Source organism: Sander lucioperca, chromosome 10 (genome assembly GCF_008315115.2).
Source record: "Sander lucioperca isolate FBNREF2018 chromosome 10, SLUC_FBN_1.2, whole genome shotgun sequence".
NCBI classification, from domain to species: Eukaryota; Metazoa; Chordata; class Actinopteri; order Perciformes; family Percidae; genus Sander; species Sander lucioperca.
In genome coordinates, this window is record NC_050182.1 from 9,610,498 (window position 1) to 9,754,676 (window position 144,179).

At 41.0% G+C, this 144,179-nt stretch overlaps 6 protein-coding genes and 1 long non-coding RNA gene across 11 annotated transcripts in view; 2 read left to right on the plus strand and 5 right to left on the minus strand.

Annotated features, from left to right (window-relative positions):
* Nucleotides 1-17,248: 17,248 nt before the first annotated feature.
* LOC116049120 (C-type lectin domain family 2 member B-like) lies at nt 17,249-20,413 on the minus strand. Of its 2 annotated transcripts, none has more exons than XM_036006776.1 (6): nt 20,176-20,413; nt 19,787-19,879; nt 19,409-19,540; nt 19,081-19,235; nt 18,744-18,853; nt 17,249-17,463 (listed from the first exon to the last, which is right to left on the minus strand). In XM_036006776.1, exons 1-6 carry the CDS (start codon nt 20,246-20,248, stop codon nt 17,340-17,342), a joined length of 687 nt encoding a protein of 228 aa, XP_035862669.1. In that variant the 5' UTR covers nt 20,249-20,413; the 3' UTR covers nt 17,249-17,339. The 2 variants fall into 2 exon arrangements, with proteins under 2 accessions (XP_035862669.1, XP_035862670.1); XM_036006777.1 differs by having other exon boundaries at nt 19,081-19,232; nt 20,176-20,412.
* An 11,979-nt stretch (nt 20,414-32,392) lies between these two features.
* On the minus strand, nt 32,393-37,545 carry mettl6 (methyltransferase like 6). Its single transcript, XM_031298516.2, has 5 exons — nt 36,996-37,545; nt 35,938-36,072; nt 35,518-35,688; nt 34,388-34,529; nt 32,393-33,364 (listed from the first exon to the last, which is right to left on the minus strand). The coding sequence occupies exons 1-5, from the start codon at nt 37,308-37,310 to the stop codon at nt 33,210-33,212; spliced, it is 918 nt and encodes a 305-aa protein (XP_031154376.1). The 5' UTR covers nt 37,311-37,545; the 3' UTR covers nt 32,393-33,209.
* A 2,303-nt stretch (nt 37,546-39,848) lies between these two features.
* Nucleotides 39,849-48,774, minus strand: LOC116049118 (histone H3.3). 3 transcript variants are annotated; one of them, XM_031298515.2, is made up of 5 exons: nt 48,706-48,774; nt 46,544-46,724; nt 45,124-45,245; nt 42,919-42,993; nt 39,849-40,439 (listed from the first exon to the last, which is right to left on the minus strand). In XM_031298515.2, the coding sequence occupies exons 2-5, from the start codon at nt 46,665-46,667 to the stop codon at nt 40,311-40,313; spliced, it is 450 nt and encodes a 149-aa protein (XP_031154375.1). In that variant the 5' UTR covers nt 46,668-46,724; nt 48,706-48,774; the 3' UTR covers nt 39,849-40,310. The 3 variants fall into 3 exon arrangements, with proteins under 3 accessions (XP_031154375.1, XP_031154374.1, XP_035862310.1); XM_031298514.2 differs by lacking the exon at nt 48,706-48,774 and adding an exon at nt 47,390-47,619; XM_036006417.1 differs by lacking the exon at nt 48,706-48,774 and adding an exon at nt 47,390-47,601 and having other exon boundaries at nt 46,544-46,720.
* On the plus strand, nt 48,036-56,514 carry eaf1 (ELL associated factor 1). Its single transcript, XM_036006416.1, has 7 exons — nt 48,036-48,344; nt 48,717-48,811; nt 50,072-50,208; nt 50,375-50,547; nt 52,938-53,156; nt 54,606-54,671; nt 54,800-56,514. Exons 1-6 carry the CDS (start codon nt 48,119-48,121, stop codon nt 54,653-54,655), a joined length of 900 nt encoding a protein of 299 aa, XP_035862309.1. The 5' UTR covers nt 48,036-48,118; the 3' UTR covers nt 54,656-54,671; nt 54,800-56,514.
* A 2,726-nt stretch (nt 56,515-59,240) lies between these two features.
* bmper (BMP binding endothelial regulator) lies at nt 59,241-99,423 on the minus strand. Its single transcript, XM_031298512.2, has 16 exons — nt 98,316-99,423; nt 90,580-90,665; nt 76,633-76,732; nt 74,364-74,446; nt 72,535-72,625; nt 71,772-71,854; nt 70,813-70,912; nt 69,071-69,180; nt 68,807-68,941; nt 68,001-68,105; nt 64,584-64,629; nt 63,687-63,850; nt 63,382-63,583; nt 62,573-62,915; nt 61,218-61,348; nt 59,241-60,431 (listed from the first exon to the last, which is right to left on the minus strand). The coding sequence occupies exons 1-16, from the start codon at nt 98,419-98,421 to the stop codon at nt 60,250-60,252; spliced, it is 2,067 nt and encodes a 688-aa protein (XP_031154372.1). The 5' UTR covers nt 98,422-99,423; the 3' UTR covers nt 59,241-60,249.
* Nucleotides 66,300-79,017, plus strand: LOC118496119. The gene is made up of 5 exons (XR_004898578.1): nt 66,300-66,309; nt 71,058-71,063; nt 75,862-75,867; nt 77,929-77,934; nt 78,955-79,017. It is a non-coding gene; the product is annotated as an uncharacterized LOC118496119 (long non-coding RNA).
* A 12,651-nt stretch (nt 99,424-112,074) lies between the features above and the next one.
* bbs9 (Bardet-Biedl syndrome 9) overlaps nt 112,075-144,179 on the minus strand; it is a 201,953-nt gene continuing 169,848 nt past the window's right edge. For both annotated transcript variants that reach the window (XM_031298508.2, XM_031298507.2), the window contains 2 exons: nt 113,255-115,155; nt 112,075-112,748 (listed from right to left, as the gene is read on the minus strand). In XM_031298508.2, coding sequence (XP_031154368.1) covers nt 114,845-115,155 — 311 coding nt within the window. In that variant the 3' untranslated portion in view covers nt 112,075-112,748; nt 113,255-114,844. The remainder of the gene's footprint in view (nt 112,749-113,254; nt 115,156-144,179) is intronic.

The following is a 144,179-nucleotide window of genomic DNA, read 5'->3' on the forward strand; positions in this document are numbered from 1 at the left end:
ATAAAACGCAATATTGTCCCTTCAGGTGTCTTTACATAATACATTGATATGATTTAAAAAGGGTCAGAGGCCACGCCAAGACCCTCCTACAGGTAAAAAAACACATATATCACCCACCATAATTATATTAACATGGGGGGAAATGCAGTTGTTCTGGCTACAGTAAGCCCTTTAATATTTTACCTCAAACACACAAATTTATAATTTCACCTTTTGTTTGATCTCTGTGGATAATACATTTTATAATAGCACTCTTTCAACTCTGTGTTTTATCGTTGTGTGTTATTATCTAATAATAATAACCAAGACAAACTTAAATGTACAGATGAAGTTTTGCGGAAGAGATGACACCCTCATCTGCTAAGAGGAAGTGGTTATATTTAAAGATTTCTATTAAAGTTACTAAACAATATCACTGATGTAATATAAGCTGTAAATCTTGTATTTGATAACTTTACTGTATTTTGCTGCAAATAATCTTTAACTTTCACAGTAAACAATTCAAAGGAGCCTCTGTAAATGAGCATAATCATTTAAGACAGATGCATATATAATAAATATTCATATGCAGAGTTTCTATGCACAACTTTTATGAAAATAACTCATTAGAGAAGTTGTCTTTGAACCAAAATGTGACTAGTTGTAAATGGAAAAGATAACATGTGACCTGATGTGTAAGTCAGGGACACGGCATCGTAGTACTTTTTCCTAAGTCTCTTAAAAGATTTGACATTTTATAAACACAATATTTCAAAATAAGCACAGAAACACACCTGAACAAATTGCAGGTCTAGGTGGATAATTTCATTACATGCAAAAATAGAACAATGATTAAATAAGCTGCACTTCTCAAAGGAAGCTTGCAAACTAAAAAATTAAAAAAATTAAATAAACATGAAATGCTTTACCTTGATTAAAATGTACAAGCTGCCTATCTAATGTAAAAATGTACAGGTTCAGAGGTCACACCAATGACAGAAACAGAAATAAGTGCTGTAGAAAGAACGGTGAAATTACAAAAAAATAAATACTTTAACTTACTTAAAGTATGACGATTGTCTATTTGCTCCTCTCTATGTCTGCTTTCATCAGCTGGTGAGTTGACATAGTGCTCTCCCTCCATTCTTCTTACAGTGACAGTCTTGACCCAACAGTTATTTGTCCTTTAAATTGTCTCTGTGATTGTAGAATGGTAGTCTGGTGTTCGCGTGTGTGTGTGTGTGTGTGTTTGGGCGGTATGAATTCATCATTGTCTATTTATGCCAACTGATTATGATGCAATGCAACAGTGGTCTGTCCATGCACAACTTAGATGACAACACACAAGACAGAGTTGGCTAAACCAATAAAATCATTGGTATACAATAACTGACATATAGTCACTCCTCCAAATTGAGACTTTGCACGTTCAGTAAACAACTTTCTATCACTAGCAGATGCAACGTGTTTCCATCTAAAGTCTTTACCTTCACACACTGTGAGCGTGTTGAGGCTCTATGTCTGGACAAAAGGATACAGGAAGTGTCCGGGTTGGTTCTGTGGGTAGAGCAGGCGCACATGTACTGAGAGGTTTATGCCTCGACGCAGAGGTCCAGGGTTCGAATCCAACCTGCGACGATTTCCTGTATGTCTTCCCCCTTTCTCACCTAGCTGTCATGTAAAAAATTAAAGGCAGAAAAGTCCCAAAAGAATACAAGATGTTATTTATGTGTCTGGTTTATTGATAAAACACAGCGGAAGGTAAAAGAACTTGCTACTCACTATTAACAGGTTCCCTCACAGAAAATTCTGGGAGAAAAAGACTTCTCATGTCAATTAACAAGTGATCACCGATCAAATTAGCTGCAAATGCCACAGCTAATTAAACCAATATGAGGTTGATATTTGTGGTTGTTAGTTAGATGTATTGGATGGATTGACCAAGATGATGTCATCAAATGTCTTGTTTTGACAGAGTGAAGAAACTAGAAAATATTCACATTTAACAAGCTGGAATCAGATGATTTTGACAACTTTTTCTATGACGTTTCACTTTTGGGATTGCTCCGTTGCCCCCGGAAATTCCGCTACCTTCCGCTTTCTTTGTGTTGGAATTTTAAACTCTGGTGGATTTCTGAGGACTATGGTTAACTGCTCCTCAGATCTCTGCAGGGTAAATCCAGACAGCTAGCTAGACTATCTGTCCAATCTGAGTTTTCTGTTGCACGACTAAAACAACTTTTGAACGAGCACGTTCCACCAAAACATCTGGTCTGTCATTCAGTCACACAGCTTTTCTTACCACAGCTACGCAGATGACACCCAACTAATTCTCTCCTTTCCTGAGTCTGAAACTCAAGTAGTAGCATGTTTCTCGGCCTGTCTGACTGACATCTCTTCTTGGATGTCCACACACCATCTGAAACTCAACCTCGACAAGACTGAGCTCCTTTTCCTTCCAGGGAAGGGCTCTCCTACCCAAGACCTGACTATAACAATTGACAACTCTGTGGTAGCACACACCCAGACTGCTAGAAACCTGGGTTTCGACCAGCTCTCCTTCACTGCCAACATTGCAGCAACTACCCAATCGTGTAGATACATGCTGCATAACATCAGAAGGATACGTCTCCTTCTAATGCAGAAGGCGGCTCAGGTTCTGGTTTAGGCTCTAGTCATCTCACGTCTAGACTACTGCAACTCCCTCCTGATTGGCCTGCCTGCATGTGCCATCCGGCACCTGCAGCTCATTCAGAACGCAGCAGCTCAACTTGTCTTCAACCTCCCCAAGTTCTCTCACACTACACCGCTCATCCGCGCTCTTCACTGGTTACCAATTGCTGCCCGCATCTGCCGTAAGACACTAGTACTTGCATACAGGGCCACGAACGGATCAGCCCCAGCATACATCCAGGACATGGTCAAACCATATACCCCAACCCACCCACTTCGTTCTGCATCAGCCAAACTGCTTGCTGCCCCCTCACAGCGAGGGAGAACTAATCACTCGATGAAATCCCGACTGTTTGCTGTCCTGGCTCCTAAATGGTAGAATGAGCTCCCCATCGATACCAGGATGACCGAAAGCCTACGCATCTTCCGCAGAAGGCTAAAAACTCTTCCGACTACACCTCGGATAAACATATATATATATATATATAAAAAAATATATACATATATATATATATATATATATATCTTGAAACTGCACTTTCATATGGCTCTTTGTAGCTTTGCTTATTTAAAGCTAGTGTACTTGCACTTACTACTTGTTGTCTGGAGTTTGAACCTTCAGGGTTGAAAGCACTTAATTGTAAGTCGCTTTGGATAAAAGCGTCAGCTAAATGACATGTAATAAAAACAAGTTCCTTCCCGAGGCTATTTTGCAGAGGCACCGTGGCTCTGTCTGGGCATTAGCACCACCCAAGACGATTGTGATTGGTTCGCAGCGCTGTGGAGGAAGGTCTGCCAAAGAGAGACGTACTTTTCTTAAAGGATTACTCAAACCCATAATCAAAATAGTTGAACAAGTCGATGTTTTTGAATACCTTGGCACAAAGATGGATACATCTCTGTCTTTCTCACAGCTCGCAGACAGTGTATTAGAAAGCCCAGCAGCGCCTACACCTGTTGAGAAAACGTAGAACTTTTAGTGTTAGCAAGGACATTTTACCTGTGGTTTACCGGTCACTCACTGAATCCATACTCACTTTTAATATCTCAGCCTGGTACAATGCCTTCACCATCTAACACAAAACAAAACTTGCACAGATAATCAATCAGGCCAGTAACTTAAATGGCTCCCTCCAAACCCCCCTAACAGAACTCCACACCCGGTCAGTACTCAGGAAAGCCCATCAGCCTCAGCTGCACTTTAGTGCTAATTAGCAAATGTTTCTTTTCATATCAAACTGAGATGCATTTAGTCTTGTTTATACAGTTACATACAATGATACAAATACGCAGTACTGGTCAGCTTTGGCTGCTATTGGTTTTGTTTTCATTTTTGAAGAGATGTGTAAATGAAATACAGATTTAAACATTATTTTGTTGACTCTTTTTTGCACAAACACATGTAGCTGCATGTTGGCTGAGACGTTGGCTGTCACTCACTGACTACATGTACCCAAACAGGATGTTGTCATGGCTGAAAATAAAATCCTTTTGATGGAAGGAAGAGTATCTTCTCACCTACTGCAAAAATACATCAGCTATATGTTGCATGAGCTTCATGACGCAGAGACTGAAAGTTGTATGTTGAAGTCCTGAACTCTGCAGCAAAGTATTTCTTTAAACACTGTAATGAGATTACCAAAATTGTGCATTTCATCAGATATTTTATTAAATTAATTTCAGTTTTTTCTAAAAACAGCATCCACACACATTGTCTCACTATTTTACTTCCCTTATGACTTCACATCCTGCATTAAAAGTATTTAAAGTGTTTTCTACTTTATTATTGTTAGGTTCTAAATGTTAAGTTTCTAATTTTACTCTCACTTTCTACAAAGTTTGGAGTTGTATAGTTCAGTTTAACTTCAACAACTTTCTAACACACTTCTTGTCTATCTGCCCCCCCCCCCCCCCACCCCCTGCAAATGTTGCCCCTTTTTTGTTTTCTTTATCATAATATATAACTGAGGCATTATGTTTTTCGGGTTGTCCGTCCGTCTGTCCCATTCTGTGTAAACGCGATATCCTTGAGGGAATGTCTTCAATATTTGGCACAAATGTCCACTTAGACCGAGACATTTTCGGCCATAACTCAAGAATTCCTTTGCCAATTATGAAAACATTTCACACAAATTGCTAATAGGAGAAAATTATGACAATTTTTACCAAAAGGTCAAAGGTCAACCTCACTGTGACATCATAATGTTCTGCTAAAACACTTTTTTCCCATAGCTATTATTCAACAGCATAACTCGAGAACAGAAGGGGAGACATTTGGTCGGATACTGAGTTGGTGACACTAATCTTGAAACTCTGGTGATTGTAGAGAAGCATCAATGTTTCATTACATATACAGTATGAGTCTGGACAGACATGGACGTAAACTGCAACTTGACTAGTTGGCGGAGGCATACAACCGTAAGGCGGTCTCTCTTGTCATCTTGTGTCTTATGTTTTTACATCGTAGCCCAGTCTTGTTCTAGCTATCTGCAATTTAGTGTTTATGACGGGATTCATTTCATTATTTAGGTTTTTATTATGGGTGTTGAAATTAGTCATTGCATCGATTCATCGCGATGCGGCCCTTGACGATCCTACATCGATGCAGTGACAGACCATAATCGATTATTGCCTACTGATGTTGCTTGTTGATTTTCCAGTCGCTCCTTTTTTTAGTTTCTGACTGCTTGAATTTGCTGATGAAAACCATGTGTTGCAATATATAATAATATTGAGGATGTGATGCATCGTGATATCGCACTGATATGGTGAGAGGATAATCGTAATCCAATCGAATCGTGAGACCAGTGAAGATTTACACCCCTAGTTATTATTCCTTCACACAGAGAATCAAATAGTGGTGTAAATCTTCACTGGTCTCACGATTTGATTACGATTTACACCCCTAATTATTAATTCTTCACACAGAGGATCAAACAGCCAGCAGACATGCTTCACTCTAAAATGATTTATTGTAAAAGAGAACCCTTTCTACTGACATTTCTTTATCAGCCACAGTCAAAACTCAACATCACATAGTTAATACAACAGTCATGCAAAGCACATGTGAAATTATGTTCAGCAGAGGCATATAGTAATAAAGAACACATTAAAATCAACAATAAAATGAAATACACAGTATTAGGGATGTCCAGATCCAATCACGTGATCGGAAATCGGGCCCGATCACGTGGTTTCAGACTCGATCGGAATCGGACGTTACCTCCCGATCAGGACTCGGATATATATGTATATATATATTCTCATTATTTTTTAACACATCTATAGTTATGCGGTGGCACAGAGTTAGACCCTTTTGACTCCACACAGAAACAGCAACGCGTGCGGCATGACATCACTTTGTTGCAGAGACGCTATTGGTTAAATGCCGGCAAAGTAGAACACGGAAGCAGCTTGAAGCAGAAAGCGCGAGTATGTCTGCGGTCTGGAGGTATTATAAAGTTGAATTATTATAGAAGTATCGGATCGGGACTCGGTATCGGTAGATACTCAAAATCAAATGACTCGGACTCAGACTCAAGGGCAAAAAAACCTGATCGGGACATCCCTACACAGTATACTGTGTATTTGTGTGACACTAGGGGGCAGTACATTGCCTAGTCCTAAAATAGAGTATGAGATAGACCCAATTGAAAGACTTGAGTTATTCAGGTTTAATGGAGGTGGTGTGTTACTTATGGTGTTGTTCTCCACAGTCGGCAAGGACTCAGTTCACAGTGCTAGCATAGGCGCAGTTGAAAGGTTGATCAACTGGCTGCAGCCGAATCCATTCACTACAAAACATCACATCATCAGCCATCAACCACCAACAAACCACAGACAATTAAAAAATTAAACTTGATTATGGTTTGGGTGAATGCGTCACCTTGTTGACTGATGGACACTTCCTGTTTTAACAAAACTCTGATCACTCAAAACTGTATATTTTTCTCGATAAACTGTCAAGTGTCTGTCATATCTGTTATAGCTTCAAAGCTGCTCTAATCCATATTTTTTTACATTAACAATTAATCAAATTACAATGTGTAATGTGAAAAATGTCAGTTGTAGCAACAAACTACAAAGCTGCATATGCTTGTAGGCAACTCCCACTGAACACTACCTGCCCAGCACCAGACAGACAGTCAGAGACTGTTGAACACAGTGGAGCACTTAGCTACCAAAGAGCTTGAGCTTTTCTCTGGATACCAAACCAGAGCTAAAAGGAGAGTGAATATTAGACTGAAACACGGTACAAATTGAATGCTAATATTGCTCCATATCTGCAGGTTGTGTAATATTAGCAACATGTTTGCCATATCAACTTTTACAGCTTGTCGGGCTGTCCCCAAGTGATCAAAAATAGATTGATAATCCAGCATTAGAGAATAACTAATCTAGATCAAGACCGATCATATCCAGGATAATTGCCGGAACATCGGGATGTTTGCCGGATGCCCCTCACCTTCCACTCTCTTTGTGTTGCCGTTCATAACTCTGTTCGCTATCAGAAACAACAACCGGAACATCCGAGCTTCTTTCAGGGATATGATTGTAAAGATTTTCAAAGAATATAGCCTGCTGTGGATTTTCTTTTTTCAGGGCCTTTTTCCTCTGTGGTGCCAGTGACTTATTATCTGTCCCTCTTCTATTAGGGGACCCGTAAGGCCTCCTAAATTTGGCATCAATGAGACATATGGACTTACAGTAGGGATATTTAGAGATATTTAGTTGTTCTTAGAAGGGTAAAAAGCACACGATAATCAGGAGACTTAGCCGAGAAGAGGTATGTTATAATAAACAATTAAAATGAAGTATGTTATAGAGAGAGAGAGAGAGAGAGAGAGAGAGAGAGAGAGAGAGACTGATTGCAGATGTGTTTGTCATGTGAGTCTCATTGTGGCAATGCTGGTGTGCAGCTCCATCTCACACATCCAATAGTATTGTTCCTGACAGTTGCCCCAGACCCATGAGCCTCGGTTATTATATGCACAACTGTACTGCCAATTTCTCCAAAACTCTGGGTCATTCCAGGTTCTACAAAACAACACAGAACAGTTTTTGGTTAATTTGGTGAGGGTGAAACAGTGCAGGAGAGTTGTGACTTTGAATGTTTGTATATTTGTTAGCTCTGTCATAGACTGGTGGCCTGTCCAGGTTTCATCCTGTCTTTTGCTCCGGCAATCACATAAGCGTTTATTTAATGATTTGCAGGTCAAAAGACATCTGAATGAAATCAGGTATTTGGATGTGTAGGTTACACAAAACTGTTGCTTCAAATAGATTTCAGTGACTAAATGCCAGTGTGTAATTAGGACGTACTTCACAATGTAATATGTTTATGTCAATGTGTTAAAGAATCGCTGTTGATAAATAAGGATCATCATTTTCCTCAAAATTCCTTACCTATAAAGCACTAAGCTTCCATCAACCCATTTACAAGTCCACGAGTTGTTTGAGTCTTTGCAACACTTCAAGCCCATCCACATGCTGACAGCACCTCCAAACCTATGGACAAATCTCTGTTGGGAAGGAAGTGTAGTTGAAATACATGAAAATAACATGCATTATCGTTGATATCCAACAAAAGTGAATTGGCTGCAGTGTAATATTAGTATAGGTTTATATAATAAATATTACAAATACCTCTTCTTCTTCATCATTCAAGATCACCAAATGAGATCCTTTGATTTCACAATCTTGTTTGGCACTTTTCCAGTTGTTTGTCAAAGAGGAACGTTGGTAACATGTGGACATGTACATCCGCCATCCTGGTGGACAGCATGGGGTGTTTTGTACTGATCAGGATCAAGAACAGGACAGGACACATCAGGACAAGATGGGATGGGACAAAACAGGTCAAGAAAGGACAATACGGGACAGAAAATGCTCAAAACAACGCAAGATATCAAAACAGGACAGGGGAGGGTGAAAAATGTAGTCAAAGCAAAACAGAACAGGACAGGACAGAACCGAACAGTGTATGACAGGTCAAGACAGGACATAAGTGAAGACAGAGCAGGGCAGGGCAGGAGAGGACAGGGAGAGACAGGAAAGAGGACAAGATCTGACGATGGCAGTATGAAAAGTCAGGGGACCACCAAAGTCAGTGGAAGTCTTCGTCTGGAAACCATTACATGTCTGAACAAAATTTTGACCAATCCACTAAGTAGATGTTGAGATACTTTAAGGGATGAGTGAAAACTTTGATCAGCTGGTAGTGCTACAGGAAAAGTCAGGGGACCACCAAAGTCGAATGTCTGACAAAAATTGAATCATAATCTATTTGGTACGTTTCAAAATATTTCAATCTTGATTGAAGTGGTGGACTGACAGATTGACAGTTGAGTCATATTGCTAGCATAGCTCTAACATCTATGAATCAATAAAGTGTTCAGGCAGTTGCACTTGTCCTGTAGCTCATTATTTTTATTTGCCAGTTGGTCTTTCTTTTGAACACATTGTTTTAAGATTATTTGGGGGCTTTTCCCTTTATTATGTAGTGACAGTGGATAGACATGAAAGGGGGAGAGAGATGGGGGATGACACGCAGCAAAGGGCAGCAGGTCAGATTCAAACCCGCACGCCGCTGCAGGACTCAGCCAACATGGGGCGAACGCTCTTACTGGGTGACTTAGTGCCTGCAACACATTGTTGTCTCTTTTGATCACATTGGTCTCTCTCTTGAACCAGTTGGTCTCTCTCTTGAACCAGATTCTCTTTCTCTTGAACCAGTTGGTCTCTCTCTTGAACCAGTTGGTCTCTCTCTTGAACCAGTTGGTCTCTCTCTTGAACCAGTTGGTCTCTCTCTTGAACCAGTTGGTCTCTCTCTTGAACCAGTTGGTCTCTCTCTTGAACCAGTTGGTTTCTCTCTTGAACCAGTTGGTTTCTCTCTTGAACCAGTTGGTCTCTCTCTTGAACCAGTTGGTTTCTCTCTTGAACCAGTTGGTCTCTTTGTAAAATCAGGACTCTGATGTCACTATCTGACATCATGGTTGCATTGCCAGTCGAGACGTTGTGGGACCCGCCAGAACACCCAACTAGAAGAGATAACATAAAAAGTTTCACACTTAAAGGAATAGTTCAGTGATTTGGGGAAAGACATATTAAAGGAATACTTCACCCTCAAAATAAACATTTGCATATCAATTATTCACAGTGTTGCCTTGAATTCGTGAAGAAAAAGTTAATTTTGGAATGGAGAATCAAAAAAACAAAAAAGGCCTTGATGAATTGAAGTATAAGAGGGACACATCTAACAACAGCACTCTGTTCACACTCACAAACTCTCACACAACTGGTGCAGTAAAATCCAAGTCTGGTTTATCCAGTAGAATGCTCAGTACTTTCCGAACACACACACTTTTGTGAAAACCTTAATATTAACAACCCTTCCACATAATAAATAAATAGTCTCCCACTTTCACAGACGTGCTACTCATGCAGACTTGTAGTACGCCTGCACACGTTTCTTAGATGCATAGCGGACACATATTCAAGGCAAAACTCATGGAGTAATAAATATACAAATGTTCATTTTGAGGGTAAAGTTTTCCTTTAACGTCATTACATATACACTGCCATGCACAACTGACAGGCTGAGAAAGTCATTTGTCCCCAGGGCCATACAGCTCTACAATGCTTCACAAAAGGGAAGAGGAGAGATAGACTTCTCTGCATAATCTGTCTGCCACTCATCCCTCCCCACCACTTCCACTACCTCCTATAACAACAGTTATGTACTGACTGTCCACTGGCCCACTGTTTACTGCTTACACTGTTTACTGGCTATATTAGCCCATATGCACATCCCCTCCCTCTCTCCATCCCCCAACCTGGACTGAGGTCTGACTTAATACTTGAACAATGGCTGTAACCCTATTACTTCAAAACTCTAACATTGACTGTGGATTTGTGTATATCCTACTGTCCACTTTATTCCCATATAATGCCCATTTTTAATGCTGTCTTTTTTAAACTTTATCCTTGCACTGCTATATAGTTTTTATATTACTATGTCTACATTCTATACTATTACTACTACTACTACTACTAAATACTATTGGACTTATTTGCACTACCGCCATGACACACTCTCATAGAGCACCTTACCATAGAGCACCTTACCTGCCCTGTCACTGCAAGCGTCTCATGCTTATACATCCCTTAGTACATTCATGTGGATTTTTTTATTTAGTATCTTTTTCTTTTATTGTCCATATTATTCACATGTATTTGTTATTTTATCATCCTGTTTGTGATGTATGTGTATGTTGTGTATAATGTCTTTACTGGGACCTTGAATTTCCCCTTGGGGATCAATAAAGTATCTATCTATCTCTTAGATCACAACGGCTGTGGGTTTGACACAGTTGTTGTCAAACAGTTGTTATAACAGTTGTTATTTTAGTATGGACAATTAGGTTTCTTGTAATTTTCTGGGGAAGTTTTGTTGATGTGTCTAACATGCCGCCCACAACATGATATAAATATATACACTATATTTACAAGGCTGGAGAGAAGACTCACTTCCTAATGTTCTTCAACTGGTGTATTTGTTTTTATGGTGTGATGTGGAAGGTGGGGGCTGATACTCACCGGCTTGAAGTCGAAATAAAACATTGAGACCAAAGAGTATGATGCACAGCAGGCCCACACTGACTCCGACAACCATGTAGCCTTTTGACCCTCCTACAGGGACAATACACACACATAGTAAATATTACTAGCAAAAATGAGACTGATTTGTAAGCTAGGGACTCTCCACAGCATCACAGCACATAAGACAACATTTTCCACATTTCATAGAGTTGTATCTCAAAGTGCTTTAACAAATGAACCCATAAACACACATAACTAAATAAAAGCAATAGTACCAGATGGCATAAAACGCAATATTGTCCCTTCAGGTGTCTTTACATAATACATTGATATGATTTAAAAAGGGTCAGAGGCCACGCCAAGACCCTCCTACAACTAAAAACACACACATATCACCCACCATAATTATATTATTAACATTGGGGGAAATGCAGTTGTTCTGGCTACATACACATTTATAATTCCACCTTTTGTTTGATCTCTGTGGATATTACATTTTATATTAGCACTCTTCCAACTCTGTGTTTTATCGTTGTGTGTTATTATCTAATAATAATAACCAAGACAAACTTAAATGTACAGATGAAGTTTTGCGGAAGAGATGACACCCTCATCTGCTAAGAGGAAGTGGTTATATTTAAAGATTTCTATTAAAGTTACTAAACAATATCACTGATATGTAATATAAGATGTAAATCTTGTATTTGATTACTTTACTGTATTTTGCTGCACATAATCTTTAACTTTCACAGTAAACAATTCAAAGGAGCCTCTGTAAATGAGCATAATCATTTAAGACAGATGCATATTATATATATATATATATATATATATATATATATATATATATATATATATATATATATATATATATATATATATATAATAAATATTTATATGCAGAGTTTCTATGCACAACTTGTGAAAATAACTAGAGAATTAGAGAAGTTGTCTTTGAACCAAAATGTGACTAATTGTAAATGGAAAAGATAACATGTGACCTGATGTGTAAGTCAGGGACTCTCACGGCGTCGTAGTACTTTTTTTTAAGAAGTCTCCTAAAAGATTTGACATTTTATAAACACAATATTTCAAAATAAGTACAGAAACACACCTGAACAAATTGCAGGTCTAGGTGGATAGTTTCATTACATGCAAAAATAGAACAATAATTAAATAAGCTGCACTTCTCAAAGGACGCTTGCAAACTAAAAAAATAAAAACAATGTAATAAACATGAAATGCTTTACCTTGATTAAAATGTACAAGCTGCCTATCTAATGTAAAAATGTACAGGTTCAGAGGTCACACCAATGACAGAAACAGAAATAAGTGCTGTAGAAAGAGTGGTGAAATTACAAAAAAATAAATACTTTAACTTACTTAAAGTATGACGATTGTCTATTTGCTCCTCTCTATGTCTGCTTTCATCAGCTGGTGAGTTGACATAGTGCTCTCCCTCCATTCTTCTTACAGTGACAGTCTTGACCCAACAGTTATTTGTCCTTTAAATTGTCTCTGTGATTGTAGCCTGGTAGTCTGGTGTTCGTGTGGGTGTGTGTTTGGGTGTATGAGTTCATCATTGTCTATTTATGCCAACTGATTATGATGCAACAGACAGAGTTGACTAAACCAATAAAATCATTGGTATTCACCTTATTCAGCCCCAACTATTTTTAAAATTTCTTGTCTTCCGCTTTGTCTTTAAAGTGCCCATATTATGAAAAAATCACTTTTTCTGGGATTTGGGGTGTTATGTTGTGTCTCTGGTGCTTCCACACACATACAAACTTTGATACAAATCCACCCATGCTGTTTAGAGTGAGATACAGTTTCTGAATGTGTCCTGCCTTCAGTCTCTGGGTGAGCTGTTCAAAATCGGCACGGCTTGTGACGTCACAAGCCGAAACGAGCAGGCTAACCGCAACCATTAGCTCGTAGCGTTAGCATGCTAACACTATGGCTAACGCTAGCATGCTAACGCTAGCATGCTAACGCTAGCATGCTACCTCGTTCTCAATAGCAAAGCACTGCTACAACACACACAAGTTCACCATAATCTACAAAAGAACTACTTACATGTGCGCCCTCATTTAGAAGTCTCCCAGCTAATCCTGCCTTGTAACTGACCAAAGTTGTAGAAACAGCCTTTCTTTTACTGTCTATGGAGCTAGCTAGCTGACATGATCTACATCTGAGCTACTGGGCATGTGCAGTGCAATCAAAGATAGTACAGAAGAAGAAGAAGAAAAGAGGTCTCACTCTGTAGCTAAAACAGAGACCAGGTGAAAAGAGGATCTGCAGCAGTGAGAGAGAGCGGTGCAGTACAACACAAATATGGTGTTTTTTGAAAATTAAACCATGTAAACCTATTCTGGTACAACCTTAAAATACAATTATGAACCTGAAAATGAGCATAATATGGCTGCTTTAAACTTCCGGTCGGCTAGCTACGGCTAGTTAGCTACGTTGAAAAACCCGGCGAATTAGGATGGAGAGGCTAAGGTGGGATGAGACGAAAAGCAACATTAAAAGGTCAAATGGAGGGATTATACTTCGTCACCCGAGGCTAATGAACTCCACCGAGTGGGTAGATGACATGTGGCGGTGGCTTCAGGTGTCAAATGGGGATATTTTTTATTATTTAGAGCTATCGATGGGCGTCGATGGGCCGGCCATGAAGAATTAGGAGTAACATATCCCAACCATTTCTCGGGGTATGGGTGTTGGTCTGATGGTCTGCCATCCACAAAATGAAAAGAACAGACGTAAGGCTTTTTCGGAGGTTTCTTCAAGTTTAGCGCCTTCAACCACATACGCCGGTCCTCATCGCTGGATGGCGAGGATAAAGATTAAAAGCTGCCCCACAACATTCTGCCCTGGTTTTCCCATAGACAACACAGTATTGTTGCAAGGATACCCATCTGTTAATCCACTTTTTATGACAGCCCTGCACCGAACACATAATGCTGGACATCTTCACTAAAATAGCTAATGTGCCAATGTACTGCAATGGACAGAGTTGCTCATCCGGAAGTTCGAAGACAAAACGGAACAAACATGGTGCCCTCCTTGCTGACGCGCGGACCATTCACTCCTCCTCCAAATTGAGACTTTGCACGTTCAGTAAACAACTTTCTATCACCAGCAGATGCAACGTGTTTCCATCTACAGTCTTTACTTTCACACACTATGAGCGTGTTGAAGCTCTATGTCTGGACAAAAGGATACAGGAAGTCATGCTATTTATGTGTCTGGTTTATTGATAAGACACAGCAGAAGGTAGAAGAACTTGCTACTCAGCATCAGCAGGTTCCCTCACAGAAAGTTCTTGGAGAAAAAGACAACACAATAACTTCTCATGTCACTTAACAAGTGATCACTGATCAAATTAGCTGCTAACGCCACAGCTAATTGTTGGAGCAGATGCCAAGGCGTTAAACCAATATGAGGTTGACATTTGTGGTTGTTAGTTAGATGTATTGGATGGATTGACAAGATATGTGGTACTAGGGATGCAATTTGTGATTTTTTTTTCATTGTTGATTAATCTGTCGATTATTTTCTCGATTAGTTGATTGGTATACAAAATGTCAGAAAATGGTGAAAAATGTCCAAAGCCCAAGATGACGTCCTCAAATGTCTTCAAATGTTTTGTCCACAACTCAAATATATTTAGTTTACTGTAACAGAGAATTAAAGAAACTAGAAAATATTCACATTTAACAAGCTGGAATCAGAGGATTTTGACAACTTTTTCTTAGTCTATATCTATGACGTTCCACTTCCGGGATTGCTCTGTTGCCGCCGGAAATTACGTTACCTTCCACTTTCTTTGTGTTGGAATTTTAAACTCTGGTGGATTTCTGAGGACTATGGTTAACTGCTCCTCAGATCTCTGCAGGGTAAATCCAGACAGCTAGCTAGACTATCTGTCCAATCTGAGTTTTCTGTTGCACGACTAAAACAACTTTTGAACGTACACGTTCCACCAAAACAAGTTCCTTCCCGAGACTATTTTGCAGTGGCACCGTGGCTCCATCCGGCGCTTAGCGCTACCCAAGACGATTGTGATTGGTTTAAAGAAATGCCAATAAACCAGAGCACATTTTTCTCTCATCCAGAAATGCTGTGTGGACTAGACAAAGAGAGACTTACTTTTTCTTAAAGGATTACTCAAACCCATAATCAAAATAGTTGAACAAGTCGATGTTTTTGAATACCTTGGCACAAAGATGGACACATCTCTGTCTTTCTCACAGCTCGCAGACAGTGTATTAGAAAGCCCAGCAGCGCCTACACCTGTTGAGAAAACGTAGAACTTTTAGTGTTAGCAAGGACAATTTAACTGTGGTTTACCGGTCACTCGTTGAATCCATACTCACTTTCAATATCTCAGCCTGGTAAATTGCCCTCACCATCCAACACAAAACAAAACAGAGTCCCATTTTATCCCAATTGTACTCTGTTTCTGAATGTATCGTTTATGTTCTTATATGTATTTTATGCAATTTGAGCCTGCCCTATCAAAGACAGATTTCTGTCACTCATGATAGATAAAGTTTTCTTATCTTATCATGGCGATTTATTTAATAGTTGACAACTAATCGATTAATCTATGCAGCTCCATTTGTGTTACCCTAAGCATGAATTGTAATAACTTTGGTGATCCACTGAGTTATCATCAGATCAACATTTCAATTTGTCCAAGACTTTGGTTTAAAACCAAATACCATCAAAACTATGATATTCCCATCAGCCTCAGCTGTACTTTAAATGTTTGCACATTTTCATATCAAACTGAGATGCATTTAGTCTTGTTTATACAGTTATATACAATAATACAACTAAGCAGTACTGGTCAGCTTTGGCTGCTATTGGTTTTGTTTTCATTTTTGAAGAGATGTGTAAATGAAATACAGATTTAAACATTATTTTGTTAACTCTTTGACATCCCATGTGGTACCAATATTATTTAAAGTTTTGCTCTGTTAATAAGTGCATACAAATGATTAATTCAAGAACACGAGTTAATCATTTTTGCACACAATTATTATATTTTTGTCTGTGTGAACTTTCTGTGCTTTATCAAATACAAAACCCATTCAATACAAAATGTCAACACCAAAGTGAGTTCTAAAATACTCATTTTACCTTTTTAAATAATTGTGTTTGGGCCTTACAGAACTGACTTCTAACTGACTCACAAACACATTTAGCTGCATATTTTCCACAAAGGGGAGCTGTTTGCATTCATCATTAGTGAAGAAGAGATGTTGGCTGTCACTCACTGACTACATGTACCCAAACAGGATGTCGTCATGGCTGAAAATAAAATCCTTTTGATGGAAGGAAGAGTATCTTCTCACCTACTGCAAAAATACATCAGCTATATGTTGCATCAGCTTCATGACGCAGAGACTGAAAGTTGTATGTTGAAGTCCTGAACTCTTCAGCAAAGTATTTCTTTAAACACTGTAATGAGATTACCAAAATTGTGCATTTCATCAGATATTTTATTAAATTAATTTCAGTTTCTTCTAAAAACAGCATCCACACACATTGTCTCACTATTTTACTTCCCTTATGACTTCACATCCTGCATTAAAAGTATTTAAAGTGTTTTCTACTTTATAAAGGTTAGGTTCTAAATGTTAAGTTTCTAATTTTACTTATACTTTCTACAAAGTTTGGAGTTGTATAGTTCAATTTAACTTCAACAACTTTCAACTTTCTAACACACTTATGTCTATCTGTCGCCTCCCCCCTTTCATTACATATACAGTATGAGTCTGGACAGACATGGATGTAAACTGCAACTTGACTGATTGGCGGAGGCGACAGCCACGAGGCGGTATTTCTAGTTATCTTATGTGGCCTACGTAGCCCAGTCTTGTTTATGACTGCATGGATTTCATTATTTGGGTTATTTTTCCTTCACACAGAGAATCAAAACTCTAAAAACTATTTATTTTAAAAGATGATCCAGAACTCTTTTTTACTGACATTTCTTCATCAGCCAGAGACAAAACACAACATCACATAGTTAATACAACACTCATTACAAAGCACACATAAAATGGTATTCAGCAGAGCCGTTTCTTCTCACACACCCAGTAGCGTTGTTCTCCGCAGTTGGAAAGGACCCATTTCTTAGCGTTGGCATAGGCGCAGGTGACATGTCGATCAACTGACTGCTGAATCCTGTCACTACAAAACATTAACATGTCATATCATCTTGAACATACCACAGAAAATTTAAATATTAAACTTGATTATAGTTTGGGTGATTGTGGCACCTTGTTTTGACAGATGGACATTTCCTGTTTCAACAAAACTCTGATCAAAACATTTTATTTTTCTCGATCAATTGTCAAAGCACAATGTTGCAGTTTGTCTCTCTCTTTGTCATATCTGTTATAGCTTTAAAGGTGCTCGGATCAATGTTTTTTTAGATTAACAATTAACCAAATGACTATGTGTAATGTGAAAAGTGTCACTCGTAGCACCTCCCACTGAACACTTCCTACCCAGCTGGACTCTAACAAAGTAAGAGACTAGCTGTTAAACATAGTGGAGCATTTAGCTACCAAAGAGCCTGTTTTTTTCCCATTTTGCCATATCAACATTTACAGCATGTTGCGCTGTCCCAGAGTGAAACAAATCAAACACTTGCTGTGCTGCCAGCCATGCTGGTTCAGTGTCAGCCAAACACCTACTATGTGTTTACCTCACCTCACAATCTGCAATCTGGAACTATCTGCAGGGTCAAACTGATAGAACAGCTAGCTTGGAATTTGTGAAGTTGTTTCACCAATTGTCCAGTGAATATGACGCTCGATGGTGTTTTAAGCCCCCAACGTCTCCTTCCAGGCAGCGCTGCAACTGTTGACTTCAAGGCACCTAACCCTAACCCTAATCCTGGGCGTTGCGTTTTAACCCAAACCTAACCATAACCATTTCCTAATCCTAGTGTCTTCCAGGCAGCGCTGCCTGGAAGGAGACGTTGGGGCCTTAAACCACCGATAAACAAATATGACCGCCTGAACAACAGTCATGTGAACGTGAATTCATTATTTACTCAAGTAATGAATTGAACAGGAGAGCATCTCAAAGCATTTTCTCAAAGTTGGCGTTGCCTCAGCCCAGGAGTTCAAGCATAATCTAGTCCAGCATTGCCAGACCCTCCTCCACAGCGCTGCGGAGGAGGGTCTGGCTAGTCCACACAGCATTCTGGGATGGGAGAAAAACATGCTCTGGTTTATTGACATTTCGTCTTGGGCGTTGCTAAGCGCCGGAAGGTGCAACGGTGCCACTGCAAAATAGCCTCGGGAAGGAACTTGTTTGGGTGGAACATGTGTACATTCAAAGGTTGTTTTAGTCGTGCAACAGAAAACTCAGATTGGATATTAATATGCACAGGAATGGGGTTTTGATACTTCATGGTAATCATGTTATTAATAATAGATTTAAACATTCAAAAGCCTTACATATTAGTCAGTGGGCTTCCGTCCACCCATCTCAGTGGATACGACCGACCATTTCGTTGACGGCTCAAGCCGATCCACGAGTCTTGACTTCCAAAAGCACGGAGAGCATCCTGTTGGGAGGGATTTGTGATGAAGATTTGATTTGAATATGCTTCCTCAAAGGTAGTTGATGAGGTCAGTTCAATTCATAGGATAGCTCAAGACAAGAAAAGGATATATTTAGCCTTGCATTGAAATTGCAAGGCCTTCTCGAAAAACAACCTGCTTTAATAGTGCCTGACTGGATGCAGGAGAATGTAGCAGAAATGGCTAAAAAAAAAAAAAAAAGCATCAATACCTCTTCCCTTCTATCATTTAAAATCACAAGATGAGCTTCTTTCGCCACACAGTCGTTCTGGGCATTCTCCCAGGTCTCTTTCACAGTAGAAACGTAGTAACAGCTGGACATGTATAGCTGCCATCCCCGGGGACAGCCTTGTTTTTTTTTTTCTGCTTGTAAACAGGACAAACAGAGACAAGGCACAACAAGACAGGAGATAAGATTATGGTGGGACAGGAACCGACATAGAGGGAAAATCCTTTCAAGAAAATGGAAAGAAAATATGCAAAGAAATTGACAAATGGTTGTCTGTAAAAAAAAGTTGGCTCTAAAAAAGAACACTCACCCATTTTACAAAGCCTCATTATCATGCGTTCTCTTTCAGTTTGAAGCTCCGTTATCTGATCTTGTTGTCGCCTGAGCTGGTCCTTCAACATCTCATTATCTCTGATCTGGTCGGACTTGTTACAAAATCCACCTTGGAAGAAAAAGAAAGATGTTCCTTGTTTCGCTCAGAGCTTACAGCACACTCACTTTAAAAACTTTGCATTGAGCGAGTGAGAAAGAAATCAGATTATTTGAATGAGCAATACTGTGTTTTTCTTAACATTTACAACACACGGAGGATGCTGTTGCTACACTTTTGCTGCCAGGTTTTCAAAACTTCATTGGAGGAGCAAAAGACTTTCACTGTGCCATTTGGCCGGTGCAGGCTGATACTCACTTTGTTGGAGCCGAAGAGAAATATTGAGAGCAGACTGAATGATGCACAGCAGACCGAAGCTGACTCCAACAACCCTGTAGACTTTTGACCCTCCTACAGGGACAATACACACACACACACACATTGGAAATGTTACAAACAAATGAACCCATAAACACACATAACTTAATAAAAACATCAGTCACAGATGGCATACATTCAAATACCTTTCTTTCAGGTGTCTTTACATAATGATACAATGTTTTGAATACTATAATATAATATTTGTGTAAAACACTTGATCAACAAAAGAGGGTCAGAGGCCACAGCAATAGTTTTAGAACCATAAACTGAAAATACACACACAAGAAATAAAAGCTCATTAGTAAAAAACAAAACAATGTTCTGACCTGAATGGACATTTTCTCTCTTCTCTAAACTACTCCTCTCTCCAGTTACTTGTGAATTGATGTAGTCTGCCATGTCTATTCTTTTGACAGTTGAACCATCTGTTAGAGATGGCTACAAAATGTACTGTACTTATAGCCACCATCCACCTTTCCATAAATGGGCACTGATTAATCACTCTGTAGATTGATCCATCAGTGCCCATATATGGCTACTAATTTCACAATGACAGTTGTGTCACCAAACCACAGAAGAAAAAACATTGTGTTTTTTGAAGCTTTTTTCCTCTGACGCACAGTAAGTAATACATGTAATGTTTGTTTTTCAAGAGAATTTAAAAAGCAGAAGTCTGGGGTTAACTTCATCAGATTAGCTAAAAACCCTGGGAAAAAAGATGAACCAGTTTTGCAAGTCATCACTTTGTTGACCGATAACAAAGCCACAGCTTATTGATGTCAAGTCAAATGTATTTCTACTGTACAGTATAGCACATTTTAAACAGGTCAACAGGTCAATAAAACAGGTCAACAACAGACAACATGCACATATATATATATATATATATATATATATATACCCAGCCAAAGATCAAGATAAAATCAATGAACTAATAAACAAACATTGTACAGCAGTTAGTATTTAGCCTGGAAATCCAGACCCAAATCCGAAAGATTAGGGTCTGGCAATGAGTAATGAAAATGGCCCAACTCGAGGGTCACCAAGCATGCATTTGAAAATCTCACTGCACGCAATTGGATAACACTACGACCAATCACAACAACCACCAGTGGATTTTCACTAAGCCCCATTTGCTTAGCTACCAGCAGAGCTAACTGGTAGATTAAACAGCAAAAACGTCCTTCTTGCAAAGGAACGATTCGAGCGCCGTCTTCTGTTCCTCTTTTAGATAAAAAGCCAAGTCTAACTCGTTCATTATAGCTGCCAAAGCCGTTTCAAACAACTGGAGTTCATCCGTAGCTTGCAATGTTTACTAACGACTTCGACGTCACAGCGCTGTCGTCATCTGTTTAGCTCGCCTCTGGCCCGCCTATATGAGATACACCGATGTGATTGGTGCAGCTCGGCTACAAGGGCATAGTTAATGAGCATCATTACTGAATGCCAGAGTGACTCACTGAGCTAATTCAAATTGTGCTCTTGCGAGAAAACTGGATTTCCAGGGTAGTTAGTATTGGCAATGTACATTCAAAAGCCAAAAAATTAGTTTTCCCTTGAGCTGGGATGACTAGTAGAGGGGGCAGATCTGATGTGGTGGGGCAGTTTTGTCTATAAAGCCAAAGTTGTTGGCTTTATAGACAAATAGTAAAGTCTTAAAAAGAACTCTAAAACTGACCGGGAGCCAGAGAAGGGAGGCAAGTAGGGGGTTGTAAAGTCTGTTTCGAAATAACGAACTATGCAACTATAATGCATAAAAGGTTTTGAGCACAAGTGTGTTGATTAAGAGGTTTGTCATACTCCACCTCATTGCCTGCCCACACTATATTGTCTGTCTATTGCAAATGCAAAAGGTCTTCCAAGGGTGACTTCAAGGATATCACGTCCATATGGTCTTAAAGTTAAGTGACAAATGATGTCTGGATATTGCAGAGCAATTATGGTTTACAATTTTAATCTGAGGCCAATGTCTTTGATAAGGCCCTATTAATAATGGGACAATACACAATTAATTATTATAATTTAATATTCAATTGTGCAGCAAAGCTTTGTGCAAGCCCAAACAACTTTATTTCAAAGTCAAGATATCAAATAAGGCTCCATTTTGGGAATCAGGTATAAAATGATGAACATGACATCTCACACGTATTACATCTTATATTTAAGTTGAAGTGATGGTGCAGCAATGAAGAACTTACCGTCTTGGGTTGTACCATTTTAGTCTGTAATATTTTCTTTTTTTACTGTTCAGCAAACACACATTTTAAAACAACTCCTTGATACCCCAAAATTATTTAGATTTCTTATGACAACTGGTTGAATCACAATAAACTGATCAGTGAAACAGCGTTCAAGAAAACATGAAAATGGTATTATGCAATGCCATTTGGTGCAGAACAAAACTTTACAAAGGGAAATTTTATCTTAAAGTGCCCATATTATGAAAAAAATACTTTTTCTGGGATTTGGGGTGTTATGTTGTGTCTCTGGTGCTTCCACATTCATACAAACTTTGAAAAAAATCCATCCATGCTGTTTAGAGTGAGATACAGTTTCTGAATGTGTCCTGCCTTCAGTCTCTGGGTGAGCTGTTCAAAATCGGCACGGCTTGTGACGTCACAAGCCGAAACGAGCAGGCTAACCAACCATTAGCTCGTAGCGTTAGCATGCTAATGCTAGCATGCTAACGCTAGTATGCTACCTCGTTCTCAATAGCAAAGCACTGCTACAACACACACAAGTTCACCATAATCTACAAAAGAACTACTTCCATGTGCGCCCTCATTTAGAAGTCTCCCAGCTAATCCTGCCTTGTAACTGACCGAAGTTGTAGAAACAGCCTTTCTTTTACCGTCTATGGAGCTAGCTAGCTGACATGATCTACATCTGAGCTACTGGGCATGTGCAAGTGCAATCAAAGATAGTACAGAAGAAGAAGAAGAAAAGAGGTCTCACTCTGTAGCTAAAACAGAGACCAGCTGAAAAGAGGATCTGCAGCAGTGAGAGAGAGCACTGCAGTACAACAAAAATATGGTGTTTTTTGAAAATTAAACCATGTAAACCTATTCTGGTACAACCTTAAAATACAATTATGAACCTGAAAATGAGCATAATATGGCTGCTTTAAGAAAGGTGCTAAGTTGCTAGTGATCAGAGGAAATGGAAACACTGCTGTATGACTGAGCACAGAGATTCCTATCCTCCACCCACACAACAGCACACACACACACACACACACACACACACACACACACACACACACACCATGCAGACAATGCACCTCAGTGAAAGCCTCAGTAACTGAGTGCCAGTGTGTTGCCTCTGCCATTTTTAACTTGTGCTGTGGCCCTCGTGTTCATCTTTAGTGTAACCTTCCAGAATGACTTGGCTTACTGGACTTACGGTGCTGTTGGTGGTGACTTTTTATGCGTTGTCTGCTCAGGACAAAGGTCAGTAACTGCTTTGTATATGTGGGCTTCACAAATTCTTTGTTTCCTTGATATAACTGGTCTAGCTTGTTAAAATCTAATTGTTGTCTGTTACAGTAGCTGAAGGGAAGCTAAGCTTAAAATTTAATAAAAAACTTACAAAGTATCATTATATTGTGATTTAAAAGATTTTGGAATGATGTACACTTTCTTAATGTGTCTAGCAATTAAAGTTGCCTTACCAAGAGAGCACATTATATACATTTTATTCTTGATTTATTTATAGTAATTGCATGTTTTTGTACAAGATGTTGTGTGTTTACACTGAACATGTGTACGTGCATATGGTACAGGACAGGGTAAATTCTTATGCTTTAATGGACAACCTATGTGAGATGCACAGCTGAAACATGTAGGCGAGAGTAGAACTATGGGTGAAAATGACTTTGCTGCAGTGTATATTTGCTCGGTACGGTTTCTGCCAAATAATCATGAAAATAACCAAATGCATATTGAGGGATGCATCCTAAGTTAAAAACATTTCAGTTTTATGAAATATGTGCAGACAAAAACCTCAGTGCAGTAGCTTATACCGCGGCATTCACATTCATTCACTCAATTCATTCCTTATTACACATAACCTATTGGGTTTTTTAATTATTTAAGAATGAAAAAACAAAGAGAAAGATCAATCAGAAGTTGCTCTATTTATTGCTAAAATAATACTTGCAGTTTTGGGGGGGGATTCTCTGCAGCACATAAAGTGATGCACAATTTTCCAGTTTGTGCTAAAAAAAAACCTCAAGGAAGACATCACAGTCCACCTGCCCACCTTGTTAGATTGACACAAAGAACAGTGCAACATAAGGCAAACTTATTTAAAAACAACAACAACAACAAAAAGAATATCACCTGTTGCCTCTTTTTTTTTATTTATTTTTTTTATGTTTAGCTCCATTCTACTTCAGCTCACACAACTCAGCAGTGTCTCCGACCCAATAAACCCAAAGTCCAGCATAGAGCGGCTGTGTGAATGTGGTCTGGACTTTGTGAAGGAGAGTCATGGTTTCAGAGACGCTGTAGAAGGACAGAGTCCCTGCCTTGTGATCCAGGTACACTCCTACTCTGGAGGACTTAGGGCCTGAGAGTGAAGTTCTGATATTATTATGTCTGAAATTATAACTGATGTCGAAACATCCTAATGCCCAAGACTTGTCATTGTTACCAAATCCGCTTTCACTCCCTGTTCTGCTTATATCCTTGTATGCAACGGCTACCGAAATGCCTCCACTGCTCCTCTCCACCTCCCAGTAGCAACGTCCAGTCAGACTCTCGCTACTGAGGACCTGAAGCCAGTCAGTGAATCTGTTTGCATGGCTGCAATACAATTGCTTTTCTCTCATTACTGTAGCTTTTCGGTTCTCTTCAGATAGCGACAGCCCTGCGTTAACTGTGTTGGCATCCAGTGTGATTTGACGGTAATATTGTAGGAACTCATCTCTGGTCTTGGGCTCTGGTTGTGGCAGTAAAACATCTACCTCACTCACTTTTAGCGAGATCTTCAGCCCTTCCCTGAAGAGAATGTCTTGTAGTTCATCTCGGGCCTCTGACACAGCCGCTATCACATCTTCAAAGTATTGCAGAGGGTGAATATTTAATCTGGGTGAGTCTGTAGATTCACTTAGATGTGAGAGCAAAAAGTAATTATGTAGAAATTGGATGTGGTCATCTGTGTGTGTGAGTTGCTCCAACTCGGCGTCCTTCTTCCTCAGCTCAGCGATCTCCTCCTCCAGCTTCACCTGAAGCTCTTTGGCCCGGCTAACTTCCGTTTTCTGCTGGGATCGGATTTCTTCAGTCACCGTGGAGCTTCTTTTCTCGATGAGACCGACGAGCTCGGTGAAAATCTTCTTGCTGGCCCTCACTGCTTCATCAGCAGAGCGATTGATAGCCTCCATCTCCTGCTGAAGCACTTTGACATCTTTCTCTCTGTCCTGGATTCTGTGCTGGATTTTTTGCCGACTCACCCCGAGCTCCCTCCTCTTCTCATTCCTTTCCACTGCAGCTGAGACTGTGTCGTGGTCTTTGTGTTCATCCATGGAGCACAAAACACATATGGTCTGCTGATCGTTGCGGCAGAAAACCTTCATCACCTCGTCGTGGCGAGAGCAAAATTTCTCCTGGAGATATTTGGAGGGTCCAACCAGCTTGTGTTTTTCAAATGCAGGGGATTCATAGTGAGGCTGAAGGTGGAGCTCACAGTAAGAGACTCGACACATCAGGCAGGACTTGTGTGCTTTCAGCTTTCTCCCAGCGCAGAAATCACAAGCGACGTCTCCAGGCGTGGCATAGTAGCGATCAGCTGGAGCAACGTGAAGTCTCGTCTTCTTCAGCGCTTTCACTATATCAGCCAACAGGGAACTTATCACCAGGACAGGCCTCGGTGTGAAGGTCTGTTTGCACTGAGGGCAGCTGTAGATTTTCTTTGGATCCTCTTTATCCCAGCGGCTTTTAACACAGCTCATGCAGTAGCTGTGCCCGCAGGGAATAGTCACCGGATCCTTCAGTAGATCCAGACAGACAGAACAGCAGAGTTTCTCCTCGTCTAGCTGCAGTGCCATTTCACTTCCCAATAAACGTGAATATTAAAAAGACTCTCTGAGGAAGGAAGAGGGTGTGCTGGTCAGGTTTTGCTACATTCCAGTAAGAGGAGCGGTTTCAAGTCCTTGTTTACTCCGTGGTTTACAACGGAGCCTTGTTTGTATGTGAATGTTAAAAGAAACCAGATTGCCTTTGGAAGACAATGTTTAACTCAGTCTAAAGTTGGCAAAGAAAACTCTGCTGAGGAGTGCAGCAGGAACATAGGATCAGAAATGATTAGTTGTCCTTTCTACAGCCAGTAGCCGGGTATCTTAGTTAAGTATGGGAACTGCAGAAAACGGCAAGCCTGGCTCTGCCCAATGGTAACAAAGTCCACCTACCAGCACTTCTAAGGGTTACTAATTAACATGGTATATCTTGTTTGTTTAATATGTACAAATATTAAAGAGCAAAACCCACGAGTGGCGCTTTTCCTGAGGCTTGTGTGCCAGACTTTTTCTCGGCCAGGACTAGGAACTTCCTCATTGTCAGGTTGCCATTTGCCCCCCATCTCACACAGAAAACGGCTTACATGAATGCAACTTCTGACTAAATAATAAAGTTAAAACAAAATGGCAAATCATTCTAACTTGCATAGTTGCTTGGGTATCAAACCTGCAAAAAGAAAAGAGAAACAATGTCTACGTATATACTGTATACCGTATCAATCTTCTCAATCACCCAAAATGTCAAACAATTCCTTTTCATTTAAAGTAAGTCAATACGTTTTTAGACTGAAAGAACGTGGAAACTGCCAGATAACTTTTGGCTTTTCTGTTTTGTTTCCTTTGTGCTCTAGTTACCTTAGATGTCCGTTACCCTCCGAAAACCATCACTCCTGCCAGAGGCTCATCTGTGAAATTATCCTGCGATGCATATTATGACTTTGAGCAGTGCGGTCTGCTGCATGTTGTATGGTGTCATATCACTAATCAAAGCGTTGAGCTGACTGACCCCAGCAAGTACTTCACCACAGTAACCGAGACAGTTTCTGATGACAACGTGAGACGCAGACAGGTCGTGACAGAGATTCTCGACCTGACACCAGAGGACAACGGTCAATTCCAATGCAAGGCTGAATGCGATGAGAGTAAAGAGACAGCAATGGGACTTTTCATCTGGATCACTGTCAAAGGTATTTTCGTGTAAAAATACAGTAATTCTCATTATTGTAACGTTGGACTTACTTCATGCTATGTTTTGACATCATAATTGATCATTAATACAGTTTTGTAGGCACGGCAAAAGTAAATTATCTGAAACAAGCCCATAGTAAAATACACTGGCATCAAAGCAGTGTGGTCGTGTCACAGCTTGACCTGGCCACCACTTTGGGACAGACTGTAATAGCTCAACAACTATTAAATGAATTGCCATGATATTCTGCACAGACATTTATGTTCCCTTGAGGATGAAACCTACCTACGCTACTTTGAATATCGCTCCTGCAGATTGCATATTATCATTTTTAACTGGATGGACACTGATGCCTTGTTCTGCTCTATTCTATTCTCTTACAGGTTGATCATCTGATTGAGTTGGCTCTGTTCACAAAAGGATTCAGATCTTCCAAAATGCTGATTGCCCGAGGCTACATCTTACAAAATCATATTGAGATTAACCTCATCTTTCCTTCTATTTTAAGTGATTGAAATGATTTGAACAAAAGCTTTATTCCAAAGGAACTCCTCCTTTTTGTCTTTTCATATTTCATCATCTTTTGTAACTGCTTTTGTGGCCTTTGCTCAGCAGATTAAAGATCCACAATATGACTCTGCCCCTATGCTTAAAGACGTTAGCCTAGACAGCTTATAATTTTCTCTATTATTATCTTTATCTAACATCATCATTAATTGGTTTAGCTCCTGAATACTAACATGGATTTTAAATAGTTCTGAAAGCAGACGGTTTCTTAGCGTTAAACTGTATTAAAAGGATACTTTACCCAGTGTTTCCTCTATGTTGATTGGCAAGTGGCGGTCCACCACGGTTAGATTTTTCCCGCCACGGTATCAGAAATGTACAAAAAGTCGTCTATGATCTATCAGCAGTGATTGTTAGAGAGCACATCGGAGAATAGCGCGGACACGCGCTTCACAACGCAACACTCGGAGGAAAGGGAGAAAGAAAAAAGAGACAGGCTGTCCGGAGGACCCGGTTGAGATGGCATGTGTGCATCCTTGAGAACTGTAAGTCGTATAACTTATATTGTCAGTTCATTTAAGCCTGTATTAGTCTATAGTTCTTGCACATTTTTAGTTTCACCTTCACCTGCTAGCTAAATTGCACGTGGCTGTTGATTCAATACAACGCCCTTGCTCACGTTTGTATTTTAGGTGCATTATTTACATGCTGAAGTAGTTACACTGCATTAAGATACTGGAAGTGCCGGTGTTGCACCGAAATCTGTGACCCGTCGTGATCTGTGTCCCTCCTGTTAAAAGCGTAGCGCCTCCCTCCGTGGTTAAGGTTAGGGACAAGGGTTTGGTTCAGGTTGAGGTAGGGGGACACCGATCTCGATGGGTCACAGATTTTGGTATAACACCGGAATTCCATAACTACTAGAACTGCCAAGAGCGGACATTTTGACCGCCAGATTCCAAACTCCATAATCTCTCATGATAAATAGGCCTACCCAATTGCGATATTAATGCATGTATTGTCTTAGGATATCTTTAGAACTACGTAATAACACCGACATGTACATTTTAACGATTTTAATTATACTTTTGAGCAGTAGCCTAATATGTGTTTCAATAATTCATATCATGGCATAGTAGGCTAAACCGTGATTATTTCATACATTCATGTCCCGAAACATATTGGGGGAAATTCATTCAACATAATTCACAGCAAAATAACAATTAAAAGTATGTTATTTGAACATTTATAACCTAACCTAACCTGGCACTGCCTCCGTTTTGGTGTCTGCTGTGGTGCGCAGCGCTGTTCGGGCCGTGCGCCGCTGCCCTTTTTTTCCTCTATAAACTCCACTCTCAGCTCCTCTGCCAGTAGCTGCATGACTATGAAGGTAAATATGGTGCAAAACGGGAGAGCTTGTAGAATACAATGTGAGAACTTGCAGAACAAAAAATCTGAACTTGTATGTTAAAATTTGCACTTGTAAAAATTGAATTTGCACTTGTAAAAAATATTCACACACATGTGATCTGAATTTGAAGTCATACAAAGAAAAAAAACGAGAGCTTGTAAAAAAAAATCTAAACTTGTAAATTGAAATTTGCACATGTAGAAAATGTTCACACACCTGTATTCTGAATGTGAAGTTACAGAAAAAAAGATTCACAAATGTGTAGATTGATATTTACATGAACACAATGACAGCTGCAAACTTATAATGCAACATTTACTCGTTTACACTTTTTTTTTACTCTGGTTCATTTTCCATCACAACCACAACTCAGTGATTACAACCTCTGGAATCTGTCACTGCAACTTCACATATGTGCTCTCTCGCATCACAAAGTGGCCAATCTGCGCACCTCGACTTTCACAACACTCTTGGCGATACATTTGGTGCAAAACTAATTTGTACCTGTGGACTTAGGCTGTGGAGCTCTGAGCTAACAGAACGGGAAAAGCCTTCTTATATACAGTCTATGGGAAAATCAGGGTTTCTATCGCCAGATGAGGGACAACTCTGTCTGGCTTATTTATGTAGCATGGAAACTTGGTGGAATAGCATGCTAGCGTTAGCTAGCTAACTAGCAGCCAGCCCGCTTCTAAATAAATACCTTTTAATTGTCTAAACATTTTTAACAGTCAAACTAAAACACTGGCGGTGAGCTCCACGGCCTGCAGCCGCAGACGGACTGCTGTTACAGATGTGATTCAATTCAACATTTGTTTTTCATCATACCAGTCGAGGGCTGCAAAAACCAAACCACAGGACAGGAAACTGCATCGGAGAGAATGTGCTGTTTCAAAACCATGCTTAAAGTAACACGCACATTCCGATGAAGAGTAATACTACACGTTACATATTTGGGGTGTATAAGGGTGTTACAACGTGGAGAGTGACATCGCAGTTGCATTGCGAGCAGATTAATCGTGCAGCCCTAATAGATTCTGCCTTTTTTTTAATTTGTTTATTTAATGCTTTTATTGCTGTTTTATGTTTAAATGTTTTTAATGTGTTCTTTGTTTGCTATGTGAAGCACTTTGCAACTTTGTTTTGATAGGTTCTATACAAATAAAATGTATGCTATTAACTTCAGTGACATATCTCAACATCTAGAATGGATTGACACAAAATCTGTTTCAAATATAAATGCCAAGACAATGTATCCTAATGACTTTAGTGACCCCCCGACTCAGCAGAGTGCGTCCTCATATTTTGTCCCCCCAGCACAAATTCAGTTCAGGGCTGTTGCATTAGATTTTATAAGCGTTTGAGATTTATTTATTTTTTCCTATTGCAAAGACCTTTTTGACAGGAATGTCAAACAAGATTGTTTGCTTTAAATGTACATGTTGGGTTGTTTTGTAATGTTACACAGGGTAATTCTTAATAACCTGTTTGAAATGCACTTGGTCAAACATCAAAAAAACGTTTCTAGACGTGGTACTGTCAACTCGCGGTTTATCTGTCTGACGTATTGTCACACTTTTGTTCATTCGCCTCAGCGCCTCAACAGGAAGCCATATTCAGAGCGTGTTGCAAGATGCTCGGCACAGATGGGATCAAATAAGGGTCATAAATAATGTGTGCTTGTAAAAACGTTTTTTGTAGCTGTAGAATTATTTTGTGCGTGTACAAACGTTTTGTAGCTGTGGAATTCTTTTTTTTGTGCATTTGGAAAAAGGTTTTGTAGCCGTACGATCATTTTGTGCATCTGTAAAAAAGTTTTGTAGCTGAAAAAAAATAATTAGTTCTACAGCTACAAAACTTACAAGCACACATTATTTATGACCCTTATTTGATCCAATAGGCACAGAGCCTCAACCAATTCACACCACAGTGGTCTCATTTTACAGTATCATGTCACCTGTGCTATGAAGATTACATTTTATGCTACTGTTTTAGGGTAACCACTAACAGTAGGCTAACTTGTGCAATCTCTTTTTACAATCAGCAGAGGAGGATGCTTTTTCTTTTAGGCCGTTGTGTAGCACAGTCTACAAATCACAGAAACCCTGAAGGCTTTCTGCTCAAAAGACGTGCTGCTTGTTGGGTGTTTGTGCTTCAAAAGTCAAAATGTAAACCTTATATTCCTGTCAAATACTATGCTTCACATGGGATCCTGCTAATGGATGGTTCTGGCAACATTTTTTACTTTTACTTTCATTCACTAGCATTTTGAAAGTCTTATAACCACTGGATGTCTCTTCCAAAAGATTAAATCTAACTTCATGCCAGCACAAACAAAAAGTTCACAAAGCCAGGAAAACAAACTGGTTGATTAATAACAAGGACATTATTAAATATTTCTAATATTTCTTCTACTTTTTCACCTTGAATTCATCGTTACTCCAGGATCAAAAGAGGAAATGCAACAAATGTTCACCACTGATGACTTACCAAATACAAATACAAATACAAAATCAGCAATAAAATGAAATGTATTAATTGTATTAAGTCTCTGATGCTGTAGCAGGGCTCTGCTTTGGGCCCACAGACTGTACACAAAGTTTAGGAATCACCAACGTGAGTCACAGATGACAGACTGATAACAATCAGATCATAACACGGATGGTTCTCTGCACTGCCTTGCCAGCTGACCTAAGCGTGTCCGCACCTTGAAGCCAACAGCGCGCTCCTCTGGACGACATGTGTAATGTCAAACAAAAGATTACATTTAGGGATTATTTTATTGTCATTAAATACTGAATATAGTGGTCTCTTATGAACAAAGATTTTACTATGAAATATAACGAGCTGAATAGTTAGCTAATAACCAACATCAGGTCTCCCTCTACTTGTAGAAAATGTGATATTGCTGTTGATTTTGAATGTCTTTTTGTTGTGGGCTATGTGGAAGGGATTTTTTTTTTTGACATTCAGTAAAAGACTGCACACTGTGGGTGCATCCAAGTCACCTAAGGCTCACGACACATACTCTATAACTGCAACGCCTCCTACTGTTTCTGGCTCCGTGTTGGTTTCTATAGTTAACCACCACATTAATTCCAACACCAAAATGTTTATCAACTTAAAAAAGTGCACATCTTTGATTTTATTTTAAAGTTTGCCAAGGAAGAGGAGGATCAACGGAAGAGGATTAGGGCCACATGTGAAAATATGTATTGAGTTCTGAGTTTAAAGTCAGAATTCTGAGAATAAAGTAAGAATTCTGACTTTAAAAAAAAAAAAAATGTAACATTTAAAAAGACAAAAACATTTAATTGACAAAGAGCTGTGACAAGTAAAGAATTCTGACTTTAAACTCAGAACTCAAATACATTTTTCACACGCGGCACTAATCTGACAATCATCGGATGATTTCAAGACACCACCTAAAGTTTTAATACATTTATTTAGAACAAGTCACAATATTGATGTATATGTATGACTATTATCTGCCTCTGTGGTTTACAGCTGACTTTTTCTTTTTTAATGGACCACAGTCCACAGGATGTAACACTATGAGCATGTTTTAGACAAACTGTGACATGACACAATGCAGTTGAACACTTTTTCAAGTTTTAAAGTTAAAATCAAACAAAATTAAAAGGACTCACCTCATCCAAAGTTATTCCATTAACTTAACATGGGGGGGGGGATAAGGGGTGGAGAAAATTATACTGGAGGCAATTGAAATACCTGTTTGTTCAGAGTAGAACAACATTTGAAGGCTTACAGAGAACTTCTCCTGGTTATGCTAAAGGCTGATCAAAGTTAGTTGAGGGCCATGGCATGAATTGTAAATTAAACTGATGTGAAACAGCAAATACCATTCACTGAGATTCCCTATTTATCCAGCTTTGGTCCTTGCAGAACAGTCATGCTCCTCGTAGCATTTTGTGTTTCAATGGTCCACATAGTTTCCCATATTTCCACCTGTAAGAGTCCCAGTGTAACACTGTCTATCTGTTGGCGAAGGAGCAAAAATGCATCAGCTGATTAGTGGGATCAGGCATTATTAATGTCTCTTAACCAGCTGCATCTCACTCATGGTCTCAAGGATTCAAAAACAGCCGCATGTAGGGAACCAGGTGACGTTAGGGCTACCGATTCCCCCAAGAAATATTATTTTTCTTTTGTCATCCAATTTCAACTGGACATTTCAGTGTTCCGCGTGATTTATGAGGTAATAGATATAAGCCAAGTGACATCAGGAGCTCTGCGATTGGCTGGGCTTGGTGAACTTGCTCTGCAGGAACACTCGGGGAACACAAAGCCCTTCCTTTTTGTTGACCGTCTCTCTCAGGACGTAGTCGTTAGAAACAGGTTGGAGGCCCGTGTCCACAAACAGCTCGGCAAGGAACTCTGAAAGCAGACCAAAAAAAGAAAAAGACTGAGACTTCAGAAAGATGGGAACAATGCAGAAGGGGGGGTTACAGTGTTTTCTGCTGTGTCGTGAAATGTCAAGAAATATGAACAGAGCCTTTAAACCAAGGAACTATTTGACAACTGACTCTTGTGTGGAAAGATCACTATGTCCTTCCCATGTTGTAGATTCTGTACAAACAGCTGTATATTTCACATAATACCGCCTGTTTGGTTTTATTATTCACTGTTGATTCACTGTCAAAAACATATCTAATACCTCTTAAAATCAGTGAAAACTGGCTTACTGCTGGTTGGAAGCTCACCACTTAAGTTTGTTTTGTTTGGCACAGTAAAGTCGCTTAAAAAATACATATCTATCAGTCTCAGTGACACAAACAAACATGAAAATGACTTTAATACTTCTTTTTGTTTTGTCGTGTGTATGTGGGACCTGTTTTGAATGAGGACCAGCAATGTGTGGGGTGGGCGGGAAAATGGGGGCTTGGATGGAAGATGGTAGGGTGGGTTGGGGAAGGGAGGTGGGTTGGTAGGGGTGGGTCGGTATAATCAATAACAAGTATTGAGGGAAGCATTGTACAGGGTTCATACGCATTTTAACCGTATACTTTAATACTTTTACATGACTTTTTTGGCAAATTGCCATGACTATGATTTCCTGAAAATGAAATGAAATACATTTATTAATCACATATTATTATGCGGTGTTAAAAAAAAAAATTCCATGACTTTTCCAAAACTTTTCTAGGTCTTTTTATGTTTCCAAAACCTTTCCAGGCCTGGAATTTGCATTTTTCAAATTCCATAACTTTTCCAGGTTTTTTCAGAACGTATGAACCCTGATGAAACTCTGATTTTGATGACATTTTTTTTTCCATTGTTGTTGTTTATCATCCCTTATTTGATGTACTTCCTCCTGGTACCTAATCATGATGACCCACAGAAATTAATAAAAAAATAATCTAAAAAAAAAAAAAAAGACTACTAAAGTAATTTACAGACCTTTAGAGAAGAAGTAGGACCTGGTTCCGTCTTGGCGGACGTAGAAGTTCTCCCCCAGCTTGCTGCCGGCTTTAAACCGGAGCATGGCGTGGTCGTGCAGGCCGTAGTCCCTGAACAGGACGATGCCACCGGGCTTCAGCACCTTAAAAAGGAACACACCGACTTATTGGGACTTTGTCTTATTCCCCGTATCCCCCAGAGTTAGATAAGTCCATACATACCCTTCTCATCTCCGTGCGCGTTGTAGCTCTTTCCAACGGCTCCACCGGTAGCTTAGCTTAGCTTAGCACGGATCCTGAAGGTAATTGGTTCTAACTAGCCTACTGCTCCGAATAAGTGACAAAATAACCCCAACATGTTCCTATTTACATGTTGTGATTTGTATAGTCACAGCGTGTACAAATAACACGTTCACGTGAGACACAGCCATCTTCTAACCGTATATAAACTGGGAACTATATTCTCAGAAAAGCGAAGCATTTCTACTCTCTGTCCGGTGCTTCTCAGGTGCTGCAAGCATATCACTCCACCCAAGTAGCAGAAGTAGCAGTGCTTCACCTTTCTGAGAATATAGTTCCCAGTATGTATACGGTTAGAAGATGGCTGTGTCTCATGTGACCTTGTTATTTGTATACACTGTGACTATACAAATAACAACATGTAAATAGGAACATGTTGGCGTTATTTTGTCACTTATTGGGAGCAGTAGGCTAGTTGGAACCGATTACCTTCAGGATCTGTGCTAAGCTAAGCTACCGGTGGAGCCGTCGGAATGAGCTACAACGCGCACGGAGATGAGAAGGTTATGTATGGACGTATCTAACTCTGGGGGATACGCTGAATAAGACAAAGTCCCAATAAGTCGGTGTGTTCCTTTAAAGCCACATGTATGTTACTTTACACCATTTAGAACAGCTTGTAATCCAAAAACCGGATGGAAAGTTACCACCAGACACGTGCAGCACATCTAGCAGTCACATTAATGTGTGTATGTAAGGCATGGTGTATTTTAAAAGGAGAGAAGAAAAAAAACTCCCAACATTATTAGTAAGAAATGATCAAATTAAACTTGTTTTCCCAAAAGGAGCCCTGCACTGAGTCTCTCTCCCCCAGGCTGACTCTGCTCTCACCCTGCTGATGTTCTGCAAAGCCAGCTTCATCTTGTCAGGGTGGATGGCCGACAGGACGAAGATGAGAGTGACGACGTCCACGCTGCCCTCGGGCACATTTTCCCTCATATCATCTTTAGTTAAGTCACACTGGAAGGCACAGCAGCGCTCGGGGCAGTACAGAGGATTTTGCTGTCAACAGAAAGCAGATGAAGGTGTTTTATTTAGTATTATTATAATTAGTGTGTCATAAATAAGCCATCTAATCATCTGAGACTAAAAACACTGAGTACACTGGTCAGCTCACACATAAAAAAAATTCTGAGTGAACGTAAAGCCGTGTCTCACTAGAAAAGGAGCTCAGTTGACCTACAAAAGTAAAAAAAGATGACTTACAGGTATTTGATATAGATTTGATGGATAGATATAGATATATCTTACTTTGACAAATTCAACAGCTCGTGGTGAGAAGTCACAGGCATAAACAAAAATGTTGAGGTCATCCTCCAGCAGAGGGAAGATGCAGTTTCCTACACCGCAGCCGGCCTCCAGCAGCACCAACCTCTGGGACTCAAACTGCAAACCAAGCAGGACAAAGACAGGATAACAGTCTGTTTATCACTTATTAATGTGTAAACATGCACAGCTCCAAATGAAGAAGGAAATACTAAACGGCGGTTCTTATAGGGAAAATGTTTGCCCTTATTCCCACAGCTCTCTTCCACAAAATGCACAGTTATACATATAAGTTGGAAATGTAAGAAACTACATTGCTGATTGATGGATTATTTAAATGCCGAAATTATCTGGAGACCATGACGATGTTAATATGTCTCATTTTAAATTCTATCAAGTTTGTAATTTTGCAGCTAATCAAAGTCTCGAAAAAATTGAAATTTCTTTTAATGAAGTTTGGCGAGATGTTCTCCAGAAACGAGAAGAAAAAAAAAACATGTGTGGGGGCTATTTTAACCCAAACAAAGTAATGACAGTTAATACAACTCATTACTTAAACAATTATAATGGTAAAATAATTTCAACTGGGGTTTAATGGGACAAAATTCGATACATTTTGGTTTCTGGGCAATATATCGATATGGTGATATGTGACTAGATATCATCTTAGATTTTGGATATCGTAATATCGTGATATGACATAAGTGTTGTCTTTTACTGGTTTTACGAGCTGCATTACAGTAAAGTGATGTCATTTTCTGAACTTAACCAGACTGTTCTAGCTGTTCTGTTACTTATTTGCCTTTACCCACTTAGTCATTATAGTCACATTACTGATGATTATTTATCACAAACCTCCTTATGTAAATATTTTGGGAAAGCAATAATTGTCAAACCTACAATATCTTTGCAATATCGATATCGAAGTAGTTGGTCAAAAATATCGTGATATTTGATTTTCTCCATATCGCCCAGCCCTAGGTAGTAGTGTTCCTGGCTTTCACATGCAAATGTAGAGAGTGGCGCCCTGCCTCCTTCCTTACCTCTCTGCAAGCCTTGAGCTCTTCAAATTCTCTGGTGGTCCAGTGTCTGTCCTTGAAGAAATTTGTCGTGTTTCTTTTGTAAAACAAGTCCCAGTTTTTCTGCGCCTCTTTCTCCAACTTCATCAGTTTGAAGTCGGACACCAGAGCCCGCTCACCGCCGAGTCTGTCCAGCTCCTCCGCGGTTAAAACTCTGGCGGTGGAGGTTTTGGTCTGCCCGGGGACACATGAAGTTATGTCGTCTTTTAACGCCAGGTTTTCTTCAGGAGATGTTGTTTTAATATCACCTGGGAAACTTTCATTTGTTGACAGCGCCATGGTGATGCTATAAGAAGTCTCGGGATTAGCCGCCTCCTCTTGTCAGTACCGTTACTTCCTTATAGGAAAACAAACGACGCAACAAGGTTTACAACTTCTGTTATTTTAAAAAACTAAAATCAACGTAGTTTAAAAAAATATCTTGCACGATATTGGATTTTTCCACATTTGACGTCCATCTTGTGCGTTACTTAAATTCTTCCGTGTAGCATTCACAATTGGTTCCTTTTCTTTCCGTGGATTCCGCTCGTTACCCACTGAAAAAAAATACAATGCACATCATCACGTTATAGCATAGGAGTAATTTACAGGGGGGGGTGTTACAACCCCCCAATAATCAAAACTGGCCAGGCAACCCTCCCCTCCCCCCCCCAAAAAAAACCTATTATAATTTCCTTAACATAAATAAACACATTTTGCACTTGATGCATAACTTGATGCAGAAAAGGCACAAATTGTTGCAGAAATAATCACCAGAATGCAGAAAATGAAGTGTTTTGACGTTCAAAAGTTCAATGTTGCTCAATAGTGGCGATCTCAAACCCCACACACACACACACACACACACACACCCCCCAAAGTTGAACCCAAAGTAACGCTCTTGCGTTATAGCATTATCTAAATTGATCTGTAATTCATTTCTGTCAAAAGCTTAAAAAGTCGCAATTTTACGAGAAAGAATGAAAACATTACAAGAATGAAATTGTAAAATTTCAACCATTTTTAGGAAAATATATTTACCAGCAACACACCATTCAAGAACCTGATTTAACAACTACAACTGGTTCAAAACTAGGGCTGCACGATATGAGGAAAATATCTAATTGCGAAGATACTGTGATATGATTCCCGATATTGGAGAGAATAATCGTTTTTGTATCATTATTCTCATTTTCATTGAAAATTATTAACATTGAAAGAAATTAAAATGATCATAGTGTGATTTTTGCGAGGATCTGCACCAAACAAAGATTTTTTTCTTTAGTCTGTAAGATAGGATTTGTAGGCCGGGACATCTCTGCAGCACCACAATACTTCATTCACAATGGTTTGACAAATATTCCGCCCCCCTGCGATTTGGATATTGCACTATTTCATATTGCGATTTCGATACAATTGCGATTAATTTTGTAGCCCTATTCAAAACACTGCAGCCAGGACCTCACCAAAACTAAACAGAGTTTACCCCATTTAACAATCTCATCACTGGCTGCCTGTGAACTATAACATGTATTTTGAGATCATTTTAAGAAGTCCCCACCAGCTCCATGACGTCCTGAGCTTCTTTCGTAACCACAAACACCTCCCTGCTTTTAGGAGTCTTCTGTGGGGTAAAACCACTCTTCTTTCACTCCTTTGTCTCTGCTCACCGACCCGCTGCTTCATCATTTTTTGGTTTGTTTATATAGCACTTAAAAACAGATTTTACACCAAAGTGCGTCACAAAAATATACATGTAAGTTTACACATACAAGCATAAAGATATATATAGTTCATGGATGATGTGGAAATAAAGCAATATTAAAATAGACAAACACAATTTAAACTCAGGGAATCAGATGAAAAAAACAGGTTAAATACAGTTAAAGCCAGAAAATAGCTAGGTCGTATGATGCATCTTAAAGTGCTCATATTATGCTCATTTTCAGGTTCATAATTGTATTTAAAAGGAATAGGTTTATGTGGTTTAATTTTCAAAAAACACCATATTTTTGTTGTACTGCACATTGCTGCAGGTCCTCTTTTCACCCTGTGTGTTGAGCCGTGCCGTCGTCAGCCGGAGGAGCCGTCGGCCTTCATTTTGGCCGATTTGACATTTTGAATCGGTGGGTGGGCAGTCGGACTCAATGACCAATCTGATTGGTGGAGTGCTAACCCGGAAATGACGTTTCGGTGCGTTCGGAGGCACTTTTTTGACCAACTCGGGGAGGCAGTCTGCCTTTTCTGCCGACGGTTGGCCGTTGGGTTGGTGTGTCAGAGCCTTAAGCTACAGAGTGAGGCATCACTCTTCTGTTCCATCTTTGTTGGGAGTCGCACATGCGCAGTAGCTAGGTAAGGACTACTAGCCAGGCAGAAGCAGAGTATGAGGGAGTGCCATGCTAGCAGCTAGGCGAGCATTATAACGTGTTACAAAGTGACGCTCATTTGTCTCTGAAGTAAAGGCTGGACTACAATAGAGCTGTTTGGAGCAGTTTGTGAACAGTGTTTTCTGTTGGAGATGGTAAGTCCCTTTGGGGTGGACTTTGGGCTTTTTCACTTTGTAAACCTATAACATGGACAAAAAAAAATATATATATATAACACTATAAAAGGAAAAGGAAAAAGCATAATATGAGCAATATAATTTGTCCTCGACAAATCACAGTTACAGAACCTAAATTGAGAGCAGGTTTAGCACCCTCACCATCAACTGTTACAGCCGGCTGACGATGCAACTTTTCTGTTTAACTGAAAGAACATGACCGGTACGTTAGTTGTGACATCATACAAAGAGACACAATGAGACGGAATGTGTACAAACCAAAATAAGACATCAGGTACGTAATAGAAACAAATCTTACGGTTTATTAACAAAGTAAGTTCACATGAATGTGGAACAATATGTACACATCAATAATATATCAAAAGCAATAAAACAGTGAGGGATCAAACTAACACATTATGCAAAAAAAGTACACAAGTATAAAAATACAACTGCTTGACAGGGATTATTTTCTGACTGTTAAAAGTCGGTAACTTGAACTTGTTATCTTTTAATAAAAACCTGTGATGATCTGCCAAGTCAAATGATTTCGTTTCCCAAGAACTTAGTAACCCAAATTCCAAAAAATATAGTATAAAAATTATAACATTTTTAAAACAGTTATCCCGTTTAAACACATTATAAGCAGTATCGCAGTCTCAGAACAGACTGAAGTGGAAAGAGGGCAATTAAAAATCCTCCTGTAAAAGTCCTTCCTGTTGCTGTGGCTTGCTTGTCCACTCTGTCCTGTGTTGATTTTACATGTTGTCCACCCCGCGGATCCTCCTGGCCAGCTGGATGTCCCGGGGGAACAGCGTGACCCGCTTGGCGTGGATCGCACACAGGTTTGCATCGGAGAACAACATGACAAGAAACGCCTCTGCAGCCTGGAGGGATGAGGAGGAGGAGGAAGAACACCAGATGATGTGAAATCAAAGAAATTAGCTTTTTGACTTCAGCTCGTTTTTATGGACGACTCGGTGTGTTTAGGACGTGGCTGTCAGTCTCTTATTCTAAATGCAAATAGGCCCAATGTACAACACTGGGTTGTAGTCTATGACTTAATAGTTTAAAAAAAAAAAAAAAAAAACATCACCAGGCACTGTATTCATCACGCAGATCACATGAAAGTGTATCAATCTTTATGAATAGTCATTCAAAAATATTGTTTATAAAAAGTAACCAGTGAAGCCAAAAACCTAAACAGAGAATCAAATAATTAGATTTACATTTAAACATCAAAGCTGCACTAATCAATATTTCTATATTGACAATGAGTCTTCATGTAACCTGAAAGGGGGGGCGCTCATAGTGACGAACCCACAGAGAAATAATCATCTGATTTTGCAGTTCCTCTGCCCACTTATGGTATGGTTCAGTCTAGGGGTGCATGATATAGCGACTCAATATCGTTAACGCAATATCACGTTGCGCAATATTATATCGAAAGTGTCGCGATAAGTATGCAATATTGCGTTTATTTTGTGGAGCGTCCCGTAACGACATAACGACAGGTATCTACCGGAACGAATAGCAACGCGGATTTTGGTGCCTCATTCCAGTGCTACTGATATGTCTGCGCTGCTCTCTGATGCTCTTACTAGAGTTTAGATTCTCGGGCCGTTATTTCCGCCACTATCCTCGGGCCGGGCCGGACCCTTGATCAAGCATTTTTTTTTTTATCCATTACCTATTTAGCCTAATTGGGTGGGGAGAAAGCTATGCCATAATCAGAACTATTATAAATATGTATATATAAGCTATATAAAAGTAACAAATGTGTACAAAATTTAGGCTGCAGTTACAAAATGCAGCACTTCATGCACGGAGTCTCCTCCTCTCGCACGCATCACACCGGGCCTGCTGTGTGCTGTATTGTGTATCTTTAGTGCAACATGGAGCTTGAAGATGTAAAGAAAAAAAGAAAAACAGGAGAATTACCTTTGAGCAAGTGTGGAGGAAAGTCAGAGGTATGGAAGCAGTTTAAACAAGTCATGGGCAGTGACAACAATATGTTGTTCATCATCGTTTCTTTTTTTTACGTTTCTTCATTCAGATCCATTTGCGATCCGTTCCATTCTGAATAAACTAACAGCAGTTTACATGCTTCGTCCTTGTTGTATTATTCTAAACAGATTTCTGCAGTTCAAACAACTTAGAATTGTAGTTGAGAACGTCAGTTATAACGGCCCACGTATTAAAAAAATGTCGGGTTTAAATCGGGCTCGGGCTCATAATTACAGTTAATGTGTCGGGCCGGGCCGGGCTCGGACACAACGTGCTCGGGCTCGGGTAGGTTCGGGCTTGATTTTTTTGGGCCGATCTAAGCTCTAGCTCTTACTACACTCAACAGCAGCTAACGTTAGCTTACAGTTAGCTAGCAGCTGGATTAAACACAGTTAAAATGCTGACAGCTAAACAGTGTAAAGTGGGACGGTATTTCCCCGTAGAGGATTCCAACAGCGGGACGTTAACAGTCTGCAGCTGCCGTTGTCGGAAAAACAACACACCTGAACCTAGTAGCCTCGCGGTGCATTCAAAGTTGTTGTTAAATGCCCTTTTCCCATCTGGTGGTTGTTTTTGTCGTTCAACAGCAATTTACTAGTGAAATACGTTATTGTTATAGTTATTACTATATTATTAAATCATTTCATTTTGACCATATGGCCTTAGCAATAACAGGCCTTTTTCTTAAATGTCGCTGACTGTAGTTTAGTACCCTTCTTTTTTTTCCACTTTCTTAAAAAGTATCGGTTCAGGCACTGTTTAGGCACTGGCACCGTTTTAAAAGTACCGCTTTAGCACCAAAAAAAAAAAAAAGAAAAAAAGAAAAGAAAACGATACCCAACCCTAAAAGCGACAGATATTTTTCTCAGGAGTGGTTGGGGATCAAACCAGAACTAAAAAGGAGAGTGAACACTGAATTTGCATTCATCAGGTGGACACAGACAAGACACCAAATGAATGCTCACGTTGCTCAGTGAAAACAATAAATGCAGCTTCAATAACTAGTAGCTAAATTACATTTTTCAGACAATACGGAAACATACCGCTTTAAGTGCAGTGAATGAGATGTACTATACGTTGTGTATATTTCATTCTTTGAAATTGTTGTATGATGGTCAAACATTGATTATGAACGTCTAATGATCTCATTTAAACCAGAGGGGGTGACACCAAGAACACAATATGTTCCACACAGGCAGGCCTAGTCATACTTGTATCCCTGGGTGAAATCCTCAATCTGAATGCTTATGGCTTGAAATATGCTCTATGAATAAAATGATTATTATTATTTATCTATTGAATCATTTGCACTGCTAAGAATGACAGAATGTTAGCTTGGTGGTGGAGGCAAGTGCTTACCTCCTGCAGGGCCAGAAGAGCGTAGACCTGCCATCGGAGAGCGTCACGGGAAAAACTCTGGCACACCTCACGGACCTGAACCAAGACACGGAACCGAGATTTCATCAATCAAGACTGCAGTCACACAGGTGAGAGAAAATTATGCTTTTTCAGACCAGCTGGGGCGAGCGGGACACAGGCGAGAGATACGACTCATGACAACATCAATTTTTTTTCTTAAAGAAAAAAAAAAAAAAAGGTACCCTGCCACACAAAACCGTTTTTACTTGAATTTTTTGAAATATGTTAGGTCCATGTGTGTTTGTGTTATGTTGTGAATGTGAAGCACTAGCCACTGAAAAGAACTAAGCGGAGAAATCAGGCCAATTACACAAGCTGGTCAGTCTGACGTGGTGTTGTCTGAGCTCATTACTATTCATGAGCTCGACCAGTTGCGCTGGGTAAAGGATCCTAGCTGTTAGCCAATCAGAGTCAAGCAGCTTAGCTCGTTGAATATTAATGAGAACTGCCACAAATCGAGCTGAGTCTGAGGTTCTAGGGCTGCACAATATATAGATTTTTTTATCGTCATCGCAATATCAACTGGCGCAATTAACATATCGCAAAAGGCTGCGACATATCGCCAAAGACACTCTTTGAAAATATCAGTAAAAACTGCACTTTAAAATGTTCTTTTTTTTTAGTGGTGCGTTTTATATTTAATTCAATGATCAATTTGTCCAATAAAAGAATGTTGGAAATGATTTCCTCTCATTTGTTATAAATTCAATTAGCAATTTGTTGTATTTTAGCAGAATACTGAAAGCTGCAGAACTGAGTACACTTTAATATCTGTTTATTTATCACAAGTAATATCGTTATCGCGATATTCAACAGCGTTATCGCAGATCGCATGTTCTCCTCATATCGTGCAGCCCTAGCGGGTTCAGACACTACGTACACCAGACGCATCTCTGCCTCTCCCCGATACCTGCCTTTAGGAGGTGCTCCCAAACCGAGGACTCCGTTTTCCCCACGTTGTGTTTTCTCTCAGTTTGTTGAAGACTTAAGTGAACGTATTTGACAGGGGGGTTTAAGTGTCCTCCCTCAAGAATATGTCATGTTTTTCAATAAAAAGAAAAATGAAATTTCACATCACTTTGGAGCATTTTTATTACCATATCTGTGTCTAAAACGTTGAAAAGGCTAGAGCAGATAATACATAAGTAACACTCAGAAAGCTTTAAGACAAAACTTGCTAAAGAAGTCCACTGGGGGCCGACTACAATCACTGGATCTGAGAAACGTAATTTAGTTAGTTCTGATGCTCACACTGATTTTACATCCTGATCCATTCAGCTTAGGTGGTGCCCAAAACGGCTCGGGGGCGACTGTTCAGTCTCAACAACATGGCGGCTTCCACGGATGAGATGAGCGTAGCTATCGCGCAAGTTTTATCCGAATTAGAAAGTATTCCTTCATTGAAAAAAAGAGCAAAAAAAACGGCACTGGAGGCTTTTCTCGGAGGAAAAGATGTTTTTGCTCTCCCGACTGGTTTCGGCAAGAGTTTGATATATCGTTGATAGGGCTGCAACTAACGATTATTTTCATAGTCGATTATTTTCTCGATTAATCGATTAGTTGTTTGATCTATAAAAATGTCAAAACATGGTGAAAAATGTGGATCAGTGTTTCCCAAAGCCTAAGATGACGTCCTCAAATGTCTTGTTTTGTCAAAAACTCAAAGATATTCAGTTTACTGTCACAAAGGGGAGAAGAAACTAGAAGATATTCACATTTAACAAGCTGGAATCAGAGAAATCTGATTTTTTTTTTAATAAAAAAAAAAAAAATGACTCAAACGATTAATCGATTATCAAAATAGTCGGCGATTAATTTAATAGTTGACAACTAATCGATTAATCGATTCATCGTTGCACCTCTAATCGTTGATCTGATTGGTTGATTTGGCCCGTCTATCACCAACACAGGTGGTGATAGACAGATGGTTTATCCAATCAGCTAACCAGTATTTTCGCCCCTTCCCAAAAGTTCTCCAACGGAAAGTTCCCAGATGGATATGCCGAGAAAATCCATCTGGCGGAGTCAGGTTAACAGGAGCGCCCCGACCCAGAAAACATGCTGAGTCTTACTCCCGTTCACACACAAAGAGACACTTGGTGCAGCTATCGTACTCTTCTCGTGGTTTGCTTCTGTTTGACTCACCAGGCGAGAGAAGGGTCCCTTCCTGAGCAGAAGATCGGTGCTCTTCTGGTACTTGCGGATCTCCATTAAGGCCCTGGTCCCTGGTCGAAACCTTCTCTTCTTGGGAGACGCAGGGGGCTGCCCTGCAAAACACACAGTGTGTAGAGTGTTAGCTGTGATGGCAGAGAAGGTAGGCTTTCCTCTAGTCTATATCGACAACATCAGATGTCCGTTACCTTCCGCTTTCTTTGTGTTGGCGTTCTAAACTCCAGTCGATGAAGTTATGAGGACTATGGTTAACTGCTCCTCAGATCTCTGCAGGGTAAATCCAGACAGCTAGCTAGACTATCTGTCCAATCTGAGTTTTCTTTTGCACGACTAAAACAGCCTTTGAACGTACACATGTTCCACCAAAACAAGTTCCTTCCCGAGGCTATTTAGCAGAGGCACCGTTGCTCCATATGGCGCTCGGCGCCACCCGAGACGGTTGTGATTGGTTTAAAGAAATGCCAATAAACCAGAGCACGTTTTTCTCCTATGCAATGTTGTGTGGACTAGCCAGACCTTCCTGCGCAGAGCTGTGGAGGAAGGTCTGGCAATGCGAGACTAGAGCCCTCTAAAACACGTGTCAAACTCAAGGCCCAAATCCGGCCCCTTGCAGGTTTTGATCCGGCCAACATTTCAATTTAGATTCACAATAAATTTAGGCCCACCTAGTTTTTTTTATTTTATTTTTTACATTTTTGTTGCTTTTTTCGATATTTTTGACGCCTTTTCCAGCAGTTTATGCGCTTTTTTCAATGCTTTAGACATTTTTCTTGACGCTTTACTCAATGTTTTGCCACTCTTCCGGACATTTTTTGGCGCTTTTAACGATGTTTTTGGCACTTTCTGATGTTTTTGTCACTTTTTCAGACAATTCTGACGTCTTTTTTCGGCCTTTTCACAACTTTTTTGGTGCTTTATTCAACGTATTTGGCTGAGGAACTTTTTTGGGGCTTTATGAGGCCCACAATGTAAGTGAGAAGACTACAGTACATGAGTCATGCAATCATACAGTCAAAATATTCGACTTTTTTTCTTAAATAAAGAATGTCAATAAACTCTACGTGTCTGGCCCTTGATGTGATTCTCATTTCCAGTGTGGCCCTCTGGGAAACTGAGTTTGCTCTAAAAGAATGAGGAGACTATTTGACAAACAGGTCAAATATTCTTAATGTTACTTCACCAATCACCAGCAGGAATACTTTTTAGACATGTCGGATAAAAATAAAATTAGTTTTATCTTATCGACATGTTTTTAAATACTAGTTAAATGACCCGCCTTGTTTTTTTCAAAAGGTTACTTGTTTTTAGTTTTGATAAAAGCAGTGGCTTATTTCTGTGACTGAAAAAAAAGAACAAGTTTAAAGGTCTGCCGTGCTACTTCAATGGCTCTCACTTGAAGCTCCACTCAGTCTTGGGGACCGGGATGTTGAACGGGAGGCCCCTGGGGCCGGCAGCGGGGGTCGGCGTTGAGGGGTTTTGCCCTTCCGACGGCTGGCAGATGAATCATCATGACGCATCGCCTCCAACACACAGCTCAGGACCACCGGAGGAAAACTGCTGCAGCCAAAGTCTGTCTGTGAAAGATTGAGGACATGACATGCTTCATCAATCACAAACCAAACCTTCAAATCATCTCTTTATAGGAGATGGATACTTTTTATTCCATTAAATCTTCTCATTTGCTGGTTATACCTAAAATATAGCTAGCATTACATATACCAATGATAAGCTAAAATAGGTTTTCTCATCTAACGTTAGGTGTTGTACTTTAGTCATCACTCTCCCCGATGGGTAACTAGCTACGTCCTCCATGGGGAGTTCAAATGTCATATCAACCATAGCACAGGGAGAGCCATTAGCAGAAACAACAGTCTAACGTTAACCTTTCTATGCTGTAAGTTACGTTAACATAACTATATGTATTGCAGAAAGGACTATAAATATTGACTTGAAAGTAAGTCTGTAAGTTAGTGTATTATTATCATCTTAAGACACTTTGTATACAAAACTTGTCTTCTACAAATTTAAGTCAAGCATAACGTTACTGGATATTTCAGGAGATAATTGCTGCAAGCTAACTGGTTACCACGTTAGATATATAGCCAAACAGCTAACGTTAGCGTTCGCTCCATAGTCGCTTTAAAGGTCGGGTAACTTTTAAGGTGTTATTTTACGTTTACACCGTCATATTAACTCGCTTTTAACATTTCTTAACCCAACATAGTAATTGTAAACGTACCCGTGATGTTGAACAATATTCCCGAGTTCAATGTTTTATAAAATACAGGAAACCGAACAAGCAGTTCTCACATACAACAAAAACATGAACTGAACTGAAATTCAAACGACGCCTCTTCACCGTCTTATCCAATCAGCTTGCAACTAGTGGGCGGGAGAAACTGTTTTGGGAGCGCTTGTTGAGAGTTATCGGAACTCGCTAAATGGGCGGGGATGTGAGCGAGAGGATACACATCAGGGATCGGTGAAGGTGTTTGATGATACCACGCTCTCCTTTCTTTCTTTTTTCTTTTTTTTAACATATGCTGCATTCAAGTGTTTCTCGAATCCCAGTATTTCTTTCCAGATTAACGGTTACGTTACAATCTGATACAATATTACAAATTATATGTGAGCAAAAAAATCATATGCAATACGTGAATTGATACATACATTTTTACAATCAAATTAATTCACTTTCGTCAGCCATGTTACTGCGTAATACCATGGATATATACAAATATGACGCCAACTCGGCAAGTGGTGTAGCACAAATTTCGCCGACTTTCCTAGTTGTTGTTCCGATTTGAGGCGGACGTGAATCCAGTTGGTAATTATTTGTTCCTATTATTCCGATACCACTGGATGCGGCATTGTTTTCGGATGCATTTGATTGAGGGACCAAAAGCGGAAAAGGAGTGGCCAAGTGACGTAGGGGATGTTTTGCTAACGGGTAGCTAACAGCTACTGTATGCTAACTTTGTGTTATAGTTGGCTTCTTGTTCGAATCTCTCCGAAGTTACCACATACAGTCCGGCTCTTTGGAAAATTTGACATACATGTGAATTTTCAACATTTTAAAACAAACCGAGACATGAACGGGAGTACGAATCCGCTGTTGGACAAAGAGGAGCATGTTTTGAAGCTCGGAGAAAGCTTTGAGAAGAGGCCAAAATCTTCCTTTCATACTATCAGATGTGAGTATGAAAACACGCGTTATGTGTTTAAATAATCTTAAATTAGTTGTTGTGTGGGATTAGTTCGCTCACATGGACAGGGAGGCTGTCTCTTACATAACCTAGCCAATTAGGTGAATACATAAATGAAGTCATTTGCATAGATAATATCGTGTACACCCACTGCTTTAACGTTACAGGAATGTTTACAGAATCAGACTAGGATTAACCCTAACACCTACAAGGCGCATACATAAACATATTAAAAGGAAATAAACAACAAAGCAAAGTATAACTGTTTTAGTATACTAAGAAAACGAGGCAGTGTGGCTTTTTGCAGGATGTGCAAAAATGTTGAGGCAATGTGCAAAAGTTCCTTTACTTCATTTTCAGATGACTTCAAACCAGCGTCTATCGACACAAGCTGCGAGGGAGAGCTACAAGTTGGGAAAGGAGATGAAGTTACTATCACGTTACCTCACATTCCGGTAAGACTGTCTGCTGTTCTCCTCTGGTTCACTGGTTGTTAAGTGAAGGAGTGGAAGAAGTATTCAGATCCTTTACTTCAGTAAAAGTACTAACAACACACTGCAAAAATACTCTGTTACAAGTAAAAGTCCTACATTGGAAATGTTACTTAGGTAAAAGTATGTAATTATCATCAGGACAATGAAATTATAGTATTACAAGTAAAAGTACCCAATGCAGAAAAACCCACACATTTTAGAAACTGGAAACAATCCAAACAGTTCTGTCAATCAACTAAGTATTTAATCTTCTATCATTTCAGCTGGACTTGTAGGCCGTTATATTGTTGGGTAATTTAATTTATGATAAAACATCGTATTTTATTAACTATGTGTGTTTTGTGTGCAAATATCTTAATTTGTAAAGTAACTAAAGCTGTCAGATGAATGTAGTGGAGTAAAAAGTACAATATTTCTCTCTGAAATGTAGCGGAGTAGAAGTAGAAAGTGGTATGACAAGAAAATACTCAAGTAAAGTACAAGTACCTCAAAGTTGTACTTAAGTACAGTACTTGAGTAAATGTACTTAGTTCTAGGGGTGCACCAATCCGATATTAAGATCAGATATCGGCCCCAATATTGACAAAATAGCTGGATCGGAATAATTAACAGATTCACGGGCCGATCCAGTTTTGTTAGTTTTTTTTTCCCTCTGTCACACGTGTGTCACATGCTGGAAGAGTTGAGTGTACAAATAAATAAGAATTCAATACATTCCATCTATGTTATTTTGTCTAAGTTAGGAAAGTCATGTTGAGTTAGGAAAGTCTGGTGCCTTTAGTCTCTTGCACATGGTGGAAGGAAGGTATAAGGTGGAAGGTGTACAGTGTATTATTAATTCAACAACAGTATCAGATCGGTATCGGGTATCAACAGATACACAAAGACGGGCATCGGTATCGGGACTGAAAAAGTCAGATCGGTGCATCCCTACTTAGTTCCATTCCACCACTGGTTAAGTGAAGCCTTTCTGTAAAGAAAGCAGAGCAGCTAGTGTCTGTTTTCAGAAAGTCAGTCCCAAACGAGGATCAATTGTAAATGCTTTGAAAAGGATTATGTGAATTTCATTGTTTTGTTAATTGCAAACAACCAAGCCCATGTTCCCTTATGATGAATCACTCTGAAGAAGAAACATTTAAGTATATACAATAAGGTCTGGTAAAGCAAACACATAAACGGTACATATTCCGATTTGTCTTCTTCTTCTTCTTCTTCTTCCAGGGCTCCACGCCTCCCATGACGGTATTCAAAGGAAACAAGCGGCCGTACCAGAAGGACTGTGTGCTCATCATTAATCACGACACAGGGGACTTCGTCCTGGAGAAGCTGAGCAGCAGCATCCAAGTCAAGAAAACCAGGTGAGAGGCTTGGTTCGGGTATCCATCCTCTAATACAAACTAACAACTGAAGCAGACAAACAGGCAGTCACAGATGCATAAAAAACTAACAGTGAAGCAAACATGATGGGCCAGCAGCCACATGCAGTACATGCGTAAAGACATTGGCTTTGTGTGTACGTTTCAGGGCGGAGGGCAGCAGTAAGATCCAGGCACGGATCGAGCAGCAGTCGGTTCGGTCCAGCCAGCCCAGCTCTCAGTTCCGGGCCCCCACCAAGCCCGGGGCCGGGGTCAAAACCTCCCCTTCTCCTTCCAAGGATAATCCCTCCCCAGAGCCTCAGCTCGATGACATCAAGAGAGGTAAGGAGGTCCAGCCACAACAGGAGCCCAACACCCTTCTTACAACTTTCTTTCATAGGAAAGCGTTTCTGAACATTTGAACTGGTGTTGGGTTTTATCATCCCGCCCTGCCTTGTCCATTTTAGGTATGTATGTGTATATGTATATGTGCATAAACATGTGTGTGTGTGTGTGTGTGTGTGTATATGTATGTTTATACAGTGTGTATAGTTTTTTTTCTCAGGTGTTTTATAGTTTATGTTACCTCTCTTTTTTGTATTTTACTTCATTGTTGTTGGTTGTGTTGTTCTTGCTTTTTATCTGGTTTTTATCTTTATTATTATTATCATTATTATTATTAATATTATTATTATGTAATTATAACACATGGAACAGAGAATATGGACCCCAATCACAATGTCTGTAATGTATAATGTTGTCATTTCTGTTTGTTTTATAAAATTGGTATCGAAAAAAGTATCACTTAGGAACCGGTATTGAAGTTACGGTATTTGTACCGGTATTGACATTTTTTGAACCATACCCAGCCCTATTGGAGACTCTTTTTTTTTTTTTTACCTGTTGGGCCACAGACTAAAAAAAATGCCACCACCCAAACTAGCAGTCAGTCCGACCAGCAGTGAGATGTCGCTGTTTGTGAACTATAACACAGTACAGAAAATAAGCACAGCAGAGACATCAGATAGGTTGGACCTCTGTGTTCAACTAAATATCTTTAAATGTTACAGTTACGGCTGAAAATGACAACAGAAATAAAAGAGTTTGCCCATTTCACATATCTCCGTAAATCGACGGCCAGTTCTGTACTCTGTGACTTTTGTATTAGCGCAACGTCACGGTGATTTGGTCTGTATTATTTTAGTTAACACTTTGCTTTAACCCCCCTCCATTTAGCATTAATAAGCACCACATAAACATTTGTTTGCAGACATAAGGACATTTCTAAGTGTTTGTGTGCAGTGTTAGTCATTTTCATTCATTATCTGCTAAATAGAGAGGGTTAAAACAAAGTGTTACCTTATTTATTATTGCACGTATGATGGCCTTTAACAAATATTTGGATGATCAGGTGAGGAAGGAAGTAGAGCTGGGCGACTTGGAGAAAATCAAATATTACGATATTTTTGACCAAATACATCGATCTCGATATTGCCGCGATATTGTAGAGTTAAAGCTTAAGTGCATAACTTTTTGATATTAATGAACATCCGTTACATTCAAGCCATTGGCAAATGAGTTGCTACAAAGCTAATTAAGACTATCAGCTCCACACAACTCTCTCTGTATTTCTCAGTATGGCTATGTTCAGAAGATTGTGGCGTCTGGTGACTTTTGCGTGCAGAAACTCGGGTGAATGATGATGATAAGTGATAATTACTCTTCTGAAGAGTCCATCATGTTTTTTTTAATCCTCCGTGTCCTCCTTGGCTACTAGCAACTGCATGGAGGAAGGGTGGGGGTGGTGCGCAATCACGGAAGGCTTGCGTCACGTGGACGCGCCGACAGTTTTCGTCGTCATTACTTAGAATTCCTCATGGGGGGAGACAGAAACTACGCACTATAGCTTTAACTTTTGACCAGTCCTTCCAGAAAAATGAGTTTTTTTGTGATTGTTGTGGGCAAAAATCCTTGATTATGCGGCACGTTTTCTTGCGATGGAATATGCGGGATATTTATGCAATTTTATGCGATGAAATTGCGGGAACTTGCAAAAACTGCGGTTTCATCATGGCTTCATCGCGGGGTTTGCAGCTTTTCGATGATGTTGACGTCGCGTAATTACGTCACTTCATAACGTTCCCATGGCAACAGAGGGAAATGGCTGCTCTTGTGTGAAGTAAACGCAACATTTTTCAACTTTCTGCTAAGATATATGTGACTTTTTTACAACGAAAATGCAGGGATTATGGAATCATGCAAGCCCCGCATATTTTGCGCGGAAATCGGCAATTTATGCGTCGAAAGTGCGGCGTATTTGAAAAAATGCGGCCCCTGCATAAATATGCGGACTTTGGCTGATTATGCATTGAATTATGCGATCGCATAATCGCGTTTTTCTGACAAACAATTTGGCAACAAAGGGTTGACAAAAAATTGACACAATGAGATTTTAGATAAATAATCATCAATAATGCGGATATAATGACTGAGTGGGTAAAGGCAAATAATAGAACAGCTAGAACAGTCTGGTAAGTTCAGAAAATGACATCACTTTACTGTTATGCAGCATTTAAAGCCAGGAAAAGACAACACTTGTCTCATATCACGATATCCAGAATTTAAGAGGATATCTAGTCTCATACATCGACGTTGATATAATATGGATATATCGCCCAGCTCTAGAAGGAGTTTTGTCTTAACGTGAACCCTGCTGTTCCTGCTGTTGGCAGAGCTGCGAGCCGAGGTGGAGGTGATTGAGCAGATGAGCAGCAGCGGCAGCAGCAGCTCCTCAGACTCGGCCAGCGCCTCAGGGAGCGGCGACGACAGCAGCAGTGACGGCGAGCACGACGCCCCCCGACCGCTCAGCCAGACCTCGCCCAACCGCCCCCCAGTGGCCAACGGGGGAGCCGAGCGGCAGCAGGGCAACAACCAGCTCATGAACACACTCCGTGAGTATCTCATAGCTAAATGCTTTCTTTCCAGTAAGAGAAGGAATCCATGCCTTCATTTCCTGGGCATCTGCTGATCCCGCTATGCCCAGCCTGTATCGGGCGAGAGGCAGGGAAGAGAGGACACGTATTTGTTCGATATTTTTGTTTGAGCATTTCTCCCATTTCCAGTAACGTAGCATGTAAACACACATCATTAGTGTTCAGGCTGGAGATGGAGATATACCACCTCAGTTCTACGAGTCAATAGTTGTCTAGTCTCGCATTGCCAGACCTTCCTTCACAGCGCTGCGGACAAAGGTCTGGCTAGTCCACACAACATTCCAGGATGGGAGAAAAACGTGCTCTGGTTTATTGCCATTTCTTTAAACCGATCACAATCGTCTGGGGCCGGACGGAGCAAGGCGCCTCTGCAAAATAGCCTCAGGAAGGAACTTGTTTTGGTGGAACGTGTACGTTCAAAAGTTGTTTTAGTCTTGCAACAGAAAACTCAGATTGGACAGATAGTCTAGCTAGCTGTCTGGATTTACCCTGTAGAGATCTGAGGAGCAGTTAACCATAGTCCTCACAAATCCACCGGAGTTTAGAATGCCAACACAAAGAAAGCGGAAGGTACCGGACGTCCGGCCGAAAACTAGGGACATCCGGCAGAATTGAACCAGAGAATTGAATTGGCACCTGAACAATTCAGAAATTAAGTGTTGTCGATATAGTATTTGTATTTGTCTAGTCTGGATCAATGGAAGCACGTTTCCAAGATGAAGCCTGACATCCGGTCAGGCTTTGCCCCGCTCTCTCTGTGTGTCGCCGTTCTCAAAATCCCTTCGCTACGGGAAACAACAACAAACTTCGAGCTAGCAAGCTACACGCTGAAAATGTCAAGTTTGGAAGAACAAGGCAGGCCTGCTTGGTTCTTTCGGGGAATGATTGTAAAGATTTCCAAAGAATATGTTTACGGCATTTCCTCAAACTGGGACGTTTTGGGACTGATTGATGGGATTGCCGTGGACGAAGTACACGCAGAGATACACTGGTAAGAGCTAATGAGGTTTAACCATGTATCCAGCTAATTTAAATAGCTCACTGTATTGTGTGAACAGTTAACTTAATTTATAATATTCATTTATAATATTTTATGTGGCGTTTTCTTTTGCGTGGTGCAAATGTTCCCCCGAAACAAGTTCCTTCCCGAGACTATTCTGCAAAGTCACCGTCACTGCGTCCGGCGCTTAGCGGCACCTGAGACGATTGTGATTGGTTTAAAGAAATGCAAACAAACCCAGAGCGTTTTTTTTTTTTGCTCCTATCCCAGAATGTATCTGTGGTGTAGCCAGACTAATTTACTCCACAGCGCTGTGGAGATAGGTCTGACAATGCGAGACTAGCGTTTGTCTAATTATGGCCGGAAACACGTCAATAAACGATGTTCTAACCCGTTTGTCTTCACAGGAAATGACCTACAGCTCAGCGAGTCGGGCAGCGACAGTGATGACGACTGAACTCTCTGCTGGTCAGTCTCTCTCTCTCTCTCTCTCTCTCTCTCTCTCTCTCTCTCTCTCTCTCTCTCTCTCTCTTTCTCTTGCTCTCTCTCTCTCTCTCTCTCTCTCTCTCTCTCTCTCTCTCTCTCTCTCTCTCTCTCTCTCTCTCTCTCTCTCTCTCTCTCTCTCTCTCTCTCTCTCTCTCCACACTCCTCCTTTCCGCCTGGTGCACTTGACTTGTTCCTTTGCTGTGATAGCTGACACCGGCTGTATATCTTGGCTTGACTGTATTTCTGATTTGATTTTAGTATATCCTTAAAGCTGGCCAGCCCGGGACTTTAAGAGTGTATTTTTATTAGATGTATATTTTGTTTTGTATAGCAAGACTTTTAGAAAAAGAAACTTTTTCTTGAGAGGTTTGGAAGATTATATATTAGAGTGCACATACATATTTTCTGTACTTAGAGCAGCTAGTTTTATCTACTTGTATCATGTGTTTTTGTTGGGTTTTGTCTTGATGCTAAGACATGGAATAGATTGTCTTAAAATATCACCCCTCATTCTCTCACCTTGTCTGGTTATTCATCAGAGAAGGTTGGAGGGGCGGGGGGGAAGCCTCTCCACATCGTTTTTATCAATTCGCTATGAATACAAAAATTGCAGCATTGCACAGATAACCTGTGCAGCCTGCACATCAGCAACAAATCAAAGAAAACACACGTCTGCTTATCTAGTGGGTTGAGATCAGTGTGGAGCACAATACAATCAGCTGTACTCTGTGCCTTCCTAATCTCAACTTTCATAGTTTTAAACTGTCTGCTGATTATCTTAGTTATGAATATCACCTTCATTTGTTAGAAATGAATAATTAGAATTTTTGTGGGATTTGTTGACAAGAAGAAAAATACAGAATTGTACTGGTCTTGTTCTTTAAACAGTTATCTCACAACAGAAAACTAGATGAACTTTTAGGTTGCTGTTCTGTAATGATTTCACTTCAAGGTTTTGGCATGGTGAGTTCAGTTTAGTCATTCCGTGGCATATAACAACACATAGCCGTTGATTAAGATTCTGCCTGATTTGATTTAGATTTCTGGCATCCAGAGCCACATCATTGGAGCCAAGTAGCAGCTGTTAGAAGCTGCATTTTGTCATTTTGTCATCTGTTTTGTAACCACAAGGGGGCAGAAAAGGCCCCGAAATCAAACTCACAGAAACACAGACCTGATATGTATGAGCTAATAATGTTGTGGCTAACGTGGTAGCAACAGTTGAATGTAAGTTTGGTCACCAACTCCTGAGAAAAATATCATAAAACATACAAACATACAGTCTGTTTGTAGCTGGAGAAAAACAATGAGCCAAAAGAGGCAAAAAGTCCCAGTCCAGTTGAGCTGCAGAGTCGGCTGTTATTGGCAGTGCTGGTATTATTTTCAAAGTGACCACTATTTGTTTCATCAGTCGTCTCATTTATTTTCCAATCAAACAGAGAACATGTTATTTTTGATCCCACATGTTCATATATTACATATATTGTAGGAATTTCCCATGCCTTACAGCAGAAAGTCTGGACATAAAGATGAATGTGTCATTTTGTGAATAAATGCCAAAGAGGTGAACGGCCCCTCATCATGTGCAGAGAGCAGGAGCGTTCACAGTGTAACAGTGTCACGTCGGTGTGTAAATGTTTTCATTTTTGCTTTTAGCCGAGACTGTTTGAGTTGTCGTGCATTAGGGATCGACCAATACTGGCTTTTCGAGGCCGATAGTGATACCGATTATTAGTAGTTAATGAAACCGATAACCGATATTTGGAACAGATATGCGATTACAGTGAAAATGAAAATCTTTAAGTCAAAATTAAGATTTTGGAATGTTACACACTCCAACTCAAAACTGTGTTTAAATGCTTTAAGCAATTATTTAATAAATTAGAAACTTTCAACATGGTCTTGCATGCGGAGGAGGGTCTGGCTAGTCCACATAGCATTCTGGGATGGGAGAAAAACCAATCGTCAAGGGCGGTGCTAAGCGCCGCACGGAGCCACGGAGCCGCTGCAAAATAGCCTCGGGAAGGAACTTGTTTTGGCGGAACGTGTACGTTCAAAAGTTGTTTTAGTCATGCAACAGAAAACTCAGATTGGACAGATGCTGTCTGGATTTACCCTGCAGAGATCTGAGGAGCAGTTAACCATAGTCCTCAGAAATCCACCGGAGTTTAAAATTACAACACAAAGAAAGAGGAAGGTGACTGACAACAAGGACACACGGCAAAATTTCCGGCGGCGACGGAGCAATCCCGGAAGTGGAACGTCGTGGATATAGACTAGTTTAAACATAATACACGGTAAAAGGTAGTCAGATAGTGTTGTGGGCGGGACATTAAGTCAGACTCAGTGGGGAGTGAAACCGAAGCAGAGGGACAGTAGAGCAGAGCTGTAGCGGAGCCAAAGTAGAACACTTTTTAATTCATTAACTTTTTCGGTTATCAGGCAAATAACACGCCGATACTGATCATCTGCAAACTGCCGATAATCAGCAGATAATCGGTCTATCCCTATCGTGCACACATAGTGACGTCAGTGATTGTTTGTTCGTCTAACCTGCAGGAGCCGCGGGTGTTAGTGAATATCATTTGGTGCTGGTCGTACAGTATTTCATTATCAATGCAACAAAACATCCCACAAGTCAGAAACACTACCGAAGAGTTTCATCGCAAAAATGCCAAGACTTTTACTTAATTTCCGTGCAGATTCACACAGTCCGCTACATTCTGCAGATTTTCATTTTGGATTACCGCTGAAAACTTCATTTAAAAAAAATCTGCTGATTCCATTTGGGCCTGGTTATAAGATGCCTGTGAACTGACAAACCGCAAAGTACTCGAAACCATACCAGTTTTAAGAATCCTCAATTTGTTACCCGTTTACTGTGATGGTTGAAGGTTGAATGAACAATAGTCTAACTTTCCTCTGTGGTATTCCCTCTAATACCTGTAACACTCTTCTGTTGTTAAATGAACTTTGTTGTATTTGGTTCTTTAGTTCTCATGTTTTTGTCTTAGTGCTATGTTTATGTGAAATGTGTTTGTACAAATATAAAGTGTATTAAAAGTGTGCAAATGAATTTAAAATGAAAGTTTTCACTCTTCATTGTGATAATTGGGTGTTTGATCAGCTTGTGTTTACTCTTACCAGAGGTGGAATGTGGAAAACTAAGTACATTTACTCAACCACTGTACTTAAGTACAACTCTGAGATACTTGTACTTTACTTGAGTCTTTTCCTTTCATGCCAATTTCTACTTCTACTCCGCTACATTTATCCGACAGATGATTTTTGCATGGAAAACATACAAAGTTTGACTGTAAGAGCAACTTTTTTTGATGATCGTTTGTCATTTTTGTACAAAAACATTTCATGGTTTAAACTCTGCGAATGTATAGATTTGCAGTTTTTCCTTTTAATAATAATAACAATTATAATGTATTAGTAATAATGTTAAGGTTTGGTTTGTTGGTTGGACAAAACAAACAGTATGAAGGAGTCACTTTGGGCCATTTCTCACTATTTTCACTATTTTTACAAACCAATCAATCGATTAATGGAGAAAATAATCGTCCGATTAATCCATAATGAAAATAATGATTAGTTGCAGTAACAGTCAAAGTCCTATTTACCTGCATTGAGTAATTACATATACCTGATTATACTTGCATACTTTTACTTAAAGCTTTAGTATGTAACTTTTTAATAATAATGATTTTCCGTTACATTCAAGCCATGGCCAAATGAGTTGCTACAAAGCTAATTAAGACTATCAGCTCCACACAACTCTCTCTGTGTTTCTCAGTATGACTATGTTCAGAAGATTGTGTCGTCCGGCAACATTCGTGCAAAGAGACTCGAGTGAAGATAATGACCTCTTCTGAAGAGTCCATCATGTTTTAATCCTCCATGTCTTCCTTGGCTACTAGCAACTGCATGGAGTGGGGGTGGTGCGCAATCACATAAGGCTTGTATCATGTGGACGTGTCATCGAGAATTCCTCATGGGGGAGACAGAAACCACACACTACAGAGTATTTTTACAGTGTGGTATTAGTACTTTTACTTAAGTAAAGGATCTGAATACTTCCTCCACCACTTACTCCTACAAGCGTCTAATGCCGGTAGAAAGCCTTCCAATTCTTGGCCAAAGTTAATAAAATACATACCACATAACAGCAGCGTCCACGGTTTGATTTTCTAGCCGGGGCACCTTGTTGTATGTCCTCTCTCTCTCTCTCTCTCTCTCTCTCTCTCTCTCTCTCTCTCTCTCTCTCTCTCTCTCTCTCTCTCTCTCTCTCTCTCTCTCTCTCTCTCTCTCTCTCTCTCTCTCTCTCTCTCTCTCTCTCTCTCTCTCTCTCTCTCTCTCTCTCTCTCTGAATGTTGTTTCTTTTTCCTAGGAAATCATTAAATGAAAGGTGCTTTGCTCAAAGGTACAACTCCTCCTTCAGTTTTCCAGATGTCTCCAGTTCCTTTGGGGGTTTGAACCTGCAACCTTTGGGCCTTCTCCTACAATTATTAAAGGTTTTAGAACTGAGGAAAGTAAAGACCAGTCAGAAATGAACTTCGATAAAAGATTATATTGCTGGTCTTAAATAATTATCGTCAAGTGAAACATATGCTTAGATGAACACCTTCAGTTTGATACGAACCACAACAACCTGTACACGGAGCACATTACAATACAGTACTTTTTCCCTGCGATGGTGCAACAACTGAGTCACATTTGGGCATTTCTCTTCAAACAGTAACACAACAAATACATAAATAGCTTTTGTTTCCCTTTAAATCATTCATAACGCAATTATGTCCATGATTCTGGCTCTTGCTACGACATGTCATTTGACCGATATATAAATTAACATCAACAAATAATAATAATTATAATAATTATAATAATTAGAACAATAATAATATAAAAGCTGTCTGTCTTTCATATAAATCTGGCTAGCTTACAGTATGAAATGATTGAATCGAGATCACGAGGGCAGTTTTGACACAATGCATCAGAGAGTTTTTCTGCTTTGAATCTTCTTATTCCAAACGCAGATGCTCAGTTTCCCACTTCAGGGTGTTTGGGAGAGATATTTGGGCGCCATGTTGGCTCAAGCAGGAGTCCACTGGCCCAAATAGTTTCCCGAGGGTCCATGGCAGCATGGGCAAACGTTTCTCAGGAGGGTGGAGACTGTAAAATCTCCAAAATAGGCTCCCTGAGTTTATTCTCGGGAGTTCAGTTCTTCTTCCACAAGTTTGAAATTAGCGCCTCCGGTGGCGGTGACTGGTATCGTGAAAGCACATGTTTATTACAAGAGGCACAAGGAAGTCTGAGGCTGAATGTGGTGGCGCGGCTCATCCTCCCATCGCCGTAGCATGTATCTCTACATCAGATAGCTCTGGACCCTGAGTACCTTGTCGCATCTGATCTGTCGACTTTTTTTTTAGACCCTTTTGTGTCCTCCCAAACTCTTCCCGGCTTCTTTGGGCCCCTTAATTCTGATATTATAAATGACCGTCTCTGACCTAGCCACCCCCCCCCCCCCACCCTTCCCTCCCACCTGGGTCACATGGGTCACCGCCCGGGGCAGGCCGTGGGTTTGATGCAGCGTCCCTGGAACAGCACCAGGTTGGCGGGGCAGTGGCAGCCGGCCACGCAGGGCTTGTGGCACGGTCCGATCTCGTTCCAGTTGTCGCAGGTTTTGGTGCAGCCCGGTCCGCAGGTGTCGTACACAGCGCCATGTTTACACTGGGTGGCTGAAGGAAGGGAAAAGAAGGTAAAAAAAAATGTTTTGCTCACTGACGCATTTGATGGACTTTGGAAGTGTGGGGAAACACTTACAAAACAAACTCAGAACCTGTATATTCATCCTTCAAAAGAGAGCCTTAAGACTTGTAAATAAAACCACTGGTAGAGCACCAACTAACCCACTTTACATCAAACCAAAAGCACTAAAATTCAAAGATATTGTTGACTTTAAAACTGCACAAATCATGTACAAAGTAAATAATCAATTAATCGGACAGTATCCAAGGGTTGTTTCAAATGAGAGAGCGCAAACATTAGTTAAGGGGAACTTGTGTATTTAAAGAGATTATTTTTTGGGGGCTTTTCCCTTTATTATAGTGACAGTGGATAGACATGAAAGGGGGAGAGAGATGCAGACGCTGCAGGACTCAGCCAACATGGGGCGAACGCTCTTACTGGGTGAGCTATCTGCAGAGTCAGAGAGACAGGTAAACTGCCAGACACAGCAGGGGTCGTCACATTATTTCAGAGTTTATTTGATAAAAAGAGCAGATTAGTTCCTTGGAATGAACTGTTGTTCTTTCTGTGTTCACAATGTCAAAACAGTCAATCAACTATTGTACAGATGACTATTGAGCTTTGCTAAACCACTGTAAGCGTAGCAAAAAAAGTCAAACTTATCCGTGGTCTGAAAGGTAACTTTAAATTATATTACATTCATGTGTGTCACACCTCGTCTTTGACTCTTTCATGTCATGTGAGATTATGATTAGGTCACGCGTGCTGTCACTCACCCATGCAAGCGGTGTCGGCCTTCCAGAGGACGGGCGCTCCCTCCCTCTCGCAGGCTCGGCTGTAGGCGATGAAGGACTCACAGTAGCAGTTTTTATGGACCGGACACTCACACATGTCCGTCACACACGACCTACAGGGAGCAGGGCAATAAACGATATACGATTACGAAATACGATTTATTTTAGGGATGTCCCGATCGGACCCATATAGGAATTTTTTAACTGATCGGGGATTGGCAGTCACCCCGGTCATCTTACTCCAATTACTTACGTCAGTAAATTCTACACCATTCTTAGTAAAAGTTGATTTTATTTGTGAGTTTTACAGAAAATGCTAGCTGCACAAAATTAAATGTATTAAAGCTTTATTGTGTAACTTTTTTAATATTAATGAACGTCCGTTACATTCAAGCCATGGCCAAATGAGTTGCTACAAAGCTAATTAAGACTATCAGCTCCACAAAACTCTCTCTGTATTTCTCAGTATGGCTATGTTGAGAAAATGCTGTCATCCAGTGCCTTTTGCGCGCAGAAACTTGAGTGAAGATAACTCTTCTGAAGAGTCCATCATGTTTTTTTAATCCTCCGTGTCCTCCTTGGCTACTAGAAACTAGGTGGAGGAGGGGTGGGGGTGGTGACATTACCTTTAGCTTTCTCCATGAAGCTCCCAGCTAAGCTAACGTTACTATACCTCGCGACGCAGTTAGAAAACAAGAACGAGCTCAACTAATGTTAACATACAGTAAGCACTTTGGCTCGGTGGATGTTGATTTTAAAGTCATGTTAAAACTATTTCCCGTCCTTCTTCCGATTGCCAGGCGCAGCCTGTCACTCCCCCCTGTACTAATGTTACTTGGTACGTAACGTTAGCTCACAATGCCTTGTGTTTCTCACTCCCGTAACTTATTGTTCATCAGATGTGACATGAGAAGAGGGAGATTAGCTAATGTTAGCCAACATATTTATAAAAAAGTCACATTCGAATACTAATTTCAGCATTCGAATAGTATTGTTTTTTTTACTATTCAAATTATATTCGACTTTCGGTATTCGTTCCAACAGCCCTACTTTGTTTACTTAGTTATTTTTGTAAACAAAAAAATGGTGTGCAGCTCTATTATCTAGGAAAATACAAATATCGGATCGGGACTCGGTATAGGCAGATATTCAATATTTTGAAAAAATCAGATTGGGATCAGGGGCCAAAAAAGCTGATCCCTACTTTATTGCACATGGGAGAGTTGTTATGTCATATTTTGGTATTAAAACTCTCCATTCTTCAGATTTATGCCGAGGGGACAAATAACAAATAACATTTATTAGCATTTTCATGACAGCACACTCAGTCCTCTGACCTGTAGAAAGGGGCGAAGTCAACCACACGGTGGCACTTCTGAAACTCCCACGACTTTATCTTCTGGCACTCCCGGTGGGCGCGGAACTTGACTTTGACGCTGCCGGGGCACAGGAAGGAGGTTGGCCGGCGAGGTGGGTGCTGCTGGGAGCATAGCTCGTTTCCCTCGACTCGCCATGACTCGGCAAACTCGTCCACGTCGAACTTGAACTGGCCGTCGCCTCCCATGGTGTCGTCGCGCTTGTGGCCGTTGTAGTTGCCGCAGAGGCCACAGAGGCGTCCACGCAGGTGGGGGGCAGCCACAACCTCCACAAAACTGTCCCCGTCCCACGTGATCTCCAGACCTGCAGGGGGAAGTGGAGGCAGGAAGACAAGGCTTAATGTTGCTAATTCCTTTAGACCAGGGCTGTCAAACTCATATTTCACTAAGAACCACACTTGAAAATAAGAATCACATCAAGGGCCAGGAATGTATAGTTTATTGACATGCTTTCATGCTATCAAAAAAGTAAGATATCTTTGACTGTATTATTGCATGTCTCATATAGCCTTTTCACTTACAGTTCGGTTGACATAAAGCTTTAAAAAAGTCAGCAAAAAAGTTCCTTAGCCATCACAGAATTTTTAGACGGGCCAAAATTTATTGTGAAACTAAATAATGCCTGATATTCGGGCCAGATCAAAATTTGCGAGGGCCCACATTTCACCCGCGGACCTTGAGTGTGACACGTGCTTTAGACAACCTCTCTTCCCAACACACCTAACAGAGGTAAGGGCATTTTGTGTGTTTAATGAGTGTTGTGTGCTGACCTGCGATGGTGGTGAGTTTGAGCAGGTATCCGTCCAGGTCGATGTGCACCCCGGGGCCGTGGTAGGGCAGGGCGATGCGAGTGCCGTTCCTCCGGACCGTCAGGTGCTGGTGGAGGCCGAGGATCAAACCTCCCAGTCTCACCTCAACAGACTGAGTCCAGGAGAAGGAACGAGTCCGCCGGGCATCGTTTCTCACCAACACCTAGTAAAGATATGGAAAATACAGGTAGATTTGGGATACTTGAGGTTTTTTTATTCTCCTGGTGTGACAAAAATATTAACATCAGTTTCATTCACGCCCGTACCATGAAGCTGGAGTCTGGGCTGTTGATGTTATTTCCCGGTCCTCCAGAGGGAACGCCGCCACAATCCCGTGTCAGTACGTACTGACAGGTTCCCTGAAAGTTAAAGGTCCTGCCATCGAAGGTGTTGTAGTGAGGGTCGCCAAACACTGTACATACACCCGGCTCTGCGGACGGACGGAGAGAAACAAAGATGGAGTAAATGTAGAAAATGGAGAGAAAACTTACAGAAATAAGTTATGGAAAATGATCTGCTGTTTGAACTTGGATGGCTTAAAATACCAGCAATGGCACATTTAAAAATGAATGTATCTGTCGGCCGAGGAAGAGACAACCCACAGTGCAAGGATTAAAAAAGGATACATGCCTGACAGCGAACTGCAAAAACATCATTTTATGACAAATGGTGAAATATGAGGCATTTATCTGACTCACTCAGAAGTGGAACTGTGGTATTGTAAAACGCTTGCTTTAAAAACTAAACTGAATTCCACATTATAAATAAGTGAGGTTCATGGAGTCTTTGTAGTCCTAAAAATGGTACATTTACAGCCATCTTTGTTGACTTTTGCTACAGGTCGCAGCCAAAAAACTAAAGTAAAATGACCCGGAGCAAACCACAGTCTGAACTGAAGTTCATGGGAAATGCTCAGCTGAAGCTACACAGGCTGACTTTTGTTTTCTTTGCCTTTAAGAAGGACGATCCACATATTTTACTTTGATTTTCTTACTAAAGATCACTCAATACAGATAATCAATACCTCATTTAACAGCTGCAATAAAACACAATTTTAACTACAAACAGACTTGTATAAATATATTTAAAGTCATTGATAATTCAAGGATGAGTGAATACTCTGGGAAAGAGGAAGCTGGAGGTTTTGAGAAGGACTTACTCACTTTCAGTGCAAACTGGACAGCAGCCGGTCCTGTTCAAGATCTTGTTCTGCAAGAGACGAGGCAGACACACAGTGTTAGATACTCCCAGGGGGATTCGACACGTTCCGAAAAGATGGCAGAAGATCTGCAGACTGATAGTGAGAAACATCCAAGGTGGAACAGATGGAAAAGATCTGAACAAACTCATTTATAATACGATATAGAATACAAGTCGCTTGCAAATCTACTTCAAAGCTTAACAACTTACAAAGCTTTACACTGCACTACATTTTTTTTTCATTCTTCGGATTTGATTTACTGACGGAAATAGCAGGTGATGTAAAATGAAACACACTTTTCACGGGTATTCCAGCAGCAAATAAACACAACGATTCAAAATGACAGTTAAGAGCTAAAACAAAATATGGTTGCTGTCCACCAAAGATCTACCAGATTCCTGGAGACATCCTGGTAATAAAACAGTTCAAGTGACACAACCTTTTTCCCACATCAGTTTGTTGGCAGAGGTAACAAAGCTAACAGTTCTGTTTTCATGTTGTCATTCAAACACATGGAAGAGAAATGAAATGAAAGATAAAAACGGAAGAAAGGTTCTCATTTTGACAAGTTCACAGTCAAACCAGGACGACCGCAAAGACACCGATACTCCAACTTCAACCGCTGAACTCTGTCTGTGTAACAGGAAACTGTGTGTGTGTGTGTGTGTGTGTGTGTGTCTGTGTGTGTATGTACAGTATGTTTCAACTTCCATCCAAAGTGCAGATCAGAGGATTCTTTCACACACTTACTTTTTGTTGCCTCAGGGAAGCCCTTCATTCGCGCAAACACACACTCTTTTTTTCTGTCTCTCTCTCACACACACACACATATACATACACACATACACACCACTCATCTGTCATCACATTCAGACGTTCTCTGTACACTCAATACAAACTCCAGAGTTCTAACCTCTGCACAAAGGGCAATCTCTCTCTTTGAAGAGGGCTGCCTTTTGACAAACTGAGGACACACACAAGCACACACACTCTCTTTCTCTCTCTCTCACACACACACACACACACACACACACACACACACACACACACACACACACACACACACATAGTGACAGAGATTGGTTTTCAGGGGCCTAAATATAGGGAACCTCTTCTTTGCTGTCACTCAAACGTCACACAGACAAAAGGCTTTTCGGAGACACACTGTCTCCAAAGGGACACACACACTGCCGACCTGCCGCTGACCGCAGGATGACGGCATGGGAGTCTGTGTGTGTGTGTGTGTGTGTGTGTGTGTGTGTGTGTGTGTGTGTGTGTGTGTGTGTGTTGTGTGTGTGTGTGTGTTTAGGTGGTTTGTGGTGACCTCTGTGAGAGAGATGAGCCCCACTAATATTAACTTGGACAGGTGCGTCAGTTTGCGTGTTATGACCCAGCTAATGTTACCTCTACACATGAATCAGAACGTTCATTTCTCAGTATAAAATGTGTTTAAACACTCACTCCACATGGAACCTGTTTGTTTTTATTTTTGCCAGGAGAAGTCAAGTACACAGTCAGTGCCACTGCAGGAAAGAGTGTGAGGGAGTGGTCCAGGTGGTGGATGGTTGTGTTGTGCGTCCAACGAATCAGACATTAAACAATTAATGTTGGCTTTTTTTAAATATTGAACCACCACAACAGTCTTTCCCAAACCATATAGTAACAGGCTGCTGGTTTTTATCCATATGGTGGTAGGATGCTATAAGAATTTAGTGTAAAAACCGTAAAACTCCTAATACAGAGTTCTTTATCAATATTTTAATCTGTCATTTGTGAAGGTGCTGAAAGTGATGGTGTGCTCAAATTTAACCATTAATGCAATTTACTAGTGAACATAACAAATATGTGCAAGAAGTAAGAAGTTGTAAAGGTCCCATATTGTAAAAAGTGAGACTTCCATGTTTTTTTTTTAATTATAAAACAAGTCGTGGTGCTAAATAAATACTGTGAAAGTATCAAAACGCTGAATCCACAGAAAAATGCCCACAGCCCGTATTCAGAAACGGTGCTTTTAAACGAGCCATCAGGAATTCCTTACAGTAAGGATGTCACAACTATACTATATAAAGGTAGAAAGTACCACTACAGTGCTGTTACAGTCATTCCCCGGCTGCAATGACGGTGTAGAGACTCTGAGACAGCTGGTGTGGAAGACCCGGAGGGTGAATACAGGTAAATTTAGACAGACAATATGAGAAAAATAATGTGTTTTTTTTACAGCATATAAACATGTTCTAGGAGAAACCCAAAATAGAAGTATGAACCAGATAATGAGCACGATATGGGACCTTTAACAAAAGATTTAATTCTAAAATCTAACATAATCGATGTAGCAACTTTCGGCATGTCATCCTGTTCTCCCACCTCACAAAAGCACAGCTGCTACAGGTTTGTAAAAATGAAGTGTATTCCTAATTGCCACCAAAACCCTAATCCTAGCAATTAAACAGCCATTGATTATAAAACCATATTTTAAGGGCTTATTTCAAAGTGATGCTCCCTAAATGTGAGAAAGATTTGTCAAAATCTGAAGTAAAGTAAACAACCGAGGCTGTTGAAATATATTCTGAAAACGCTAAATCAACAGCATGTAGTGAGTGAAACTTACTTAACTTTTTGCCGGAGACCACACTCAGACCACCTACACCACCTTGCAGCTACTGCTCTGACCACAAATGACAGGTGAGGGCTTGTTGTAACCGCTGGAAGCGTGTGAACTTGGACTAACGCCGACACCCGTTTTGACTGTGTGACCACCATCAGCCGGCGGTATGCAAGGAATCCAATCCATCACCCACCGGCCGACAGATGACCCCGAGCCACCTCTGCGACAGGTGAACGCAGCACAAACCTTCCTCCTGCCAGAAGTTCCCAGAGCGTTTGACAGCTTACGCCACGCTTCAGCTGCTCGTGAGATCATTAATGTGCTAAAAGGGCACCGTTCTATTGTAGAGGAGAAACCTCGCTGTTATAGAAATACCCTGGAACGTGACAGGTTCAATAGCGACTGTATGTCTTTGAGCGAGACACTGATCCCCTGCAGGAAAGTGGATCTAACTTCTATCATAAATCAGACGCATATAAACCTATCAAAACAAGTATCAAACTGACCTGAATTGCACAAGGAAAGGGAAAATATAAGTCTGAAAATATGTAAATCAAGGAGTGTTGTCGTTTTGAGTCACGCATGTAAAGTGAAAATGATGGATTTAGTCGTGGGCAGTAAAGCGTGAGACAGAGAGAGGGAAAACAGATAAAGTGGAGTGACGGAAACAGAGCTGGAGGCTGTTAATAAGTTGTAGGTCAAACTGTGATACCGTAATATATATCCTGAAAACGGCATGTAAACTGGTGATTGGCTGGTGGGCCTGTCACTCACCGAGGGGCAGCTGGTGATTGGTACACACTGTTTGGGCCGACACTCGATGTTTCCTTTAACACAGGCACAGAGAGTGCAGTTCACTGACGACCACATGTCTCCTTCCTGCAGGAGACAAGAAACACGCCGTCAAAGATCAGAATACATCCAGACAGAGATACACCCAACCATCATCCATCCATCTGTCTATCTATCTGTCTATGCACCATCCATCCATCATCCAACCATCACCCAACCACCATCCATCCACTCTTCCATTCATTTATCTGTCTATGCATCATCCATCCATCATCCAATCATCCATCCATCCATCCACCCATCCATCCACCCATCTGTCTATGCATCATCAAACCATCACCCAACCACCATCCATCCATCCATCCATCCATGCAGCAACAAACCACCATCCATCCAACCTTCCATCCAACCATCAATCCAACCTTCCTTCCTTCCTTCCATCCATCCATCCATCCATCCATTCATCCCTCCATCCATCTGTCTATCAATCATCCAACCATCATTCATCCATCCATCCATCTGTCGTTCTGTCCATACTGTATATCAACTCATCCATCCATACATCAAACATTTATCATCATTCATTCATCCAAAATCACCCATCCATCCAGTAGTTATAGATTTCTCCATCTGCCCATCCACCATCCACCCAGCCATTGTCCATCCCTTCATTCATCCATGTGTCCCTATATCTATATGTCCATCATACATTAATTATCCATCCATTCTTCTCTCCTTTTCTTCACCCGCTCCTCCCTCCATCCCTCCGGTCTCCACTCGGCTCTCACCCTGTAGATCTTGTTCCGGACTCTGCAGTACTTCACCTCCTCCACCTTCACGTAGGACAGACACTCCTCGCAGCACTGGTCGCCGTGGCAACTCCCTGGCCGAGAGCACCGCTTCTTGCACACCACCGTGGAATCCTGGGAAGAAGAAAAACAAGCAAACAAGATCAGATGTGTGTAATGTGGTTGTGGAATAAACTTCAGATAAAAAGAACATAGGAGGCTATGTATTGCTGTGATGGTGGTAGAGGATATCCAGGCCAGTACCTTGCAGGTGCAGGTGGTACAGTTGTCGTGTATGAAGGACGTGCCGTTCTCGTACACTTCGCTGTGGAACAAACAGCTTCCTGAATACAGATCAAACACCTTCCTCTGACCTGACGGGGGAGGAGGAGGAGACAGTCAAAAATAAGAAACAGAGACACAAAAACTCACAATAATGAGATTTTTGGTGACTTTTTGGGGTTATTTAGCTTGCACAAGTATTTGCTTACATTTGTGGTTCATCCTTTTGCCATTCAACAGTGAATTCAGACACTGCAAGGGAAATTAGAAAGGGTGCAAGCAAGTGCACGCAGGAGGATTGATGCAACTTTGCTCAGAAGTGAAGGAATCATAAACAATGTGATAAATGTTTGCGGATTTTCATTTCAACCAATCACCACAGCAGCTTAACCCTTGTGTTGGCCTCGGGTCAAGTTTGACCCATTTTCAATTTTTCTTTATATCAGGAATGTGGGTTTCATACAACCAAATTGCCCCAAAATAACATGGATGCATGCATGTGCGTTGTATGGAACCAATACAACATACTTTGCAGGTAAAATTAATTATTACTTCCATTTATTTTTGTTTCAAAATGTTTCAAATGGTTTTAAAACAGTATCCCAACTCAACTTTGACATAAACCAGTCTGTGATTGTTTCAACATCCTCTGATCTAAACTATTAGTCAAAATAATCCATAATTTCTGCTTTTCTCTCTTTTTTTTTTTTACTTAAAAATGAGGTATAATGTAATTTAAATTAGGTTTATTGACCATGAATGTCCAATAAAAGTTCATTTTCAATTTTGTCCCGGAAGGACAACAAGTTCATGGTCGATGGGAAGACAACACAAGCAGTGGTGTAGTCTACATGATACGCAGGTATACGGAGTATACCCACTAGGAAAGGTCAAGGATTTCCGTATACCCACTTACAAAAACGCAAGGATAACGTTACATAACAATGATTGCTTTGTGAGAGAACTTTCACACTTACATTCATAAATTCACGCCGTCTGTGTTGCGAGTCGCCTAGAACAACACAGTTGCTTGGCCTTGAAATGAACTAATGTGAATCACTAAAGTAGATATATGAAACAAAAGCAAATTTAAACTACACTCTCTCAGTGATTTGGTAAGCCTGGCCCTGAAGCTACTGCTGCTTCGAGTAACACTGCAGCAGACGTGCTTGTTGTGTGTCTCTGTTGTAACTCTTGCAGCAATTTTTCCCAGTGTCCAAAACAAATTTCTCCTTAGGGAGACTAATAAAGATACTTTGACTTTGACGTTAACGTTAACCTACAGAAACTACAGAAAATTAGCCAGATGAGGCAGATGCTTTACGCTGTAACATTACAAAAAACCTATGAGCTTGTTGCTCTGGGATGGGCAAGTCTAATGCTGGGAGGGAAAAATTACACTATACTCACAACAAAAAACTAGACTACACCACTGAACACAAGGGTTAAATAAGTAAACACCAGTAAGGTTGTGAAATGAGTTGTGTCATATGGACATGGTAAGGGACCAATCGATAATGTCCTAGAAGCCACACAGGAAGTGGAGTCCTCACCAATGACGGAGAAAACGGGAAACAAGAAACAAAAGTCCAACAATGCTAAACTCTATAAATAAAACCTGGTGAACATCAGCATTGCTTCTACAGCTCCAGCACCTGCGGAGTTGTTTTACATCAACCTCCACAAAGGTGACGGGTCAGAAAGAGGGAACTACTGGTCTTTACCGAGACATCTGGGACAACACTGTCCAGACGGGGTGTGGCTGAGGTGGGCGGGGCAGGAAAGTACAGGACACACCTCCCTCATGCAGAGAGTCCGCCCTCCCTGGAACAACAACAACAAAACACAATTTCATTAACATGTGATGGTCCCTGACTTCTACACTGGGGGAAATTCTTTTGTGCATCCAAGTGATAAAATAAAAAATAAAATGTACCTGCCTATTATACTCTGGTTGATAAAGGTATAGTTTGAGGTGTTTTATATCTTTCCTATACCATTTCTTCAGTAATTATCCAAGTTTAACACGTTTTGTCTGATTGTTGAGTTAATATTTGGGAAGTTTGTTGGGTGTAAATCTTATTATCACCAAAACTCAAGAACATTGCACTGGTGTATATTGACCTTACACGAATGAACAATTTGTTCAAAAAAACACTTCTGCAGCCAGTTCATGTTCATGTTTAGCTGTGTATTGGTGTGCATGTAAACCCACTGACAATTAAAATAATCAGCTTCAGAACAAGAATTCTGTCACTTCGACAGGTTTCATGTGCATAGACTAAAAATAAAATATAGTGCACTCTGTTAGTAGCCTAGCTTATATGAATACTTTTGTGTTCTTCTGAGAAACAGAGCAGGAAATAACAATATAACACAATTCACATCTGTGTGTGTGTGTGTGTGTGTGTTAACAAGCCTACAGGTCGCCCCAACTAGTTGCAAGCACATTAATGCTGTAATGTGTTTATGGACGTACCTGTAGGGCTTGTTTGTCTAATGGGGGAGGAGGGAGGGAGGGAGAGGAGGGAGAGGAGGGAAACAAATTGAGAAGAGGATGTTGTTCCAACCAAGAGTTTGTGACTCCCAGGAGAATTGCAGGTTAGACTGTAAGTGTAAGCGTAAGACTGTAAGCGTGTGTGTGTGTGTGTGTGTGTGTGTGTGTGTGTGTGTGTGTACTCACAGTGCAGGTGCACTTGATGCAGGGTTTGCCCTCAGGACTGAACTCCTCCTTCTCTTTGTACAGACGACCCTCAAAGATACAACCTGCAGGAGGAGGAGTTAAACACAACATTTTAAACACATCACTCGCTTTCTAGTTTAGTTTAGTTTAGTTCGCCTCCACTCACACTCACACATCTATCTCATCACTGCACCTGAGGCTCGTATACTGTATATAGAGCAGTTTAAAAAAAATGAATTCAACAGGTTTTTACTGAGGCCAATGCACAAAAGCTGTAAAATGACAACATTTACAAACTGGAATTCTGGAGGCAGTAAATGCAAAACATTTAATTTCTTTCGGTAGTTTATTGTATTTTTCAAACATTTTTGTATCTCTGTGTTATTTTGAATTGATCCAGTTTGATAAATGTCTAAAAGTTCTCTAAAAATACACAAAGTAATGACTGAAGACTAAAAACTAGCAAATTTCGAGGTGAAATATGACTTTGGTCAAATTTAAACACCACCCAGATCTTTTTATTTACTTTAATTTTGTTTGTATAACATGCAGGGCTTCATCTTAGAATTACTTTGGGCAGTGAATTAAAGTGTCATTAGAAACACTAAATGCTGTCTTTTATTTTCTTAGAAATCCAGAAGCTTTTCAAGATTTTGAAATAAAAACACAAACATTAGACATTTGATTATGTAAAGCAGGTGTATTTGACAATATGGAGACCCACAGAAAACCTTACTGTGACTCAGACTGAGTCAGTACTCACTGGGGCAGGTGGGGCAGCACTTCTTGGGGTGGATTTTGGGGTTCTTGCAGTGGACCACACACTGTACATCCGCCTCAGTGATGACACCTTCCTGTCACAGCCAGCAGGTAAATCATTTTCTCAGTTTGTACATTTTATTGGCTTTTCTTTTGACAGTTGTTCATATGACTTTGATGCCTTTAATCTGTCCTTCCTCCATGATTTATGTCCCACCATTCCTGTCTTCCTTCCATATATGTTCCTCCTCACTTGATGCCTGTATTTAAATTTGTAATGTTTCTTGCCTCTACTACTGCTTCAGTATTTCGTTCTGGCTTTTTTTCTTTCTATGCATCCCTCTTTTTACCTTTCCCTTAAATGGATAGTTCAGATGTTTTGAGCTACTTGAGTGTGGTTGTATGAGCTACTTCTCCATAGTCAGTGTGTTAGCTTCAGTAGATAGCGGTCGCCCTCCCCCCCCCTAGTTTGGAGAAGCAGGCAGGAGTACCGACACAGAAGCTAAGCAATGTACTGCTGTGGCAAGGGCAGCAGCTAAACACACTTTCTATATATCAGTTTAAGTGTACACTATATTTAGAATATTTTCAGCGCTTTACCTTGCTGTCAGACAGCCCTTTACAACAGGGAACTGAAGCCGTTTTCTCTGCTTTCTACAAAGCCACCAGACTTCTTTGATAAAAAACAGCAATTTTACTTTGCAGAACATGGGAGTTGCTCGGTTAGTTTGGTTTGTGTTATTGTGTGACTTTGGTGAATCAGAACTAACCCTTTTAAAACAACAGCCACACAATAACACAAACTGACAGATCAAGGGGGAAGTGGTAGCCTAAAGGTAAGAGAAGCGAGCTTGTGACCGGGTGGTCATCGGTTCAATCCCCCAGACAAAATCTTCCTCATTACCACCACTGAGGTGCCCTTGAGCAAGGCCCTTAACCCCAACCGCTCCAGTGGCCAGCAGATCAGACTGTGGTTGTACTGGGCAGCGTCCAGGTATGAACATGTAACCGTGTGAATGTGATCAGGGTGTTTCTGCAAAAGAGAGGCTTCCTCTCAGTGAACCTTCCCTGAATAAAGGTAAAAAAAGAAAAAAAAAGGCAGCGGTAGAGCAGCAACTCCTGTTTTTTGTGCAAGGTAAAATTACTGTTTTTGGCAAAGAAGTATGGTGGCTTCAAGGAGAGCATGGGAAGTAAAGTAGTGAAAATATTGTAAATATTGCATATACTTAAACTGATATAGATGTTTTAGGTGTCTAAAATGGGTTAAGCTGCTGCCCCCGTCCACAGCAGTACATTGCTTAGCTTCTGTGTCGGTCCTCCTGCCTGCTTCTCCAAACTGGAGGCGTGCCGAGCGCCATCTACTGTAGCTAATATAATAATAATAATAATAATAATAATAATAATAATAATAATAATGTAGCTCATACAACCACAATTCAAAAGATCCAAACTATCCTTTTAACCCTTTCTTCTTACCCATGATTCTATAAGCTATTTGCTCTCTTCCTTCCCTTATTTCTCCTTCTGTTTTTCCTCTCTTACTTGGCTACCCACTCTCTTTTTTTTCCCCTTACCTTTTCTACCTCCTTTTTTAGTTCCATATCCTTTCCTTCTTCCATATCTTTGTTTATTTCTAACTTTCACATCTTATATTCCTTCCTCTACCTTCCTCTAACAACAGCATGTTTGTTGTTTCAGACCCGAGGTCAGAGGTTTCCACATGACGTCTGAGCTGAAACAACACTGTCTGCTCGCTTCATCTCTCATCTGACAGTCAGTTAGTGTAGCCAGGCTGGATTCAAAACACACACACACACACACACACACACACACCTGACAGCGTCTGGTTATGCAGGGTTTGGTGGAGCTGGTCCAGGATACTGAGCTGTTATAAGATCGGCCATCCAATATGCAACCTGAGAGAGAGAGCGAGAGAGAGAGAGAGAGTACAGTCATAAACATTTAGTTTTCTTAGTTTTCATACAATGTAATACAAAGAATTTAAACGCTGTCTCAGTCAATTTATGATATATTATATAATGTTGCTGATTGGCTGTCTAACATTACACGTAGTAGAGACACGCAGGAAAAACTCTACGTTACACAGAGACAGGGCTAGCGTAGAAGGAGCTAAAGAATAAATAAAAAAGATTTGTGCTGTAATGTGTGTAATATTTGTTTTATAAAATTAATATCGAAAAAAAAAGTATCATTAAGAACCGGTATCAAAGTCACGGTATTGGTATTGGTACCAGTATCTACATTTTTTTTTTTAACGATACCCAGCCCTACCTTTAAGTCAGACTCAAGTCTATACAGCTGGAGCTGCCCAGTTACGCCACACCCACTCGTCCACTCAGCACTAAATCAACAGCCTATTCATTTCGTCCCATTTGCAGTAAGTGGTCTCAGATCAATGTTTAACATTTCCACACAGCGAAACAGGATCACAACCATTGATCTGCTTTCCTCAGTGGAAGCCAACCCCTGTGATAGTGCATCAGTGCGGAGGAGGACAGACAGGCGATCCCACAGAGACTCATCCTGTTCATACACTCAGTCCTTGCTAACGCAGATTGATGCGACACCTCTTCTGTCTTGTGGTTTATCCTCAATCACTGAAGAAGATTTTGGGATGTTCTGATGATTTTTCAAACCCTGAGTGTAAATATTGTATATATATCTTTTTTTTTTTTAAATAGCCATTGTGAATACATTTCAAGCCAAGTATAACCCAATACTCTTACATAACATAAACTGGTTAATTAAGGCTGTTTTAAAGTAAATTGCTCCCAATAAAATGATCCAGTGTGGCTGTGAGTCTCTTTAACTGTGTGTATGATTTCATGAAATTAAGAAAACAGTGATATGACATGTAGGAGTCGGGGAGTTTTCCAAAGCAATGACACAGAGGGGTCCTAAATTTGGTCACAGCGCGGCCACAAGTCAACCACACAATAGAAAACTTAACACGGGTTGTCAGAGAGACGAGAGGCTTTCCATGTCCGAGTTGAGTTTGTTCCACCTCTCTTAACGAAGTACTGCCTCGTAAAACGCCAAAACCACAAACAAAAGAGCCGCGCCCCTGCTGAAAGCTAGGTGTGTGTGTGTGTGTGTGTGTGTGTGTGTGTGTGTGTGTGTGTGTGTGTGTGTGTGTGTGTGTGTGTGTCTCAGTCTTTCAAAAATCACTTTAGACGTCACACCAAATCCTTATTGGGGACTCAGTTCAGTTTAATACTGGTCAGTTTGATTAGGCTAGTGTTCATGTTGAGGTTGACCATGGTGACTTCTTCTCAGAAGTATAGACAAATATAAAAACCTGCATGTGTAGCAGTAAGTAAAGCCTATGTGAGGAGAGGAGAAGGTGAGGATGAGGATCTGAGAGAGTAAGGCATAGTGAGAAGTTTCTGGCTCATAAAAGCAACTGTATTCTGTGGCCTGTAAACCCAACAGTGAACCCCTTTCACCAGCCGCACTGTCTCCACACACTGCAGCTGTGTGTGTGTGTGTGTGTGTGTGTGTGTGTGTGTGTGTGTGTGTGTGTGTGCGTGCGTGCGTGCGTGCGTGAGCGAGCAAGCGAGCGAGAGAGAAGGGTAAATAATGCAGCTTTACTCCCACAGGTCATACTTAGGTCTGACCGTTTAGGTACTGTACATAAAGTGGTTCCTGAAGGGTGTGTGTTTGTGTATGTGTATGTGTGTGTTTGTGTATGTGTATGTGTATGTGTGTGTGTGTGTGTGTGTGTGTGTGTGTGTGTGTGTGTGTGTGTGTGTGTGTGACTGGAGAGGCTCTGGTTAGCATCTCTGTGTTTCTGTACTGATGTGTTATTACAGTCTCCTGTTAGCGCGGAGCAGCTGCAGGTATAGTCCTATAATAAACCATCCCAGGGTAATAATCATTATCACTGCTTGTTGCAATATCATGGTCGGAGAAACAAAAGGAACACAGAGGACACACAAAGTGTTCATTTCCTCCACGGAGTTCAATTTGGAGAATTAGAGGGCAGTACAAGTAATGAAACTTTTAACCATGAATAGTAAGATTTGTGTTTCCACAATCCTCTTATTCTGGCTCTGTCCATCTGTCCACCTGTCCGTCTTACCTTTACACCTCTCGCAGCAGGCTCCGGTCTGTTTCACCACCAGAGCACAGTCCTCAGAGACCAGTGGACATTTCTCCTGTTTACAGTCTGCCTTCCCCTCCTGCAGCAGAGAGAGAGAGAGAGAGAGAGAGAGAGAGAGAGAGAGAGAGAGAGAGAGAGAGAGAGAGAGAGAGAGAGAGAGAGAGAGAGAGAAAACAGAAAGGGAAAGTGAGTCATTTGACAAGTGTTATATTTTCCATCATACTGTATGCCATTTTTATTTATTTTTTCAGAATCAGAAAAGGTTTCATTGCCACCATTAGCACACTTATGTGGATTTTGCCTTGGTGAAAGGTGCATAGATAAACAAACAAACAAACAAACAAACATATTACACATGAATATGAAATAAACAATAAATACAGAAAAACAAATGTATACATACAAAAAAAGGTTGGGTTTGGGAGGCTGAATGGTTTGAGTGCAGAATTTGTATGTGCAATGGGCAGATGTAAAGTCCAGGATGAAGGTTAGTGCAAGGCAGGTTAATAACATCACACTCATTCTCATTTTCTCTTTCATTAATGGAAGTCAAACATACCATATACTCCAGTGTGATACATATTATACAAAAAATACAAAAAAGCTTTTACATTATTCATTAATTTTGTTTGTGTGTGAACTCAGAAAAAAAAGTCTTTTTTTAGTTTCTCAGTGTTTACTGTTGTACAGTGGAGGAAGTTAGCTTTCAGTTCAAGTTAAAGACACGAGGTAGTGGCATCTTTACTTCTTTAAAGTCCCTGAAAACTTTCTATAACTCTATTTAAAATATTCATAACTTAATAAGCAGAACTTTTTATGAGGAAAAAAAGCATCTTTAAGTATTTAGTTTAAAACTCAGAAACTTAGCTAATCTGCTTTATTAGGACTGTGTGGGTGTGCATTAATAAGATTTGATTGAATTAGCATAGCAACAACAAATCCACGTATATTTCTTCAGGTATTTGATCATAAACCAAAGTATTGGACGGATTATTTGACTTGATGGTGGTGCAAGATTAAAAGTCAGAAAATCCCCAAATTTATTACAATCCATCCTGAGGGGGGCATGAATATCTATATATCTATCTATCTATAATACATTTCATGGCAATCCATTCAATATTTGACACTGTCATCCCTACAGCAACTCCACTAGCATGGCCAAAAATGACCAAAATTGGACTTTAAATGTTTTGATGACAGTGCTTTCACCTGCACACCAACTCTGTGTTCTGCTATCACAGATGTTTAGAAGTTTGCAGCTTGTTTCTAAAGTAAAAGGTGACTCAATCTTCACAGTTTAGCTGTGAATTTTCACACCAACTCAACAATCCTCCTGTCACCTTCAGAAACACTGCACACTGTATCCGTCATCGGCACTAACTGCACCGTGGGACTGTACTTGCTTAATCCGCTCAACTTTCACACCCAGCTTTTATTGCTGATTTTATCCACATGCTGTGTGTGTGCTTTATTTTACACACTGTGAGGGTTTATAAAGTGGAGGCTGGCGGGTCCCCGTCATGGCCCTGTGGCACTGCGGCAGGCGGCTCTAACAAGGACGGATCAAAAGAGGGCGAAAATAAATCGGAGTGGTTTAATATAGCAGCAGCGCTCCAACTAAACCCAAACCACACTGAGGACAGATGATGTCATGACAAAGGAGGAGGGAGGGGAGGGACAAAGATGGAAAGAGGGGAAAAAAGAGAAAGTGAAATAAGCGGGAGGGAAAAGAAATTAGATAAAGGAAAGCGGAAAAGTGCAAAATCTCCTTTTGCACATTCAGCTTCATCCAGAGATCTACCAGAAACTTCAGTCAAGAGTCAATATTCTGAAAAAAGTAAATCTGGCAGTACAGTGGGAGAGGTTGTATAGGGCCATATGCTGATTTTATAATGGCTGTTTTTTTTTATGTGAGGCCCTCTATCTCAGTCAATATGTGATTTGTCCAACCTTATTAGATCTTGGATTTCTTCTACACTCGCAGGCTTAACCACCCACAGGGTCGTCTGACCACAGCACCAGTTTCCATCTCAATTACTTTATAAATAAAAGAGGTGGAGGATCCAGACCACAGAGGTGAGAGTCTGGTCAAATGAACATCACAGCGCAGGAAGAAGCTGCAAAATGTTGAGGAACAGGCAAGTAGAGCAGCTGGTGAACAATGCAACATTCATTTCATCTTCCAGTAGCAGGTGCTACAGAAGCTCAGGTGAATTACATTTGAGTTTTAAAAGAGGAGTTTTTTTTTCATTTACTGTTTATTGATAATTGTGTTTCCGGTGGTGGAATGGAACTAAGTACATTAACTCAAGAACTGTACTTTACAAATGTTGAGGTACTTGTATTTTACTTTTTTTTCATTCCATTTGTACTAAACGCTACATTTCAGAGAGAAATACTGTACTTTTTACTCCACAACATTAATCTGACAGCTTTAGCTACTAGTTACTTTAACAATTAGGGTTTTTGCACACAAAACACATGTAGTTTATAAAATATGTTTTACTATAAATTCAACTACCCAACAATATAACGGCCTACAGGTACATCTGAAAGTAGTTGATTGACAGAACTGTTTGGATCGTTTCCAGTTTCTAAAATGTGAGGATTTTTTTGCATTGAGCACTTTTACTTTTAACATTTCAAGTCCTTTTTTCTGATGATACTTACATACTTTTACTTAAGTAACATTTTCAATGCAGGACTTTTACTTGAAACAGAGTATTTTTACAGTGTGCTATTAGTACTTTTACTTAGTATAGTTTAGTTTATTCGATCACATAGATACACATCACATACATAACATAAAAAGTGTCACCTTAATTCGTACAGTGCCATCTTAACCCTTGTGTTGTCTTCCTGTCGACCATGCAACCATTTTGTTTTTCTGGGTCAGAATTTAAAAATTTAAACTTTTTAACGTTTTGGCCGTCTTTATCGTCACTTCTGTCGCTTTTCCCGTTGTCTTTGTCACTTTTTTTGACGATTTTGTCGATTTGTTTTGGAACTTTTCCTGACATTCTTTTATCAATTATTCTTCAAATGCTATAAAATTGAATAAAACACCCAAATTCAATGAAAGTAATGAACTGATCATTTATTTTACTTGTGAAGAGCGTTGTACGAAACCATCCGCAATATTTTTTAGGGCGCGGACAACAGGAGGGTTAACTACTTTCTGATCAATACTGACCGAAAAGGTGTAGGTTAAAGCATTTGCTTATTACACCTACCCTTTTTACATTCTATTTCATTTATATTTTGTTCTTACGTCCCTCAGAATCTTATCAATCTTCATAATGTATTGTTATTCATTTCTGTATGTTATATACATATTACCTATTTACACACATTACGTGCAAAAGATATGAAACAAAACACATTCCCATTCATATACACATGCCTAACTTTCATATTTGTTTAAGTAAAGTATCTGGAAACTTCTTCCACCACTGTGTACTTCTAATGACTGCTGGAAGGCAACAACATGAGTGAAGTGAAGGCTGTTTTGAGCATTTTTAACATTGTCCCCGGTTGAATCATCAGAACAAACAGCGTGACATTGTTGACAGTAAGATGGAAACAGGAAAAACACCGGGACATGAGACCATTATGTTTATATGAAGAGAGCTGGCCATAACTACCCAAAACAGATGCACCAAAACAGGTGTATTCACTTATCTGCCCAACAATTCGCAACCAGGAACTCTTTGAATAACTCTGGAACTTTTATCTGCGTTTCAAGTGCAGGAATTGGGTTTAGTTTGAGTTTTCAAAGTCTGACACTGTGATGCCTATGGGATCATGATCATGCTGTGTGTTCCCATTCAACCATTCACACTCAACAATTGAGCCAAGACAGCCTAAAATTGCTGTTTGACATAACTTTAGACTACACCAGATATATAAAATAGGTCTGTCCTCATGAATTTATTAGTTTCTGACTGTAAGAAAAACAATGCAAATCCCTAAAACTACTGTATTTCTAAAATGTAACCAAATCACACAAATTTGGGCTATTCTTTGTGATCTTCTTTTGATAACTAATAGTAATATTTTTTTTCGCTTTCATTCCCAGAACCTCTCCAGAAACTGGAGTCTGCCTGGGGAGGCCCGTCTCACACTTTAAAAACCTCTGCTGTAGATATTAAATCAGTAGACTCTTGGAATGGAAGTCTGCATTATCATGGCATGGTAATGCAGTTTACATGTAAATTGATTTGTGAAGTCACAAAAAGCAATGCAGACATGATGTCCATGACGCTTGATGTTAGATAACACAACTCAAGCCAGGTTGAAGAGTCTACTGAGACATGAATGTAAACCAACTGTATGTCTGGCACAGAAGACACAATACACTGTAAAACACAGCAGCAGCATTTTTACAAAATGGTCAACTTCAAAGTAAAGTAGGGCTGCAACTAACCATTATTTTCATTGTCGATTAATTTGTTGACTATTTTCTCAATGAATCAATTAGTTGTTTGGTCTATAAAATGTCAGAAAATAGGGAAAAACGTGGATCAGTGTTTCCCAAAGCCCGAGATGACGTCCTCAAATGTCTTGTTTTGTCCACAACTCAAAGATATTCAGTTTACTGTCACAGAGGAGAGAAGAAACTAGAACATATTCACATCTAAGAAACTGCAATCACAGAATCTTTGATCAGAAACTGATTGATTATCATAATAGGTCACGATTAATTTGATACTTTAATACATCTAATCGATGGACCTTTGCAGCTCTAATGTAAAGTACATGTGATTTGTGTTAAATTAGACACAAAAACAAACAGGAATGGTCCTTTAAAGAACCGTGGACAATTTGGTCGCCAAGGTCATGTCTCTCTCTCTCTCTCTCTCTCTCTCTCTCTCTCTCTCTGTTATCCATTAGCACAAAGTGGTGTTAGTACATGCCCCCCCACCAATTCACTCTCACCCTTCTTGTCTCAGGGTCAAAGGTCACAATGGGTCACCACGCCTTATAAACACTCAACATACCACCGCGGCACCAAGGCTGGTCGCCTGGACGGCTGGCTGTCGCTGAGGGTAACGACCCCCCCATCACACACACAAACACACACACACACACACACACACACACACACACACACACACACACACACACACACACAGTGGGCTAAAACATTGGTATGCTCATAAGTGTGTGTGTCAGAGAAAGGGAAAGTGTTTGTGTGTGTCGGTGTGTATACATGCTACTGTATTGAGATACAAGGATTTTCACTGGGGCTGCAACTACCGATTCATCATTTTTATTGTCGATTAACCTGTCGACTATTTTCCCAAAGCCCAAGATGACGTCCTCAAATGTCTTGTTTTGTCCACAACTCAAAGGTATTCAGTTTACTGTCACAGAGGAGAGAAGAAACTAGAAAATATTCACACAAGCTGGAATCAGAGAGTTTGGACTTTTATTTAAAGGTTACTCAAACCGATTATCAAAATAGTTGGCGATGAATTTAGTAGTCGACAACTAATCGATTAATCTTGCAGCTCTAATTTCAAATTGATTATATTTATGTGTTTGAGTGTTTTTATTTCTTTCTTTTTTTTCTAAGATTATTTTTTTAGGCTTTTCCACCTGTAATTGATAGGACAGCTAGGTGAGAAAGGGGAGCGAGAGAGAGGGGGAAGACATGCAGGAAATCGTCACAGGTCGGACTCGAGCCCTGGACCTCTGCGTCGAGGCATAAGCCTCTCAGTATACGTGCACCTGCTCTACCCACTGAGCCAACCCGGCCACACTTTATTTCTTTTTATACACTAAACCACCAAAATAAAAGTAGCAGTTTCCCTCATAATCTTTTGGAAGAGCTTTAAGTGGAAATTGCCAAAGTATGTGCAGGAGGACACATGAAGCTTCAGTGAGCTGTTTGGACATCAAAGAAACACAAGGTTTCAGTGTGAGACAAAAATAGTCTTAAAATCAGATTTTACCAAGAGCATTTCAAATTCAATCATTACTAACTCATTTAGTGAAGGTAAGGTCGACGGCAGGAATTCTATTATTGACAAAGTTCATGTTGTGTCCAGCGTTTACGTGTACGTTTTTTTTTGGTTAGAAAAGATCTATTTAAATTCAGTAAAGTGCAGATATAATACAAGTAATTATGTGACTGTACTTTACTGTCAGTTTTGAATAAGCAGGGATGAGTCTTTTCTGGGTCCAGAAACCTTAAGGAAAAGTTTCCAGGAGCGGAAAAGAAAAAAGCAGCTCTTACATCTTTCTATGTCACTGTGAAGAAGAAACATAAACACGGAGGTTAAATATTAATACAGATACTTGTTCCTTGGAATAGGTTACATTTGAGCATTTCGAAAAATTGTAACCATAACAATTTGAAAGGTTGAAAAAGAAAAAGAAAGTTGTTGGTTTTTTTTTTGTCATTTATGTTTGCATGTATATTTTACCGATTTTGTTCTGAACTAGGTTTTGACTGTATGTCATATTTTAGTAAATACCAGAATAAAAAGCAAAGTTACTTCAGATTCCATCAGGGGACAGACTATTTACTACTCATCATCAGAAACTGCAAAGGAACATCGTGAAGAGTTTTAATGAGCAATTTTGAGACAAAACTGATCAACAAAAGACTGACAGAAACATTTTCATCAGCATTATCTTTTTTCTTTTTCTCGAATGGATAACATGTTCAACATTTGTCTGACAATTGCCACTAGGAGGCGACAGTGTTCACTATTTCTCCTCATCATTTTCTTCCTCACTCCTCCTCATCATCACTCAGCTCCTGCCTGTTGATTTCTCCCATCATCCATCACTTTCTCCTCCTCTGTATGCAATCATCTTCCTCGTTTCCTTTCTTTTTTTCTCTTTCCGATTCAAATTTAACAAGCTTCACTGGCCTAAATGTCGCCAATATCCCCCCGTAGTCTCTCTTCTTACTCTCTCGCACTTTGTTTTTCCATCTTCCTCTCCAATTTAATCACTCTCTCCTCTTTTTGTTGAGATGTTTGTCTCAAAATGTAAAGCCTCTTGTCTTACTTCTACCCCCTCCTCTCTTCCCTTTCATGCGTTCTCTCTGTCGTGGTGAAGGATAGAGAGATCAGTCAGTCAGGCTCTGTCAGCGCAGGAGAGGAGCTCTTAACTTAAGCCCTTGGACATCACCCCCCTCCCCCTTTGTCACCATGACCTTCCACCTTTCACCCTTCCTCCAAAAACAAGCAGGTCGCGACCCCCCCGCCATAAAGCAGGAGCCACAGTAGCTTATAGGGACGAGACGAGCGGAGAGAGACGCCGATGGGAACCGCTTTCCCCAAAAACGAGTCGTCTTTTCTGCCAGAGGGCGCTGAACGTCTACGTACGTTTTCTCTAAAAGTAAAGTGATAATAAGTCGCACACAACCATGAACACTGAACTTAATTTTGAGCAGGATGGCTGCAAATATAATTTGGATCAACTTAAAAAATAAATTTTGGTAAAAAAAAAAGAAAAAATCCAGTTTTATATCCTCTTAATAAAACTGTCTTATTCCATATTTATAGTATATTCTGTATCTTGTTGCAGGTCTTTATTAAATAAATCAATCTAAAACTTTTCACGGACGCCCTGGCAGAGTGCAACGGCCCCTTGGGGGTCCCTGGACCCTACTTTGAGAATCACTTATAGGCAAACAGCATGCACCTGGTACTGGTGATGAAGGTCTGAGGACCGAAAAAGTTGTAAATAAAGTCAGTACAAGTCTTAGTTATAACGAAGCAAAACTTTGCATCGGCAGAGCAAATATTTGGGCATATTTCTCTGATAAATGATGATGAATCGATGATCTTGTTGCTTTTAATTTTCTGGTGATCGACTAATGAGTTATTCTCGTCACTGTTCCAGCAGTAGACACCTTCATCCAAAAAGCCATCAGCCCTTATTATCCTTTACTTTTACCGAATCCCTGCAAAACACTTTCATAAAAAGTAGTTTTGGGGTTTTTCTTTCTCTCACAAAGACTCTTGTGCGCTGAAGACACAATAACGTTAATTCAAAATCAGTTAATTATATTCCCGAGTTTTTTCACTGAGGCTTTTTATCATAGCCTGTAAATATTAATATTAACAGGCTGTGCTTTTTATTGGAACTTGTCCTTAGTTCTCCCTGACTGACCCTGTCCTGTGTTTTATCTCCCCCTCTCTAACAACTCACACTCTTCTCATCTCTCGTTTCCAGAAGACAAGTGAGACAAAAGAGAAAAAGAGGCTATATAAAGCCAAATAAGGTATCATTTCATACTGTATTTCTGTATTGTATTTTATCCATCCATTTTATTCTTTACCTTTTATCTGGATTAGTTAACCCTTGTGACCATGCAACTTTTTGTTTTTCTGGGTCAAAATTGAAACCTTTTCTTTCAATGTTTGGTGTTTTTGCGACACTTTTGTCGTTTTTGTCACTTTTTGCGACCTTTTTGTTACTTTTCCCGACATTTTTGATGCTTTTGCCGACGTTTTTGTTGTTTTTTTCTGCACTTTTTTTACGGTTTTGTTGTTTTAAAAAAAAGTTTTTTAAGCTTTTTCCAACATTTTTGTGACTTTTTTCAGCGTTCTTTTATAAAGTTTTTTCAAATGCTATAAAATTGAATAAAACACCCAAATTCAATGAAATAATGAACTGATTATTTATTTTACTTGTGACAAGCGTTGTACGGAACCATCCACGTTATTTCTTTTGACAATTTGGTTGAAAGAAACCCAAATTTCTCATATAGAAACGTTTTGAAAATGGGTCAAACAGGAGGGTTTGAAAGGTGATACATCGTTAAAGTTTTACTCACTGATATTTTCCGCGTTATGTGCAAGAAATAGAATAGAGCCGGCAGTTAGCTCAGTGTTATCAGGTGAGCCTCACCCCTTCTGTTGTATCGATCAGCTACTGTTTGAGTTGAGACACTGACTGGAAACAACCTTTGCCCCCCCCTCAGATCGATCACAGCTACTGAGTGTTAAACTCCTCTGTGTGTCATGCATCTGGAATGTTTGTTTGGTGGATTAACAGGCTGCTGTGACCTCTGACCTCCTCACTGTTGGGTGCTGCTTGTAATGTTGGAAATGTGTAAAACTCATATTAAATCCCAAGCGGGATGAGAGCAGCCGATTAAATGTCTGTTTGTTGATAAGTGACTTTTTTTTTTCTTCCTTTTGTGTTCACAGAAATTAAAAAAATGACTTAATCCCATTTGTTTTGCGCTCGTGCACTAATCTTTCGTTTTGATTGATTGCGAAATGAATCATCCCCTCTTCAGATAGTAAAGTTTGAAGCGTCAGTCGGCTCATTTCCGACACAGCAGAGTGAACAACCAAACTCGTTTATGTGTGTATATTTGTGCAATATTTGTCCCTTGGGATAGATTTTCTTTGTTGCTGTACATGCTGTCAGAACATGAACCTGTCTCTTCTGATTGGCTCATTCATACTTTCTACTCAAAGCCTGTGTCTCAAAGAAGATCAGAAGCTTTTGCTTGATTTGGAGCTGTGAAAGATTTTTGAATTATATGATAATCCTTCAAGGTCCCTTAACTGATACAATGTTGCCGTTGTTTCAGCCCAGATGCTCACTGGACGTCCCAGTCATAGTGGACGTCATGGAGTCATAGTGGAGCCTCGTCTGTGACGTCCCAATTGTTACCAACGTGTTTAATATTTTTATTGGTGGTCAGATGTATTGTACGTATTTTTTTCCTCCCCCAAGGAGGTTTTCTTTTCAGTTTGGTTTGTTTGTTTGTCTGTTTGTCAGCTGGATTACGCACAAACTACTGGCCTGCTTTCCATAAAACTTGGTGGAAGGGTGTAGCATGGGCCGAGGAAGAAGCTAATACATTTTGGAGCGGATCCAAATCACGATGTGGAAACACAAATTATTTTTCACTTTTGTCAACATCGCAAGATTGAAGGTCATGGCGGAGGTCTGCGCTCTCCGAGTGCCCTTCTAGTTTATAGTCATTTTTCATATTTATATTGTAATTAGAGCTACAAAGATTAATTGATCAGTTGTCAACTATTAAATTAATCGCCAACTATTTTGATAATCGATTAATCGGTTTGAGGTTTTTTTGATAAAAAAGTAAAACATCTCTGCTTCCAGCTCGTAAATGTGAACATGTTCTAGTTTCTTCTCTCCTCTGTGACAGTAAACTGAATATCTTTGAGTTGTGGACGAAACAAGATATTTGAGGACGTCATCTTGGGCTTTTTGGGAAACACTGATCGACATAACTCACCATTTACCAAACCACTAATCGAATAATAGAGAAAGTAATTGTCAGATTAATCGTCTATGAAAATAATCGTTAGTTGCAGCCCTAATTGTAATTATCTTCTATTCTATATTTATGTTTCTTGATTCTTGCAATCAGTGGTAGTGTGATACGCAGGTATACGCAGTATACCCACTTGGAAAGCTCCAGGATTTCCATATACCCACTTAGTGCAACGTAATACCCACTTAAAAATGCCCAGTGACACGCAACAACATACTTTCCATTATATTTTTGATATATTTTGGATTGTCATCTGTTATTTTCTTCTTCACATAGGCTAAATAAAGGTATTTCCACCGTAAATTGGTGCATAAAAGTGTATCCGAATACAGGAAATGAAGTCGTTGATGCTCAAAACTTCAGGACACCCACATTATTCCCACATGGTGCTGAGAGGGAAAAAAACAGCTGACATTTAGAGGTTTTGTTGCACGCGAGAGAAAAATCTGAACTACGACAAGTGACGGAGTGAAAAAACACCCAAAAAGGAGCCAATCTGAGGGCGAGCCATGGGAGGAAGAGCCGATGAGAGAGTGGAAAAAGACATGGAGATGAACAGACAGATAGACGAGGACGATGAAAAGCGTGAAGGAGATGGACTGACTCCCTCCAAGATAACCGATCGTCATGGCGACCGGCCTGTCAGTCAGTCTGTCAGCCACATCCACTCCTGGCCCCTTTACAGCTCTCTGCCTCACCCCGACTCATACAATGGCTCTTCTGTGTGCGTGTGTGTGTGTGTGTGTGTGTGTGTGTGTGTGTCCACAGAGCCATTAGCAGGTACTCCGGACCAACTGGAGAGCCTATGAGTGACACTGGAGCCCTGATGGCTCCCCAACCCCCTAAAGACAGCCCGGCGATGTTTAGAGAGTCCGTCCTTTGGGGGATGAAGGAAGTGTGGTCACTGAAAAACTTTAGTTTTTGCTAAAGGTCTGGTTTTAACCTGGATGTTATCTTACCAAGCATCACAACGTTTCCTCTCGCTGCACGAGGAAACTGTTCACCAGAGTGAGCGGTATTCTCTGACAGAAGTTAAAGGGAAAAGTAGTTGCTCATTATGCTGCAAATCAGCCATAGAGGACCATAGAGGTAAAAATGATTACAATAATATTAACCACTGAGATGTTTCTCCAGCTCAAAACACTGAAAATGCAACTTTCATTTACATTTTGGCATTATTGATTAGATTTCCAGCTGTTTTTTAACTATTAGATCCCAGCTATTACCGCAATACTAGCTTTTGTCATATTTCAAGAAATAAGTTAGTGATGGTATGAAACAAACAAAAGTAAAATCTGTGTAAAGTGCAGATTTAAATCATGCTATGCACGTCAAACTAAAGCAGAAACATGTCACGTAACTAACAGAAACTTTTCATAATTTGTTACATAGAGTGATTGACTTAAAAAGAATATTGAAAATGTACCAGGCAATTGAAACTGGGAGCTTTTATCTGACTAATATGAGTTTGTGCTTGGAGGCAAAAAAGCCATGCATCTGTGATTTAAAAAGTTTTTAGGAAACAAACAAAGGCCAAATTCAATAAAGATTGAGCCCTGAATGTATATAAGTTTATGAGTGACTGGTCTGTGTGTGTGTGTGTGTGTGTGTGTGTGTGTGTGTGTGTGTGTGTGTGTGTGTGTGTGTGTGTGTGAGTGTGAGTGTGTGTGTGTGTGTGTGTGTGTGTGTGTGTGTGTGTGTGTGAGTGTGAGTGTGAGTGTGTGTGTGTGTGTGTGTGTGTGTGTAGGGGGGGTTAAAGTAGAGATGAAAGGCCGGCCATTGCCTGCTGATGACTGATAGCATTCAGCAGGGCTTTGGCTGATGTCTGCCTGATAACACAGAGGACGGCTCAGTCAGACTGCAGGCCGAGGGGAGCCTCAGAGCAGCCAATCAGAAGCCAACGGAACCTTTTACAAAGCCAATCAGAAGCTGGGGTTTGGATATCAAAAGTTGTTTTTGCCATGAATAAGAACATGTACAAACTGTACATGTACAAGGTGACATATAGAGTCCCATTATGAGTTAATAATAGCCAAACAGGAGGCGAATAACGGCCTTGTGCTGTTATATTCCATTTTTTTTCTCATATCAGAACACTTCAGAGTGAAATATAGCTCTTATACCATGACAACTATTCACTGTCATCGGCCAAAAGTTGCAAGGGTGGTTTTTCCGCTCACAGACGCTAGGGGGAAGCGAGACGACCATCAGTAGCACTGATTGAGAACGATCAGAACAATCAAACTAATGATTGAATATATGTAGGGTATGGTTGAAGTGTCCTAACTTACCAGCCAATCAGAAACAAGCATTTTTAGTCGACATGGTGCAGATAATTATATCAGTATTATACAGGATGTAGGGCTTGGTATCGTTCAAATAATGACGATAGCAGTACTCTTAAAGTGATACCGATAACAATAGAGTAATTCATTCAATACCGATCATGTGAATGGAAGCATCTCGGCACACATTGAACTGCCAACTCCGTCAAATACACCGCGCTTGACTATGTCAATCACATGTTGCATTAAATCGAACGGCTGCGATGATTGGCTGCGAGCAAAGCCATAGAAATTGTTTTTTTTTCTAGATCTGGGTACAAAAAAGGATCGCATACAGGTATTGTTTGACTGGAGAAGTTTCTATACCACATAGTACTGGGTTCTTTCGTCGATACCTTATAGGTATCGAGTACCGACACTCAGCCCTAACAGTATGTAAAGTATATACCAAGGATGCAGATGAACAACATGCAGCCCTCAAGTTCACATTTGCGTGCTTCCTGGAGGGTAAAAAAACCAAAACCTCTCTTTCAGCCGCCGTCTAGGCAGTGACACAAAAAAGCCTTGTTGGTCCATTTTCATCCCCTAAAACAAAGACCTCTACAGCAGTAATGGGGGATAGAGTGGTGGTGTGGGGGGTCAGGGGTCAAAGAGCACATGTTCCAGGAAAGAGTCGTCCCCTAATGTTTTGTAGGCTGGTTTTAACTGCCGGGCCGAGCCAAGACAGCGTGACGACAGGCATGTCTGTTAAAACAAACAATCCCCACTTCTGTTTCACTGCAAGTTTGTTGTAAATCCTCAGAAAACAGTTACGAGTCGCATTATAAAGCGCTTGCATGCACTCGCAAATCACTTAGCCATTAAAAAACCTGCCATCCTGACTTCATGTGCCACAAAACATTTTCTGCAGTCTAAAGTTGCATTATAACATCCTGAGTTGCATCGTTTTTTTTATTCTCACTATCAACTTAATGTTTCACTGAAAAGGTTTTGTAAAGGCTTAAAAAAAGCTGCTTACAAAATGTACCATGAAATCAAACAATCCATACTTCACGTCTCACATAAGATCCCGCCAAAAACTTGCATTTCAAAGTCCTGTCGCAGTGTTACAAATCTTTCACAACCTTCTGATAACAAAAACCACACACAAAGCTCAGTAATCGGCTTTACAAATATCACTATCAGCGCTTTAAGAGGTCATTTTATCCTATCAGCCCAAGTGGAAAAGCTGAAGCAGCCAAGTTGCTGAGAACAAACAGGGCGGGCGGCGAGTTGTTCACCTGGGGCAACAACGGTAATAACTGCCAAGTCTGCAACATATTTGCCAGCACAGAAAGTGAAAGTAGTTGTTCTTACCAGACATACGCAGGTGATGCAGGGGTTGTCAGTGATGTTGGGGATGTGGAGGACTTCTCCTTCGTTCTCACAGCTGGCCTCGGTACCTGGGAAGGACAGCAGGAAGGTGGGAAAGGTGAGATGGAGGCTGAGAGTGAAAAATAGGTCTGGACTTTTGTCTCTTACCAACTCTCCTGAAGTACGCAATCACCTGTTGAGACAACATGACGTCACACAGGCTCGTCTTAAATAAACTGTGAACTGAAAGCAGGTGAATCATAACCACAGAATTCACCAAGGTTATTTAAAGCTGCTCTAGCGACACTCACAGTGACGAACCAGAGAATTATTACCCGATTCTGCAGTTCGGCATAGCTTTTTTTTTTTTTTTTTTTTTTTTTAAACTTTATTCTGCATTTTTTTAACACAGACAATACAAAGACAACATGCAACAAAACAAACAGCTTTTTTAGCATCTTTGAGCTCACTGTTTTGGTTTTACAGCCCACAGCTTTACTTTTTAGGTTCAGTCTCAGCGCTCTCATGAACGTCAAGAACTAGCTGGTGAACATAGAGGAGCATCTAGCTGCAGATATTTTTACTCATGAGGTGGTGGAGACCAAAGCAGAGCTAAAAGGATAGTGAATATTGGACTTACACTCAACAGGTAACACAAACACGACTCCAAATGAATGCTAATATTTCTCTGTCTGACAACATGTTAAAAATTACAACTTTTTAGGGTGATAAAATGCAGGCTGTTCTCATTAACTATTCGTTCTTACCAATACCATACCAACGAAAAGTAATGCACTTTACAAATTTCATTTGTATATGACCACCATAATCGTGAGCCAGAATGTGCAGGGCTGCCTCAAGGAGGAAGTCAGGCGACGCAGCATAAAGAGCGACAAATTCGTACGCGTAGGGAGGAGGGATGGGTCAAACACTGGACTTTCACCCAGGAGAACGCTGGTAATGTCCCATATGAAAGCAAAAGTCAAAGTTGTCTTATTTTAACTTACATTTGTTACGTAACAAACTTTACGTAATCATTTCCTAAACCTAACAGATTCTGCCCTGCAGGGTCTTGCACAGGTGCACTGATTGCTCGTGTTGCTGGACATTCGTAATTTAATGCCCAATAAAGTGTGCACAACTTTTCGTACGATATCATACGAACCGTTGTATGAGGATAAGTTGTAATATGTCAGTGTTGTGTTTACAGCTTGTTCTGCTGCCCCCTAGTGGCAAAAAAAAAACCAGATATTGCTGCTTTAAGTTTTTGTTTGTTTCTATTCCAATTTTGCGTGTCAGTTCTGGAGAAAAGCAGTAGTTTCATCATTTGTACTCAACAGTGCATCCCGGCTACTACACCTGACTATTTCTTCTGTTTGTATGACATATTCATTTTGTGGGGTTTATCTGTCCAGGTAAAAAGCCGTGACATTTAAACTGAGGTCTTAAAAAACGTGAATCACTCAGTGTGTTACGAGAGCAAATGTAACCTGAACCAACTACAGGAGACGACCCTAAACACAAGGATTTATGGGTAGAAGCAGACAGATGTCAACATCTCACAGCCAGCAGTTCCTTCTGTTTGGAGAGCTGCAGCAGAATGCAGCGACATCCAGACCGATGCTCAGCTGTTTGGTTATGTGTCAGGTTTGTTTTGATTCCCTGTAACGATAATTTCCTTCCCAGTAGGAACTTATTGTCTCGAGCTGGAAGTTGAACCAGGGTCAATGAAGGAAAAAAGGTAAATCCCCACCTCTGACTGCTCTGTTTCCGTGCCCAACTACTTCCTGTTTCCTCCAGCTGATCCTGTCTGTCCTAGGAATAGAAAATATCTCACTGTTTGACCACAAAGCACTACATTTACTTTTAAGGAATTAGTTTCGACTTGAAATTTCCCAATACAATGGACTGAACAACCCCTGTGAATCAAGATCTGCTTGTTTCTCTATCATTAATGTTTTTTTTCTATTTATGTCTTGAACTCTTGTTTGTTCTTTTTTATTTTCTGCTTCAGTTCATCATGTTGTAGGCTAATGATGCAGTTTCTCCATCGGGATCATTTAAGGGTTATCTTATCTTACGTTTTGCAAAAATGCTGTAAAAGCAAGAATTCAATTTGGTACTTGCAAACATAAAATGAAAGACTGAGGCTTTTTTAGCAATATTTGGTCAGTCTCTTATCAGTGTACTGTGACCTCTGACCTGCTGACTGTTTGGTTTGTTGTAATGTTGATGATTTAGGAATCGACCACAATAGAAAAATGGAGCAAAAGTGTAAGGAATGGACTAAATAGTTTGTCTATCTGCTCTAAGATGCTCTTGTTAGCTTGTCCGGCTAAATAGCTTTCTAAGTACACTTGTATCTGTCCATTTTTATCAAGGCCAATGAACACATTATGAACTAACTACATTAGTTTCTAGGGTTACAAATTAAACTACTTACTGTTGACTATAGCATACTCGGTAAAAGTCCGTCCTCAGTGCTATCAGAATTTAAACTAACGTTATCAGCTCTGTCCTGCTCTTTATAAGATTTGGGGAGGTTTACACTTCAGCAACTCCAATGAACGTTACCCAAGATAACGTTACGTTTTTCCTCATACTATAAGGCCATTCTCTTGTGAAATTAAAGGCAGCCTAACAGGGTTGTTCAACAAAATAACTTTGAGTAAATAATACTCAGACTAACTAGCTCGACACTACAATACAATTCTTTATTTCACCAACTGGTGAGGATGATGCTGACTTTTTGCCTGCGACCTGTTAGCTTTAGCCTCAGTTCTCTAGCATGTTATCATGTTAGTAGCGACCAAGTGCATATTTAAGACCGCTTTTACAAGAATCATGTTTTAAAACAAGTTAGCTGGAACGGTTCAGACGTTTTTAACCAACCATTCGTTAATCTAGCTAGCTATCGTCAGGTGTCATTTCAGCTGACAAAATCAAAAGTTGCTGGCTAGAAGTGGGAAGTCTGCTTTTATCTTCCTCTGTCTGAGGCAACATCTACACAACTACGTTTTGATTCTTAAGGGGTGTTTTAAGGCTTCATTTAAGCCCAAAAGTTGAGAAGTTGAACACCAGAATTTTAGTGATTAAGCAAGTTCCCTGTAACCACGGAAAAAAACCACGATCTCCATCCACACAAGAGTATTAGCTCCAGTAGCGGAACTAATCTCCGTTCATATTATAACACGTCTGACAACGCATATTACATGACCATTCACACACAGTGGGCATGTGTGTGCCGGTGTAAACAGGAAGCAGATTGTCTGACGTTACGCTGCGGTTGAAAATCATGGATGTATAAGTTAAAAATACAGAAAATACTTAGCTTGGACCGATGACGAGGTGGAACTGTTACTGAAAGGTATGTAAGCCAACCTTAACCGATTAGACTAAGTCTACAGTAAGCAACCCAGGAGTTTTCAAACCAAAACAGGAGCAGCAGTGTTTCCAAAAGTCTCAGTTTTAGGGGCTTGGGAATGCCAGAGTAGTGCGGACATGAGGCATAAACATAGCAAAAGATATTTGTTTTTCAACCAAAATGTAGTAGTGTAGATGTAGCCTGAAATCACTGACCTGATGTTTTGAAAATCCATACAATCCAAACAATTTTGATAGTAAATCTGCCACCGTTACCATTGTAAACAGCATACGAACGGAAAGCTTGACAAGCATCCCGACAGTAACGTACTGATGTCTGTTTGAAGCTAAGAGTCATTCAACACTAAAGTTAAAGATCTGAACAAACAACAATAGGTCCTTATTGCAGCGAGTCGTGCCGTCTCTTTGAATTCAGCAGAAAAGCAGCCTGTGGATTCTGGCAGAGCAGACGAACCCTGACGACTCCACCACCACAGTAAAATTTACAACCTTTGAGTGTAATTAAACTGGCAGGGCTGTAAGTGGTGGGGGGTGAGGGCAGAGAGGAGGGGGGGGTGTTGGGTCTCTGAGGCCTCGTCCTGACAAAATACCTTCCTCCTCTGTTTGTCAGCTGCTGCGTTTACCTCCTATCCATCGGATACATCTACCTAGAGATACTAATGATACATTCAAACCTCAGCACTAAAGGTTTTACTTTAATTGGAAAAAAAAAACAGATAACCTGAAACTATTGTAGGCAAAAAGCAGTGAAACGGTCAAAAAGAGATGGATAACACAGTCGCAGAAAGCAGTGCAGAGAGTCATTAAAGGGGCTGGAGCTAAAATACAGCAGGGGACTCAAAACTGTTAAGAGGTCTCTCTTGGACTTTCAGGAGTTGCGTCCATTTTTTACAGTTGGTAAGTAAAGTCTGAGTCTTGTAAATCTCTTATTGAACTGAATGATCGAGGTAGCTAAATGTCGTAAAAAGTCTCTAATTAGCTTCAGATATGCATGTGCAGCACAGTTTCTGTTTCCCGTGGCACAGAAAGAATTCACATCCTTTATGTAAGTCAAAGTAACAATACCACAAGATAAAAAATACTCTAAAAGAAATTAAAAAAAATAGTCCTGCATCTCTACATGTCAAGTGTTATTAGGAAAAATGCACTTAAAGTATCAAAGTAAATACACTCATAATGCAGAAAAACACGCCTTTGATACTATTATACAGACTAAGTATTTTAAATGTGTTCTCTTGTAGACTGTAACCTACCTCCTTTCCACCTGCTGCTGTTTCTGCTCATTGCACAATTGCTGTTGTATGTTTAATAGTGTGTAGTGTTAGAGTGTTGTATGTTTGATAGCATGTGGTGTCATGGTTGTGTTTTAATGTTTTGGAGAAGTTTGCACCAAATTTCCACCAAGGTGCACAATAAAGTCTAATCTAATCTAATATATTTTCAATTATTATTAATGATGTAACCAAAGTTACATTTTACTGTTCCAGCTGTTCAAAGTGGAGTTCATTTTACTACTTTACATACTGTAAAGTAAAAGCTGCAGTGGAGTGAAAAGTACAATATTTCCCTCTATAAGTATCAAATCGCACAAAAAAACAAATACTCAAGTACAACTACCTCAAGCTTGTACTTCCGTACATTACTAGGCTAAATGTACTTAGTGACATTCAACCACAGGGCTGTTTCAGAATAACCAGGGCTGTTTGAAAAGAAAGAAATATGTGATCTGAATAGATTTATAAAGGATTATATACATATAACAATAATTTAGATTTCCCTAGAATAATTATGTTACCAAATGTTTTGTTGTTGTTGTTGTTGTTGTTTTCTTTACAATTCTGAGGGTGTCAAACATGGCAGCCAATTACTGAACAGTAATCCAGGTCATCGGTGAAGTCTGGGAGGTTTTTGATGAAACTGAAAGTAACTATTGCACATCCCTCTACATGTTTGTACATCCTGCACTAACCATAGAGCCTCTTTTTCCATGTTAAATAAAATATGTACTGTATGTATCTATGTATGTATGTATGTTTGTATGTATGTATGTACAGTATGTATGTACAGTATGTGCTATTTGTTTCTGTATTTCTATGTATTTATTTAAAAAACTTACTTTGAGGAACTTTTATGCAGGTTTTCCTGCTCTCCAAACCACGTCACTTTCATTTCCTGACTTCAAATGGGTCAATGGTGAGTTTATAAAAGTATCAGAAACAATTCAGATTCAGAAAAGTGCTATCGACGTAGTAGAGAGAGACAGGAGAAGACAGGGATGACAAGCGGAGGTAGTTTCCATGGACCAGATTTAAAGCGGTAATGCTGTGGTTATGGACACAACCCTAAAGCCAACAGGATGACCTCTGTACCCGTTGACCGCTCCACCTGCTGCCGTGACACATTCGACCGTCCAACTATAACACCTCAGCCCGCCTAGAACCCTCTGCTCTGTGGTTCAGCAGACAATAGACAGGATGATACAGTGCATATTTGGGATGCCAGGTGGAGGAATCTGATCTGTGCTGGGATCATAATGGTCCAGCCTCCTCAGCTGATACACAGAGGTAGTTGGTTCTCAGAGGTTCCCCTACACTAATTTATGTCAAACGGATACACGTGTTGAACTACAAGGACCCATCTGGTACAGGTTTTGCCCCTCATCTGATTCCCATCTCTCTGTTTGCTTCGGGAGATACCAGAGATAACAGCCAGGAGAGGGGGAAAACTCTGATAATCAGAAATGATTCTTATCTAGGCTAAAACGGATGCGCATGTCAAACATGGCAGCCACTGAACAGCGTATATCCAAGTAATACGTGAAATCTGGGAGGTTTTTTGGCAAAACTGACATCAAATACGGGGACTTCAAATGGGTCAATGGTGAGTTTATAAAAGTATCAGAAACAATTAAGATTCAGAAGGGGAAAGACAGGAGAAGACATGATGATATACAGGTATTTCTGTTCTTTTCTGTTCATGTGGAAGTCTATATTGATGTTAAAAGCTGGAGAGAAAAGGGGGAAACCTCTGTTCTAAATCAGCTTCATCAAAGACTTTCTCCTTTTGCTAATGAGATTATCATGGAATTCAACTACTGTTGTCAAGGAAACCCTCCAAATGACGCTTAGAGGAACCAAAACCAAATAAATAAGCATAATCGAATGCATTTAATCTAATTCCTGTTTCCTCACAGTGCCAGGGGAGGCAGGTCAGGGCAGTAAAAGCAGCTCGGGCCGCAGAAGTCAGTCCCTCAAGCTGCTGATAAGACGGCTGGCAGAGCCATCCACCTTACATTCACTGCCTTTCTATTACTCTCATTTCTCAACGGCGCTGCAGGGCAAACAAACTGATATCCTATGATGCAATGCCGCTGTCAAAGGGGGAGCAGCCCAGGGAGAGAGGGCCTATAGACCCGGAGGGAGAGGCCGCTGCTCAGAAAGGGAGGACACAGAGGAGCCGTTCAATCAGAGCTGGTTAAGGAAAGTGATTTACACTTTACAGCCCTGCTTTTAACTCAAAAAGTGGGTTAATTACAACTTCTAGTGACACAAACAACAATTTGAGCAAAGATCACTTATAATTTTAGGCAGACCTTTCATCCTAAAGATCTAAATCCTTGTATAATTTCCTTAAGTTTGATAGAAATGACTTTGGATATTGACTTGTGTCATGATGATTTAAGTCAGGCAGAAAACTACCTCTGCAAATAACAAGCTCTGCTGCACATAACAAGCGCTCCAGGGTGGATTTTGGTGGTATCTCTCTCCAGTGCAACCCACTTTCCACTGGAAGAAGGCGACCAATTACTGGCAGGGAGGTACCGAGAGGATAACCCGGGTTAAACTGAAAACCGAGTCTATTTTCATTGTCAGGCGCTCATCTGAACCCCAAGACACTCGAGATTAAGAGCTTTCCAAACCCCACAAAACACAATTTACTGACCTTTTTCTTTGCATAATATTTTTTTTAACCATCGTGGTGTCATAAAAACATAGAGTATGCGGTGGTGCAAAATATAGACGGGAAGTCGTGAAGAAAAGAGTGTTTTCTGAGAAACTAAAGTGTATTTTTTCCGCATTATGTTGACGTGTTTTGCTTCCTGGTGATCAAGCACCAACGCTGGGGGTTTTATTGCCTGGTTTCATGGAGCCATCAGTTGACCACCACATTACTGCTAACCAGGAATAAAAAGCTGAGGTGACTTTGATTTTGGTGCGCTCCCCGGGCAGAGTAAAAACAACTTGAAGGAGCGCGGAGACGCGGCAGACTAAATAACCGGGGGTTTGGGTAGATTTTTACGCACGGTGGGTGTTGTGATGTGTTATTATGAAGCCATTTGATCCCTTTAATCTTACCTGTAATTAGCGGATAGGAGGGCCGGGGCGTTTGGAGCAGCAACAAAAAGCAGAATAAAAACCTACAGGTGGACCAGGAGGGAGGGTTCCAGCAGCGGAGCAACATCCTCGGGGTTCTTCTCTTCGCTGAAGAGTTTGGTGAAAACGGAGGAATTAAATTAACAAAAACCAATCCAAAGGGAAACACGTGAAACAAAATCCACGTTTCTCCCACAGACGTCTCGTCTTTATTCCAGGCAGGAGATAAAAGAAAAAAAAAAAAAACTCCTCAATTTGTCAGATTGCGCTGAAATGCATAGCGACAATCAGCCAGACGCGCGGTGATTACAGCGACATTAAAATGACAAAAGACGCGCCGACGGGCAGGAGACAGCGGGGCTGCTCGTATCGTGCGCGGAAAACAGGAGTCCATGGATGAAAACATTTAAAGATAAAAAAAAAAATAATAATAATAATTAAAAAAAAAAAAAGCAGTCCCAAATCCTGCAGGTATGGGGATCCTGAGAGGAGGTTTTGAGATTTGGAAAATGATTTCTCCCCACTCCGGCAGTCAGAAGAGTCCAAACCAAAGTGTCCGAGTTAATTTAAGCTCTGATGAAAAAAAAAAAAAACACACACAGCTGATTTATAACAACCGGAGAGTTTCAAAACGCTTCTCACTGCCTGCCGATAAGTCAGTGTAGGGGACGTTTTTCCAGTAGACTCTTCTCAATGTGCGCTCCGTTTGGCATATGGATGCTCGATGCTCGACTGTCCGGGACTGCAGTCTCAGTCTCTCTCTCTCTCTCTCTCTCTCTCTCTCTCTCTCTCTCTGAGCGGTGTAAAAGAGTCGACCGGCCTCTCCTCCTCCTTCTCTGCTATTAAAGCGGACCTCTGGTGTCGGAGCGCACCACACAGCCAGAAAGTCCTGCCTCCTCTGTGAAAGCCGGGACCTCCTCCTGCCTCCAGACCTTTTCAAAAACCTCCTCCAAAACCCTCTCTGGTCCTCTGTCTCCACAGGTCCTGCAGACTTCTCCCAGTCGTCCTCTTCCTCCAGACCTCCTTTTGTTATTCTAAGTTTGTAATAATCAGTCTCTCTGCTGCTATCTGCCTCTGTCTGCCTGCTACTGAATACAACTGTGTGTGTGTGTGTGTGTGTGTGTGTGTGTGTGTGTGTGTGTGTGTGTGTGTGTGTGTGTGTGTGTGTGTGTTAATGAGAGAGATCCTGTTTCATTACCAACAAACCAGGGAGCTACATAACATGTGCTTCATGTCTCTATGTTGTAAATGTGTTTTAGAAGAACAAGAGAAACAAAGAAGGAAGAACAGACATGTCTCCTGCAGAAGCAGACAGACATCAATTTTCTTCTAAAATGCCCAAAATATAATACCATTTTTCTGAGACTGTCACTGTGGCACATCTGGCAGGAGAATATAGAAATGATTGCCTTTCTTCTTTTATTTTAGATACACAGAAGTTTTCTTCTTTCTTTGTCTGATGTATTTCTCACTATATTTAGAAAAGAGTGTAGCCAAATGTAGTATGCATGTGTCTTCATTCGTTTGTATACCTTTGGTTTGGGCCACTTAGTTCCAATGAAGAAAGATCTTAATGCTCCAGCAACTTTGATTGACGATGCCCCCGTGCACAAAGCCAACTCCATAAAGAAATTGTTTCCCAGTTTGGTGAGGAAGAACTTGACCAGAGTCTTGACATTATCCAACACCTTTAGAATGAACTGGAGCCAGACGTTATCACCCAACATCAGTGTGGGACCTCACTATGATCTGGTGTCTGAATGGGATCAATATACCTGCAGCAGGTTCAATATCTGGTGAAAAAAAAGCTGAAATCAGAAGAGTGGAAGCTGTTATAGCAGCAGATTAATGAACATGATTTTGCAATGCAATGTTCAAGTATCAGATATGGGAGTATTGTTTACGTGTCCACATACTTTGGCCACGTGGTGTACTCTGTTTATGTAAGTTTTGTTGAACTGAATATTCATGCGCTATTCTAGTCATCTCACTAATAACCCCCTCACCTCTGTGCAAAATAAATCAGTCCTTGAGGTTGCCAAAGTGCAGCCAAGGGCCCATTTAAGGCTCTTGAAAGGATCAAAGGTTCCCAAACTGAGGTCTGGGGGAACCTCTAGGGGACACTGATGAGACTCTGATAGGACCCAAAGTCAGTCAAGAAAGAGTCAATCAACCGAGGAAACAATTCCTCCAATAGAAGATTTCCAATGCAAATCAAAACCATAAGCAAAAAACAAAACTATCACATATCATATTAGGCTTCTTTTGAACGAAAGCATCATCAAATGAACGTTGCTGTTTTGGATGTTGGATGTTTTCACAAAACTTTCAGTTTTGTGAAAATATCTCCTCGTCAAACTCAACACGCTCCTCCACCATAAAAACTCCTCTACGTTTTAGCATTATGTTCCCATAAATCTGCAGTCTGGAGTCGACATTAAAGTCTTATGTGACAGATGAGGCGGGTTGCATGACAGTGTGCGTGTTTGTGTGTGTGTGTGTGTGTGTGTGTGTGTGTGTGTGTGTGTGTGTGTGTGTGTGTGTGTGTGTCTAGCCTCTTTAAAGTGAAGCTCGTCAGAAGCTCAGACGGGGAGGAAAAGCGAGTCTTCAAAGAAATAATTAGGACCCACCCAACAGCTTTTAACTGAGCGTCAGCCGTTGCTCGATCTGTGCTGCTGCCAGGCACAGCCCAGGTGTGTGTGTGTGTCAAAAAGACAGTGAGGAAGAGTCAAAAGGTAAATGTATCACAGAGTGTGTATTAGTGCCGTAGAGAGAAAGTTTGAGTGTTGATGACAAGAGAGAGAGAGAGAGAGAGAGAGAGAGAGAGAGAGAGAGTGTGTATGTGTCAGAAAAAACAACAACAAAAGTGTGTGTGAAAGATAAAATGTAATCTATGTAAAATAAAATCGGTGTCTATAGAGATAAAGAGTGTGTGTGTGGCTGAATTTTGGTAATATTAACCACTAGATGGCAACAGAGAGAGAGAGAGAGAGAGAGAGAGAGAGCGAGAGAGAGAGAGAGAGAGAGAGAGGGTGAACACACACACACACACACACACACACACACACACACACACACACACACTGCAGCGAGTTAAGAAAGTCTGTAGGTTTTAGAGAATTTTCAGTTAACATCTCATCAAGAGGAAGGAAGGAACTCCAAAGATGGTGTGCAGGGACTGAAACCAACCAACTGAGCTGGTTGGTTTGGATACACGGTTGAATGGTTGAACGGGTGATAGAGGACGAGGAGAATTTCAAGCCAAGATGGAGTGTAATGGGGTTAGAAAATAATTTTTACACTTTAAGCATTTTGTTGAGCAACATCCAGTTAGACAGTCAGTATAATAGGGTTGATTTAAGCCCCAAAGTTTAATAGTTTAACACCAGAATTGGAGTGATTTAGCAATTTTCCTGCAACCAGTCGAAAAACAATCTTGGTCCGCACAAGAGTTTTAGCTCCAGCAGCGGAACTAATTTCCATCCATATTAAAGGTGCTGTAGGTAGGATTGCGAAGATCCAGGACTTAGCCAAAAAATGTGAACATCGACAACTTCTCAGTCGCTCCCCCCCTTTCCGCTAAAGCCCAAAATGGTCTCCTAAGCCCCTCCCCCCACAAGGGAGAATGAATGCGTGTGCATGAGCAGTGATTGACACGCAGTTAGACACCCCCCCCTGGCCCTGATTGGTGCATCTGAACAGGGAGCTGTGGACTTTTGCAAATCACACTACAGGCTGTAGGTGGTGCCAGAGGAGCTGGATTCTTTTTTAAATTACCTGCTTCATATAGTTCTACTGGAACATAGGGTCAGTTTCAGCAAATATAACAGAAAGTTACCTACTGCACTTTTAACACGTCTGACAACACATGACCATTCACACACACTGGGCTGCGATTGAAAGTCATGGCTGTTTAAGTTAGAAATCAAGAAAATACTTTGGAGAAAGAACAACAATGGCGAAAAGCAAGACCATGGATGTATTAGCTTGGACCGACGACAAGGTGGAACTGTTACTGAAAGGTATGTAAGCTACCTAACCGACTACTGACGTGCGTCGTCGTTTCCAAAGGTCTCCGTTTGTGCCCGTCCAGACTATAAAGCAACCCCGGAGTTTTCAAACCAAAACGGGGGCAGCAGCGTTTCAAAATGTCTCTGTTTTATGGGCTCGAAAATGCCGGAGTAGTGTGGACTTGAGGCGTAAACATAGCAAAAATATATCTGTTTTTAAACCAAAACGTAGTAGTGTAGATGTAGCCAAAAGCAGCACAGAAAAGGTCCCAGACAGTTTAATCTAACAGTATTTTCCTCCTGTAGAAATGTTCCTTGCTGGATAGTGTTTTTAGAATGCCTAATGTACTCATAGTCCCCCATTACGTCAACACATAAACTACAAAAGAGCAAATGTCAAGCAGCTAAGAAGATAAAAGGTTTGTTTTAAAGGAAGATGCTGGTCTGTAGGGAGTGGATTAAAACAAGCAGGAGAGATCAATGTCCTCAGATGAGGATATACTGATATTTCACTATTCCTTCCCTCTCTTCAATTGTTATTGTATATGTCTTGTAAATTCTATTGTATTGTTATACTGTATACTTAACAGTATTTCTTGTTATATTTCTTACTGTCCTTTCTGTTTTTATTCTTTATATGTTAAGTGAGTGTTGTACTTTGAGAGCAAAGATTAACCGGAGTCAAATTCCTTGCTTGTTTATGCAAACCTGGCCAATAAAGCTGATTCTGATTCTGATGTTCTCAGATCGTCTGAGCGTCCTCCTGCCTTCAGACTAGCTGCAGACTGTAGGCAGGACACCCGGTGGCCCTGAGGTTAAAGCCCCCTGCAGCCGGCAGGTCTGGCTCTGAGAGGCTATGAGGGGGAGGCTTGGGGGGGGGAGGAGGTTAGACCCAGCTGTCTGAGTCAGGCCACACCAACACTTATAGCCCGTTTCCACTGCAAGAACCTTTTCCAGGAACCCAGGAACTCTTTTCAGAAATTCAAGAACTGTACCTGTGTTTCGAACCAGGGTTTAAATTTGGTACCTTTGCAATAGTTCCTGCCCACCCGCCCCCCAAAAAAAAGTCCTCGTTCTGAGCGGAGCACTTTCTGACAGACCCAGGGACAGAGCTTGCAGTGCCGAACGTCACTGAATGGTCAAACACCAGCTTTCTCTGCTACAATTTATGTACAGCTTTAGCATGCTTTAGGGATGTTTAATATCCCTATCAAGATTACAAAGTTTCCAAAGATGACTGAATGTGTGTATAAAATTGTAAACAGAACATCTAAAACATCTGATGTAAGGATGCTACCATAACAAGACAGATTCTTGGGTTTGAGTTAGAGCTCGGAAATATGGTCTATATATTATATTATTACATTTTCCGGTATTGACATATAGCACAATATGGTAAATGTGCGTGAAATAGTATATAATAATGTAAAGAAACTAAACAATAAAAACTCTAATTGCGGCATGTAATTGTTAGTATTTTACATCCCTGTAAGGACATAAACTGCAGATATTTTAGAGGTTTATGGAGCTTTTTTACAAGCGATTTATGTACTTTTTCACGACGAACGAACACCCTGGAAACACACGAGTAAAACGTTGAGGGTCTGATGATGTGTATATTTTCAGGATGTAAAGGAGCGAAGTGTTTGTGTGAAATGTCTCTTTCAGAGGGAGGAGACACGTTTGTTAGAGAACAGCAGAAATGGTGTGGGAGGTCTGGGATCTATCACGCTCCATACTCTCCTGGTTTTACAAGCTTCTCACAGGGAAGTCCGGCTACGAGGTAATCTCTTGGCGTGTATCGCTGTTGTCGAACACGTACTGTATCAGCACAACGTCTGAATTTTCACAAAGGAATGCTTTTCTTGCAGGTTTCAAGGGCCCCAAAGGTCATGAAACTCACTCAGCACATAATTGACTTTGTAAACGAAAAACAGTCAAATTGCAGTGGTGAGGGGGTTTTCCCCTCCATGATTGCAGCAGAGTTCAGTTTCAGCTTTGTACCTGCTCCTCTGGACCACAGAACCTGGACATACACACACACACCAGACATCCTCCTCCTGCAGGCAGAAACACAGCAGACATGTGAAATGTGGTTGTTTTAAAAGGTCAAAGAGAAAAGATGCTCAACTCAACTCACCTGCTTAAATGCGGATTTGACACTGGAGTATCTGAAGTGTTTGCAAGTGTCACAGTGTCAGTGAAGTGAAATGACTTCTACAATGGATACAATTCCTCTTGCTGGACGGCACGGGATGAAAGATTGAACTGGTTTTGTCCAGGGATGTGGAAGGGGTTGGGGGGAGGATGTGCCTGAGCATTTCTGCAACTTATATACATACCTACAGACATAGAATCCAACAATCACAAAACAATATTTATCGTTAGAACAGAAAATATAATTTACTTGTGTTATTCAGGGTATTTTACTTTCTGTTATGGCTAATTCATTAAAGTGCTCATATTATGCTTTTTGGCTTATTCCCTTTCCTTTATTGTGTTATATATCTTTTTTGTGCATGTTATAGGTTTACAAAGTGAAAAAGCCCAAAGTCCACCCCAAAGGGACTTACCATCTCCAACAGAAAACACTGTTCACAAACTGCTCCAAACTGCTCTATTGTAGTCCAGCCTTCCGTGATGAACGTGCGTCACTTCGTAACACACGTTATAATGCTCGCCTAGCTGCTAGCATGGCACTCTGGTCTGGCTAGTCCACACAGCACTCCAGGATGGGAGAAAAATGTGCTCTGGTTTATTGGCATTTCTTTAAACCAATCACAATTGTCATGGGCGGGGCTAAACGCTGGACTCAATGAAAAAAATGACAACACAAAGAAAGCAGAAGGAGACGGACATCTGGCCTCAAAAAGGAACATCCGGCGGAATTTCCGGCGACACTTAAACAATCCCGGAAATTTAAGGCTGACTATATAGAGTAGACTAATCACCATATAACATCCCTAGTTGATTACTTACATTAAGACAATTTTTACTGAAACTGTACGTTTAAAATATGCAGTTATTTGCATACATTTCCAAAACAGGAATCTGAACATTGGATAAAGCCATGCAGGTTCAGAATTCTTGTTTCTTTTTGGTGACATTTAGATTAGAGGTTTTGATAGAGGGAATTATGGATATCCCTAACATTTTTCAGGTATAAAATGTTCAGGCTATAAATGATTTAGGAACAAACCCCTCTATAAAAACCTTCAGAATATAGATAGCAATCAAAGTGGAAAGTTTGGTTTATGTGCGTGCTACTGAAGTGGAGATTTCTGGCTCAGAGTCTGATAAAAAAACATATCTTGAGATAAAGGCCTTTACATTTTTGTGATAAATTTCCCCATTAACAGAATTAAAAGGTATGACTATGAATGTTAACAGTGTCGGAGAAAATAAGATCTAAAACATATTTTCTATCTTTCCACGTGGAAGAAAATGTTGTAACGTCACTTTGAGGAGACAAAAACATGATGTAGCTGCATTACCAAGGAGACAACATATCATTTCTGGAAATTTTCCCCTGGGATCAAAATAAAAACATGGGATCAGTGTTGTTCACACAAAAAAGAAATCCGAGCCACTTAAGTTCCCCGTGGCGGAGGTGAAACGTTGCTGACGCTTCAAATCTGCAGCGAGAGTAAAATGATGCGGCAATTATCTGATCCAGTTTGTTTATGCCTAAAACCCCGGGAGACAGAAATAAGCTCCGAAATAAAACCCACACTGAGCCGGCTGCTACTCAACGTCTAAATCCAAACTCCATTTTTATTACACTCTGTCCAAACTGCTGCGGCCCCGGTAACACTTTGATTGTTTAAGTATTGTTGTTTGATGTTTTTACCAGTTGGGTGTGTGCAGTCATGTTTAGCGGTTCCTCACTTCAGAGCTGGTTTACTGGGCTGAGGCGAGAATGAGGGAAGAAGTTACTGAATAGGGAAAATCTGTGTTTGAAGTCACAAATACAAAATGCAAACCAAAGGGGCAAAGGAGGAAGACGGTGAAGCTCTGGAAGAAAGACTGAGACTGAGAAGGGACAAAAGTAAGAGAGGAAAGAGAAGAGAAAAAGGGTGCTGAAGAACTAGTTTTGTGAGGATCAAAAAATGACCCCAGCTCTGTGTCACTTCCCTGTTGCCGTTCAAATGCCCAGACAGACTTTAACCCTCTGAGGACGAAAGACGCACCCATCCAAAGATGTTTGACAACAATCCTACTCAAAAAGCAATATTACACAATTTTATTTCAAACATTTATTTACTATTTTAATCATATATAACCTAAGACTTTGGTGAACTTATTTCAAGCACCAAAACAATTCTTACAACACGATGTTCTGCGGATGTTTTGCGGATGTTCCATGGCGGCAGCCATCTTTGTTATGTACAAAATCTGCTTCAACGTCGCTGCGCTATCGTCATTGTGTAAAGCCCGCCTCAACGGTTGTGATTGGTGCCTCGATTTGGAAAAATTGGAAATGGGCTTGAATGGGCTCTTGGCCAGACGGACTTGCAGAGCAAATCTCAAATTTGCCGGAAGTTCGTCAGGGTTTTCCCAGGCTAAGACATCTCTACAACAAGTCCACAATTAAAAGTTTAAATTCAGCCAAAGGGATGAGACACATAGGTTTGTTCGTTGTCCCACAAGCTGTGCACGCTTATTCTCCTTATCCTCACTTTTCACTCCCACTTCTGTGTGCTGGACAATCGTTTGGATCTGGATCTTCAGCCTCTCCTCGTCTCTGCTCCCTTCTGAATGAATGGTGTGTTTGAGTGTTTCCTCCTGTATGTTTGTGTAGCCTGTCCTCTTTCATGGAGGCCAAACGGCGTTGATAAACACGCTAGAAAGCGATTACGCGTCTTGATAACACGCCAAAATGGCATATGAATTGGCGTGTCATACATACGCCACTTATTGAGATCAGTCTGTGATTTTCATGACATTTGGTGGGAAGGGTGTAGCACGGGCCAAGGAAGAACCCATTCAATTTTGAAGTAGATACAGAAATTATTTTTCACTTTCAACAACATTGCGCTGCATTCACGTGGTTTTGGAATAATCTAAAAAATTAGGTCCCGACTGAGAAGATTTACACAAACACCCCCTCAAGTCAGATTGTTAACATTGCGAGATAGGGCATGCCTTGGCAGGGGGTCTACGCTCTCTGATTGCCCTTCTATTTTATGTCATAATTTAATATGTAACAGATATAACTACTACTTGTTTTATTTACAGTATAAAGCATGTCGTCCTATCTTTATCTCTTAGCTGTGTGACTTGAACACTGTGTTTTAGCAAAGGGAAAAACACAGCGTCCAAAAACGGAGGTTGTGTAACACAAAGTTTGTGTTTGACCAATCAGAGATGTCTATTATTCTAACATTTTCAAAACAAAATTTCAACTTGTTTGTGGTGCTTGAAAGTAGAGGCTTTTTACGCAATTTGAAAAATATTGCCAAAGAAATTAAAGTTGGAGTCAAGTAGTTTCTCTGGTGGACAAACATGGGGTAAAGTTCTTGAAAAAAGTCCCACAGTTCCAGGAAAGAAAAGTCCCTGTGGGTGGGGAAGGGTGGAGTATTAAAATATGAAAGAAAACAACAAAGAGAGGCTGATAATTTAGTGAGCGTTGATAGATGGAAGGATGGAGAGATCGGAAGAGAGAGATTGCGAAAGAGTTATTGGAATAGGAATGAGGGAAAAGAGGTTTGAAGCGAATTAGGAGAGTTAAATAAAGACGAGAGAAAGAAAATGGAGTGAGTGATGGAGACAAGATTTCCATAAGAGTACGAAGAGAAGGAAGTGACCAAAAAAGATGGAGAGAAAAGGTGTGTTGACAGAAGGATGGTTGACAAGATATATAGAATGTAGTGTAGGGAATGATAAAAAAGACGAGATAAATAGACATGAAGTATGATGGCGAGGGGGATAAAAACAGAAATGAGCTAAGAGAGTGAAATGAAAATATTTGAGTGATGGAAAAAGAGAAAGAGAAATTGAGAGAGAAGAGTGTTTTTGCAGGTTGTTGTAACTTTATCTGCAGCGCTCCTACATGTACACACTGTGAGAGCTGCTGCCAGATTAAACAGCAGAAGCTCTGCTTTAGCACCGTTACCCAATCTGCCGCTGACCTCGCCTCCATACCCCCGAAAAGAAAACCCCCCGAAAACAATCACTTCAAAAGCCGTCAGACCGAGTCCTGTTCATCAACTTGACAAGTGTTTGGTTCCTTTCCACACTTTGTCCGCAACTCTCTGCGGTGAAATTTAAGAATTGTGCTGTGTTTGAGAGACCATGGAAAGTCGGAAAATTCTGAAATATGCCATTCCAAGGTTTTTGTGCGATGTCAAGCCAACATGATGACTTAATACACATTGTGTGATGCACTTTAAAACACTCCTGTCCATTGTTTTTTTATGCAAGCCAGTATACCGGTGACTGTTTGGTACGCGCCTGATTGTCTAGATACGCCACTGCCTTATTTTACGTCATCAACTCTGCAGAAAAGTAGGAAAGTACCAGTTTTACCCATTTTACACACCAAATCAGCACATATCGTTATTTGTAACTTGACTACCACTTCAATCTGTATGTGTTGGCCTTTGGGCTGTAAACATCAAACTGCATTACATCCAGTATTCTTGTAATTCATTACACTGTATCAGCCTGGTGTAAGATAGTATGACCGTTCATAACTCTAATGCTGTAGTTAAGCACTGGCTGGCTAAGCATTCATTCACAAACACTGCGTCGGTTGTCACTCGTCAGGCAGTCTGGTAAAAACGCAGGTCTTTCCGTTTGTTTTGCAAAAAGTCGAGACCGATTTTAAGTTTTGGAGAAAAGCAATCCGACGTCACTCCGCGGTGGACAATCATGTAACTGGAGATCAGACTCATCTGTACGTATCGCGGCGTGCGAGTCCCGTTAACGTTACTGTAAACAGGAAACATCACTGGCTATCGCTGCCACAAAAATGATCCAATTATATGTAATTCTCTAAACTTAGGCTAAAAGTGTTTATAACCAACACATTATCACTCCTAACTCATCAAATACTGATGCTTGGTCAGGACCCTTTGGCATCACTTTTTAACTCTCTGGGTAATCCGTTGGCAGTGTTTTTCAACGCGTTTGGTCAGGTCTTATAATACATCCATAGTCAGGACCCCTAGGCGCCAGTTTTTGACGCTCTGGGGCGGCCCCTTGGCATCACTTTACGTCATGTCCCGTGTCACTTCTCATGTGTTTTTGTGATAAAACGTAGTTTAAAGACCAGACATACTAATATTGGAGATCTTTCCTGGGGAAAGATCTTCTAGTAGTCTCGCATTGCCAGACCTTCCTCCACAGCGCTGCGGAGGAGGGTCTGGCAAGTCTCCACAGCATTCCGGGATGGGACAAAAACGTGCTCTGGTTTATTGGCATTTCTTTAAATCAATCACAGTCGTCTTTGGCGACGCTAAGCGCCGTACGGAGCAATGGCACCTCTGCAAAATAGCCTGGAACGTTTACCTTTAAAAGTTGTTTTAGTCGTGCAACAGAAAACTCAGATTGGACAGATAGTCTAGCTAGCTGTCTGGATTTACCCTGCAGAGATCTGAGGAGCAGTTAACCATAGTCCTCAGAAATCCACCGGAGTTTAAAATGTCAACACAAAGAAAGCCCTAGGTAACGGACATCCGGCTGAAAAGAGTGAAATCTGGCGCAATTTCTGTCAGCAACGGAGCAATCCCGTAAATGAAACGTCGTGGATATAGACTAATCTTGTAGCGACTGTCGCTGGACAGTCACATTATTGTGTGAAAAGAACGACTTTAAGACCGCTGATTACAAGACAGCAACTTGTGTAGTAGGAACTTAGTTTACACTCATAGTTTCCTATGTTCTATGTTAGCTAGCTAACACTGTGAAACTAACTTAATATTTAAATTTTACCCAAAGAGCTTCCAGCGATAAAGAGAACTTGCTGTCTGGGTGAGATTTGCATTACCATGCAACATGAACAATGTGGAATCAATGGTAAGATATCACTTTACAGGTTCAGAATATACCAGCACAGCAGAAACTTTGTGACAACTATGATCTACTTACAGCTTCAGTACAGGTGCAGAGGAAAGACGACCCAGCGCAAAACTCTGAGGGAGAAATGACTGTTAAGAATTCATTTACATCAAGTAAACTTCTAATTGGAAGGAGCTTTCAACTGGCAAATGACGACTTCTGGAAAAAATCTGCAGGTTATTTATCCTGTGGCTGTTTGAATGATATATTAATAACAATCAAACCAGAGAATAATTCAGGAGAAAATTGCATCACTCAACCAGATCATTCACATCCACACATGTAGAAAAAAGACAGACGTACAATCAAATTATCCAAAATGACAATAAAGAACTAATTGAAGGCTTTGCTTACTTACAGTAGATTCATTTTATTACTAAATATTTCATAAATAAGGTTGATTTCATTCTCAGACTCCTTGGTTGTGGATCTTCTTCAGGCTGCATGTTAACATTAAAGGAACACGCCGACTTATTGGGACTTTAGCTTATTCACGTATCCCCCAGAGTTAGATAAGTCCATACATACCCTTCTCATCTCCATGCGTGCTGTAACTCTGTCTGAGTGATTAACGCAACACTGAAAAGCACCGTTGTTTCTCTCTGGTCCTCACCACGGGGCTTCTCAGGTGCTGCGAGCAAATCACTCCGCCCAAGTAGCAGAAGTAGCAGTGCTTCGCCTTCTGAGAATATAGTTCCCAGTATGTATACGGTTAGAAGATGCCTGTGTCTCATGTGACCTTGTTATTTGTACACGCTGTGACTATACAAATCACAACATGTAAACAGGGACATGTTGGTGTTATTTTGTCACTTATTGGGAGTAGTAGGCTAGATGGAGCCAGTTACCTCCAGGATCTGTGCTAAGCTAGGCTAGCGGTGGGGGCGTCAGACAGAGTGACAACACGCACGGAGATGAGAAGGTTATGTATGGACTTATCTAACTCTGGGGGATACGGTGAATAAGTTAAAGTCCCAATAAGTCGGCGTGTTCCTTTAAGTGCAGAACATCTCCTTTTGGAATGATTTGTGGCTATAAAAGCAGACTCAGAACAGGAGCCTGGTACATCTGAACAGCTAATACAACAATGCAAAACCTACCACTGTATTATAAATATTCAATGTATTCTGAAACAGTAACATGCAGGACCTTGTGTCCAATGGGAACCTCTGTAACATCATAGACGTTTCTATCTAACCTCCTTGGCGAGGATGAGTTTATCTGCGTTTATCAGCTAAAAGTTCAAATATTTATAATAGAAACACAGAAAAAAAAAACATGAGCCATGACCAGTGCTTCAGTCAGCTGAATATTTGTTTCCCAGTGACAGAAGGCCTGAGGCTAAACACACAGACGTGGTGCAGACTTGTAGCTGCTGTCATTTGTTAAGCTGGCACCGCATCTATGGCTGAAGTCGATAAGCTTCAAGTCTGGCAGAAATACAGCTCAAAGCTCCTACGTTACGTGAGTGTATGTGTGTCCACTGCCTTACATTTCTGCAATGAAAAAAGAAAAACTTGTAGCTTGTAATTCAACAGGGTCGAGTCTGTAAAACCGAGGACGAACGCCAGACTTTGCCTTCATTTTGATCCAATTTTGATGGATCCAGACAGATTCACATCCCCATGTTTCATTTTAAAGCTCCCTATTCATTTTCAAGTTTACTAATCAAGTTTTTCTAACATCCTGCATTCAAACTATGCTGTTAATCTGATCAGACAAGATAGACAGTAATACACATTTTAAACTGCAAGATTTCTTTCTTCTTTCCTTCAACAAGTAAAAACCCTTTGAAAAGATACCCAATTAAACAATTATTTGTCTTGTTTTTTAATCAATATTCTTTATACCTTATCAATCAATATTCTTTATACCTATCTCTCTTCTCTCTAGTGATTTCGATTAGCACAGGTTTTAGAAGATGTGTCTCTTAGATTTCTGCATCCACCCCAATGGTACAACACAGTTACAGTTGAACTCAGTAGCAGCTTGTCTTTCCAAAAACTTAAATTGGATAATCCACCGAACAAAGTTTTAACTGGAACTGCGTTCTACAGTAAAAGATAGTTGGTGACACGTCTGTTTACAGGGTGGATGGAGGTTCTGGAAAGACATGATGCTGTTGCACTTTTTAAATTAAAAATGTTCAGTGTTGTCAACTCCACAAACCAAAGTTGATTCACCGGAGTTGTATTGGAGAGGATGCAGAAACCTCAGCGATGGATCTCTCAAAACAAAGCTGGGTCTTTTTTGTTGGACATTTTAGACAATACAATACTAATTTCAAAACTCATGAAAACAGGTTTGTTTTTTTCCCTAAACCCTTTTGAAGTCTTTCTTAACCCTTGTGTTGTCTTCCATTGGACCATGCTTGTCGTCCTCCCAGGTCAAAAAGACGTTTCCGTCCACACTTTTTGCGCTTTTTTTGACGACTAACGCTTCTTTTCACTGCAATGTATGAACACCAACTTATTACAAGTTTTACACTCATTTTTGCAATTCATGGTCAATAAACCTTATTTATAGGAAAATATACCTAATCCTTGAGATAAAAAAGCAAAACATTATGAATTATTCAGACTAATAATAAAGATAGGATTATCACAGAAGGGTGCATGTCAACGGTCAGTCAGGATACTGTTTCGAAACATTTCAATTTCTTTTTTCAAATGCTAAAAAATTGAATAAAACACCCAAAATTCACTGAAAGTAGAGATCCGATCTTTTGTCGTACTTGTGAAGCGTTGTATGGAATCATCCGTGTTATTTTTGGGTAATTACAATTAGGTAGTAACAAAGAAACCCATATTTCTGATATAGACATTTAGAACAGACAACACAAGGGTTAACTTCTTCTCAAATTTGAAATGTTGTCAAATTAGATCAGTAAATAACTGAGTAAAGAATAACTAGGACTAGTTGTCTGACCAGTCATTTGATGCCAACTTTATATATATAGAAAGATAGAAAGATAGTTTTCAATAATTGATACTTTACTCAGAACATGCACAAACCAAAACAACAAGTATCTGTCTGCATGGCTTGATACCACTAAAAATGAGAAAATATGTTGCTTTGTTTCAATTTGAGTGAACTGATATTTTAACTATTGTTTAAACTATAACTTTTACTTATTTGGTACCCTGTGGTACCAAATAAATACCCTGTGCACTCTGTTCACCTACAGTAAACCTATGTTTATTTGCTGCTGAAAAAGAAAAAAAAAAGAATTTGCTGTTATTCCTGGCACTAGTAATGGTCATCCTACGCTACCACATCCAACTGGATCGTAGGTCACTTGTTAAATAAGCTGCTGATGTTACAGACGACACAAGTGCCTTGGAGTGTATTTAATATCTAGCCTCCCCCCATGTTCTTGAAGATGAGCAGAAAAAGCCTTTGGTGTTAAGCTGGCCCTGCAGGCTCTTCTCTGCTTCTGATTGCCACACTGCTTTTTTTCCAGAAAACGCCCTGTTGGTTTCCACCGTACAAAAACAGTCTCAGGTTCGACCCCGCAGCACCGAGTATGCGTCCATCAGTAGCCGCGTGTCCTTGAGTGTCCCAGATTTAAAAAAAAACTAAACTGACTGGAAGAGGTCAGAGGGGGTGGTGGTGGTGGTGGTGGCGGCGGTGGTGGCGGCGGCTGTAGGATGTGGCCTTGATTTACCCGGAAGCAGCGGGGCTGCTGGACGAGCAGGCCATTTATTCTTAGCGGCGAGGCGGGGGAGGCTCTGGCGAGGCCTAGTGCCACCGGAGGGGGGCAAGAGGGCGGGTCTGACGTCACATCCAGAAGTCTGCGTGGGCTGAGAGGGATGGTTTGGGGTCTGAGTGGGATTAGGGAGGCGCAGGGCTGTGGGTTCAACTGCTGCTGAGGCTAGACGACGAAGGCGTGGAGGAGGATGGAGTAGGAAGGAGAGAGTCAGCAAAATGTCTGAGCAGAGGAGGAGGATTGTAGCCTTCATCCTCGCTCTCCTCAGGCTCAGACCACACCACAGTTGCCCAGCGCACACACACCACAACTAGTGGATGTGGTGTGGTTCAGCAGCAGCAGCCCAGACACACAGAAACTGTATGTGTGTGTGTGTGTGTGTGTGTGTGTGTGTCAGCTATTACTGGACGATGTAAATATGCATCTGAGAGGATTGCTTTGCTACTGCGACTGTATATGTAGCTTGACGGAGAATATTTACATGTATTAGGACTGCATATGTGAATGTGTGTGTGTGTGTGTGTGTGTGTGTGTGTGTGTGTGTGTGTGTCGAGTTCTGTGACCTTGTATATGTTTACACGTTCGCTGTATATCCATGTATGTATGTTTATATGTGTGAGCCCCTGGTGTGTGTATATGTGCCTGCTGTTTAGACATGTATCTTGTGTTTATGTATGTAAATATGTGTGTTGTGTGTGTGCATATCACGTGAGTTTATCGCACTGCTCTCGTCAGCCCTCTCCAGCCTCTGGCTCCTTCTTCTTCTCTTTCACTTTTACAGACGACTTCCTGGAGACTTTCTTGTCCCCTGACTCCTTCCCTTCCTTGTCTTTGTCCTTCTCCTTCTTCTCCTTTGACGACTCCTTCTTCTCCTTGGAGGAGGACGATTCCTTCTTGGACTCCTTCTTGGCCTCCTCCTTGGGCTCTTTGCTTGAATCCTTCTTCGACTCCTTCTTCTCCTTGGATGACTCCTTCTTCTCCTTCTTGGCCTCCTTGACGGGCTCCTCTGCACCTCCTGCTTCTTCTTTCACGCTGTCTTTATCTGAATGAGAAAAGAGAAGAAAAAAAAAAGAGATCATTAATACACACACCTCTACATACGTCAAAATATCTTCTTCCTACTATTTCAATGACAGAATTGTGCATTAAATCCATCGTATGCTGTGGAAATATATATCACAAAAGACAATTGTTTTATCAACCTATATTAATGTTGATTCTGTTTAACAACTGAACTGTAAAATTGTGATTGCATTAGCCTTAGAGCGCAGCATCCTGGGAATAACCAATAAACCAGTATTTAGTAAACCAGGATCCCATTTTACACTCGTTCGGTTGTCTGTCTGCCTTGGTGTGGATGAAGTCTCCCAAAGACAGACTGCACTGACAGGGGGCTGTGCTCAAAGTGTTAATGAGCCACATGTTGTTTTAACAAAGTACAACCTCAGATGGGTCGTCACACTGTAAGTCAGTTCATCCGGAGGGAGAATGAGGATTAACTGACGTTTGAACAGTCAGCTGTGTGTTTTTGTTCTTAGACACGCTGATGCAAACACACTGCAGCCCTCAGGAGTCTTTAGCATCAAGACAAATTGAGCGACAACAGCACCTGTTGCATGACAAAGGACCCCCACTTAACCAAAGTACCCCCCCACCCCCCCCCCCCCCCAACCATACCCTGTCGAACACACACACACACACACACACACACACACTCTGCAGCCCCGCCTCCTCCAGATTGGACTGGCTCTCTGATAAGATGATAACAGGACCGTTGTCTGCCAACAATGAGACACACTTCTTATCTCCATGAGAACGAAGAGGGTTTAGAGACAGGAGACTACAGACTGGTATCTCCCTCTGTGCTTGTGTGTGTGTGTGTGTGTGTATGTGTGTGTGGAGACTGTAGCTTAAGAACGGCCTATAATGTGTCTGTGTGTGGATGTATCTGTCTTTGCATGTACGTGGAGACTAGCGACTGCTCTGTAAAGCTGTGTGTGTGTGTGTGTGTGTGTGTGTCTCCAGAGAAGAGCTCTAATCAGACGGCTCATCGTCTAGGGCTTTAGAGAGAGAGAGAGAGAGAGAGAGAGAGAGAGAGAGAGAGAGAGAGAGAGAGAGAGAGACACTGGGGTTGAGTGTGTGTTATGTGTTGTGTGTGTGGAAGGCAAACGGTTGCCTTAAACTGTCCTAAAGTATGTAAGTCACTGAAAAGGGCTGGGGATTTTGTTTTCAAAAATAAGTTTTGACATGTTGTTCACCGCTGATCAAGAGACATTTAGAGTTTGTTTTGAAGGTTTGACTTGTCAAGGAACTAAACAAACTGACTAACTAAAAATCGTTATGGATTAATCTTAGATGCTTAATTAATAAGCATCTAAGATGAATCATTTTTAGAGAGGATTTTTACATGTGGCCTGGTCTAAAAAGAAATACATTTCAAAAGAAAACGGAGAAAGGGGTAAAAAAATCTCTGGTACTTCAGAGTAATTTCACGCCCTCTGTTTCTAATTATGATTGTACTCACACAGAAATGGAAAGTGAAAAAAACAAAACATGGAGGATGATTATACATCAACTGATATGTACAAGTTAAATTTGAGGTGGGCAGATATTAGCTGAATAGCTGCTAAATGAGTAGGCTCATTAAATATATTGTGTTTTCCCGCCTACAGGCACTTGTCTGCCCACCCGACCACAGGAAAATAACTCCAAATAATCACATACCTCAAAACTGTAACAGTAAACACAGGCAGCAGTTAATACAGCACACAAACTACTACTCTGTTTCCAGGACACACAAGAACACACATTTGCATGCTACAACACAACAAATCTGCTCAGACAGAACAAGTGAGAACAAACCCATTTGCAAACACAAACACACAAATAGGCGACCGCAAATTGTGTTAAAAGCTGTTATATAAAAAGTGAAAATGTACGCACTGACATGCAAACGCTCTCTCTTAGTGGCCTCAGAACTTTTACAGTCAGACATGAAAGAAACGCTGGCTGAGGGTGTGTCTGTATCTACGCAGTAAAAAACATGAGCCCAAAAAAGCCACAAAAGTGTGTGTCTGTGTATAAAAACTGATATGCACATGTGTCTGTGTCTTCATGTGAGCGAATCAGTGCTCTTATGTGTGTGTTAGTGACCATGTCATTGAGTGCGTGGGTTAATCCTGTAGCGACAGTCTGATCCAGATTGTCTGGCCAACACACACACACACACACACACACACACACACACACACCCAAACCCCTCTCTCCGCACATCACTCCTCAGCAGCTGAGCCAACAGATACCAGAAGACTCTGTGTGTGTGTGTGTGTGTGTGTGTGTGTGTGTGTGTGTGTGTGTGTATGCGTGCATATCTGTATATTTGTGTTGATAAAAATAAAAAAAACAACAACTGCAAAGCAGGAGTTACAATCACACAAGTTCACGCAATTCCTGTAAATATTCTTGTAGACTTAATTATGTGTTGTGGTGTCTAACTTGCTCCTGTTTTTCTTTTCTTTTTCATATATGTGAGAAATAATGTGACAGATTGTACACATGTGGCTGTCAATCATTGAGAGGCACTCTCACACCTGTGCACACAGAATGGGTGGAGCATTATCTATTTCAGATCAATGCTCTAAGAATTGTTTTAAATACTCTTGATGAAGGTCCAGAGGGGCCGAAACGTTAGTATGATCAATAAATTGTGATGCTGAGCAAAAGCAGTGTGCTGGATCTTCTTCCCCATACCCAAGTGATGTTTTCCAACACACCTGCATCTGAGATAGTTGGATGTGTGAATATCTCATTTAAGTTGCGTTCAGACGGGGAAACAGCGATCCAGCGATTTGCCGCAGGGTTGTGCGGTGGAGGGAGTGTCAATGAAACAGCCCATTTGTGTGTAGCACAAGTGTAGACTTTATATTTCACAACTTATGTTTTCTGTCAGATCGTTTATAGATCTTGATGTTTCCGACCGCACTTGAAGGCAGCTTCATTTCACGGAGAAAGAGAAAAAAAAAAAAGAGAGACGAGCGAGACAGATTGACTGTGCTTTGACTGTTTGGCAAACATTTAGCTGTTACGCAAACTCCTTGGCAGTTCACTGCTTGCGTTTCGTGTTTTTAAACTTTCTTGTGGCAGCGATAGAGGCAGTGATGTTTCCTGTTTACTGTACAGGACTCTCACACCGCCTCAAGACACACCGACAAGTCTGATCGGGGGTTACATGATTGGCCACCGCAGCGTGACGTGGGGTTGCGTTTCTCCAAAAGTTGAGTTGGTCTCAACTTTTCGCCACAGGCCCTCTGTGTTTTTTTCATGTGTCCCCCCCCCCCCCCGCCGCAGCCTAAACGCACTATCCCCATTCAAAATGAATGGAAAGACCTGAGTTTTTGCCGCACCGTCTGGTGGCCGATGCAAGCTGTGTGAATGCCCACTAAAAAAAGAAAATGCTGATTATAGACGGGCAGATTCTTCCTTTTTAGGGCTCTCTGTCACACCCTTTCGATCACTTTATTCTGGTTCTTTATTCTGTGTGGTGGTTGAATTGCTATCATTGTACGCATCTTTTTATTATGTGCTTCGTCAGTGCTTTTGTAGTCAGAGGTTGAGTTTAGTGTCACAGAGTTGTAGTTTTCATGCATAACGCTCCTATAAAAACATAATGACCAGATTTGTGAAAACGTTCCCTGCACTTGCATGTCAAGACCATATTCTAGCTCCCAAGGACGCTACCGTCCCCTCCTAGATTTTTTTCTTTTCTTTTTAAACTCTCTCAGCAGGAAATAAAAGAGTGTGTGAGTGGGTCCTCGGGGGAGCGGTAGCAACAGGTCGATAAACATTGACGTTGTAAGACAAGATGGCAGCTTCCCTCCTCCAGTGGGGTCAGGTCACATCTTGTCAGTCTGCTACTTCAACAAACTAACAAAGTGGAGGTCTGTAGACTAAACAGAGCAGAGGCCGGTGCGCCACGTTACTCTGAGCGGCCGGGAACGAAGTGACGTTAAACCCTTTTCACATGGGACAGGAGCTACCTGGAAACGTCTGGTGGTTTTCGTCAGGATTACCGCAGTCTGCAGCCATTTTAATCCCATGTGAATCTGCCACAGCCAGTCTGGATGGGATCAGTTTGACAGGAAAGCATGGGTAATGTAGTTCCTTACGTTGCACATCATTGACTTCAGTGAACAATCCTTAAGGGAATAAATCTATTATAATATTGTTCCCCCAAATTACTGAGGAGGTGTTTCATTTTCAGGAACATGCTTTTTCGGTGCAGAAAAAAAAAAGGAAAATCCCTCCGCTGATGCAGAGGCTGCCTGCCTAATGACATGATTGCCCTTGTGTGGTTTGTTAGTTGGTTCTGTGAAACTGAGGTATTTGGCTGTATGATGTTCCTCCAGCCTTCGTTTGGGTTTTCCATGTTTCCATATTCATTTTTTAGAACATTTAAACTTGACCAGAGAGAAAGTTTATTAGTCCATTGTGGACTCTTCACCTCAACAGTATGATTATTTTCTTGTCATGGAATCAGTTTTTGTGTATATATACAGTATATATTACTCAGGTTTGGGTTTGTGGTTGCCAGTTCAAATCCCCTGGTAAAGTGCGGATGGGAAAAGTGAGTGAGTTACGCTCGGTGAACATCCAGCTGCTGCAGGGAAGCTTCTCGACTCCACCGGCAGAAAGCCGCGGTCGTACTGGGCAGATCCCAGTGTCAATGTGAGGCTGGAAAAAAAAGCATTGAGCTTGACAACATATTTCATCTGTTTTTCACCAAAACATCCAATCTTGCAATAGAATATCCACTTGCAGGGCCTAATACAACGCATTATTACATTTCTTTATAGTTATATTTAGGTACTTGGTTAAGGTTAGGAAAAGACCACGGCCTGGTGTAATACAGAAAAAGTCTGCAGTGACTTGAATCACGAAACACAATGGGATAATCGGCATTTAACTGAAACCATCATCTTTTTCTAACATTAAACAAAGTACTTTTGCTGCTTACATGCTGTTGGAACGTAAGTACATTTACTCAAGTACTGTAATTAAGTACAATTCTGAGGTACTTGTACTTTACTTGAGTTTCCTTTTCATGCCACTTTTCTACTTCTTGGGACAGCTTTAGTTATTTTACAAATTAAGATTTTTGCACAGAAAACATATGGAAGGTTTGACTATAAGAGCAGCTTTTTTGATAATCGTTTAAGTCATTTTTCATACAAAAACATGGTCACGTCATGGTTTAAACTTCTCAAATCTTCTCGAAGATTTGCTGATGCTTTTTATTTTTTATTATTTGAATCATTTTAATGTATTTTTATAGTGTTGAGGTTTGGACTGTTGGTTGGACAAAACAAACATTGTAAAGGAGTTTTTTTTTTACAAACCAAACAATCAATCGATCAATGAAGAAAATAACCAGCAGAATGATTAATTATGACAATAGTCGTTATCAATAATATAAGATATAAAATAATCGTTAGTTGTTTTTCCTTCTGGGTGTATTTCCTTTTTTGAGGTTTTATATGTTTCTTTTTGTTTAGACATTGGGCACCTTTATTGGGTATTTAAAAGTGTTTTTCCTATCTGTATATAAGGTGCAGCTATTGCAGTATGTAGTAAATGGTATATCATTTGTGTGCTTGAATATGATGTCGTCCTGACAGGTTTTCTAAATGATCTTAGGACCAAAATCGTCCTGCAACACTGACTGCTTTCAACATATCAAGGCTCTTCATCTTTCACCGGAGTTTAGAGGGCAACACTTGTTTTGTTCCTCGTGGGTCAAAAACAAAAACCACAGCAACAAAAGCCATCGTGTGGATTAGATAAGGAGAGCGACGCTATCTGCGCTGCGTTCAAAGCCCCGCGTTCCGCCTGGATTTACATGTTAGCGGCGGATCGCGGCGCTGCATTCATCTGCAGGCAGCCGTAGTCAAAATAGAGGCGGCCGCACAGATCGCCCGCATCCCAACCAATCAGCATGCAGGAGAATTATGTGTGTGAGAGAGAAAGAGAATCTGCCAAGGACTGACTGATTGGATCTGTGGTTTAGTGTGTTCCTTTGAGTGTGTATTTGTGTTTGTGTATGCCTACTGAGATCACATGTGCCTCTGTTTGTGTGTGTGTGTATGTGTGTGTGTGTGTGTGTGTGTGTGTGTGTGTGTGTGTGTGTCTGTTCATGTGGTCCAGACGAGGCGGTCGGACAGGACACAACACTATTATGTGAAGTCTAAAAACAAAGCTGTGTGGTCGACAGCGTGGGAAATGACGTGAAGTGTGTGTGTGACGGACGGGGAGAGAGGAACACACACACAAACACACAACAGCGGAAAATTCAGAAAATGCCAATGGAATAAGTCAATGCATTCGCTCGCACAGGCAAAGTAAATCTGCAATCTTTTTGCATCGAGCTCAACTTTGTCGATCTTTGAACCACGAATTTGTGAAGTTGGCAAATAGCAAGCAATCTTGCTGACCTAAAAGGTGACAGAGAGTCAAAAATGGAGGAAGCTATCGCTTTTAACCTGCTCTGTGGGAGTATAAAGTGTGCCACAAAAGAGACAGAAGCCTTTTGAATTAACTGTGTTAACTTATTGTCCTGTTAGTGACCGACCTCGCCAACTAGTCCTGTTAGTATGGTCACTATGTCACAAAGCTTCTAGAACCAAATGTTTTGTGGTGTGACTGGCCTTTACGCTTCTCCTATACACTGGAGAGACCAGTATGACTTTCTCTCTGACTTTCTCTTCCCAAAGACGTGAAATGTAGACAACTACTAGATGATGGAGGGAAAAGTATCACAGAAAATAAATCATCAAAACACTTTTAACATTAATAATGATGCAAAAGGATTTGCTGGAGAGTATGTGTGTGTGTGTGTGTGTGCGTGTGTGTGAGAGAGAGATTGACAGTGGCTGGACAGGCAGTATTTAATACTATTTTTGGTGTGGAATGTGACGTTGAAGCACAACAGGCCTGTCCATCGTTCTGTGTGTGTGTGTGTGTGTGTGTGTGTGTGTGTGTGTGTGTGTATGAGTGCGTGTATGAGTGTGTGTGTGCGCGCAGACCACTGACAGCTCAGCTAAGATTGAGCCTTGTGCTACACCAACCATGGAGAACCAACCACACACACACACACACACACACACACACACACACACGAAAACCGCCTTTGCAGGGAAAACAGATATTTATGTGCAAATGGGCATTTGGGCATGTACGCACGCACACACACAAGCACGCACACACACTGGCGCGTGCGCGCGCACACACACACACACACACACACACACACACACACACACACACACACACACACACACACACACACACACACACACACACACACACACACAGACACACACACAAAGATTGATTTAATCATCTGTAAATGTTGTTGGCTGAGAGGGCAGAAATGAATTAATGATGATTAATGTTCACCACCTGTAGCTACAACCTGGCCTTTGGGCGACTGACGTCATCCGTATTCTTCAACAGAAGTGCTTGTCGGATGATCTAATGGTATCTGCAGTGATTGGCCAGGTATATCAAGGTGTGAAAGTAGGGAACTTTTCGTATGTGAAAATGATTGCAACTGCATGAATGCCTTCCAGGAGAGACTGTCCAAAAGTCTGGGTTGTTATCTCCTTTTGAATGATTATCACGTCTTGTCGCTATTTTCCCCTGCCTTCCTGATTGGCCATTCAAAACATCCAAAAATGCTTTTTCAAATGACATGTTGTACAAATTTGTTTTATTTTGAGCATACACTCGCCTTTACTTACAGCAACATTTCCACCATCAGCGCTGGTGCCACCAGAACCTTTTGCAGAGATAAATAATTTGATATGAGACATGTTAGCTTTGGAGATTAGCCAATCCGGGTGTTTATAATTCTAAATTAAATCCTGTATCTGAACCCAAAACTAGAAAGGAGAGGAGAAGGAGAAGGAGAAGGAGAAGAGAAGGTAGGTAAAAGAAGCAAAGGAAAATAGAGATGCATGCAGATACAGTATGAATTAAATAAGAAAAACAGACAGAGAGAAGGATGGTAATTGACACATTTAAAATAAGACAATAAAAGAGAGAAAAGAAACGAGAAACAAAGTATATAAAGAGAGAGAGAGGTTGACTGAGACCACTGCTCGCTCTCTCTCTCTCTGGGTGTGGTATAGTGGGTGGGTTCATTCCCGCGGTTGGCCAAGATATTTTCTCTCTGCTCAGCTACGCCCTGCTACCAACCCACACACACACACACACACACACACACACACACACACACACACACACACACACACAATGTACAGAAAAATATAGAGTGGCTGGTCCGAAGAACCAACGTTTTGGCCTGATACAAAAGGACAAGAAGTGTTCTAGGTCTGGTGGTGACATAAAATCTCTCTGTATGACACACACACACACACACACACACACACACACACACACACACACGTCTCCGTCAACTTCCTCAGTGCTCTCTTCACTCTGCCTAAATGCAGCCGGCCACATCAGAGAGGACATTCACAACACTGTGTGAGTTACACGCACGCACGCAAACACACAGCCTGACAAAGATTTTGCCTGGTTTTACAGAAATCCCTCTGCATCACACACCCTCCAAATATGCCCAGTATGCCTTTGTTAAAAATATAACCTATGTGTGTGTGTGTAGACGGCTGGATTTTCAGTCTGATTGAGCCACAAATGGTCTGCCAGCATCACTCTCTCTCTCTTTCTCTTTTTCACACACACACACACACACACACACACACACACACACACACACACACACACACACACAGTAGAGGATGAAACATGTTGTTTGCTGTCCAAAAACAATATGATGTGGTTGGAGAAATTGTCCATTCTGTAACTAGGAGCTCACAGGTCTGAGTCTTTAAATAGCTGACGTGTGTGTGTGTGTGTGTGTGTGTGTGTGTGTGTGTGTGTGTGTATGTGTGTGTGTCTTTCTGCCATAGTGCTCTTGAGCAAGACGGTGTACAGTGCACATGCTGCTCACTCAGTCATTTTTAAACATGATTATATTATTAGGTGACCTCTGTCTTACACTTTCTGTATTTGTTAGTCGCTTATGTTTCTCTTAATTAAGACTACATTTCCCAAAAGCCCTTCTACTCTCTGTTGCTGCAGCCCTTTCCCAAAAAGATCAAAAACATGGTGCTTGGGGATTTTTAACTCCTTACACTATCTGCCATGACCAGAGACTCTTTGCTTCACGCTTTGTCTCATTTGCTCTGAAACAATACACTGTCAAACTGTTTTGTAATCTGACCCAATGGAAGAGATTGATAATATTACATATTAACATGCAGCCTCCTCAAGATTTGTCTCCACTTGCCCAGTCAGACAACGGCTGACATCGAGGGTAGGTGTATATTAATTGAGTGAAAAAATGATCTTACGTGTTCTACCTGGGATTACTGCCACTGAACAGATTTTTCCAGTCAGCAAAAGCAAAAGTGCTTTTTCAATTAGTGATGGCTTGTTAAAAATCTTTTACAAAATGTTTCCAGAGATTTAAAAGTTAAGTGATTTTGGAAATAGAATACATTAGAAACAAACACAAAGTACAACAACCATAGCAGATCATCAGTATGTATAACATCTATCAACCTCTGGGAAATCTTATACTATAATGTTAATATAATGAAATATTTTGACACAATTTTATAGATAAAATAACCGGATGAGAATCTCTCATTTTGGGCTAATCAAGGGACTTACTGTCAAATCAATGTACTTTATTATATTAATGCAAAAATCCTATTAAAACAAACAAACATTGCCAATATATCTGCCCTGCTCCAAATACAACCAGAGATATCAAAGTGATAGATACCTCAGTATAGGTAAAGTATAATACACTGTGCTGGTAAGGGCGCTAATGATTTCCCCAATTTGATTTGATTCCGATTTACAAGGTCTCGATTTGATTACATTTCCGATTGGATATCAATTAAGTTAGGGAAATATTCATTACAATACCAATTTAGCTTGGATATAAAGAGATTGTCAGAGAACCTATGGTGTAAATTGTACAAGGAAGGAGCAGCCCCCAAATATTTCTTATAATGTACCAGGTTTAATGTTTACATTAAAAACTGAGCCCCAAAAGTACGTGTTTAAAGTACTTTTTACTTACACCGCCATGGTTTAAAGGTCCAGTGTGTAACGTGTTTAGTTGTTCATTATCAAAATCTGTGTTCCCCGTTTACAAACTTGTCCTTTTTCATGAATATTTACCACCACCATCAATTATTACCACCAAGTATTCCTTTTGGCTTGAAATTTTACATTTTCATTCGCATGAACTGGGGTAGACGCTCCATATTCATGCGCCATCTTGAAATACGTTAGCCGGTAAGGGACATACAGGACATACTGCTCCTCCTTTCGCGTTTTTGCGGTCATAAACTCGAAGGTGCTGCTAATGGCTATTGGAGCTTCCCGGCCCCGGCAAGTTTGAAGAAGGAAACATGGAGGACCACACATATTCAAAATCCAAATTTCAGGAACAGGAGTCTCCTTCTTCTTCTTTGCCCAGAAAAAGAAAAAGGATATTGATAAGAGCAAGAGACCGGCTTTTTGAAGTGTGAAGGCTACCGTAGCTGTAATACGTACTTTGAACTGCGTGGTGCGAGAGAGTTGATTGCGATATATGATCTCAACGCTAGATGGGAGAAATTCCTACACATTGGACCTTTAAAAAAAAGGCATACATTTAAGATCAATTCGGGGATTTTATTAATGGATAACAGATCACTCAAACAAAGATTTTAATTGGAGAATCGATTATTTTAACCCAGCCCTAGTGCTGGTGGATACATTTAAATCAAATGACAGTAGATATCACCATACCGCTGACTCTATGGAGGCAGCTGGCATCTCACACCTCGTGAAACCATTAGGTAAAAAAAAAAAAATCCATCCAAAACCACTTTATTTTTAACTACCAGACCAGCAGCAGTATTTAATGTTGTAACCGTTGAACCGCTGTATTTGTTCAATTTAACCTCACAGGTGATTTACAGCTCATCCTGCTGTTGCCCTCTCTGTAACTCTCTCTTGGTTGACAGCGCCAGTGAAACATGCGAGATGGAAATGAAAAGAGCAGCACCAGCAGGGCTGTGACCTCGCCTGTCCGTGAAGCCAATTATAAAAATATTTGCCGATATTTTAAGACCTTTTCATATTTCAGGGCGCTGGGTGTTTTCCTTGTTGCTCACGCGGAGCGCGAAGGAAGGGGCAACACCCAGGCTGGAAAGCCACGGAAAGAGCACCCTGCTGGGGGAAGCCCTGCACACACACACACACACACACACACACACACACACACACACACACACACACACACACACACACACACACACACACACACACACACACACACACACACAACCTCCAAGCCAAGCAGCAAGACCCCTGAGGAGCTGAGGGACACCACAGTGTATATACACGTATACATTACAACAAGTACACAAGACCACCTAAGTAGCTACAAATTAAACACTACAGAGACTCTCTCTCTCTCTCTCTCTCTCTCTCTCTCTCTCTCTCTCTCTCTCTCTCTCACACACACACACACACACACACACACACACACACACACACACACACGGGTGTTTAATAAATCTAAATCTTTGGCAAATCCATCACATTTGCTGTTACCACAGGTGTGACTGTGGGTGGAATCTTAGTGTGTGTTTGTGTGTGTTAAAGTGATCGAACAAAATATACTGCTCATCAGAAAACAGACACACACACACACACACACACAAAGTTAGCAGTTGAAGTAGGTAAACTGCGGCTTTGTAAACAGGTTTTAACAGCTACTAAATGGAACTAGTGATGAGATTTTGTCAATAAAATGGATGTTCGATCCGTTCAAATTGTTCGATACGATACTAGTACTGATACAGTACTTAAGATATACGTTTTGGTACAGATATCAAATAAATAATGTCTCCCTGTTCAAAAAAATAGTGACTAATTTTGCCTTTTTTGTGGCATTTTTACGTCATGTTTAGAAACTAGAAAAGACAAGACGTTCAGAACGACTCTCTTCCTGAACACTGTTTCTGCATACTAGCAACGTTTCCTCTCCCTTTTCCTCCATACGCGGTTATGTTCTCTATTTACCCTCTTTCCTTCACACTTTTATTTCACTCTCCTCTTTTATTCTTGCATTCAAAGTTCTGTTTCTTCCCATTCCACCCACTTTCTTCCTTTCTTTTTCTCATAGCTTTCTCCTTAAGTTGACACCTGTTCAGCTTCCTTCTGAACCTGTAACAGCCCTGGCTCAGTGTGAGAGTGTGTGTGTGTGCGTGTGTGTGCGTGTGTGTGTGTGTGTGTGTGTGTGTGTGTGTGTGTGTGTGTTAGCTGTACTGTGGTCAGCCATCATTCCTCCTCCTCTTACTCTGCCAAAGATATATTTCACCTCACCACATCTCCGATGGAAAAGGAAAAAGCCAGCAGCAGTAGAGGAAACCGTGAAGGAATATTTCTGACCCCCCCGTCGGTAAAAACAAAAGAGACTTTATACTTGGGGGTAAGTCCGTACATCCCCGCCATTCCATCATGTGACACAGGCACACAATTGAACCACTATGACCAACATTTTGATAATCGATTACATTTTTAAGTAATAGCTCCTGCAGAAATACCAACTATTTGCTGGTTTCAGCTTTTCAGATGTGAGGATATCACTGTAAATTGAATATCTTTTAGGGTTTGGACTGCTGATTGAACACAACAAGCAATCCCAATGCTTAGATATAACAGTTACAATGAAATTGATTTCACAACCAACTAATCAAAAACTGTCACAAGGTTATTTTAATTCAGCTTCTGTTGTTTTCAGTGAGCCTGGCATTCGCCCTCGTCTTAAACAAGATAGTTAGGCTACTGTAACAAGCGTTCCGTTTAATTTTAGCTAAATGTCTAAATTGTTGTCTTGCGAATAGGGCTGGGTACCGTTCAAACATTTTCGATACCTGTACCGATACCAATACCGTGACTTCGATACCAGTTCCTAAATAATACTTTTTTCGATACCAATTTTATAAAACAAAAAGAAAATACAACATTACGACACAAATCTTTTCATTTATTTTTCAGCTCCTGCTACGTGAGCCCCGTCTCTGTGCATAAAGTAGAGTTTTTCCTGCGTGTTTCGACATGTAATGTTGGACAGCCAATCACCACCATTATTAGATCTTGGTAGAAGCATGCTGCGTGCTTATTGGCTCACTGACGCTGATGAGATTTACTCCTTAGGTATAGGTAGACAAGACATCCGTAGGCTAGCTGACTTAATAACGCTAACACTTAACATTACATCCAAATTGTGATGGCTATCCATCCATCCATCCATCCATCTTCGTCCGCTTATCCGGTAACGGGTCGCGGGGGTAGCAGCTCCAGCAGGGGACCCCAAACTTCCCTTTCCCGAGCCACATTAACCAACTCCGACTGGGGGATCCCGAGGCGTTCCCAGGCCAGGTTGGAGATATAATCCCTCCACCTAGTCCTGGGTCTTCCCCGAGGCCTCCTCCCAGCTGGACGTGCCTGGAACACCTCCCTAGGGAGGCGCCCAGGGGGCATCCTTACCAGATGCCCGAACCACCTCAACTGGCTCCTTTCGACGCGAAGGAGCAGCGGCTCTACTCCGAGCTCCTCACGGATGACTGAGCTTCTCACCCTATCTCTAAGGGAGACGCCAGCCACCCTCCTGAGGAAACCCATTTCGGCCGCTTGTACCCTGGATCTCGTTCTTTCGGTCATGACCCAGCTTTCATGACCATAGGTGAGGGTAGGAACGAAAACTGACCGGTAGATCGAGAGCTTTGCCTTCTGGCTCAGCTCTCTTTTCGTCACAACGGTGCGATAAATTGAATGTAATACCGCACCCGCTGCGCCGATTCTCCGACCAATCTCCTGCTCCATTGTCCCCTCACTCGCAAACAAGACCCCAAGGTACTTGAACTCCTTCACTTGGGGTAAGGACTCATTCCCTACCTGGAGAAAGCACTCCATCGGTTTCCTGCTGAGAACCATGGCCTCCGATTTAGAGGTGCTGATCCTCATCCCAGCCGCTTCACACTCGGCTGCGAACCGATCCAGTGAGTGCTGAAGGTCACAGGCCGATGATGCCATCAGGACCACATCATCCGCAAAAAGCAGCGATGAGATCCCCAGCTCACCGAACTGCAACCCCTCTCCACCCCGACTACGCCTTGATATCCTGTCCATAAATACTACAAACAGGATTGGTGACAAAGCGCAGCCCTGGCGGAGGCCAACCCTCACCTGAAACGAGTCCGACTTACTGCCGAGAACCCGGACACAGCTCTCGCTTTGGTCGTACAGAGATTGGATGGCCCTGAGAAGGGACCCCCTCACCCCATACTCCCGCAGCACCTCCCACAGTATCTCCCGGGGGACCCGGTCATACGCCTTCTCCAGATCCACAAAACACATGTAGACCGGTTGGGCATACTCCCAGGCTCCCTCCAGGATCCTTGCAAGAGTAAAGACCTGGTCCGTTGTTCCACGACCAGGACGGAATCCGCATTGTTCCTCTTCAACCTGAGGTTCGACTATCGACCGAACCCTCCTTTCCAGCACCTTGGAGTAGACTTTACCGGGGAGGCTGAGAAGTGTAATACCCCTGTAATTGGCACACACCCTCTGGTCCCCCTTTTTGAAAAGGGGAACCACCACCCCGGTCTGCCACTCCTTAGGCACCGTCCCCGACTTCCACGCAATGTTGAAGAGGCGTGTCAACCAAGACAACCCCTCCACACCCAGAGCTTTAAGCATTTCTGGACGGATCTCATCAATCCCTGGGGCTTTGCCACTGTGGAGTTGTTTAACTACCTCAGCAACTTCCACCAGGGAAATTGACGACAATCCCCCATCATCCTCCAGCTCTGCCTCTACCATAGAGGGCGTATTAGTCGGATTTAGGAGTTCCTCAAAGTGCTCCTTCCACCGCCCTATTACCTCCTCAGTTGAGGTCAACAGCGTTCCATCCTTACTGTACACAGCTTGGATGTTTCCCCGCTTCCCCCTCCTGAGGTGGCGAACGGTTTTCCAGAAGCACCTTGGTGCCGACCGAAAGTCCTTCTCCATGTCTTCTCCGAACTTCTCCCACACCCGCTGCTTTGCCTCTTTCACGGCAGAGGCTGCAGCCCTTCGGGCCCTTCGGTACCTTGCAACTGCCTCCGGAGTCCCCTGGGATAACATATCCCAGAAAGACTCCTTCTTCAGTCGGACGGCTTCCCTGACCACCGGTGTCCACCACGGTGTTCGTGGGTTGCCGCCCCTTGAGGCACCTAAGACCCTAAGACCACAGCTCCCCGCCGCAGCTTCAGCAATGGAAACTTTGAACATTGTCCACTCGGGTTCAATGCCCCCAGCCTCCACAGGGATGCACGAAAAGCTCCGCCGGAGGTGTGAGTTGAAAGTCTGTCGGACAGGGGCCTCCTCCAGACGTTCCCAGTTCACCCGCACTACCCGTTTGGGTTTACCAGGTCTGTCCAGAGTCTTCCCCCACCCTCTGACCCAACTCACCACCAGATGGTGATCAGTTGACAGCTCTGCCCCTCTCTTCACCCGTGTGTCCAAAACATACGGCCTCAGATCAGATGAAACGATTATAAAATCGATCATTGACCTTTGGCCTAGGGTGCTCTGGTACCAAGTACACTTATGAGCATCCCTATGTTCGAACATGGTGTTCGTTATAGACAATCCATGACTAGCACAGAAGTCCAACAACAAACAACCACTCTGGTTTAGATCAGGGAGGCCGTTCCTCCCAATCACGCCTCTCCATGTGTCTCCATCATTGCCCACGTGCGCGTTGAAGTCCCCCAGCAGAACTATGGAGTCCCCCACTGGAGCCCCATGCAGGACTCCATTCAAGGTCTCCAAGAAGGCCGAATACTCCGAGCTCTTGTTTGGTGCATACGCACAAACAATAGTCAGAGTTTTCCCCCCCACAACCCGCAGGCGTAGGGAGGCGACCCTCTCGTCCACCGGGGTAAACTCCAACGTAGCGGCGCTCAGCCGGGGGCTTGTGAGTATCCCCACACCCGCCCGGCGCCTCACACCCTGGGCAACTCCGGAGAAGAAAAGAGTCCAACCCCTATCCAGGAGTATGGTTCCAGAACCGAGACTGTGCGTAGAGGTAAGCCCCACCAGATCCAACTGGTAGCGCTCCACCTCCCGCACAAGTTCCGGTTCCTTCCCCCACAGAGAGGTGACGTTCCACGTCCCCAGAGCCAGCGTCTGCTGCCCGGGTCTGGTCCGTCGAGGCCCCTGACCTTCACTGCCACCCATGTGGCAGCGCACCCGACCCCAGCGGTTCCTCCCACAGGTGGTGGGCCCATGGGTTGGAGAGAGAGGTGCCACGTAGCTTTTTCGGGCTGTGCCCGACCGGGCTCCGTGGCAAACCCGGCCACCAGGCGCTCGCTGACGGGCCCTCCATCTGGGCCTGGCTCCAGACGGGGGCCCCGGGCTTCCTCCGGGCAGGGTCACATCATCTCTACCTCGTTTTTTCATAGGGTTTTTGAACCATTCTTTGTCTGGCCCCTCACCTGAGACCACTTTGCCTTGGGAGACCCTACCAGGAGCACAAAGCTCCAGGCAACACAGCCCTCAGGTTCATAGGGACACACAAACCTCTCCACCACGATAAGGTGATGGTTCCCGGAGAAGCTAGCGTTCGCCAAATCAAAACCACTCAACCGTTTACGGCTAATTAGCAGTCCCAAGCTTGACATATAGTCATACAAGTCAATTTAGGTTATCGTAATGCTACTGTAAGAGTTTGCACTTTCAGCTGACCTGCTGTGCACTGACTAAGACTAAGACTCTCTCTGGGCTACGCATCCTATAAGTATTTATTGGAAGTCCGATTGAACACTGCCTCAATACATAGTTCTTTCCTGGAAACTTTTTGAAAATCAATAAAAAAGATTTATGAAATCATGGACAAATAAAATTGGGTTACACTTTACTTGAAGGTATCTACATAAGAGTGACATGACACTGTCATGAACGTGTCACAAACATTATAAACAAGTCATAAACATTTATGACATAACGCTTCTGTCAGTAAGTGTCATTTGGTTTTTGTCATGGCAAGTTATGGTTAGGGTTAGAGTTCATGTGTCATGACAGTGTCATGTCACTCTTATGTAGATACCTTCAAGTAAAGTGTAACCCTAAAATTGTAGTCCAGTGTTTAGACTTTTAGTGTAGGTGTTGACATCAGAAAAAGTGCTGGAAGATGAGGATTGCAAATGAGCACCATTTTATTACATTTTAATTTCCTCTTATGTTTTCATTTCTAAATACCCTAATAAAACATAATGCATGTTCACTGATCCCTCACACTGTGTTTGTACATTTGTGTGTGGTATTAAGGTTGCCAGGGATATGTCTCACAGATTTACCTATCACTGGTTAACTCCACACACATAGACAAACACACCAAATTCACTGCAAACATTTTATTCCACTGAATTAACTGGCGGAAAAGTTGTGCCTGGAAACACATGGAGCTCTTTCACAAACACACCAAATTAATTCAACAAACAGCCTCAAAGTGTTGCTAAATATAATTTAAAAATTGCGCACGCACGCACGCACGCACGCACGCACGCACGCACGCACGCACGCACGCACGCACGCACGCACGCACGCACGCACGCACACACACACACACACACACACACACACACACACACACACACACACACACACACACACACACACACACTTGATTCAGCCACACAAGCACAACCAATCAGATTACTTTTGCAGCGCCGTCTCTTTCATCCTTCATGTGAAATTGAATTTGTGACAATGTGATGGTGTTCCTATTGCCATGGATATGGGGTGTTAGGGAGGTCACACACACACACGTGCACACACACACACACACACACACACACACACACACAGTAAACATCCTCTGCTGTATAATCACACAGTAACTAAATTCCCTCTTTACTTTCACTCTTCATTTTCAGATCCTTCTCTCTCTCTCTCTCTATCTCTCTGTCTCTCTCTCTCTCTCCCGCTCTCTCTCTCCCAGTCTAGTCTCAGTTGTACGTTAATTGTTGCTGCAGTCCTGTAATCACAGTTCCAAACAGCCACCACTGTAAGCCTGAGCCAGTCAATAAACATGAGTGAATACAAATAAAGCATTTTGATTTTGAATTTGAGAGAGAGAGAGAGAGAGAGAGAGAGAGAGAGAGCGAAGGAGAAAGAGAGAGTAGGAGAGAGAGGAATAAAGAGAGAGAGAAAGAGAGTGAGAGAGGTCAAACAGAGAGTTTACTAGCTCCATATCTTTGGCAAATCCATGAAATTTCCTGTTACCACAGGTGTGAGTGTGGGTGGAATCAGAGTGTGTTTGTGTGTGTTTAAGTGATCCAGCAAAATATACTGCTCATCAGAAAACACACACACACACACACACACACACACACACACACACGCACAACCAATCAGATTACTTTTGCAGCGCCGTCTCTTTCATCCTTCCAGTGAAAGTGAATTTGTGACAATGTGATGGCGTTCCTATCGCCATGGATATGGGGTGTTAGGGAGGTCACTCACACTCACACACACACACACACACACACACACACACACACACACACACACGTGCAAACACACACCAACACGTAGTAAACATCCTCTGCTGTATAATCACACAGTAACTAAGTTCCCTCTTTACTGTCACTCTTCATTTTCAGGTCTTTCCTCCTCTCTCTCTCTCTCTCTCTCTCTCTCTCTCTCTCTCTCTCTCTCCCAGTCTAGTTTCAGTTGTACGTTAATTGTTGCTGCAGTCCTGTAATCACAGTTCCAAACAGCCACCACTGTAAGCCTGAGCCAGTCAATAAACATGAGTGAATACAAATAAAGCATTTTGATTTTGAATTTGAGAGAGAGAGAGAGAGAGAGAGAGAGAGAGAGAGACAGAGAGACAGAGAGAGAGTAGGGGAGAAAGAGAGAGTAGGAGAAAGAGTAGGAGAGAGAGGAATAAAGAGAGAGAGAAAGAGAGTGAGAGAGGTCAAACAGAGAGTTTACTAGCTCCATATCTTTGGCAAATCCATGAAATTTCCTGTTACCACAGGTGTGAGTGTGGGTGGAATCAGAGTGTGTTTGTGTGTGTTTAAGTGATCCAGCAAAATATACTGCTCATCAGAAAACACACACACACACACACACACACACACACACACACACACACACACACACACACACACACACACACACACACACACACGGTGGATGGATGGATAACTACAGTAAGAGCTCACTTTTGGTTTACATACACAGTCACAGCCAGTCAACCACACCCACATACCAAACACACTAACTTTTACACTGCCTGCTTTTTAAGCTCCTGCTGCAGTCTGCCTCCATCTAAACAAATTTTTTTTTTGGTGAATTTCCAGTTCAACTTTGTGTTTAAATTTCAGTTTCTGTGGTTGTGTTGTTTGGTTTCCAAAATCTATTTTCCACTCTCATAATTAGAAGGACAATTGGAGAGCGCTGACCTCCGCCAAGGCATGACCTATCTCACAATGTTAATGCAGTGTGAATTTTCCCAGTCGGGAACTCATTTTTACGATTATCCCGATACCACATAATCGCAGCACAAATGCCCTATCTGGGAATGTTAACAACAGCAAACAAACCAACACGAAAACATAACCCCCTTTGGTTGGAGGTAATAAATATACTGTATATATATATTGCCTTGCATGCTCGTGACTTTATATGAAACCATTCAGTTAGAGACAAGTAGTGTAAACGGCACTTTGTATTACAAGTGCAGGACATTTACACAATTGAACGAGTCAAATTCCCACCCGTAATATACAGCTTGGTTGGTTTGACTGTGAAACATTCATAAATGATCTGCAGAGTGACAGCAAAAGCAAAACTTTTTTAAAAAGTTTTTAAGTCTCTAAATCTACAAAATATTCAAAAACAAGACAAACAATGTAACACTGTTATGTAGCATATATTCATTTAATGTGAACCTCCACACTGGCTATAACTGTGTACACACAAACTCGGAGACAAGTGATTAATCTCTTCTTGGCTGTTTGCTTCCGCCAGTAAATCTAGGCACTGGTGGCAGTCTGCATTCCACACACACACCCACACACACACTGTACTAACTAAACTAAATGGACCAACCTTAACAAAAACAGCTCACACAGCTCATATCCACGCATGCATACACCTGCAGAGAAATACACAAGTACCAAAGTATGCGTCTGTGAATCCAAGTGCAAACACACACCTGGAAAATTCACACTCGCATTCAGATTCACACTTGCGCTGCTGTTACACAGTGAATTACACAGTGTGCATTAAATTCAGTTATGTTCATATGCAACACAATGTCAGCTATGCATCAGCAAGCTTGAAAGAACATACCCAGTAAGAATTCACATGTATTACATGTAGTCCTTAAAATACTTCACAATTCACAATTTTTGTTGTAGATATACTGCAATCTTTCATTTTGCTGCCTAAAATAACTACAGCACGTATTCAGGGTGTGTAGAGTGTGTGTTGTGGCCTGTGTAGTCTAATTGTAGAGGGAAGTGTCCGCCTGTCCTCTTTGTGGCTGAGGATACTCATCATCATCATCATCATCATAAGAGAGCGGTGCATCCTATCATTTCACAACACTTCACACACACATACACAGCCAAAAATACACTCGTAAACACACACGTATTGTATACATACAGCTAACAAAAGATCACACAGACAGTCGCGGCGTGATGTGAGATCGTGTGTGTGTGATCGTGAGCTCATTGTTTGACTAATTCATCTGACCTTGGCTAATCTAATCAAGAACCAACATACACACAGTCTCACACAGAGTCCTAAATTTACCGTTTGCGATAAGGTTAGGAGCTAAACAGGAAACAGGAAGTGTGTGGAATTGTGGGAAAAAAAATCTCAACAAACGCTGACTGTCAACTTGATGTGGGCTGGCGCTCAGTGTGGCTGCTTTCACACTGAATCATGTCGAACATTTTGTTAACATTTACCAGCGCTTGGACAAGTATTTGGACCGGGACGCAGTCTACTTTTAGTTGTTATGGCTTTGTTCCCCAGCACAATGGATCTGAAATAACATTGACATTTTTTTTTTTCAACCTGGACCCTATTTTCCTATGTTTTTGTGTGTAAGTGACTGATAGGAACAACAATCTTTGAAACTGGTCCAGTATTAAGTGTGAACGCTGTAACCGGTAGCCTGCAATATAACCCTATAGGCCAAATGTACATCTTCAATTTGGGCCATTAAAAGTGCTCGTTTTGCCGCTGACAGGCTCAGATTATTATTCTAAGTGTCTGACAACATTATGGAAAATCCCTACAGAGACAGGCCTTTTTATAACCTCTTTAATACATTTTTATTTAACCAGAAACAGCACTGAGGTTGCTAGCGCTAAACCCACCAGACTCCATTTAAAAAAACAATACTTTTAGTGTGTATACAGCAAACACATTTTCACATGTAAATCTGTAAACTATGTGTTTATTTCAACCAAAACTAGAGTTTTTGGAAAAGTGGAAAGGCGACTCAAAACAGCTTTTCATATTTTGTTTCTCTCGACTCTGAATGAAGTGTATTTTACGAAGCTAAAATTACAGTCTAGTGGCTTTAGACATTGCGGATGTTTTTATGTTTAAAAAAAAGGATCTTACTCTTTAACAGAAAGGTTGACCATCTTAGAAATCCTTTCCATAATGACACTTAGAATATTAATCTGAGCCTGTCAGTGGCAAAACGAGCACTTTTGTGAACGTAAATACAAGCTGGACAATTGCCCTGTTAACTTACATTGTAGCTTGTTTCGCTGACTGCTGAAAGCAGCGGTCTTGCTTAATACAGGACCAATGTCAAAGATTGTTGTTGCCATCAGTCACTTAGACACAAAAACATAGTAAAATAGTGTCCAGGTTAAAAAAAACTAGGTTACCTTTTACCCTCAAATTAAGATGAACATTCTGGTCGTCATATTAAATATTTGGTGTCAGATCATTTGCAGTCAGTGACTGTCTGAAATCTCTGACCCGGTGCTGCTGCACCACCAGGTTGGCACTACAGCCAACTTTATTTGTTGGTTGTTTCCGGGGCTTTTTGCCTTCAGGCTGGTCTTCAGCAGTGAAACACATGATCAGAAGGATTGAGGTTATGTCACTAACATATCCATGCCAACAATACTACATTTTCTGGCCATCAAAGAAATCCTTGGTTGTCGTGTCTGTATGTTTAGGACAATCGTGCTGCACTGTCCTAAAACTACCCAAGAAAATGGGAATGAAAGGGCTATGAGTACTGACTTTTCACTCAACACCCTTAAGGGTGACAGTCAGCACTTTTACCTCACACATATTGTTTCATTTCGATTCCAATGTGCTAGAGTACAGAGCCACGTCACAGCCCAAAGATTGAGGAACCACAATAAATCATAAAAAAAGTATGTAAAGTCTTAAAATGTATCAAAATGTTAATGTACAACATAAAGTATAGTCCATTTGTCTGGATATTCAATTAAGGGACTGTTAGTCTTGCATTGCCAGACCTTCCTCCACGGCGCTGCGGAGGAAGGTCTGGCTAGTCCACAGAGCATTCTGGGATGAGAGAAAAACGTGCTCTGGTTTATTGGCATTTCTTTAAACTAATCTCGTCATGGGCGGTGCTAAGCACCAGACGGTGCCTCTGCAAAATAGCCTCGAGAAGGAACTTGTTTTGGTGGCACATGTGTACGGTCAAAAGTTGTCTTGCAACAGAAAACTCAGATTGGACAGATAGTCTAGCTAGCTGTCTGGATTTACCCTGCAGAGATCTGAGGAGCAGTTAACCATAGTCCTCAGGATATGTCAGGAGCATACGTCAGGAGCATACCTCCAATGCCCAATTATTAAAATCAGTAATGATAATTGTGACTATTTGTAGATAAGGGACTTGGTAAAACATTTAGAGGTTCCTGACATTACAGCCATAAAGGAACCTCAGAGATTCATTCAGTTTCTTACTTTGTGAGGAAAGAGAGAGAGAGAGAGAGAGAGAGAGAGAGAGAGAGAGAGAGAGAGAGAGAGAGCGTAAGGAGGGGTTAAAGGCAGCGTTAACACAACAGATAACACATAATACAACTTATCACACACACTCCTCTCAACTCAGCGCTGCAGTGTGTGAGTGTGTGTGCGGACTGCAGAAAAGTCTATAGTCATGTCGACACGTGTGAGGAGGGTCTGAGTTATGGTGTGAGAGAATACTGCTGTCTTTGTATGTGTGTGTGTGTGTGTGTGTGTGTGTGTGTGTATGTGTGTGTGTCTGTGTGTGTGCAGCATTAGAATTATGGGGCATGTGAGTGAATGTTTGTCTGTCTGAGAACTCAAAGAAAACAAGCAGTGTCAGAACAGTGGTACAAATTAAGTGTGTGTGTGTGTGTGTGTGTGTGTGTGTGTGTGTGTGTGTGTGCGTGTGTGTGTGTGTGTATGTTGTGAAGATGAATGGAAGTTGTGACACTTTTTCTAAAGCAAAAAACTGTTTGTTCTGCTCATCTACTTCATGTATATTTCAATCTTACAATTACAATATTGTTATTAATATCTTACCATTGCACTGAAATGCCTTGCACTATATTTATATTTTAATCTTAAATCTCAGACTATACTGATATTTCACTATTCCTTCCCTCTCTTCAATTGTTATTGTATATTTCTTGTAAATTTGTAAATTATATTGTATTGTTATACTGTATACTTAACAGTATTTTTTTTATATTCCTTACTGTCCTTTCTGTTTTTATTCTTTATATGTCAAAGATGCAGTAGGTAATACTTAATATTTAACTTTCGCTCATATTTGCTGAAACTGACCCTATGTTCGAGTAGAACTACATGAAGCAGGTCATTTAAAAAAATAATTTGGCTCCTCTGGCACCACCTACAGCCTGCAGTGCGATTTGCAAAAATCCACAGCTCCCTGTTCAGATGCACCAATCAGGGCCAGGGGGGGTGTCTTAACTGCGTGTCAATCACTGCTCATAGCCAATAACGCTGATTCTTATTCTCTTTCAATTCACCAGCCTGCCACCGCCTCAGTGTTTGTGTGTGTATGTGTATGTGTGTGTGTGTGTGTGTGTGTGTGTGTGTGTGTGTGTGTGTGTATTTATGTTTGTGTGAATTACAGGAAATACAGTGCAACTGTGTGTGTAAAGTTTTCTGTTGATGATGTGAGAAAAAAAGTTATTTTCTTGGAGAGGTTATGGATATAATTATATATAAGTTTTCTTGTGATGACAGAATCATTATTTTGTGGTCTCAACAGAAGCCAAACTGTCTTCTCATTATGGCTTGGTATTACATTTTATTTCAGAAGGGGAACTAATACCTGCCAACACAAACTCAATACAGTTTCTGTACCAAACCAACATGTTTCAAGACAACGTTTCATTTTGTCTTAACACAAACATCTGTATAAGGATTTCTCGAAACAAACTGAACAAAATCAGGCAAAATCTCACCAGAGAATAAGTAACAATACCAACAATCTGATCATGTATTAGTGCAACCTAAAAAGAATTGAGATTTGAAACCCCACAACTACCTTCTAATACGTAAGAAAATATACAAATCTAACATGTTATTGTCTATAATCATCCAAAAGGTCATATTGTAAACTGTTAATGACAACAGGTCTTCTCACTCAACTGCAGCAGATTATAACTTTATAACTAATGGTGTTATTGCCGAATGTCTGTGTGTGTGTGTGTGTGTGTGTGTGTGTGTTAGGCAAAGGCAAAGCTATGTGCAGCCTCTCCCATCAGTAACTCTCTGTCTTCCAATTAACAAAAGCACACTGGGACTCTTTGACTGTGGGATCACACAGGCTGTAATCTGCGTGCAATTGTGTGTGTGTTTCTGTGTGTAGGTACTGTTTTCATGTTTTTTGCTAAAGACTCCTCACTCTCACCTTACAGGCTCACAGTGTCTAAAGCAAAAAGGAGGAGGAAACAGGAAACAAAATGCCTCTACATAAAAAGAAAACACTATTTGTTTATCATTTAGCATAAATCTGACTGATGCATACTTCTGCTCTTTCACACTCTTCTGCCGACCAAAAAATGCATACAAAGACAGAGAATAAATCATTTGACAGCAAAGTCAGTCAGGCTAAAAACCTTATCTGATGACCTTTTCACACACCAACCTCGTGCATGACTTGAGGTATTGAACAGTGTTTTAAACAGGAATCTGACTTGGTGGTCATCTCCAATAGATCACATTAAACATATGACACATTCATTAACACATTAAAAGCAGGGTTGTCGGAGCTGTGCCTGATTTTTAAACAATATGCACATGGCGTCTCTTAAATCCTGACTGCACTGATAGGGCTCTACTGAAGTGAATAACAGAAGAAAAAAAAAGAGAAATATATACATTGATCCTTCCCATCATGCCTCTGTTCTTATTCTACAACCAGAAAACCTCACATCTTGAACGGCTGAACTATCAGCGGTCTGAAACCACCGTCCACTGCTGCATGTGTATGTATGTTTAACATAAATAAGAATGTGCTCGGTGGGGAATACATGAATCTAGATGAAATGTCATACATGTATGCTTTAACATATGCACGCACGCACAGACACATGGCTGTGGTGTAAAGAGAGCCATGTATTTATACTACCATCACATTCACAGATGGAGAGGGATAAGTTGTGAGGACTGAGGTGGCTTTGAAGCGGATGCCCCTCCTCACACGTCCGACACACTGTCCTGTGGTTAGTGTGTACAGTGGTATAGATAATCAGTTTCAATAAATATGATTACAGCTGTCTGCGGCCCCGTCAATCGACTGCCTTAATCCCTGCTATGGAGAATACGACAATAAAAGTATATATTGTTAAGGTTAAATATTCATCGAAACATACCCAGATAGAAAAAAAATTGATTTTCATCCGGTCTTTATGTCCTCTCAAGCAACCAGACATTATTACATACTGCAGAGGCAGTTCTCGCCTTAATTTCCATGATGGTGTCAGACTCGTTAATGGGCTCATTTAATCTGAAACTGTAATGTCTGTACAGAGGAGTGACGTGTTCACCCTGAAGGATTGACTCTAAGTTGAACCGTTTTTGGTAAAAATACATTATCAACTGTCCAAACGTGAACAAAACAGCCACAGGGGTTTATGCTACATGCTAATACATAACCATCATATCAACACAGCACAGAGGCATGATTAGGGTACTGATTAGGCTTCACTTGATTTTTCTGATTAATTAAATACTTTTTTTTTTTAAAGTGTATCATACAAGCTTTCTGCTGCTAGGGTCATTTTACCAAACACTCCCAGTGACCGTCTGTCTCTCAGTCCGTCTGTCTCTCACCGCCAACTCTAAATGGTCCATTCATGGATGTGATGGATGGCCAAAATATATGAATACACAAACATACTGTGTCTGTGTGAAACATAATGAAATATATGAACACACACACTCAGGGCTCAGTGGGTTGTGTGTATGAGAGAACAGGAAGTCTTCACCACCCCTGTTTAATGACACCATTTATCTCTGACCCTGGTGTGTGTGTGTGTGTGTGTGTGAGTGAGTGAGTGTGAGTGTATGAATAGCTACTTAAATAGGCCTTTGTTCTGAGGATAATAGGAAAGGTGCCATTTAAGAGAGGGATGAATCTATGAAAGAGCCTATAAAGGAGTTTGAGTAGAAAAGAAGAAAAAGGGGTTATGCAGACCCCAAATAACTTAAAAGTCCAGGTGCTCAGTAGACGATGAGACGGCTGGATGGTTTGTCCCAGACGGGATTTCAGAATTTGCACGTCAGCGGGGTCGTAATGAGCCTCGTCACCCTTCTGCCCTGAGAGGCTCGGCACCCTGCCTTTTGCTGCCCTGCTGACCTCGTCTGGGGTGTCTCAATGTCCCAAAGCCTTGTAACGTGGTTCGTAATGTCGCTGACTACATCACACTGCGAACAGTGGAACGTGCTGACTTCTTTGGACAATGACAAGGAGAAAATGACTTTTTAGAAAGGTCGAGATTTCTGCTGAGGAAATTAAATCTAGTGAGCACACAAGCCTAACCCCCATATCTAGACGTGTTTCTAACTCGCACGTCTCACACAACAGATACGCTCTCATTTAATCTATGCAGCTGTCTGCAGCGGCTCCGTGCAGGCTCCGTCTCAGCTGCGTCTCATGGACGTAACTGCGACCTGAAGCTTTCATTTATGGTTTGTCTATTTTTTTTTTTATTGGTAGTTACACTTTCTCGCTTCTCCGATTTTCTGTTAGAGTTAACAATGTCAATGCCTTGTTAACCATTATTTACCTGCATGCAAATGATGCTGTTCTCAGGCTCCAGATACCGCCACAAATGTTGTAGTTCTAGCTCTTTGTTTCTAGTCCTTTCTGTAGATATTCAGACATTATTACATACTGCAGAGGCAGTTCTCGCCTTAATTTCCATGATGGTGTCAGACTCGTTAATGGGCTCATTTAATCTGAAACTGTAATGTCTGTACAGAGGAGTGACGTGTTCACCCTGAAGGATTGACTCTAAGTTGAACCGTTTTTGGTAAAAATACATTATCAACTGTCCAAACGTGAACAAAACAGCCACAGGGGAAAGAAAATGACTTAATGGTTTTAACAATGGTTTAAGTCTATTTTTTTTTTTTTTTTTACATTGGACACATTTTTTTGTTACCGGACAGTATAACCGGACAGCAATGACGCATATGTTTGTTTGCAGCTCTAAATTAATAAGCAAGTTTTAAACTGTAAGTAAAGACAATAATAATTCGACAGTCATCTATTTTTTTTTTGCCTTTAATAGACAGGACAGCTGTAGACAGGAAAGGAGGGAGAGAGAGGGGGAGGACATGCAGCACGGCCGCTGGTCGGACTCGAACCCTGAGCCGCTCTACTAGGTGAGCTACCCAGGCTCCCAACAGTCATCTATTATATGATCATGGAACATACACCTTGTTGGGTTTTACTCTTTATCTAAAATATCAATTGTCGTGTAGTTAAGAGTTTATGAGGTAAGTAAATAAGTAAGTTTAACAAGTTTCCTGCGGCGTCGCTATGACGACCAGCCACGCTCGCCTCAGGCATGAGGCGGTACTAAATCTGCAATGGAAAATGGAGGACGGGGCACCGCGGCAGAGTCGAGTCGAGCCGAGTAGAGTCGAGCAGGTACCATGTAATGGAAAAACGCCATTATACTGTATTCTGAATTTTTACGGGAAGCCAATGAAGGGATGCAAGGATAGGTGTGATATGGAGACCGGCGACTTGTTCTGGTTAAAAGTCTGGCAGTTGCATTTTGTACAAGTTGTAGACGACGTAGAGCAGCTGGACTGAGGCACGAGTTGAGGGAGTTACTGTACAGTAATCAAAACGAGAGAAAATGAATGTATGAATTAATAGTTCCAGATCTGAAGGGGACAACATACATACATACAATACTTAGCTCCAGTATTGAGAAGGAGATAGTTTGTCATTTCCGTTGTTGCTGAGAACATCAAATCCAGTAGGTAGTTAACGAACTGAGTCTCTGAGACAGACAGGCAGAAACACAGAACCCCAGGTAGAGAAACAGAGAGGTCTCCAGGTAGAGGAGGTGGTCATGGGAGAGAGACTGTGCTTATGGAGGAGAGCAAATCATCCCAGCAGTCTTTATGGAGCTCTCTCTCTCTCTCCACACACTACATCACAGTGAGGGGAAAAGGTTATGTTCCCTGTGGTCACATCCCCAGCCAGAGGAAGAGAGGAGTTTCCTCTAAGACACCAAAACCTGTGTGTAAATGGTTTCAGGCTCCTAATATATGTTTAACCCCTCGAGAAATTCAAAGCAAATACAGTCTGGTTAAAGTTTGGCTCTATGTGTGCAGAAAATCGGTCCACTGTATGTGTGAAATAAATGTGCATGTGCAGTGAATCTA

Coding starts and splice junctions, on each gene's coding strand:
- bmper (XM_031298512.2), bottom strand. CDS start 98,421: ATGTTGCTCCGCTGCTGGAACCCTCCCTCCTGGTCCACCTGTAGGTTT. Junction 70,913..71,771: donor GCATCAAGTGCACCTGCACT/GTGAGTACACAC, acceptor TTGTTGTTCCAG/GGAGGGCGGACTCTCTGCAT. Junction 68,942..69,070: donor GTACCACCTGCACCTGCAAG/GTACTGGCCTGG, acceptor TCTTCTTCCCAG/GATTCCACGGTGGTGTGCAA.
- mettl6 (XM_031298516.2), bottom strand. CDS start 37,310: ATGGCGCTGTCAACAAATGAAAGTTTCCCAGGTGATATTAAAACAACA. Junction 36,073..36,995: donor AGCTCAAGGCTTGCAGAGAG/GTAAGGAAGGAG, acceptor CTTGGTTTGCAG/TTTGAGTCCCAGAGGTTGGT. Junction 34,530..35,517: donor CTTTGCAGAACATCAGCAGG/GTGAGAGCAGAG, acceptor TTCCTTTTTAAG/GTGCTGAAGCCCGGTGGCAT.
- LOC116049118 (XM_031298515.2), bottom strand. CDS start 46,667: ATGCGTCATGATGATTCATCTGCCAGCCGTCGGAAGGGCAAAACCCCT. Junction 42,994..45,123: donor AGGGACCCTTCTCTCGCCTG/GTGAGTCAAACA, acceptor GTCTTGGTTCAG/GTCCGTGAGGTGTGCCAGAG. Junction 40,440..42,918: donor CTCTTCTGGCCCTGCAGGAG/GTAAGCACTTGC, acceptor TCATCCCTCCAG/GCTGCAGAGGCGTTTCTTGT.
- LOC116049120 (XM_036006776.1), bottom strand. CDS start 20,248: ATGGCAGACTACATCAATTCACAAGTAACTGGAGAGAGGAGTAGTTTA. Junction 19,880..20,175: donor GAGAGAAAATGTCCATTCAG/GTCAGAACATTG, acceptor TTGTCCCTGTAG/GAGGGTCAAAAGTCTACAGG. Junction 19,236..19,408: donor AATGAGGCTTTGTAAAATGG/GTGAGTGTTCTT, acceptor CCTGTTTACAAG/CAGAAAAAAAAAAACAAGGC.
- eaf1 (XM_036006416.1), top strand. CDS start 48,119: ATGCTAACTTTGTGTTATAGTTGGCTTCTTGTTCGAATCTCTCCGAAG. Junction 48,812..50,071: donor TCACGTTACCTCACATTCCG/GTAAGACTGTCT, acceptor TTCTTCTTCCAG/GGCTCCACGCCTCCCATGAC. Junction 53,157..54,605: donor CCAGCTCATGAACACACTCC/GTGAGTATCTCA, acceptor TTGTCTTCACAG/GAAATGACCTACAGCTCAGC.